This window comes from Strix aluco, chromosome 21, assembly GCF_031877795.1.
Source record: "Strix aluco isolate bStrAlu1 chromosome 21, bStrAlu1.hap1, whole genome shotgun sequence".
Classification (NCBI taxonomy): Eukaryota; Metazoa; Chordata; class Aves; order Strigiformes; family Strigidae; genus Strix; species Strix aluco.
Window position 1 is genome coordinate 11,998,300 of NC_133951.1, and position 110,486 is coordinate 12,108,785.

Here is a 110,486-nt window from a genome sequence, read left to right on the forward strand (position 1 = left end):
AGAAACCACAGGGATTTCTCAGCAGCTGAGTGAGGGTTTTCTGAAACAACTTTGGACTCCAATTCACACACCCTGATCTTTCTTTGGACAAGCTATAAGAGGACTTGTGTGGACTTGGCCAGGGGGGTCGGGTGGTGTGGGAGCAGCCGTCCCCACACCAGCCCCCCAAACCCACTCTCCCACTCATAAAACTTAATCAAGACTGACATCTTTAGGGCCCCACAAAGAACAGCAGGAGCACGGGCAGCGAGCTGCCAGGGACAGACCGTGACTTTATTCTGTCTTTAAACATAGCAAATGACATCTTCTCTAATATCACTGCAAAAATACTCTGCCTGGGTAAAATAGTATGTATATACTGTACAAAGACATAAGTTTAATATATCTTCCTATAAGTACATTTATACACATAAAACAGCATAAATTAGAAAAGGGACAAACGGGTATATAAAATTCTGGTTACGTACAAATCTGATTAAATTAGCATTTACATTGTGGTTCTAACATATAGTTTGTTAAATATAGCGATGTGCATACAGTACATTGACACCCCACCCAGACACGAATTAAAACAAGGGGCCAGGTATTCACTTAAACATACTGTAGGAAAAAGCAGTGGCCCACCTTGGATTTTTTTTTTTTTTTCCTCGTCTTGGGGACTCACAAATCTGTTCTTCGAAATTCCTGGCTTTTCCAAAGCACTTCCCAGCAGCTGTCCTAAGCGCGGATGTTTGCTTCTCATCATGACCTCTTCGCTTTGCCCGGCTGACCTCCACGGCACAAGATTATCTACCAAAATCAAAACAGAATGGCCTTACTTTTCCCAGCAACAGGGTGTGTTTCAAGTTGGTTTTACGCACATGGGAGGAGGAGGGGGAGGGATGTCCTGCAGTGTTTTACTTTCCATTCAAAGGCAGATTTGTGAGCGGTTTATTTATTTACTCTCCCCCTCCCCAAATTTACAGTCCTGGGAACAGGAACCATCTGGCTTGGTGATAAGTGTGTCTTGCCTCTAGCTGGCACTGGGCTGAGCACAGCCATGCTTGCGGGAGTTGGGTTACTGGGGGTGAAGTCCCTTTGCCTCACTAAGTCCTCCCAAAAAGTTCAGCTCCCGGCATGGCGGGAGGGGAACGGTGTGTGCCGTGCATCACCGTGTCTCTCCGGGGCCTGCAGATGGAGCCTGGAGTTAAACACCTACATGTTAGACTGGATTAGGTGAGGGGAAGCCTAGCCTAAGTCTCAGCAAAACCTCTGAGTGGAAGAGTAAAGCAGGCGCACAGAAGAACAGGCAGCAGCAGCGAGGACCCTGAACCCTTCACATCAGCTACTCACGCCACGGGAGGAGGCTGGGGATGCTGGTGGAAGATGTGCAGCAATGTCTGGCCGAGGCTTGGGCAGAGCTGTGGGGCTGCTGCAGCGCCCCAGCGGGTGCCTTTGCGGATCCCAGCCCCGAGCCAGGGCGCAGATCTCCCCTTTATCAGCTCCAGCCTTGCCAGACGTGACCTGTGTCTGCCAGCAGCACGGCTGCGATCCCCACAGCCCCAGCTCCTCCTCCTGGGATCCGTCTCTCCACAGGCCTCAGGACCATCACTTGCCCAGTTTGGAGGCACAAGCGTTGGCACTGGATTGCGCGTTTCCCAAGGGACCTCAGTTAATGTACTGATAAGCTGGGCTTAATCCTGCAAGCCCCAGCTACCCAAAATGCCTGTCAGAGCTACCAGGGCAGGAGCTGCTGTGAGGAAGAAGAGGCCAGTCAGATTCTGCCAAATTTGCTTATGCCCTGTGAAACACGATTACTAGTAGAGCCTCACTGAAAAATCTATGGCTTTTCCTCTGCTAACAGCCAGCTGTTTAAAAAAAAAAAAAAAATCACTTAAAAGCATTAATGTCACATATCCACACAACAGAACGAGAGAAACACCATCCAGGAAACAGCGAGGAGGAACTTGGGCAAAGAGCAGTCCCACGGAGCCGAAGATGCACCTGCAACCTGGTTGCTTGTATGAAGACCCGTGGTCTGGAGCAGCAGGGATGTGTGCGGGCCCCACGCTGGGGCACGGATTCCTCCCCTCTGCAGCCAGCAGCGCTGCTGGCATGGAGACGTTGTGCTGGCGAGGGTGGCCGCGGTGCATGGGCTGCTGGAGCTCGTGCTCCTGCCCGTCCGTCCTTCCCGGGAGCAGTCAGGAGCGGGAGCTGCAGTGAGGAGCTGCTGGAGGCTGCCGGGGGGGAGTTTTCGTCCTGCCCTGAGCACCCTGTAACCAACACTGCAGGCAGGAGCCACAGGCAGCAGCATCCTCTGGCAGCACAGGAAGGCTGCCCAGTTTTGGAGGTAGCCAAAAATCGATGTGAAAGGTATCTGCCTATCAGTGAGGGGAAGCTGTCTTTGAAGAGCTGCCCGCTGTTTGCAATCTAGCCTGACTTAATGAAATGGCTCTCCCGATAAAGCCTGCACATCAACTCTGGTCCCGAAGCTGCCAAGCTTCAGCCAAACGCAGGACGCATCATGAGTGCCTGGAAAAGCACCGAGCAATCTGCTGGAAGAAATCACCTTTCCTACTGAATCCCAGAAGTTTTAAGAAGATCCCCTGGCTGCATTCCTCAGGTCCATGCAGGCCATCTTGCTTGCTGAATCCTGTAGGATTTCTTTTGTCAAACCTCCCAGCACTACCCCAGATCTGTTCTGGCCGCGCCTTGGTGGGGTGAGCCACTGCAGGGGCTCCCGAAAGCAGAGCTGGCCAAGCCATGCCCTGCCTGGCCCAAAGCACACACCGACAGCTCCCGACACCGCTGGAAACCTCACCAGTGCTGATAAACCCACCGAAAAGTGGCAGCTGCTTGAGCAGGTAACCAGAAAACAGCCGTAACTGCCACAACCATTTGCAGCCAGAGCTGGGTTTGCTCTTCCCATCCCACAAAACCTTCCGACCAGCAGAGCAAGGGCGACGCAGCCTCCTCCCAGCATGACTCCAGCACGGCACCTTCTCCTCTCTGAAGGCTTTAGCCTGCTGTCCACCTCAATAACACCTGAGTCCTTCCTGCATAAGCTCAACATCAGACCTGAAAGCGCTTAATCCACCCCATCAGTGCAAGCAAGAGACGTACTGAACTTGTTTAACCTCTTGCCACTGGATCCTTCAGCAGTCCTGGCACAATCAGCACCACCATCCACATTCAGTCTTGTTGAGGCCACTTTTTATGAGCCCTCCTTGGGCTTCTCATCTCTCCTCTGATCTGTCCCTCCTTCTGTTTAATGAAGAGGCAGTTTTCAGCAATTAGCAACAGATTTTATGTTAGACTGAAGCTGCTTTTCCTCACTTTTAACCGCTGAGCCTCTGAAGTCTTGCTTGAGGTCAGGGGGAAGGCAAGATGTTTCAAAATGGAGAGGAACTGCTGGGTCTGAGCATTGCTGTTTCTCCAAAAGTATGTCTAAGTTCAAAGCCATACTCATGGCGTGGGCTGTGGGTGAATATTCCATTTTGTCACAAGTTTTGAGGTTTTTAAATGTCTTTTTGTTGCACACTGGAAAACAAACAAAACCCTTCCCATGTTTCCACAAAGCAGAATGCTGTCAAAACATTTTTGTTGGATAAGGTCAGGTTTTCTCTCCCTCCTTCTCCGCACAGAAGTGACCGATGCCTGAAACCCCCCTTGAACACGTCACTGAGACCGAACATCTCAGCGCTGAGAAAACAACGAAGTTCAGTGAAATTCAGAGCATCAAAACATCCCGACCAACTCCCCGTATGCACTAACGCAGCGGGAGCCAGCGCCGCACTAGCTGGTAGACCAGATGCAGAACACATTACCATCAGCAATGGGGGGGCAAACCTGAAGTTCTAGCTGCAGGGACTTTATCTGGAAGCTCCAACTGCTAAGCCACCGTATCAGGGAGTATTTTTGGAAGGCGCCTTCCCTCCCACACCACCTCCTCCCTAACGTGACACGTGTGAGTTGCTCTGTCAGGTTCATTACAGCGCAGGATTTTGACAGATCAAAGTTCATTTAATAAAGCGCCTGCTGTTGTACAGCGGGGGTCTGGGGCTGCTTTTACACGGCAGAGTCCCAGCAGGAAGGCTCATTCAGGAGCAGCGTGATTCCTGCTTGCTGGCATTTGCTCGTCCCCAAACCACATGTTCAAGAGCAGGTTCATCAGAAGGAAGCAAAGGATTTCTCTCTGGCCCTGCTGCTCCTTCCAGGGGCCTGGGCCACCAGCTTCTCCATGGCCACACGACTTTGACCAGAGAGGAGACATTTTAAATATCCTTCTTGGGTAAGGGAGTCAGACAACTAGAAAACTCTTGTTCTCAGTTTGCAGCAGGTTATGTTACAGGTAACAAAAGAGAATTGGTCTAAGGTTTATGCGACTTGAGTCGGATTTAGGTAGTGTTGTTTCAAAGGGAGTCATGAGCTAGTCACCTTTTATCTAAATTACACTTTGCATCAGTTAATAGGAAAGTGCCTCACAGAGGTCAGCCTCAGCATATGGAACAAATCCCAGGATCCTGATAAAGTTTTTACTTCCTCCTTTTCAGGCAAAACTCCAACAGCAGGATATGTAAAAATGGAGTAAGGGATTCAAAAGTCTGCCAAGTCTACAACTTGAAATCCATTACAATATTCTGCTGTATTAATGCATTACTATTATGAAGACACCGCTGATTACAACCAGATCATAGCACGGTACCAACATCTGCCCATTTAGGGGTTATACTTAACACAATAAATGCGTGTGTAACAGGAAGAGGAGCAGGAGAGACACTGCCAGGCTTAAGTTAGATTTTAAAAGGCCAGTATCTTCTTCCAATGGTAACTGAGAAAGTGCCATATAAAAATCATAAAACGGTTTCAAATTCATTATGACTTTCATCTTTGTACTTGGAAAAGGAGTTTTCAGTTAACTTGGAAATGAAGAGACTGGTGAGGTTCAGGTATGTTCCAGTTGCATTCCATAAACTAATACCACTGACTGTAAATGCAACAGGGAGTATGACGTTTCTATTTCTAAATCATCACAGAATCACAGAATAGAATCATAAAATGGTTTGGGTTGGAAAGGACCTTAAAGATCATGGAGTTCCAACCCCCTGCCATGGGCAGGGACACCTTCTGCTAGACCAGGTTGCTCACAGCCCCATGCACATGATGGTTTTGTTCAAATTAAAGCTATTCCTGGTAATACTGGAAATCTGCGCAAGGCACAAAGGTCAGATCTGGATCTGGACGTCATTCTGCATCTGCACTTCATTCAACTAGTTCGTTCAGATCCATCTCTAATTATTAGGTTTGGTCAGCTTTGCCCCATCCCTAGCTGCCATTTAGTGGAGGTGTACTTTTCCTGGCACTGTCCCTATAACTTAATTAGCTATTTTAGGCTTCACAGTGAGCTGGGACAAGGTGGGGGCAACAGTATCTCTTCTGTAAGAGGTTAATACTTTCTTCTTAGCATGAGGGCTGAATTGCAGTTTTAGGGGTCCCGAATGCTCACAGGAGGAAACTCATTCTCGTCATCAAGACACACTGGTCCAGTTGCAAACTCATGCTCTGGGATAACCTCTCCTCGCAGGGCACCGCCGTCCTCCGAATAACCTGTCCAAGTCAAAATACAAAATGTTACAGATAAATGGATGGAAGGAGGCTGGAAACAAACAGTGGAGACACTGTGTTATCACCTTTTTAGCCCTGAGCTGCTTTCTCTGGCTTTTTGGCAGAACTCTGGGGGACTGCGGAAGAGAAAGTGATCCCCATGGACACTACAGATTAGGGAGTGGACTACATGGGTAGCTCCTGTGGCATGGGCTTTCCTCCTCCCGCCGTGGATGTAAGCCCCAATTCCAGAGTAAGATCCACATCTGTGTGCAGACCTTTGGACTTGGGAATATAATGAGATAGTCACCCAGCCTTCTGCAATAATTTAGTGCTAGCTTCGTTAGGTAAGGTGTAACAGGTTTGGGAGAACCTGTGGCAATCTTGCCACAAAAAGAGTGAGATCTGACTTCTACACCCATGGTTTCACCTCCTGGAAACCAGCCCGGCAGCAGCTGCTGTCTGACACACCGGGAAGCTCGGAGGTGGTGCCGGCTCTGCCAACGGGCCCGTTTGTGGTACGGCTCTGCACAGGGGGGGAAGCGCTGGCGAGGGGCCCCAGGAAGCAGAGCAGAAAACGCCTGGCCTGGATTTGGGGCAGGGGATGAAGCAGGTGAGCTCCAGAGTCCTCCTGCCCCAGTCTGCATTGCGCCAGTGGTGTTTCTGGTTGAACCCTTGGAAGTTGGGAGACTTTCCACGTTGCCCCAGGCGGCTTTTCTGCTCCTGCCTGAGGAAGGGCAGACATGATGCCTACCTGGCATGGTCGAAGTTGAAGGCACTGTACTTTGTCTGGCTACAGTTGCTGCGTAAGATTGAGGTAACGGAGGCCGAAGGTCGTTTTCTTTGTTCTCCTCCGTCTTTCCTGAGCCAAGCAGACTAATTGTACAGGAGCAAGAGAAGGGAGAAGAGTTAGTTCTGATCCCAACCGTTCCTCCCTCAGCACCAGCTAAGACAAGCACAGGCATCCACGTCTCCTTGAAGCACATCACCCATCCACATCACTGCATCCAGGCACTGCCTGCAGCCCTAGCAGCGCCGCCGAGGAGGAGAGCATTGTGCTCTGCAAATAAAGCAGGGGGGGAAACAGAAGATAGGGAAAGCACTACTTCGGCTAGAGGACAATGCTGGCACGAGAATAGAAGGGAAGAGATTGACCACAAAAGCTTTAGGTTACAAAGGCGAACAGTGTTTCTAATCACAGAGGGGGCTCCAAAGGGCTTCCAACAGGAGCAGACTAGATGGGAAAAGCAGCCCTGGCTAGTTTAGGACGGAGTTTGAGCAGAGATATAGTATGATGTAACGTAACTCATGACCCAAGGGCCCTTTTCAGTCCTCTGATGCTAAGAGGAACCCACATACAAAGCTGGCCCGCCAGCTCCGGACGGCTGCTTCGGGACGGGAGCGGGCGGGCGTCAGCGGTGTCTGAGGGCGGTGGGGCGGCCGGAGCACGCTGGACAGCGCAGCTTTGAAGTGCCGTTCTTTTGTGGCTTTTCAAAAAACTGCTGGCATTTTCCTGGCTGTCAGCCACCTCCCAGCTTAGAGCACATGTTACATCGCACCCCACCCCAAAGGCTTCACATCTGGAGCCAAGTAGCCCAGATGAGGGGGGTGGAGGGGGGCTTATGTGCTTAATCAAATTTGCATACAAACTGAGCAGCAGCACGGAGGACGCTGCTTTGGCACTGCACGCCGGCATCTGTGCGTGGTTTTGTTTACGGAAGCTCCCAGTGTCGCTCCACACCATCCTCCCCCCAAAGTCAGCTCTCCAGCACCCGCTCACGCCTGGGGAAGGTGCTCTGCCCTCCTGCCACCATGCTGCCGGAGGCATCTCGCAAGGCACAGCCTGCCCGCCTCTGCTGTCTCAGCTCAGGTGCCCCGCAGCTGCTGAGGGATCTGAGGTGTCTCTGGTTTCTGCTGCGAGGAGCCCCACGGCCCTGCCTGCTGACACGGTCCCCACCCACATCGTCAGATCAGGCAGCTAAAATCACAAACTCAGTTCTAATATTCTTGCTCCTACAGCTCCATTTTGTGCTTTCAGGTGAAATATCCCTTAATTTTTTAAGGATCAGATGTGTCTGGAGGTACAGTTACCTGTGTTTCTTAATTAAGACACACTCCCCTCCATCTTGCGGGTCCAAGTTATAGATACAGAGATGTCCATCTGACGTAGTCACCAACAGTCGAGGCAGCTTCTGAATCCTGATGAGAAAAGCATCATGAGTCCAACCACACCTGCGCTCCCACCCAGGCACAGCACACACCCCTGCTGCGTGCTCTGCAGGCATGGCTACAAGATAGGGGCCACAGAGAGCGGTGCTCTGCAGAGATAGTTGTGTCTGCTCACAGCCTGGCGCGGCAGAGGGGATGCAGATACATACGTGGAGAGGGCACAGATGTTCCTTTGTCCGGAGATGTTCAGGCGGACAGTGGCAAAGGCTCGATCCTGGTTCATCATGCCCGATACCTGAGCAGGGAGGTAGTTGGTAGCAGCCTGGAACATCTTTCCCATGTAACCGCTCCAGGTTGGAGGCTCTTCTGGCCGGCTGAGGGGGGTCACAATGCAGCATCAGTGGGGTTATGGCAATCAGCGTGACAAAACAGAGCAGGGACTGACAAAATGATCCTGATCTGAGATACATGAAGGCTTTCTTTGGAGCACCCGCACACGGTGCTGCGCGCCAGCCTAGCTGGCTACACGGGAACGCCAGGGCAGGGTCAGACTGGCTCTTAGGAAGGATTTCTTTGCAGAAGGGGTTGTTGGGCGTTGGAATGGGCTGCCCAGGGCAGGGGGGGAGTCCCCATCCCTGGAGGGGTTGAAGAGTCGGGTTGACCCAGCGCTGAGGGATCTGGTGGAGAGCGGTGTGAGGTTAATGGTTGGACTGGATGATCTTCGAGGTCTTTTCCAACCAAGATGATTCTGTGATTCTGTGATTCTGAGGCAGGGGACAGTGGCAGCCAGTAAACCCAGAGCAGGCCTGGAGAGGCAGACAGCACGGATGCAGCCTGTAGCTTTTCCAAGGAGCGAGTCCCTCAGGACACAAAGCCAAAGAGACAGTTTGCAGCTGGTATTGCTCATGAAGAGTACGTGGTGAGGAAATGGAGGCCAGCTGTGTAAAGGCAGACCTTTGAAGCCGAGCCACCCCTGGGGCAGGCAGATTAACCCAGGCTAAACCCCTCACCTGTCAGTGAGATGCTCCAGTTTAAAGATGTGCACGGTCTCCGTGTTGCTGGAAGCACAGAGGAACTGGGAATCCATGCTGAACACCAGAGAGCTGATGTTCACATACCTGGGGCCAAGCAAGGACAGCACTGGTCACTTCATGGCGTACTGCTCAGGGGGAACCGCTCGGTTTTGCTCAGAGAGAAGAGGATGGGGACCCATATGTGGTGAGGAGTGCCCTGCCTGCCTGCTGCTGAGCCTGCGGGCTGAGTGACTAGCATTTCCCTTTGCTCAGCAGAGCTGGGGGGAGCCTTGAGCTAGTAACAAACAGCCAGAGAGGTGGGAATGTCCTTGCTTGCAGAGTGGCCTGCAGAGTGAACATCTGTGCCAGCCTTGCTACAGCAGCTAAAGCTTCTAGTACTGCAAAGGCCAGGGAGGATACCACAGCCACTGGATAGTGGGATACATACGGCATCTCCTCCCGTGCAGGTTCAGCAGGGCCAGGGTGTCTCAGTCACAGCAGTTTTTGCACTTGCAGAAGCATGTGAAAAATCACAGACAGGCCAGGGATGGGGAAGAGGGAAAAGTCAGGAATGGGTCTACTGAAAATATCTGAGGGAGCCTGCAGAAGGGCAGCAACAGCCCATTGCTGCCATCGAGACCTGGGCTCTGCGCAAATGACTCAGTAGCTTCAAAGCACCTCCTTTGATCGGGCAAGAGTTGGGCTGGTAACTTTGGGGACTTCATTATTTCAAGTAAGAAACAAGAAAGGACAGGGTAAATGGGCTGAATATACCTCTATTCTCTGCCATCGCCCTGTTTTGCGACACACTGAATTGAATCACTAAACTTGCCGGAGGCAGCTGGGCACAGTGTGGCTGTCTGGCACAATGACATTTCTATCTGATACGTTTGCTCTTGTTTTCTTTCTGCAAAAGATGCCAAAGCCACCAGGATCTGACGTTGCCCTGTCCCTCTGTTTACATTTCTGCTCCGGGAGCCCTCTGTGTACTTGTCACCGACAGAAGAATGAACTGACCTTTTCATCCCTCGCCGGAATTCATAGAGCTTTTGCCCCCCAGGAATGGAAAATACACGAATGACTGTGCCCTGCAAAAAATGCAAATGGAAAGATCACGCAGGAGCAGGGCAAAGAGCATAAACCCTTTCTCTGACACACCCAGGAAACCCAGGATGTGCAAAGGCCCCTCCTGTTTGCCAGCTGGAGTCAATGTGAACCCGATACACTGGCCGTCTCCAAGTCAGAGTCCTTTTAGTGCCACTCCTGTTGGCCATGCTTAGGAACAGGCAGCTCAGAGGTCCTGCTCTCCACACTGCAGGCAGCTGATGCCCCAGAGGGGCAGGGAGCACAGGCAGCAGGGAGGGTGCTTGCAGCAGCGCTCACTCACTTTTTCAGAAGCACTTGCCAGCTTCGAGCCAGTGGAGTTGAAGGCGAGAGCAGCCAGAGGCCCGTCGTGGGCAGGAATCGTGCAGGCTGTTTTCTGTAGGGCAGAAGGGAACATGAGCGCAGAGACACACTGTAAGGGCAGGATGTTCCCCACCTCGTACCCTATCCAGGCGTGCCGGTGTGGATTCACAGGATCGTATTGCACTTAGGTACCCCTTCAACATCCTCAGCACTTCTTATCTCTGCCTTGCCTTGAGCTCAGTCCCCGCTTACTACGGCCACTGTGATTACAGAAAGCTCATTTCAGGGCCAGAGGTCCCCAGCTCCCCACCTCTCCGGGCCACAGGATCGCAGCTGCGCCCGCTCCACAGCCCGGCATTTCTCTGTGCAGAGACCCAGCCGGGGCCTCCCTGCACTTCGCTCGGCCGTACAGCAAATCCTGCTGCAGCAACACCACCCTGGTGCCTGCAGGGAGCCCAGGCCCTCGCTAGTACCTCTCACAGCAGCAGCGTGTTTTCCCCTTGCGCTCTGCTCCTCCCCTGCTGCAGATCCTCAGCTCCCGCTGCACGTACAGAGCGACAGCCTTATGTAATCCAAAGCCCTGGCATAAACAGCAGATAATCATGTCCCTGCTTTCAGCCAGGGACAGATTTCCTGAGGGGGCTTTGGACATCTCGCCCTCTCTGTGACTTCGAGTCCGGCATCCCTTCCAGCCTGCAGCGTGGCAAAGCAGCTGCTCCAGGTCCTGCGCTTGCGCCTGGAGCCGCCCCAACCCTCTCTGACCCACTTCAGTCACACCACTCCCGTGGGATATGCTGCTGAACCCCCTATAAGAACCCCTCTGTCAGCCTGGCAGCAGCCCTCAGGGTGCGGGGTAACAGGTCACGTTTCCCTTAATATCCCATACCAGGAGTTGGATGTTCTGATCTCAAAGAGGCTGTCTGCTTCGCATGACATCCAAGCAAGGGGGATGGGGAATGTGCCTCTCCAGGCAATTCCCTTGCAGTCTAGCTCGGTGGAGTGTATTTATCCTTCCCAAAGGCCCTGTTGGGTTGGCTTTGCTGTGGTTCTGTTTGTTTTCAGTCCCTGCCGGTATCCAAATGGGCGAGCTTCGCACTTACCAAAGTATTTCCGTCGTAAAGCGCGATCTCTCCGCTGGTCGCGCTGCCGGGATAAGCCAAGTAGGAGTTGGCGTGGTTGATCGAGAGAGCGCACAGACCTGGCAAGGCAAGAAGGACGCAGCTGAGGTTGTTTGCTGGTGGAGGACGGAAAGCAGAAATGTGGCCACAGACACGGCAGGGGGTTGGGGCTGTGTCTCATTTTGGGGCAGATTCCGGCCCCGGGTGCGCTGGCCACGCCTTGGCCGTGGGGGACAGTACAGCTCCCTCGGCCCCGCCACCCTCCTCCTCAAACCCTGCTCAGAATTTGGGCACTTGGCTTCTCCCCCTTAATCATCTCCTTCGAGAAGGTAGGAATAGGCACATGAAACACAGCAAGGGACATCTTGATCTCAGGGCTAACAGGACTCATGCCCAGGCACATCTGGGCACCTCCAGATGTGCGCAGGGTGTAGGTGCCAGGGCAGAAGCTCAGAGGAGCAGCGCAGCACGGCCAGGCAGCAGCTGTGGGGCTGAGCAGCACCGTTTCCTTTTTCTCTGAATGGAAAAGGGAAGCAGGGAGAGACAAAGCAAATGCCACAGTTGTGCAGGGAGTTTCTGGCTGACAAGGAACTTGAACCTAGCTAAATTTTAACCACAGAGGATATTCTTCCCTATAACAGCCATCTGGTTTTATGCCAACATGAGCATAAAGGTTCCCCAACACCCCTTTCAAAGTGAGCAGGAATTACAGGATGAGACAGGGATGGATGGATGTGTGTGTGGGTACGTCCATCCGCCTGTCCCCCAGGTGACCTCGGAAAAGAGCATCTCTTCCTGCCTCTCATTTCTGCCGCTGGCTGAGGACCCATCCCAGTGAATCCTGTCACATCAACGGGTCTCACTTGCTTCCTGCACCACGTCCGTGTGCTCACAGTCCTCCCAAATCTGACTCAAGGCTTCAGCATGACCTGAGCTTCCTGGCCCCCACCCGGGGGGTCCCACCTAGTCCCACGTGCAGAGGAAGCCGTGGGGTTAAAGGCTGCGGGGGATGCTGCCACACTCCCCAAACAGGACGCCCGCATGCGTGCACGTATATGCACGGACACGCGGCCACATGCCGTGCAACCCATCGTGTCAGGACACGGCCCTGGCCCAGGCCCAGCAGTGGGGAAGGATCAGCTGAAGCTCTTGTTTTAGGTCATTGTTTATAACTAAACAAAGAGACCGCAGCGGAGCCAAGGAGCCGCAGGATCGGCCGGGGGCCCCAGGGATGCACTCCCTATCAATCAGAGGCATTTACATCATGCCAGGGACCGAACGCACCGGGGAGAAGAGGCACAGCAGCAGCAAAGTGCAGGCAATTAAAGGGCACCCAAAGAGGGAGGGATAGCAGAGGGGCAAAGATAGCCCAGAGACTTCGCTCGTGATGAGCATCCTGTCTTTTCAGGATGGTCTTCCCCCGGCCCGGGCAGCACGGGGGGATCAGCACAGCCCTTTCTCTAAGAGGAGGATCTAGAGAACGCTGGAGCTAAACAAAGCAAGCTCTGAGCTGGTGAGTCACCCGCTCCCTCTGCTCCGCGCCTGGCTGGGAGAGCCGGACGGGAAACCAGGCCAGGGGAAAACACAGATGCAAGTGTACTGGGCTGACCTCAGGGACGCACAAAGAACAAGGATCACAAGGGACACGGGCAGCCTTTGAAGATGCTCCTCTGCTCTCGGCAGCCCCACAGCCCTGAGGAGGGCCCATGCATGCAGTGGCAGGCTCAGGAGGGAGGAGGCAGGCTGGTGCTGCTCAGGGTGGCAGCTCCGGGAATGCCACATTGCAGGTGGCTTCCTCAAGCAGCATGGAAAAAAGCTACAGTGCCCGAGAAGCCTGTCCTTGCCCCCAAACCAGCAGGTCCAGGCACATCTGGGGCTTGCGGGGAGCCACGTGAGGTGGTTTCCAAAGCTGCAGTTGTCCCTGAGATATGCCCTGGTGGCACGCATGTCACCATGAGCACGGTGACCTCCTCGGCACAAATCCTGCCCCTGACATGAGCCACATGAAAACCAACATGCTTGAGCACACATAAAAAAAAACAGGCTGGCCCACTTTTCTTCTGCGTGGAGGAGACTGGGCTGGGAGGCAGGTCCTGGCCAGGAACAGCCAGGGATCTCACTGCGACCGGCCGGGGGGTGTGCAGCGAATCCCGGTCCTCACTGTGCTGGTGTTACCGTGCCCAGGGCGCACACTTTTCGGGGGGGGTGGTACACTTGCCGTGTGCTCCTACAGCCCCCCAGCACAGATCCCCAATCCAAAACGGGTCGTGTGGTGAGGCTGGACTGCCTCGGCCTCCTGGACATGCCATCCTGGGGTCAGGCTTGGGACCAAAGCAGATGGTCCAGGGACAAAGGGAGCACACGTGGCACAGCACTTGTCACTCAGCTCATTTCAATGACAGCTGCTGCAGTAAAAGGGTTTTAAAAAATTAAGCCCATATGAAGTTCTGTGATCTGCAGCAGCCCACTCCTGGCCCGGCGGGTGCTGACTGCTGTTGCTCTTAAACCATGAGCTGATCATTCAGCCCCACTGCAGAACAGCTTCAGGCCTGGGTATCCCTGCCCTTCCTGCTGCTGCTGGGCTTCCTTGGGAAGGTTTTAAACTTTAATTATATTTGCAGTATTTAGTATGTTTAATCCACATGGAGAAGCCATCTGTTGAGACCTGAAGTAGGTCAGAGGAGCCGCCAGAAGAGCGTCCCTTGAAAGCCCAGAAGCCAGGCATGAGCACATCAGCAACTTCCCAATCAACCACCCGTGAAATGATGCTGCAGCCTGCGACCGACCGGGATAGCACAGCAACACATGGCAGCGCTGCCGCAGGCGCTCGGCCACGTTTTCCTCTCCGTGGCTAAAAATAGCTCCTCTCCCATGAGCAGGAAAGCTGGATTCACCTACGCTGCATGGAGAGGATCTGCTCTGCAGCCACCTGCCCTGCCCGTGGGGTTTGCAGCATATATGGAATAATATCAGGTGGTAACCCAGGCTCCTGAGGACTCCCTGGCAGGGAATTAGCGCTGTGCCCGGCTGCATTTTCTGCCCCAGGTGATCTTCACAGAGCTAATCACTTTGAGAACTGACCCCAAGCCTGTAAGTAATCACGGGAGCTTTCTACCTTAGTGGAGCAGTCGTTCGTGGCCAAAGGAGAACCCGGGTTAACTTCAGGTCTGCAGGGAGTGCCGAGCTCTGCAGCACGGCGTGACGCCGCAGAACTGACTCACACCTGCAGCACGGGGAAACGGGGCTCCTTTGTCCGGAGACCAAAAACGCCACGGGACTCTCTGACGCAGGGCACGGTGAAGGCAAGGCAGGGAGCCTCGGAGGGAGAATTTCAGGTTGTCTTATATGTGGAGGGAAACTTGCGGTCCTGGCCTGCCCCTAAAGCTTTCCGCTTGTGAAAGAGAATAAAGGCACGCTGCGGGAAGCTGTGAGCTGCACACACATCTCGTGTGAGAACGGGAAGGGACCAGACCTGGGAGGTGAAGTCAAACCACACTGACCATTTCTGCTCTCCTTTGACATGTTTGCACAGGACAGAGCAGGGGTTTGCTCTCCCAAGCCTGCCTCCACACATTTCTGGCTCCCCAGTGCTGAATTACAGAGTCAGAGAATCATCAAGGTTGGAAAAGACCTTGAAGATCATCTAGTCCAACCATTAACCTCACATTGACAGTTCTCGAATTAGCGTACACAAGCCACAGGCTGGTTTAAATTCTAACACGAGTGTTGTGGCTCTACAGAGCTCCTGCAGATCTCTCCCTTTCACACAGTTCTCCCACATTTACCTGTTGTATTTGGAGGTGTATCCATAATAGTCTTCAAAAGCTTCATGTCCTTAATGTTATGGATGTAAATTGACTCCTCCAGGCAAACAACCAGCCTCTGCAAGGACACAAGGGACATGCACAGAACCTCACCAGCATGGGCACGGTGCCTCTGTCTGCTGCTCCCACAGCTCACACACCCAAACCTTCACTGTCAGAACATCCCTCCATCCTCTCTCACTGGACAACCTTTGATTTTGTATGTCTCTGCTTTTGAGAGCTGCCTGCATCTGGTCTTGCTTCAGAAAGCAGATAAAACATCATGACTTCTTCTCTGCTAAGAGCTGATCTTCCACAGCCCCAGACCCCAGGAACAGGAAGATACATCAGGGTTATACCCTGCCATGGGCCTTGATTGCTATCTATTCCTACCCCAACTTTTCTTTGCAGTTCTTTTCATTGCAAATTACTTTTTGATCATAAGATCCTGCTTGTCAGTATGCCTACAGATGGAACTATGTACCCCTTGCCCTGACTTTTTCCTGATTTGGGAGCAAACATTTAGGTGCTGGGCCTCCCACTGCTGCTAAACCTAATGCATCTGTTCAGCAAATTAATGTTTGTTTCCCCATTCGGGACTGGCAGGCAAGACTCTGCTTTATGTACCCTGCAGAACTGCGTAAAAACTGAACTGGGAAACAGTTGTTCAGGGACAGTCACATTTACACCATTTTGGCAGACAGGTATTTCCAAGTTCATGTGCTTGTACCTCTTCTGCTGCACTCGTCAGGAACAGCCACCCAGCCAGCCAAGAGAGGAGCTGCCAAGCGATGGGGAGGAAAGGCAGAAAGGAGAAAGGAAGCCTAATGCTGTAACCTGAGCACTGGGCCACCATCTCAGTGACCGCTCAGCTTTGTGTCTCAGCTTGGTCCAGATCTCTACGTGTTACCAGGGAGACATTTTGCACAGAGGCTTTTTTTGGGCCCAGGCTTTGGATCTGGCTGAAGGGTTGTGCGTTCTAAGTCCAGCGAGTGCACAGCTCCACCTACATTAGTGCCAAGTGTCCAGAAGTGCTGAAAACCTCCCAATAAAAACGTTAAGGCCAGACTCCATCCAGGCTCCTGAAGTTGGAGCACCCGAATCCATGTACAGGAAGCCTCCACCTCTTTAGAAATGAGGCCACTTATTTAGTATCTAAATGTGGAGCTTAGTCACTGACTTGAAACACCCACATTAGAAAAATCTTTGCCTTGCTCCACCATTACTCTCGGATCAAACTCTTTCCCACTTCTATTCCTGCTAACCACAGCATCTGGGGCTGTGTCAGAGCCATTTTGCATTTCCAGGAAGACTTTGCCTTTTCTACAGTAACAGCCATCAACTTGCTAGCAGGGACCGTCAGAGTAATATTTATACAGCTGATTTCGGCAAAGCCACCACGTGCTTTCCCAGAACTGCAAAACGCGCTGCTATTGCTGTACAGGTGAAGGGAGGCTGCCAGAGGATGGCAAAGCAGCAGCCAGAGCTCAGCAAGATGCTGGCACTGACAGGGACAAAATCCAGGAAAGCAATGGGGGTGGGAGCTGAACAGGCGAAGGAGGCCGGGAGAAGCTCACCACGAGTTGGAGAGGGCTGGTTCTCTGCCTCCTGCCCTCCACGCAGCCCTGTAGCCCACACTAACGTCAGCGCAAGCCCTGCTGAGGTGAGGAATGGGTTCAATCCTCACTGTGCACACAGACAGAGCCTCAGAGAAGGTGCCGGTGCTGGGATTGCTGCACTGGGTTCAAGGCACTGCGGCTTGTACAAAATGTTACTGCTCACCGGTATTTTTCTCTAGTACTTCAGTTTGTCACAAATCAGTTTAGATAACGGAGTTGTGTGTTGAGGGCTTAAATGTGGTGGGTATGGACACAGCCAGCAAAATGTATCAAACCCCTCCAAAGAGCTCCACAGGGTTTCAGCAGTGAATGAAAACCCAGGGAGGTTCTGGAGAGCTCCTCAGCAGTCCCACAGCACGGCCTTATTCCCTGCTTTGAGGGAAATCACAATCCACCTTAACACAGAGTTATGATGGAGCCTGGAACAAAGAATTCCCATGGATCAACAACCACCAAGGGACTTGGTTGTTTGCACAACGAGGACTTTTCACAGAGAGATCAAACTGAAACATGCACCATTTGTTTGAGTCCTGTTCCTGTTTTATTTGCCGGCATTTTCCTGGGTTAATGCCTCGTATGGGATTTGGCTTTCTATGGACTTTTAACGAAGTAGTTTTTATACAGAAGCCCAGGCAAGGGGTTCACATGTCACACCACATGCAGAACCCAACTGCCACCAGTTTAAATCTTGAACATAGACTGAAACAGTGACTTTTCTCCTGTCTACCCAAGTATCTGTAGCATCTTCAAATCTCTCCAGGTGTGTCTGTTACGGCTAGAGGATGAGTTCAGCCCAGGATTTGAGCACAAGCTCACAAAGCAGCCAAGGAATGCTGATGCAAGGCTGGGCCTATGCATCATCTTCAGGCAATCTCCAGAGCAGCACATGGGGAAAAGCCTGAACTTATTTTATTCTCACACTAATCTCCTAGAGCTGCTAAGCAGAACCTCCCAGTTTATTTTTATACACATACATCTATCTGCAATTCAAAGGAAGTCCTTATTTTGCCAGCTTCATTGTAAGTTTAAGTGAAAAAAATCAATTTAGGACAGATTTAATTGTAGTACAGGAACTTCTGGTCAAACACAGCTTTACTGGAAACTCAGCCCAGAGTTTCCTTATGGGAGAGCCTTACTGCAGGACTCACTGCTGCTAACTGAGGAGAGGCTGATTATATACAATTACACAGACTGCTTATTTCTTCATTGTAAAATTTCCTCTGCTTCTTATGGCATATACTTTGAGAATAGTTATGAACAAAAAGAAAAGATGACTTAAAATCCTCCAAAAGGGCTCAGGGCTGCATGAGGCTGTATCAGTTCAGAGAATAACACTCTAAAAGCTTTCTTCTAAGTGGCCTGAATGTTTTCTATACCTTTAAAAATAAAACAAGGCTGCTAGCAATATTTGAGAAGCAGCCTTTCACCCCATCCACAGAGTTCAAGTTACTCCTGGGTTTGGTTACCAACTTCGAAGGTCTCATTTGCAACCAAGATGGCAGAAGTGGGCCTGAAGTCAGGATGTGGAATCCAAGGGAGGGAGGAAGATGAAAAGGTGGTTTTTTGGCAGGGCTGCGTGCTGAATAGGCAAGAAGGCAGACAACAAAAAGCCTTTGTGTAACTGCTACGAAAACAAAGACTTAGCTTCATTCTACTGAAGCAAACAGTCATGGCAGATGATACCCACAGCCATTCTGCTCCTCTGTCAGAGGAGCCTGAAGCAGAGCTGGTTGGAGAGGACAGGTACCCACCCCTCCTGTCCCACTCCACAGCCTCCGTGCACACCTCCCCAGGCGGCCGCTGCTCTGCTGGTCCCCGCTGGAATGTCAACACCAGCAGAGAGCCAGAGAGGGACAACTCTGGCTAACCCCTTCCCCAACCTCTTACCTGCCGATTCAGCCGGATGGACAGTATTTTACTGGAATAGCTATAGTTGCAGATCTCTGTCCCTTTCTTGAAGTGGTAGACATTCATTTGCTGTGGCTTGGCATGACTGACCACAACCACAAGGCTGCTGGAGAACAGACGCTCCACGATGTAAACATCTGGGATTTCATCTGGGCACAGAAGGAAACCAAGACAGAGTCTTTAGCTTGGCTTATGGTTGGTTTGATTGCAGCAACAAGTAAGACTCAACTCAAGAAGGAATCGGGTTGGAACGCTCTGTGCTAAGGTGTTCAACATCTGCTTTTGTCGAAAATTTCTCCTACCTGGCACAAAGCATTTAGGTCAGAGCAGGAAGGGGTTAATGAACCTTCCCCTGAAGGCATAATTTAAGCCAGCCCCCTTTGACTGGGCTGTTGTGCCTCTCTTGGGCAGGGCCCTCCAGCTGAAGCTAATCTTTGGGAAGGGGATATACAAAAGAGGAGCTCACCCAACTTGGCTGGGGACTTTTCTGGAGGGTGTGAACAAACTAGGACTTACTGAGGTAAGGAACAAGCTGTGTGTAACCTACTGTTTATTCTGCACGGTGTCTGATTTCTCCCAGCCTCCTCAGGGACATTTAGGCTGACTTTTTAATGCTCCCTCTGTCACTGGGGTTGTGGTCTCTTGAGAGCTCTAGCATGGCTCTGGTGAACAGTGGTGTGGTATGTCTTGCAGAGACCGCGTTTGGGATGGCTCCTGCTGTGCTGAGAAGGCACCATTACAGTGGTCCTGGTGGACCTGTACCTAAATCATCAGTGACTAGGACTTCTTGTGCAGGTAGCCCTGAATGTGCTCAGTGCTTAGGCTCTGCTGTGTTGGAGGTACAAGGGCTGCTCACGTTTCTGCCCATCACCTTGAGCGTGTCACCAGCAGGAATCTGTTTCTCTTAGGCCTGACTCTAGGCGCAATCCAAACTCCTAAATACTTTTTGATCTAAGTCTATGGCCTGCTGCTGTGTAGCAGCTCAGTTACCTTGTGAGGCAAAGAGAAAAGGAGCCTGGACTTTGCTCCAGATGATGCAGCTACATCCATTTGCTGGAGCTCCTTCTATAGCCAGTGGAGAGAGCCTAGCACATCCCAGCTGTGAGGTGTATCTTTAGCGCATCTCAGCTGAAACACTTCTGGCCATGGCCTGAACCAGACTAGAGTGCATGTTCCATGAGGCCTGACTTGTTTCGGGCTGTTAAGTGCATTGCATGCTGCTCTGAGCACAGCTAATAGCTGAAAGCCTGTTGTGAACGACCTTCTTACATGGGAAACCTGTTCAAAACATCTTGCTTGTAAATACCACATTGGACTAAAAGCCTGCAAGTTATCCAGCATCTGTGCTGGGAGTCTGTGGTCTCCTGTCTGTGTATCTGAAACATGCTAGTGGTAAACTACCTCCGAATGCTGGTTTGTAGGACAAACTGCTCCTGTCAGACTGACAGCAGTGAAAAAGAAACTGGACTCTAAACTTGTGGGAGCCCTTCAACTTTGTTAAAGTACTGCTGGCTGTTTAGAAGCTTCTCCAAGGCTGTAGCTCACTTTAAAGGCTGCTGTGCACAGGGCAATAACCAGAGCTGTTCCTCTCCTGGTAGGGGTACAGCAGAAACAGATGCCCTCTCTGCAGCAGCAGTGAGCAGAATCATCCCCTGAGGCAGACCAAAGTGTAGTAATACAGGTAAAGTCTGTCGGCCAATATTCCACTGCAGTGAAACAGGAGACTTACTGCTTTCATGGACCTGGTCCAGTTGCTCCACAGAACTTAAGGAGAAAAGCCTGTATCCAGTTGTAGTTCCAATTGCCAGGGAGCTGCAAAGACAAAAACCGGCTAGTTCAGACCTTAAGGCCTCCAGGTGACAGTAAGAGTCCCTGCAGGGAGGGGAAATGGGTAGTTCCTGGTACAGGGATCTGCGAAAGGCACAACTTCAGTTTCCACACTCAACCTAAAGCATATAAAGTAACAAACCCAAGAATCCAGCTTTCCATCTGAGGCTACTGCAGCCGACAGAAGGCAAGTATCCCTGTGAGACAGCAAACTGTCATCCATTTGTACGGTCCTGTGGCTAGTGGAGGAACAAACAGGCATAGCTCTACCCCGGAGGCTGCAGACGGGACCTTTGCGACATAAAAAGGGGCTGTTTCCTAAGCCGGGAGCTGATCTATTTGCACCGACACCCTGAGTTGTGAGGGCTGGGGAAGCTTTGCTCTCCCTGCTCACGACAGTGAGTGCAGGCATGCAGCACGAGGCATGCTCATGCCAAGTGCTGGCTCTGCTCGGTTCCAGATATAGTAAGCACCAAGCTCTAGGTCTTAAATCAGCAGCCAGCCCAGAATACCACTGCACAGCGCTTGTGCTGGCGGCGGTGGCCAGCAGGTTCCTGTCAGCAGCACATCGCCACCCATCAAAGCGCTCTTTGTTTAGACACAACAAATGCAAAGCGGGGCTGCACAGGTAACGATATCTCCAGGGGTGAGGCTGGTATCTGTGATCCTTATCTGGTACCCCATAATCCAGGCTAGGGCTGCCAAATGCCATGTGGCTCGCTGCTTCAGGGTCGTTGTTGCCCCAGTTGGAAATGGTCTTAAAGGGTTGGCTCTGAAGCGGGTAAACCACAGGTTAGCAACGGCGTAAGGGTGAGAGGCTCCAAGGAAACCCTCTGTTGTCTTGAGGTGGTGGTGGGGCCACGCTTTGGCACAGGCTGCTTGCCAAGAGCCCGCACGGAGCCCTGGGCGACTCTGCCACCTACAAAGTGGCCACAGCACAGGCCATTAGAAAAAGCCCTAGGAGGAAGTCACTTCCCTGACCATCCAAAACTGCCTCCCAAACTGCTGGGGAAGTGAAAAACCAGCGATTCCTCGGAATTTCCTGCCTCCCTTGGCCTCCCAGGGACCCAACCTGGGGGCGACTGGGATGCCAACCGAGAGCCGGGTACCCCCAATGGGGGAGATAGGGCCTTGTGAGCCGGGGGACCCCACGGGGCCAGCCCCGTTTGGGCCGTGGGGAGAAGAGCCTCGCCCGGGGTCCCACGGACCCGTGGGCGGGTGGGGGTGGGGGGGTGTGTGTGGAATCCCGCGGGGGTCCCGCCGTAGGGCCGGCCCCGCTCCGAGCTGTCACGGGCGGTGGGGCCGGGCCAGCCCCGCCCGGCTCGGCCTCCGCCGCGCTGCCGTCGCCCCCCCGCCCGCCCCCCGCCCCGCTTACGTGCAGTCCTGGTTGTAGGAGAAGCAGCTGAGCGCCGCGGGCCCCCCCGGGGCCTCGGCCGCGGCCTCCATGGAGCGGGCGCGGCGGCTCGGCCCGCTCCGGCCCCCGCGGCGGCGGCGCCTCCCCCGCGCCGGCCCCGGCCCGCTCCACAGCGCCCAGGGGCGGTGCCGCTTCCCATTGGCCCGCACCACGCCGGAGGGCCCGCCCCACCCGCGGATAGACTCTCGGATCGACCTATCGGCGAGGGGCAGGCGGGTCGGTCCCGCCTCCCAGGTTAGCGGAGCCGGCTGCTATTGGCTGGCGGCGGGGAACAGCTGCGCGTGGCCACGTGGTGATGTTGTCGTTGCATCAGACGGGCCCGGGCAGCTGTTGCGGGGGGGGGGGGGGGGGCACATCTGGGGGCACGGTACAAGGAGGGGGCAGCACCAAGGGGGGGCGAGGGGCGGGGGAGCCGCTGGTGACACCTCTGGTGGCGGCAAGGCGGCCGCCCGCCTCTGGGCCGATGCTCCGAAGGGGCTGTTTTTCCCTTATTGACAAAATTTACACGCTGAACTTGCTGCGTTCGTGCACGGAACAGCTTCATGCACGTGATTCAGCCGCTGCTACCTTGTGGGGTCACATCTACCGAAGGGAGGGGGGATACAAAGAAAAACAAACCCTATGCCAGTCCCTAAATGACAAATGTTCTAGAAGTCAGTACAATGACATTAACAGTGCACAGAAAGGCAGGGGCAGAGCCTGCAAACCCCCTAATTAGATGAGTAATCCTCATGTGAGTGCTGAAGTCATTGGCCCTCGATCACTTGATGTGCACCACAGGACTTTTGGAAAAAAGAGCCACATGCAATACCATCTAAATGAGGCAGATTCCATGTGGACACATATATCCGCCTAGATTAATCCCCCTTTGCAGCATGTGGGCCTTCGAGAGTCCGTAATATTCCCCTGTTACAGAGTTTATAACCTGCAACTGTGACGATGGTTGATTTTGGGGAGGAAGTATGAAAACGCACAGCTTCAAAACAGCATTAGCTTGGAGTGAGGCTGATGGCAGAACGTCCCTGGGACACACAGCACATGAGGGACACTGCAAAGGCTGCTGGGGGGGAATAATTTAAAATTCATTATGTTTGGGGGGAAAACATTTTCTATTCATAGGGGCCTAGTGGGAAGCTCTAATAAAACCCCGAAATTAAACAGAATAGCTGGTTTTGAATGTCCTGAGACTGTCCCTGTGGATCAGCACACTTGGATTTTGAAACAGGGATGTCAGATGGAAAATGGAGTTGTGGAGCAGGAAAAAAGCTTAAAACCAAAAAAAAAAAACCCCAACAAACAAAACCAGAGAGTCAGTGCCTTGTAGTTCAAAAAGCAGTTTCTGAGCAACTGCTGCTTGGGTAATCACCATGAGCTGGTTTTAAAATTAAGCCCTGATACAGCAGAGCCACTGAAGCATCTGAGACTTGGGCAACACAATCATTTTTGTAGCTCGACTGATGCAACCATGTTGGTCAATCTTCCTTTCAGCGAGCTGCCTACAGGGGCCATTTAATGAGCAGAGGTGGGAGAAACAGAGAGTTCTTGTCCTCTGCTACAGTGTGAAAACCTTTGGCGGCCTTTGGAGCAGGTGTTGCTGTTGGGTACAGCCATGCCACAGTGATGGCCGTGGCTCTAAAACCAGGGCCAGCATCGGGGCAAGCTGCTCCTCTGGCTGGAATAGCTTCTGTGTGTGGGTGACACCCAGCCTCACAAGAGCCCTTGGACATCTCGGGATCTGTGCTCCGGTAGATGGGGGCATTTGGGCTTTGGGCATGAAATAGAAGCTGAGGCGCTGCGTGTGGAAATTGTGGGTCTTTCTGGTAAAGAAATGAGGTGTCTCTAATGTGTCAAATGTCAGGAAATAGCTAAACTGATTTTTCAGGAACACAGCTTTGGAAGGAGGTGGTAGTTAGGGTAGTAGTTAGATCCCAGGATCTTTCTTGGGATCTGGGTATATGTCACACCTGGGGAAAATGGTCTGGCAGAGACAGCAGACAGCCCTGCCAGACACCAGAAGGATAGTTCTTGCCCTGATGCGTGCGTTTGCTGGGAAGAATATGTCAGGAGTTGGCTTCCCTTTCCTGACAATCCTGTGATTGCAGTAACTCTACTTTGAGTGCAGTAACCATTGACAGTAACAACCTCAACTCAGTCATTAACTCTAAAACCAGTCCAGAGTGTGGCCATCTGATTGTGAATATTTTTCAATGCAGAAAACTTTGTGTGACAGATGTTGGTTTGTGTTCTCCGCCCTGGGTGTATGTATCCGAGCCTTAAAGAGGAAATGGAGGTGGAGAAGCTGGGAAGCTAGCCCCTGTGCCTAGAAGGGCCTTTCCCAGCCCTGCGTGTTGCCACTCGACATGAGAAGGGTTAGGTACCTTTTGACAGATTTTAGGCTTTCCCCTAGCTCGGCATTTAAATTCCAGCCAAGCTCTTCCTTCTCAGATAAAACCCTGTTCCTACTGATAGGTCTGGTATTTGAATGAGATCTGCTACAGGAAAAAAAAAAAAGGTCTTCGCAGGGGCTAAATCTGCTAAATATCCTTCACTGGTATTCATGATAACCAGGAGCCTGTTGAGGGACTAGAGCCTTCCAGGAAAAAACAGGCAGGAGGGAACAGGCAAAAGGTGAATGTCTAATAAGGAGAGCAAACATTTCTCACAGCAAGGAAACCATCTTTTGTGTGTGAAAGGCGTGGGGAAAGGTGGCACGTACCCATTCGCTTTGCTCTTATCTATTACCCTTACCAAGCAGTATCATGATCATCGAGGGGCAGAAAAGGAAGAAGTGGCTGCAGCCCAATCTTTAGGGGCTTTAACAGTACTGAACTGCCAGTCTGGCTGCTCCAGGGCCTCCAGACAATAAATGCTGCCATCTGGTGCCCTGTGTCCGGCTGCACACATCGTTCATGCTGGTCCAGCATCAGCACACAGCGATGCTTCTACACGGCACTTGCTAGATGGAGCAAGCAGCCTCTCCACAGAGCAGTCTGTGGGTTATCCAGTGGAGTACTGCACCTCCACTAGCTTTCAGTACTGATGTAGGAAAACCACTGACTTCAGAGAGAGGCGAGTAGTCTTCCTAATAAAATGCTATAGAGTGGAATTTATACCTTGCATTCTCCACTTGCTCTGAGTTACTACTTGTTTATGTCAGGACAGATAATTTTTTTTTTTTCTCTTATACAGTGGAAAAGTGAGAAGAAAGCGGAGAGCTGGACTGCATGTGTCAGAGGGCAGTCTGCGTGAAGAACCCTGATCACAAGATCTAGACTCCAGAGAAGTCATCAGTTCAAAGCCTTTTCTTTTGGATATCACAATTCCTGTATGAAATATAAAAATGTGGGAAAGAGAAAACAATGGACAGAACCTACTTGTGACAGTCACCAGCAGTCTGGCTTGTCTTGCTAAATTGTCTGGACAGATCCTAACCTAGCGTGAAGAGGGGAAGGGGTACAGAGTGGAAGCGTGTGTGCCACGTGCACACAAGCAGTCTCATTGCACTCTGTTTAGGAACAGAAATCAGGAAAGATGCATCGAGACCTTGAGAGCCATCTGCTGGCACTTAAATCCATCAGGGTGATGGAAGGACAAGAGCAGTCATGCCTGACTCCACAGCTGGTCTGAATGTCACCAAAGTTTTGAGAGCTTTGTAGTAGTTTCTCCTTTTCAGTTTTTGACACTGACCCTGAGCCAGATTCTGCCATTTAATGAGCTGTAGTTAGTGAGCAGCCCTTTCAGAAGTGCTTGCCAAGGTCAGGGAGGAGCTTGCAACCTAATGCTACATTTCCGTGTAAATTGGATTAATGCTCCTTATCTTGTCTGTGCTCTGGCAAATATCCCATTTCCCTAACTAGGATTAGGGCATCACACTTACCCTGGTAATGGATTATCTCAGTGGAGGCTTTCACGAATTGGTTTGACACGCTGCTCACAGGAGTGGTACAGGCTGGGGGTGGCTGATCTCCATGTCTTTTTTGGGTGCACACTGGACTCCTTAAAGCCTTGGAGTCTCTTCAGCGGAGAACCAAAAGATCTGTACCACAGAGAGCAAAGGGGTTAAAACTGGAAGGGAGGAGAGAGAAACTTTTGCCAACCCATTAACTCTTGGATACAGCACTAACTGTAATTCCTCTGTAATTACCTAGAGATGAAAGAATGCTCTGACGTGAGAGACCAGAACTAGTAACATTGTGAGGGAGAGACAGGGAGCACACAGAGGCCCTGACAGACAGGGGCACGTTGGGTTCCCGCACAGCCTGGTGTGAGCAGACCAGGGGAGCAGCTCTGCACAGAGAGGCTACGGAGGGACAGGCTGCCCAAGCTCCTAGCATGTAAGCCGGTCTCATGACCTGGGTGACTTTCTCCCCCTTTCGTGCTAGAGGAGACAAGGAGGGGCTTTGAGGAGAAACAGCATAAAACATTGGTATAATAAATACATTCATAGCAGAAACAAGTTGGTTCTTGTTCAAACAGAATGCAGAGAGGCATCTATACTGTCCACTGTGGTGTACACAGAGCCAAGGTAGCCATTGCTAGCCATAGCCTCCAAGATGCAGCTTCATGACTTCTTTTGCAAACCGTACTGCGTTGGTTCTTGTGTGACTGGTTTAAAGCTCGTTCAAGTAATTCAAGTACCGATCCCCATTACTGGAGCATGCAAACGTCTCACGAGCTTGGATTCATCCTCAGCCCAGAAAGTGCTTTTATCCTCATCCCGCCGGGGGCAGCGGAGATGGAGCAAGGCTAAGTGACTTCCACAGGAGAGGCTGGAAATCAGTAGCAGAACAGGAAACTGGACCTACATCTCTTAATCATCTTGCTGCTTCAGATCTAAGGGTTACAGTTGGAGAATGAAAAAGGCTATATCGTATTCCTGCGGCGCACAGCACATGCCAAGCTAGCCTTAGCTGACATTTCAAAGACCTATTGTTTTTAAAGTGGGTTCCTTCCATTTGGGAAAATGTTCTATTATCTTGGGGGGAGGGAGGCAGAAACTTGCATCAGAAATCGCTTGATTCTGTAGCCAGTTTGTTAGATGTCGGTCCAGACATTGTCTGGATGTCAGTCCAGACCAAGAATAGCGGATCTGACCGACTGCATGATGTGTTTACTTTGCCACCTGCTTTCAGAGACAAGCACATAAGCAAATGGCTGGTTTGAATGCTTTCATGTGTGCGTTTATCTTGCAAGAGAACTGTGTCACAGATGATGCTCAGAGAGGGAGCTCTCCCCAAACTGCTTCTGTGTTAAAAGCAGGGGAATTGAGGATGCTTTTCAATGGGGGTATTTACATTCTATTACAGAACAAACACTGGTAGTATTTCACATGCATTCCTGGAAAAGAGGTCAACAGTAGCTGCACACTATCTCATTGCTCTTTAATGTGGTTTGCGTCAGAGAGATTTTAAAGTCAAGAATTGCATTTGCAGATGCTTGGGCAGTTCACAAACTGCTGAAGCTGCCCAGAGGTTGTATAAAGTTAACGATGCAAAACAAAGACGGTTCACATCCAAATTGCAGGAGGCAAAGATCTGCTGCTCTCCCATCTCCTTCCCTCTCTCCGGAGGCCTGAGCCTCACAGGGGCTTTTTTTTTCTGTGTTTTGGATACTGTTTTCCATCTCCCAGTTCTTGGGGCAGCCTCACACTCTGACCTGCATCTGTTTCCCACTGTGCTAATCCCTGTCCTCACTCAGAGTTGAGGAGAAGGAATGTCCCTGAAGTCCTTTAGGCTTGTGCACAGGCGCCTAAGGAAGGAGTTTCTGATAAATATTGTTGGGAGGGTGCTTAGAAACTTCTTGCCCCACTGTTGAGGTGCAGGTTAATTGCTGGGCTAGACACAGCTCCTTAGGTCAGAAGGAAGAGAGAACGCGGAGTTCAAGTTAAGCATGGTTGGATGGCAGGCAGAACACAATTATCTGTGTTAGAATTTAATCAGGGTATCGTGGCTTTTTCAAAGTGTCATTGAGCCTGTTCTTAAACAAACACAGGACAGCTTTGTGACATACCTCAGATAATGATGGGCACCACACTGCTGAGCTGTTTAGCATTTACTCAGGAGGTAAAATGTTCCCAGCGTTTCCCCTTGGGTGTTGGAAGCCTTCCAGCTGGGAACCACACTGAGTGTGTGACTGGCTGTGTTGCAGCAGGCACGTCCTGCAGATGTAAATGGATTCCCGACTGGCCTATCTTTAAGATCTGGGCACTTCAGGGCATTTTTTTCTTGGCTCTTGGTTACTCTGTTTTGAATCTTACCAGTCATTTTCTTCTTCAAAGTAACATATGGAAATGATTTGAGATCTGCTGCTCAAAGCAAACTCGTTCTGCGCTGGGGACCATTTCACACAACTGTCTGCCCAGTTGACGTGCAGCAAGACCAAAGCCAGCTCCCATGCACCATCTTTCAGGTCCAAAGTGGTTTTTAGCCCACAGCACAGGTCATGATGGGGTTAGAGCAGGAAGCTCAAGTGCTATCTTTCAGACTGTATGTTTTTTGTTCACAGTAATTCCTTTGTTCACATCAATTCCTTGCTTTGTTCCTTTATCGCCTTTCATGTGGCAAAATTACAGACATTGATACCAGATTTATTTATGCTGCAACTCATCCAGAGGCTCAGACTCCTTGGCAAACATTGTGCATTGCTGGGCACTGCGTGGCAAGTACCCTTTTTCTCTCCTTGCATGCAGGTATACTGAAGTGTCACACTGAAAGCTGTCAAGTTTGTACTGACAACTCCAGAGTTTGGCCTGGAACCCAGAAGCCCTCAAATAGTCTATTGTTAAACAGGAATACTTTTTTTTTTTCTGTCTTTTGGCCCCTAATTTATGGATCTTCCTATGAATTACACTATAGTCTCAGTGAGACATGGTGTGCAGCAGCAACAGGCAGTTATTTTCTATGCTAGTCAAAGCTTAAACAAAATACAAAAAGATACACCCAAAGGACACCGCGTGAATGCTACCTCTGACATCGTCACAGTGCACAGTGAGCTCACAGGTTTTAGTTCCACTGACTTTCTAATTTCTGGCTCTTGGGATTAAAGGTAGTTTCTGTTAGTAGAAGAAACCCTTCTGTAACCTCTACAGCTTCTCCATTCCCCATTGCCCCCACCCCAAGGCAGCGCACACACAGCAGCCATCCCCAGCAAGACAGTGTTGCGTGTTGGGCTGTGCCTCTCTGGACCCTGCTTGTACATCAGGGGTGATAGTTTTGCATGATTTAACATGTAAAACTGGGGGAGGAGACACAAACTTTTGCTGCTTCAGTCTGACACTTGCTCAATTCATTTGCTTTCAATCCTGGTGGCTTGTCTGAGGCAGTGGTACCTCGTGGGCAGAACATGCTACTAAAGTTGGGATGGAACCTTCAGTACAAACCCCTGCTACTAGAACTCCTGGGTAGCCTTCCAGCTACCCACAGGCACTGTTAATTTTGCTGCCACTAAAGTACCTATCAAGAAGCTTCTTTTGTTCTATGCACACAGCAGGGGTACACTTCTTGTATGCTCTTATTTCTCATCTTGGCTCACATAACTTTCTCTTCCCTGAGCTCCCCAATCGCTGCCCCACTGTTATTCCTGGCAGAGCGTGATTGCTCATGGAGGTGTTTTTTCTGGCCTAGTGATCTATGATGTTTTTTATTTTTTCGCTTTCCTTTCAGATGGATCCAGTGACTCCTCAGCCACTTCAGCTTCGAGCTGCTCTTCACACCCCTTTAACACTGCTCCGTGTGCCCTCCTCCCCATGTCATCCTCACTGCTCCATGCACAGCCGCCTTACCCGGCTGCTGTGCCCTGGATCTCCTTCCCCCCAGCTAACCCGCTGTGCCAGTGTGCTCTCATTTACTTCCTCGGTGAATGCTGCAATGCTTTGTGCTTGCAGGATAATACTGAGTCAGTATCTCTGGGGGGTTTATATGATTGCGTAGTGGCAAGCAGAATAGAAAGCTTTGACTTCTTTCCTTCCCAGTGACCATTCTTAGCTTCTATTACTGTTGATCACCATGTTGATAAATAGCACCATAAAAATTAAGAGTAATAAATTTAGTCTTTGTAAGAACTTCTGGGAAGCTTTGTTAAAAAGCAAACAAATTATCTTCCCACTTGGGATATTTCAGATGCTTTTTACAGACAAATTTATTGGTCTTTTATGAGAGTAGGAATATGTATCCTACATGACTTAATGTAGAATGGAGATGAGCCAAGTGCCTAAGAGTGATGAGGTGGCATTATCACTCAGTTGATGAAGGAATTGCAATGATGAAGAGTGCTGCTGTTTTTCATCATGAAAGTAGTGCTTTTCACTCCTTTTTATGAGGCTGAAGCAGAAGTGGGTAAATACATAAACCTAACAGTAGAGTACTTTACAAAAATGAGTGGGCATACTGGTCCAGGGTCTCCAAGGGAGTTAGGTAGCCAACTCCTCTTAACTTGCAGGGACCTAAATATCTCTGGACTCTCATCCAGAATCTGCCTAGAAATATCATACTTTGGGCAGTGTTTCTTGGTTTAAAAATGAGAGCAATCAGGCTGCTAAAGTCCAGGAAGTCCTATCTGCAGTTTTCTACAAGTCCATGCTGTGACACATGATGATTCGCAGCCCCTGCCTGGGGAGGCGCCTCGTCTCCTCCATGCTCAGACTCCACCAGTATTTACCAGTCTCAAAAACTGAATGTCCCATCACTAAGGACACGTGATGGTTACCATCACTGAAATCACTACCAAGCTAACCCAGAGTGCTTGTCACTGGGGTTTGAACCAAGACTGACTACCAGATTTGTCTAAAAAACTAATAGAATGGTGCTTTAGGACAGCCCCTGCTACAGGATAGGAGATGAAACTGAATTAGAAAAATGGTTCTGTGGAGTTCTTACTAAATGTCACCAGAAACAGCCAGTACAGCTCTCCACCTTACCCTCTTCACGGTGACTCGCTGGCTGTGTCACACTATGTCTCTCCTGCTTGTGCTGGTATATTCTTGCACTGGTATATTCCTGTGTTGGTATATTCTTGCGCTGGTATATTCTGCTGGCAGACTGGGCAGCTCTCCTCTGCTCTTCAGCAGGCACAGCCTCAGGCAGCAGATTGCTTCATGAGAAACTCTTAATGCATAAAATTGTTTGAAATGAAAGTTGTGGGAATGGTGCTGATGGTAATGCAAGTTATTTTCTCAGGAATGTTTATTATTTAATTAGTTAAGACCAGGGTCTGACTGTAATTCAGACCAGACTAAATTGAACAGGGCTTTGTTTTTAATTTCTCTTATGTCTTTAACAGTGTAAGAATTAACACACGAGTATGTATGAACATACGCTATGGGCAGCATGATTTAACTTTCCAAGACAGATCGGCGCTGACTCACAGTGAAGGAGTTGGTAACAAGAGGGGATCTCAGGCTGGCATCACAGGGCTCCTTTTGAAAGCTTGTGCTGTTCCCTTTATTACACTCCTGCCTCACCATCTGAACTCTGGCTTCAGAGCTGGGGAGAGGATTGCATCAAGAGCACGCTGTTCAACAGTATACTTGTTTTCTTCGTACAGAGAATGTTGCAGAACAGGTTTTACATAAGGGTCTGATCTTTGTTCCAGATGGGTTCTATCCCAAAACAGCACTGGGACTTGTCCAAACAAGAAGTGAGATGTGACAATAGACAGCTTGCAAAAAGGGAAGATAAAAGGCACAAAAAGAAGTGTGTAAGGGGGAATGCACACAACTTTTTTCTATCGTTCAGAAACTTCTAGTAGTTTTCAGTTAGAGAGATATTCTGTTACCAGGTGAGCAAGTAGATTTGATATTTACTAATACCGTACTGGCAGTATTTCACAAATATTAATGATTCCTTACTATTCATATTTTTTGTACAAGCTCCAAATTTTGTCTTAAGTGTCAGAAAATCCTGGACCCTGGCTTGTAATTAACCTGTCACAGGCAGAAGCTAGCAAACATTTCAGGACTGTGAACTCTGGGGCTAGCTTTGGTGTGTCGTAAATGCAGATCCAAGATCTACACCTAAGCTGTTATCCTTTATTTCTTCAATATGAGAACTAGTAAACAAGAAACGCCACGGCTGGTAGTTCTTGACGGCTCGTCATGTCATTGCAAAAGCACCAGTATCTTCTAATCTCAAAGTACATTAAACTAGTTATTTTGGTTGTATGTTACTTGATTCTCTGATGAGTTAAGCACTGAGTTGTGGTTGAAATGCTCTCACAGCAGTTGTAACCCCGAGTTGTAGGTATGTTCTCAGTTGTAAGGAGACCCGCAGACGCACGATTTGGGGTTCACTTCGCACTTTCCCCCGTCCCAGAGGGCTCTGTCCCTCCTGGCCAGCGCAGCCGAGATCTCCGGTGACTTCTTCCAGGCTTTGAGTTCACAAAGCGAAGGGACTCAAAAGGCTCGTAGACATATGAAATAATTCTGCACGCGGATTTTAAACCGATTATGGCGAAATCTTTGCCAAACTCGAACACAGTTTGTTCCCCTCTCCCCAACAGTCTCTGATCTCTTCACCCGGCGGTTCCAAGGCCGAGGGTCCCCAGCACCCGCCGGCCGCGGCTCTGTCCCTGTTTAACCGACGCCTCTTTCCCCCCAGCGCCATTCCGCAGGATTCCGGGAGCCCTCGCGCGGGACAAGGCCTACACCGGGCGGAGGCGGCGCCGCTCCCGGAGCCGGCGGGTTCCCTCCGCCCCGGGGGCCCGGCCCGGCCCGCCGCCGGTGCCCGCTCCCCTCAGCGCCTCGGCCGTTCTCTCCCGGCCTTAAAGGCGCCGGCGGCGCTCAGCGAGACGCGCCGTTTGGAGCAGCGGCGCGCTGCGCTGCCCCTTTAAGGTTACCGCGGCGACGGGGCTGGGTGAGAGCGAGGCGCATTGACGTCACGGCGGGCAGTCATTGGCCGCCCCGGTTGGTTTCCGGTGGGAGCCGCCGCCGCCGCCGTTGCTGCCGTCGCCGAGGGCCGGGCCGGGCGCGGAGCGGGGGGGGGGGGGGGGCGGTGGTGAGGGCCCGGCGGAGCCGCCCGCGCCAGGTGAGCGGCGGCGGCGCCCGGCCCGGCGGGGCAGCCCCTGAGGGGATGGCGGGGAGGCCGGGCCGGGTGGGAAGGGCGCGGAGCGGGAGGCCTGCGGCCTTGGGGGCGGGGGCCGGCCCTGCTGGGGGGAGCGGCCCGGTGCCGGAGCCGGCAGCTCCCGGGGCGGGGGGGTCAGTGTCCCCTTTCCTGCCTTGGCTGAGGCCCCGTGTCCCAGGGGGGAGAGCGGCCGCGCTGCGTGGGGGCCCCCCGCGGGCTCGTCGGGCCGTGCCGGGCGCCGCCTCCAGGCGTTGAGACGCTGAAACGATCCCCCAGCCCGGTTTGTCCCCCGGCCCGGGCACGCCGGGTGGTTCCTTTCGCCCTGGGGGCTGCTCGCACCGCACCGCTGGGCCGCGGCGGCTCTGGGGAGCGGCGAGCAGCCCCGGCCCTGCGGTGAGGGGCGGGCAGGGCTTGGCAGGGCAGCCCCGGGGCGGGCAGGCCGGGCCCGGGCGGTCCGCGGGAGCCCGAGGGCAGCCCTGTGTTACGGGGCTCCGGAGAGCTTCGGGTTTGCAACGTGCAGAACAAAACCCTTGTCAAAATGCTGGAGTTTTGACGATTTCTTTAGTATTTTCCGCACTGGTCTTGCAGTTCTCCTGAGCAGCCGTGGCCCGGGTGTGCTGTCTGTCAGCAGCGCGATGCTTTTTCCATAGATTGTAATTAGTAGGCTGTCATGGAGCTACCGAGTTTCTCTGGGGCTGTTAATTAGGACTGACCTTCACTGTGCGAGTTGTCATAACAAAAGAAGTAACTGGAGAACTTTAAGGCACTTTTGCAGTCCATGGGAAGCCCGTACTTGGTGTTTATGCAACACATCGTACATCTGTCTGTGCGTACTTATGCAGGGATTAACTGTGACAAGAATGAAACCTGTTTGAAGTGTGAGCAATTTCGTGTTAACTGCAGTCCTCCTGTAATCTCTAGGAGCATAATTCAGAGGGCCACAGTGTTACATTGCCTATGTCGTCTGTGTTTCTCGATCTGCTGCCTCACTAGGATAAAACTCATACTATGACTGCACCGCTTGGCTTTTCAGTGACTTGTCATTTCTCAAAATTATTTTGTCTGAATCCATTTTTTTCCCTTTCAAAAGCTGATCCTGGGATCAACGTATCTTACTGCATATTCATAAGCTGTTGTCACTGGCCCTGTACCAGGTAACTTTATATTTCATCAAAAATGCCTTGAGAAATTCTTTCCTATTTCTTTAGCTGTCTCAGTGTTAATTCCTTTCTGAAAAAAATGATGTGAAATATTTATATATATATATAAATATATTTTAAAATGGTTCTATAACCTGAAAGGCGGGGGGAAAAACCTGCTTAAGAATGTTTTTGAAAGTGTTACAGCTGACGCTATAATTTTAAAGTCTCTTGAAAACCTGGCATCGTAACAGATGTGTTTAAAGATGTACTCTTGATTATTTACAGTTGACAAAATATTTTGGGGATTGCAGTGTATCCACAGAGATAGTTATGAAGTATGGACCAGTTTAAACTGGAGAGTAGCTTTTTATGAGTAACACACCTAATCCCATAACTTTCCTTAGTGGACCTTGCCTTGGCGTTTGGTGAACTGGCTTTGGCTTCAACCTTAACATGTTTCACTTCCTAATACTTTTCATACCGGCCTCTCGGATTCCCAGCTTCCACCCACTGATCTCCTGGTCATCATCCCCATGACCCCATACAGACCGTACAGCTCTGTGCAGTGAGCTCCAATCCTACAAAATAGTAGGTTTAATCAGCAGAAAGTTTAGGTGGAAGCTTCCCTGGCTTTGAGTGCTTGCAGGGCTTGAATTGTTGAAGCTTTCCCAGCTCAATCAAATGCTTTTCCTTTTGTGCCTGTGGCTACAGAGCACCCAGATTTTTTTATTTCTTTCCAGGTGCTAAATAAGTTCATAGCTTTTTCTTTCATGGTTTAGCTTAGTTACTAGTCTTAGAGATAAAGGTAGTTCTGTGCTGGGATATCAGTAAGATGATAATGCAGCATAACTTTTTTTTAGGCAGCATAACGTCCCTGACTCTATTGGGCAGCAGAATTTTCATTTCTGCTAGTTATTTAAGCTTCTCTTTCTCTTCTCTTCAGCAATGGCAGCTTCTAGCAGCAGCAGCAGCGAGGAGGAGCGTAGTCTTCGGGAATGTGAACTTTACGTCCAAAAACACAACATCCAGCAACTTCTGAAGGATTGCATTGTACAGTTATGCACCGTGAGACCTGAAAGACCCATGGGATTCCTCAGAGAATACTTTGAAAGATTGGAGAAGGTAAAAAATACGTGGTGGGAGGGGAGTGAAACAACCTGAATGTACATCATCTCTTTGTGATTTAGAGGTTGAGCGTCAGATTTGAAGTGCTCCTATTGGCTGTTGGAAATGGGGACTGATGCTTTTGGAAAACAAATCCTGTTTTCCAGTACTTCAGGCCAGTTGATCAGGGTGTGAAAGCACCTCTGTCATAACGAAGCACGCAGGGCAGAACGTAAAATGACAAGGAGACTTAATCCAGCTGGGATGAAGATGTAATCCCTGCCTCATGCTTACTCATAGAAGCTAAGAGAGAGCCTACACAATCATGCCTGCAGTTAGATGATTGACCAAAAGCGTTTGACCTTGGTTAGACACTGCAATAGGCATTTGGTTTCTTCTATTGAGACAAATGGTTTAGAGCCATTCGGGTACAGCACAGCAGTAGTCGGCCAGCAGTAGTTACCCAGGCCTAGGTGAAGTCAGACACAAGTATTTGCATTCCAAATCTCTAGGAGAGCGAGCCTGTTTCTGCCTTCTCTTGGGAGTTTGGTGTTGGGGTTTTGCTTTGTTGTTCCTTTTGTGTTTGTCCTCAAGGTCTCGCTGGTGTTTTTGTTGTTGTTGTTGGAAGCATTCTGGGATCTTGGGATTGGAAAGCATTTTGTGATCTCGGTGCTCATGTTTGAGATGGTGATTTCACATTCTTTTGAACTGTTCACTTTATATTGATATCTAAGCCGATAGGAAAGCTGCTATGAAAATGGGAGGTTTTAAAGGCTAATGCAGAGGAAAGGTTAGATACAGTGACTCCGTTCAGAGCACAATTAGTAAATAAAGTAGCTGTGACCTTCTACAGCAGTCATTTGCAGGTGCTGCTTGCAGTATTTATATATGGGAGTTACAGTTTTTTCTTATTTATTCTAGCTACTTGCTGATGTAAAAAAGAAAGAAATTAACACTAGAGATCATAAATATGTATAGTGGAAATCGTCTTTAATGTTTAATGGAAATGTTCAAGGTAGATACTGGAAAGTGACTAAATAGTACAGACCAACCTCCTATAACACACAATGTGTTCGAGGAATGTTTTGCTTATTAAATGAACAAGAACTCTGTAATATGTCTGACATTTTTTTGGGTAGTTGCATCTTGAGTACATTCTATTTCAGAGAGAGTGCCAGCAGCAAACCAGGTAGTAATCAGGTCCTTAAAAATCCATTGTCCCTCCCTGTTACCGTGCCTCCTTCCCCACCTCAGATTCTCGAGTTTCTAAGTACGGATAGATTGATAATTTTTAAAACATCATCCCAACTGTTGATATATAAAGCTTTACAAAGTAAACTGCGTTACTGCACTTAGAATAAATTGTAAACCAATCCGTCTGTAAGGATATAAAATAGGAATGTTTGGATGCTTTTGTGTAGTGGACTTATGGTCAACATGCAGTATTTAAGATTAAAGGAAACTTAATTTGGTTTTAGCAGTACAACAAGTTAGCTTTGAACTTAATCATGTGTATTCTGGAGTTGAATAACTGTTGATGATTTGACTCTGGTGCAAATAGGCTGTCTAAGTACTCAATCAGCCTATAAGGAAGCTGAAAATAAAAATGCTTAGGTAATGTTTTTTCCCCTTAAATTACTCTAACAGTTTTGGTCAGGGTCTTTTATGAGTGGTGTTGGCGTGGGTTATACATGCCCACTAGTGCAGCTATAGCTACAAGTGAAACCGTAGCATTTTTCTTCTTGCCTTCTTGAATTTACAAATTGCTGCAGCTTTCTCGTACGTAATTTCACCACTGAGTCTAATGGATTGGTCTTAGTTTAACCAGGTACTCTGGTACCTTAATAGCTATCAAATAACAGGACAGTGAACATCCTGTGCTACGTTGATGAACTCCTCTGACATCCGTGTCTGGAAAGCATAAATGTTAAGTACTATTATTAACCAGCTCTAACCTGGTACTTAGCTCTGGTAAAGCAAAAATGTTTGAAATGGAATCTGCTTCACCTTCCAGAAGTAATGTCTGTTACATCTTTAATAAAGCAGAGCAGCTTTTCAATATACTTTCTAAATCTGTTAATCTGTTAGGCTGGATGAAATTGAAGTTGAGATACGGTATTTTTTTTTTTTAAGATTGAATTCTGAAAGAGCACCATTTAAAACCGAAGTAAGGTTGCTGTTTTCCCTCTAGTTATCCTGACAAGTCATCTCCTCCACAGAGCGCAAACACAGAGCTGATTCACTGTCATGTTATTAAAATACACTGAAGACATTTAAACATGCTTTTGAATTTATGTTGAGGAACATTAAAATTACTGCCTCTGAGATTGTGGTAGGTGCTATAGGAATTCAGATGTCCTGAGTTATGAAAGCTGTTACATGAATCTAATTACTACACATTGATTGTATAAATGTTTTTATTTTATCTGTTTGGTGTACTAAGGCCTCTGTTCTTTTGGCTGTGCAAACATGTCTGGTTACACCAATGCATACTAAAAGCTAACGGTTATCCAGTGCTGTGCTTGGCAGTGTAATGTAGTCTGAGCTATGGAAATTTAATGTAAAGATCGTTATTACAGCCTGCCATATGGATCTTGGATATTGGACATGGCTGTCCACTGGAGTAAGTGTGTGTTTGAAATACTGAGTGTAATGCAGTTATGTGCGTATTGGGCTTTATAGAAAGCTGGAATTATGAAGTGTGATTGACATCTAGGCACTGTACATCTTCCCCACCACCTGCCCTGCCTCCACAGATACATGCCTGAATATTTTCCTATTTTCTTAAGTGTTTCTTTTGCAAAACATGGTAGGTAAGAAGGATACATTGTGCAGTTGAGAATTTTAACACTGCTTCTTTAGTTTCTGAGTGTTTGGGTTTTTTTAATATGTGGAGAGCTGATATAAATTAAATATTAATTAGCCAGAAATTGAGACTGTTTCTGGTGTAATGACAATTACCAGATGCCAGACTATACAGTGTAAAACATAATTCTGAAATGGTGAAGGTTGTCTTCAGTAGCTGATAGACTTAAATATGTGAAGTCTCATCACTTTAATATTTCTCACTTGTAATAATTTAAATGGGCTTAATAACTATTTCTTACTTGTCAGGAAGAATAAAATTTACAGTCAGTGGTCACTGACACTGAAAACTTTGAACTGCTTGATCAGCTGAAAGACCAGGATCAACGCTTGGATGTAATAAATAGGCTAACTTTATTATTAACCCTTTTTAAAATCCTGGTAATGGTTATAACTGATCAGCACAGAACAAAATGAATGCCTTTGTCCATTATGTGTTTAATCTGACGAGCTTCTAAACCTGAACAAATACCTTTTCTCACTCATAAACACTGGCTAAATTCTAAGGTAACTGAGAATAATAACTGCCACTCTTTCTTCAGGTCCTGGTGTAATTTTTCTCTGATCTGATGGTGTAACATGATTTAATATTGGAAATTATAAAAGGTGTATTTTAAAAAGATGAATACAAGAAAAGCTACTGCTGTGAAAACAGTGGGATTTTAGCGTGTCACTCCATGGCACAGTGTTGTCTTGTGATGTGTAATGTGAATATATGGAGATTTCCCTCATTCAGCGATAATCTTCCTCTTGATGAGTGTTTATACAGACTATTTAGAATGGGTGGTATATTTTAAGTTAATGTGTTATCTTACCCACCTGTGACTTGTTTCTTTGTCCATGCCCTACCTTAACATACTTTTTAATATAGTAATGTTGAATCTCAGATCAGGCAGAAGTTGTATTTTTTTTCTGTTAGTGCAGTTTCCTCGTTCCTTGATAAATGCTGCTGAAGTGCTTCTAACTCGGAAAGTTAGAGGATCTCCATATTTTATGTGATACTGAAGAAAATACAGCAGCTGGTGTTCACTTCTTTAAAAAGTGTCAAGCTTTTTTTCCCTGGGTTAAGTATTCTGTGTGTGAATGAACAGTATGTTTCTGTGGTTGGTGGTGTTGCCCACTTTGTAGGGAGGCAGTTTAAAGTGAACACTTACTACTGCTCAAGCTATTTTTAACTTCATCTCAGTTGAGACTTGTTTCTCTAAAATCAGAAGATAGAAACAAAGTTTTAAATATGGTTTGCTCCCATCATTTTGAAATGTAGCACTATTTTATCAATGGGCAAAAAGCAGGAAGCGAAATGTGATTTGATGGATCAGTGCTTGCTCTTCAGCCATCTGAGAGGTGTAAAATGTAAACTCACAGTAATGGTTATCTGATGTCCCTTTCCTCAAAGTGCTGGTGTTATACATAGCCTCGTGCACCTCCGGGGAGAGCGTGGCAGCCAAGCAGCGAGCTGCCTGCCTGGACAGGGGACGATTTCATCAAGGACACTGGGACAAACCCAGCTTTTCAAAGTGCCAGGAGCTCGCAGGGAACAGATGACTCCTTGTTCTTTTAAGGCATGTCCCAAAACCCTGTTTCCTTAACACTGGGAGAGTCATTTGAGCTGTTATGATGCAAATCCTCTGGCTCCGAGGTGGTTTTGGTTTTAATCTGATTTTAGTTGATTAAGGTGAATCTTCTGATGTATAGAAGAATCAAATTTCTGTATGTCAAGCTAGTTAGGCTTCATTTTATTGTAGTTAGGCTTCATTTTATTGTAGTTAGGCTTCATTTTATTGTAGTTAGGCTTCATTTTATTGTAGTTTTCTACAGTATCACTACAACACAGCGCAATAGGTAACTAAGGGAAATAAGGAAAATGTGTAACATTGTGCAAAATTGACAAATCTGTAGTTTGCGGGGGAAAAAAACCCTACTGTTTGGCCTCTAGCATCCTTCCTCCAGCTCTTTTGTAAGCAGTGTTCATATTTCTTTCTCCTAAAATAACTGTTGGTTATTGAGTGTCAAGTTGGTCCATGACTTGACCTTGTTTCAGAAGCTTCTCCTGTAACATGGATTTCAGAGGAATTGCTTTTCTGTCTTTCAAATCAAAAAAGGCTTAACACCTCGCAGCTGAGGGACAGAACTGCTGGGTTTACAGTCGGGAAAATGTCTTTAGCATTTGCAGAATGTCCTCATTGCCTGTTGAATAGACTAGTGGAAACTAGAATCAACTTGTTTAAACTTCTTAATTTCTTAAACTGTTAGTGTAACTTATTAAAATAAACACCATTGTGATACGAATGTTCTGAATGAGAGGCATATCTACCATCGGTTTTGGAAGGCCTTTGATCTTGGTTGCTGTAGTCTCCTGTTTGCCTTAGTGTGGGAGTAATAGTACACAGGAAGCTCCTTTGCATTGGCAGGCTAAATTGGAATATGATATATAACGACTTTTTTTCTTTACTGGATTATGTGACACAAACATGTCTTCCTTCCTGTTTAGGAGGAAACAAAACAGTTGTTGAATCAACAGAAGTCTGGTTCACGCTCAGACTCACGGGAGGATGAAATCTCTCCTCCTCCTCCCCTGAACCCTGTGGTTAAGGGTCGAAGAAGGCGTGGGGCCATCAGTGCAGAAGTCTATACAGAAGAGGATGCTGCGTCGTATGTTAGAAAGGTGCTCTAACTTTTAAACATTGCTAAAAATTGCATCTACAATCCAAGAGTTTATCTAAGACCATCTTCTATCCAGTGTCTTAAATAACATGAAGCTCCTGTAGCCTGTTAAGTCTTGTGATAACTGTAAAAAGCAGACCTGTGTATATAGCTGTTTAACTGGAGGTTAGAATAAACTGTCCTGCAATTAAACCATTTACGCTTAACTTAAACCTGTTCCCTTTGAAGTAATACATATTTAGATGTACGTATATATCATATATATAAACAAAGTGCTTCCAGTTAGTCGACAGCTGCAACAACATTACGTTTAGCCCAATGGCAGAGCAGACCTGCTGCTATTCATAGGAAAACCCAAGTTGAACAGATACTTGTACTCTTACAAAAAAACTTACAAATTTAGCATGGAATGATGCTTTTTACAGTTGAATAAAATAATACAAGATTTTATCTACCTTCTGCACAAACTGGCTGTAAATATTGACTTTTTTTTTTTAGATCTGTAGTGCTTGAAAGAAACTGGAAAAACTCAGCCAGTGTTTTGCAGCAATTTAAATAATTTATTTACCCTATGGAATGCAGAAATTTTTCTTGAAAAAATTAATCAGTTACTTTTTCTGGTTATATCCTAGGTTATTCCAAAAGATTACAAGACTATGGCTGCTTTGGCAAAAGCTATTGAGAAGAACGTGCTGTTTGCCCATCTTGATGATAACGAAAGAAGGTAGGAATGAATCTTTGTAGTTTTAAAGACAGTTTCTTAAAGTGCAGGCTTCGGAAGAGCTAAATGTGTCATAACACACAAAGCTGTACGGCCTCTTTACAACAGTCAGTGTGACTGTACAGAGGCTATAGGATGAGTGCTGATGGGTGGGAGGTGCGGATGTACGAATGCGTGCCTGTGTGGCAGCTGTGCGAGCAGTTCTCTAATTTTGATATCCTTTTCTTCAGTGACATCTTTGATGCAATGTTCCCCGTCACTTACATTGCAGGAGAGACTGTCATACAGCAAGGCAAGTGACAATGTTTACATTGATGAATAAGTTGGAGATGGTGAGCAGACTCTGGCCTAGTGCTCTTGTTAGTTTTTGGGGGTTTTTTTGAATGTAAAAAGATTGAATGCAGTGACCCTTTCTTGCTGTGTTATCTGAAGCACAGCTCATGCAGAGGTGAGGCCTGGAGCCATTGTAGGAAGATGTGGGTTTGTTTCACGTGTTACCTCTTGGAAAGATTGTAATTTGATGGCTCTGTAGAACACGCTCTGTTGGTTTATGGATCCGGTACACCTTTCCAGTAATCCTGGAAATGCTGCTGATCTCCCACATACCAGTAGATGTGCTCTTTCACAGGCTGAGGGGAGTGCAAAATAGCAAAATGTGAAATTTCACCCTGTAAGCTGTGCAAAACTTGTCTCTGCCAACCTTGTTAGATTCTAAACATCAAAGCTGACAGAGATGCCAGTTCTGTGAGACACAAATGCTTGCATAGCTTTACTCTTTTTAGTATGTATTCAATTTTTGTTTTCTTCTTTAGGTGATGAAGGTGATAACTTCTATGTTGTTGATCAAGGAGAAATGGATGTAAGCATTATCAGTAGTTTATTAATGACATGTTCATCCCTAGCAGAAGAATAACCTGGTATTTGTTAGGCTTCTTCTATGGGTCCTTCCTTTAGCAGCTTTTCTCATAAAAAGTTCTACTTGTAGAAGCTTATTTTGCTTTGGAGCCTCTTTGCTGCTTAATGGCTCAGTCTGGCTGCATAGACTGTGGGTTGTGTTGGGTTTCAAAATGAATGATTCAGTCACCAACACAATACTAACGCTTTACAAGTGCAGGGTGGAGTCCAGTTGAAGTGTGGGACAGGTTTTAAGAATGACCAGGCTTTTTATTTTCCAGTCCAACTAACCCACAACTTTCTCTGACAGAGACTTTGTTGGGATTTTATTTCCTGTCAAAGGGTCTCAGCAGTCTACGTGTGTAGTCTCTGTGCATGTGATGTAGAAGAGGGTCCTTTAGTAGATGAAAGTAAAAATTGTGGCTGGGACTGGGATTGGCTGTGAAGTGTTGATAAAACCCTGAAATGGTCAACTGCGGCTGTACAGACGTGAGAATTTCCCTTTACTACAAAGGAAATAGGGGTAGCAGGAGCTTCACGTTGTCTCTGAGCAGCTGACGAGGCGCCGCGGGCCTTGGCTCACCACCATGCGCTGCCTTTCAGGTTTATGTGAACAACGAGTGGGCCACCAGCGTCGGGGAGGGTGGAAGCTTTGGAGAACTTGCCCTTATATATGGAACTCCCCGTGCTGCAACTGTCAAAGCGAAGACGAATGTGAAGTTGTGGGGCATTGATAGAGATAGCTACCGAAGGATCCTGATGGCAAGTATTTTTCTAGCTGATGTGTGGCTTTTGCCGTTGACTCTAGCTGTGTGCATGACCTAGAATTATGCTTTTGGCTTTACTATTCACTCAACTTATACTGGTCATTTGACCTTCTACCTGTGCCTGTCATTTGCTGGAGTTATTTATTCAAAATCCTGCTATCTCTCTTTTGTAATCAGAGAACTGATCACTTGGCATACATTTATCAGGCTTGGGGCCATGGGAAATCTTGCATTAGTGAAAAAAGTACCAGTGCAGTATTAAACAGGACTAAAAATGTAATACCTATGGGTTAACATGTCAGATACTTCAATTCTGTGCTGCATTTAGCTTGCTATTTGTAAGTAGTATGTGTGAACAACAGTTGTAACTAACTGGAGCAGGTGTTCTGAATTTTGATAAGGTTATCCAGTTAGAATGCATTTTAGAAACATTAAGGCTGCAATAAATGTTAAGTACTTTATGAAGGTTGCTGAACTCTGAAATGAAATTTGAAAACACTTAATCTTGTGGGTTTGGGATCTGAGACAGGATGTGGTATGACTGGTTAAATTTTTTTGGTCTTGTTTTACATGATGCTTCAAATAAAACTCGTGAAGTAGAAAGCAAACTTACTTTGTGTGCTTGGGTTTGTTTTTTTTTCTTTTTTTTGTAGGGGAGTACTTTGAGAAAGAGGAAGATGTATGAGGAATTCCTTAGTAAAGTATCGATATTGGGTAAGTGAGAAGACTTTTGTTCTGAAATGGAATAAATTGCCATAATCTAATAAAGCTGTTATTCAGCATTATTATGATTACAGGCTATTGTGGTAATCTGTTAAAACTGACTCCAAAGCCTGTATTGCTTTTCTGCATCATTCCAAAATAATTCTAATTCACATCTTGATACCTGATGAAATAGGTTGACCTCTGTAAACCTTTGACCTTTATACAGGTTGACCTGTATCAAGACAGAGCAAAAAATACAATTTCTGCCTTGAAAAGATACTCTGTTAATGAACTATTAACTCTACAGAATCTCTGGACAAGTGGGAGCGTCTCACTGTAGCTGATGCATTGGAACCGGTACAGTTTGAGGATGGGCAAAAGATTGTGGTCCAGGGAGAGCCAGGAGATGAGTTCTTCATAATCCTGGAGGTAAGGAAGGTCAAAATTAGAAGCTCAGAACTTTAGTACTTTTTTTTTTTTTTAACATGTCTTATTCTGCCATTAAATAGATACTTGGAGGAAAATGACACATAAGAATGTGCTTGTAGAGAATCCCTAAAGAATTATAATCTTGCTGGACATGCAGAAGCTTATATTTAGTTTTGCTTGTTTTTACAAATGGTACTTCCAGGAAAAGTAACAAGTTTCTGGCTGAAATCAGTTTATCTTTTTCAGAGAACTAGAGACCCATTCTAGATAGCTAGTAACGTCTTGCTAGTGGTATCATTGTTTTCTGTCTGGGTTGTTTGGGTTGGGGTTTTTTTTCTTTGCTAGTCATACCATAAATTCTTAGTATTATGAGGAAAAACAGGAAGAAATCAGTGCTGTGGAGATGTAAATACCCAAGACATTTTATGCTTGGAGAGGAGGGAGCACCAGCTGGTTTTATAGAGCAGTCTGGTGAACTATGTAAGGACTGTGAAGTGGTTTAAGACAGAGACATCATAACAGTTACTTCTGCAAAGGAGCCGATTCCTTGTGGGAATCAACATTTCAAGTGATGCTGGAAATTCCAGTTGTTTAATTGCTGTGATTTATTAAAAGGGCACAGCTGCAGTGTTACAGCGTCGATCAGAAAATGAAGAATTTGTTGAAGTGGGCAGACTGGCACCTTCTGATTATTTTGGTGAGTTACATAGTGACAACCGTGATTACATACACCACTGTCACCATTTTACCTGTGCTGTGTTGATGACTGCTGTGGATGATAGTGATGGGATGGATTTGCTTAAGTACTGTTTTGGCTAACTCCTGTGGTTTCACTCATGTATCACAGAAATGTGGTTGTTCTAGAATACTTTAATGTAGAAGGGGCCTGGGGGTGATTTGGTCTGACCTCCCTACTCTGAGCAGAGCTAACTTTGAAATTTGCTCAGGGCTCAGTTGAGCCTCTTGTGTCTCCAAGGGGTGGAGATCCCACAACCTCCCTGGGCAATTTCTTTCTCTGTTTAACCAGCCTTGTGAATATTTTTTTTTTCTGCATGCTTGACAAGAATTTCTTGTTCTGCAACTTGTTGCTTTCTCTCTGCCTTTCACTGTGCAGAGCAGTCTAGTTTTGTCTTTATAATCACTCGTTATGTAGCTGAAGACAGCAATAAGATTCCCTCCTTAGTCGTCTGTTCTCCAGGTCAGACTAACTCGGCTCTTTCAGCATCTCTTTGTACATCCTGTGCTGCAGTCCCCAAACCATCTGGGTGGCACTGCTGGACTTCCTCTGCTTTGTCAGCATCTTGTACTGGAGACCACGAAACTGTGGTTCTCTGTGTGTAGTCTCCCAAGTGCAGATCAGGGTCTCTTCTCCTTCTGTTGAATGTGTTCTTACTCACCTAAAAGTTACGTGGTATGTAAGTTGCTTTGGCTTGAAAACACTTAGGTATGCTGGCAAATAAAAAGGCTAAGATCCTATTATAAATAGTTACTTGTGAAGACTTTGAAGTAGCCTTCACATGGAACTAATAACTTGTCTAGTGCATGTTGATTTATTTTGGATCACAGATGAAGACTGGATACGTATCCTCACAAAGCATTCTTGCAATATAATGTAGCAGTATATAACTATGTTCCTGGTGGCCTTATTTTGGGTTCAGAAGAAAAGTGGCTTGCGGTTCTGAAACAAAGCAAGCAACCTGTTTAGAATCTACTACTTAAAGTTTAAATACTTCCCCTCTCTCTCAAAACAAAAGAAAGCCTAACTTTTTTCTCATGTTTAACGTAGATCCTCTCTCCTTATTACTCTAAGTAGTCCTTTTGCTGAAGCCTTTTGGTGGTTCAGTTTTTCAGCTTTGTAGATGATGTAATCATCAAATACTCTGTCGCAAGGCCTGAAGTGGGATGTACTCGAGTGCACTAATAGTACTGGATCTGACCAAAGGTCTGCTTAGCTCAGTATCTAGTACTAGATTTTTTTGTTCTATGTATGTGGTTTGTCTCTTCTAGTATTTCCTTTGATGTGTACTCTTTGAGTTTCCCACTCTTAAACTAAACATTATCTCTACCATTGTGTTGAGGTGCTGCAGACCTGTCCCCCAGGGGTTTAACTCTCCCTTAGCACCTACTTACTCTTTTGCAAGCCTGTGTTTTGGAGGCTAGTGAGTTCAAGAGTTTTAATTGGTCACAGAGGAAAAGCTCTCATTTCTTTTGAATGTGCCTTCTGATAATGCAGGCAAACTTATTCTCCAACGAGCACTGAGGTCTTTCCTCAGTCCTGAACATGGAGATAAGCAGCCCAACTGCTTAAAAACAAACCCAGGCGTCAATGCTGTGGTTGCTTTCACTCTTGTTGTTAGGAGTGTTGGGGGTAGCCCTTGTCACCGATGGAAACAGGGGATTGTTGAAAACTTCATTTCCAAATATGTTGTTTAGCAGTTGTGACAGTTATTTGAAACAAAGCTTTTGGCATGTTTGTGCATAACTTATGAAATGAGAATCTGAGACTTCAAGATACTCGTCTTCCACAGCCCCACGGCCAGGTCAGATCCTTGATTCTGGCTGGCTGTGGCTCAAAGGCTTGTGCTGGTCTTGGTGTCCTGAGTCTCTTAGAAATACCAGAATTGAACAGTAGCATACCTTACATATTAGAAAAATCACATAATCAAGAAGTAGTTGTTATTTGAGACATGACCTTTTCTTAAATAGAAGCAATGTTGAAAATTCTTTAGGCCTTCTTCAGAGATGCTTGAATGCAGACAGACTTTTTAATTTAAAAAAGTCGTCATTTAGTTCCTCAAGTAGTCTTTTTAAACTGCCTTCACAATTGCTTCTAATCTAACTATATAAATACTTGCTCTGATCCGTGTTAAAACCTCAATTACCTTCTGTTCAATTCCTGCAGCAGTTTGAAATACAACAGGGTAATTTCTTCAGCTCTTTGCATGTTGATTTTTTTTTTTTTTTTAACGCTGTTTGCACTTTCCTGTTGCCCTAGGTGAAATAGCTCTGTTGATGAACCGTCCCCGTGCTGCCACAGTTGTTGCTCGTGGCCTGTTGAAATGTGTAAAGCTTGATCGACCCCGATTTGAACGAGTCCTGGGTCCGTGCTCGGATATTCTCAAGCGAAACATCCAGCAGTACAACAGTTTTGTATCGCTGTCTGTCTGAAACCTTCCTCCCTATCCGAAACATGCTTCACGAATGCAGACTGCTTTATTACCCTTGTGCAGAGCCACATTGCCACTGGCATTTGCAGCTTCCTGTCTGTTTAAAAAAAGGAAAAAAAAAAAATAAATGCTTATCATGGCACTATTTTTAATTTAGAGCATATTAGTTCTGTGCTCTCTGTCCCATTAAATTAATAGAAAAAGTTCTATGGAGACGTTTGCTCTTACGGCTTCTCTCTGTGCAAGTGTCCAACTCAGGCGAGTGCAGCCTTGCTTCAGCGAGGGAGAGATCTCCTGCCACCATGCCAATTGCCATAGAGTGAGGAGGTGACAGTAGAGGGGGAGGGAAGATTCTTTTAAAGGTGTTTCTCAAATTGTTGGACAGATTTTAAGGCTGTGGTCATAATCTGCTGTATTTCTTTTCAAATGAGAACTGCCCTGGTAATTGAGCTTCTTGGGGCTTGGGTTTTTCTTTTTTTCATATTTTTGGGTACTGTAATCCTGGGTTCAATCGTGAGGCATCAGCTGCTAAGAAAGCCACAGTTGGAATTTAACAGTATAATTGTTCCTGTGTCTGCTGGTTTAAGATTGCTTAGTTATGTTTTTGTCAAGTGTAAATCAAAGCTTTCAAGGTTAATAGTTCTGGTGAACTACTGCAGTTGTTACTTAATTTGCTGACTTGCCGCAACTGATTTTTTTTTTCTTGTTCTTTCTTCAGCGATAGATATGCCATTTAAAACTCTTCCTGTTCAAAGTGGCAAGAACCAAATGTTACATTAAATGCCTAACTTTGGTCTCTAGTACATAGATTGGTGTAAGAATGGTGCAGCTGTCTGGCTGTTAGTAATGTTCAAGTACTTAGATTGGTGTAGAAGTCAGAAGCAAACATTTTATTTTCCCTGCAACTCTTGCTTGCTTTGTATTCCTCAGTTGACTTTTTAAAAAATGATCATCAGTTCAGGTGACCCTTTATTACCAGGGAAAATAAATGTTGAGTATTTATGGCCAGCACCAGTTGCAGGTGGCAAGCTTGCTGGTCTGTATAGGTGCCGTTATTCTTGGTAGAGAATGTGAGGCAGAAAAAGTGAATGTTTTAACTTTCCTGCAACACTCAGTTATTTTAAGTTTTTTAAATCGGTCAATTCATAACTTTTAAAATTGTTAATTATAAATCTAGTTTAAATACAAAAGGTGCATTCTCTTTCCTTACTTATGGAATTTACATGACGCATATTTCATACTCACTCTTTTTTCCAAGTTCAATATGTTGCGGAGTCTTAAATGTATTTCAGTATTTACCAGCTTTGTGTTCCATTATTCTGTGTGCACCAATACTTCCCAAAAGTTTTTACTGAATTCCACGGTTCAATAACGGTAGGCAATTTTTAAGGTTTCCTTTAAACTGTAATTTATATAACGTAGTGTAGGTTTGTATTTGGGAGTGACAGCAAGCAGTTTTGCATTTGTTGTGCAACTACTTCTAATGATGGAGCCCTCATTTTATTTCAGTTCTGAGGTGATACGGATTCAAATTCAACAGACTTTCTCCCAGGCATGTAGATAATCAGAAAGAGTGCTAATTGATGCAAAATAATACTGAGGGTATCAAGCCTTTACAAAAGGTTTCAGAGTATTTCTGAACCTGAAATCCCAATAATGGTATTAAAACTTTTGTGGTTTGAGTTCTCTATTCAGAAGATGTTGAGTAGAGAATTTCTGCCAGAGTCCTTAAGGAGTAATGCTACCTTTTTGGTTCTTTTTTTTTTTTTTTAATGGTAAAACTGTTTTCTTAAGTTTTGACTCTATCCAGGTTTTTTTTTTTCTTATGTGTTCTTTGTGTTACTTTAAAGCACCAAAAACTGTGTAAACTAGTTAGAGCTCCACAGAAAATGCACATTTTTTTTATATAAGGCTTTCTAATCGAGTTTCACTACTGCATCTTTTTAGCTTGCTGTTTACTCCCTTTTGTAGTTTTACCTACAAGATTTTAAGATAAATCAGCTAAGTCTGAGTTAAATATTAATCACAGTTATAGCTTTACCTTTGTGTGCAATTTAAATATGTTTGAAACCACAATTGGCATAGTTTTGCCTTAGCTAACATTCAGGGCTTTAGAAGTAATTTTTTGCTAGTCCACCTTTAGCGAATTTATGAAGTCTATTGCCCTAGAGAGCTATAGTCAACCAGAGGACCATTTTTGTATTGTTACCTGACTCTATAAGTCTGATTTACTGTATGTGCTAATATATTATATTATATTCCTTTTGTTATAGATTGTCCTAATGGCAGGTAAAGCAATAAAATGATTTAAATTCTTAAATGCAATCAGTCTCTTTTTTTTTTTTCCCATCCCTGTATTGTGTTTTCCCTCAGCCTTAGAGTACACATTATTAATGAGATGGTAGAAACCAAGGAGCTTAATGGCTTAGCTTGATGTTAACTCTGGAGGCTTGAATTCAAGTCTTAGCTTACAGCACACCTGAACCTGCCCCTCGAGCCTGCCGGAGAGCTTGGACCCCACAAGCCAACCCGTGCCTGTGACCCAGGAGCTGCTCTGGAGTCTGGCACCGGGTGCACATCACTGCTTTTGAGGTGAGAAGGTACCTGCATCTTGCCCAGGTGTCTCTCAGCAACTCGTGCTGCTTTGATCTCTTCTTAAGGTTGTTAATTCCCGGCCCAGCCACTATTCTTGGAGCTCATAAGCTCCTGTAAGTTGTCTGCTCCCATCTGTGCATACCCTTATGAAAGTTTTGAACGTGTGATGATTAATGAGTTCTGGTGGACAGACAGTGAAAAATAGAAGAGGGGGATTTTCACACTGTGATGAAGTAGGAAAAGTTTGAGAAATGGTGACCTGAAGCAGCTCAGACTAGACATATTTTTCACCCAGCTCTGAGAAAGCTATCACCTGACTTTGAAGATACATTAAAAAGCTGCCGTGTAAGGGAGAATAAAAATAAGAAGAAAGCAACCTTGCTACCCCTGTTAGTGTACCAGCCGTTTAAACATCCGTGGGTTTCTTTCATATGCCCCTCCCTTTCCCCCATCCCCTCGATCAAAAAAAAAGGCCAAAACCTTTCTTATTACCTAAAATGAAAGTTTAAAACTTCCACTTCCAACCTTATAGCTTTACTCTTAAACTTATCTTCTGTTGCCATGTTCTTCCTGTTCAAGCAGCCAACAGTAACCATTCCAGGACACCGACCAAATTAATTTTGGGCTTATCTGTGGTAAACTCACAAAAAGTCGCCGGTAGAGGGAGATCCAACTTCGGGAATACAGCGTCCTGGACTGAAACAACCGCCCATGCTGAGAGTGACTTAAATCCTTTTATTTTCATCTGTTCTCTGTCCACAAGAGTAACAAGGCCTGTAAGCCCACCAACGTCGAGAATTCTGTTTGTTTGATTGAGGCTAAAACCTTGGTTTTGTGAAAGCTGGAAAGGGGAAGGGGGAGAGTTGGAGAGACTAAAGGAGCGTCGTGTGGGTTTGGTTTTTTTTTTTTGGTTGGTTGGGTTTGTGGGGGGTTTTTTGTGAACCTTTGTGGCTTCAGAATATTGGAGGAATCTCCTTGCTAAGTAGAAACACTCCAAACTTCCTCAAACATACAAATGCACAGAATAGGCACCTGTAGGGACATATTCAAATTACAGCTAGTGTGTCCCCAGTAGTTTTACAGCGTGGAGACAGGTAGTCAATTGTAGAACTGCTGTGGAGTTGAATTAAATGTCAGCACAGACCCTGTGGAAAATGATAGCTGCGGCCAAACAAGCTTTGTTCCTTCCTTGCATGATCCAGGCACTTACTGCCAGCGTCACTGAGTTCCCTTTAGCTTGGGCAAAATTCCAGCCCCTGAGAAAAAGTCAGCGGTGGGGGCAGCAGCTTGCTGAGAACCTGTTAACACCTGCTGCCCGACTACGGTTGTGCTGTGGGTTTAGCATTCTCCTCTGAGAGCTCTGCAGGGCTATACATGGGGTTTGTTTAACTTAAAGGTTAGTTTAGAATGAGCTTCTAGTAGATTGGTTGTGAGGTGTGTTTGGTTTTAATTTTTTTTTTTTCCCCCCTTAAGGATGATAAATTATCAACAAAGTTCTCAACTACTTTCCCATGGCTGCCAAAAGGCTCAGTGTAATCGTTCTTGAACAGTTAAAGGAAAAAACTATTAGGGAGCTTCAGTAATCAAGTTGTTCTTAAGCCTTGTCGTTGGGAGGCAAGGGGAAAACTGCACATTGGAAGTCTATGTTAACTCCCTCTCTGGGCTTTTTTTGGTCTCCAGTTCCTGTTGCATCCCCTCAAAATGCACAGAGATGGGGGGGGCAGGATACTATTTTTCAGGGAATTCTGACAACTTAAGCAGTTTTAAAGCTATGAGAAGATGACCTGAGATAGATTCCCCCTGACTTTGGCAACATGTTTTCACCAGAAGTGGGTGGCTTCTTGAATTTTAAGTACAGTCATATGCCTCTGAGCAGTTTGGTTTTTTGCCTTTTTTGGTGGTGGTTTGTTTTTTTTTTTCCCCTTGGGGTCAAAGGCAACATATACCTGCCTTTGTCCTGTAACCTAAACTGGCTCTTCCACCCAGGAAACAGGTGGAAGAGGTTTTACTGCCCTGTGAAGCTGTAGGCTTTTGAGGGACGTGCACAGATCGAAATGGTGTGGGTTGATCACTCTTGATCAAGACCAAGAGGCAACCGGCAGACTTGATGGCGAATACTGTGCAGATGCTCTCCAGTCTGGCCATGCCCAATCAATGTGCTGTCTTGTCTCCGTGGCAGGTACTGCCCTTGTGAAGTAAGATTGCTCTTTTCCCATACGCAGTCTAGATTACAGAACAGACTTAATAAGAGGAAAATGCTCTTGGCATCTCTTTATTCAAGCCTCATCCTTGGATCTAGTTTGTGTCCTTCACTCACAAGACCAAGAGCCCGTGCAGGTTGAGCAAACCAATGGCCATGTGTTCCCCCACCCTCCCAAGGGCACAACCAGCTACAGAACAGGAGATCCCTGCTTTTCCACCAGAGAGTTGGTGTTCAGGGTGTAAAGGTCTGCTGCAGCCATACCACAGCTTAACACACTGCCCGAGCACAGCAGCTTTGGTTGAGTACCCAGCAGAGAAGCCCAGTGTGATTCTTGAACATCTGAAGAGTTGCCCCTCTCAGTCTCCGCAAGTGTTTGTAGATGGAAATTACCAGCTATTAAAACTTGCCGCTTGCCTTGCAGGGGTTTTCCCTACCTCTGAGCATGAGTTAAGGACTGTTTAAGTGGTCAGCTTTGCTCTGTCAGACGCAGGAGCCTCGGGCTGTGTGGTGTCGTTGGCCACCACCTTGGCTTCTCCATACGTGTCTATGCATTTCCTCACAGCTTCCAGGATCAGCTGTAACCGTCTGTCTAAAGCCAAGAGGTGGGGTTCGGTGAGGACTGGGGCCAGGCGGTCCTGCAGGAGGGATTCCCTCATCACGTCGCTGAGCCGATATTCGGGCTCGGCCAAGAGCTGGAGTCGTAATAACGTTGTCCTCTTTATTCTGGGGGGGGAAAAAAAAAAAAGCAGACATTTTAATGCAAACTTCTTGTGGCAGCCGAGCAAGAACCAGCTGTCTGTGCCCCTTGGTAGTGGGGAAAGGAGGGAGGGCAGAGATGGGTGAAGATACTTCACAAAGAACTTTGCAACAAAACCTTTCCCTTTCTGAAGGAAATGAAAGTTTTTACAGAAACCTCTGATGCTTCCTTTGTTTTTCCAGACTGCAGAGTATTTGTACTGCAGATTTCTGTCATCAGAGAGAAAAACATGATAGAAGTTCTCAGTAATGAGTGTTTTTCCTCTGAGTCAGAGATGACCCAGTTCCCCAGATTGCTGCAGGGTGGTGCCATGTTCCCAGGGATGACATTTATGGGGTGTGGGCAGAGGGGGAGGTAAAATGAAGAGGCATGAATGAGGAAAAAAAAAAATCTTCTATCAAAACTGAGCAAAAAGAGGGAATATATCCTGGAACTGATTTAACTGTGACTTTTCACCTTAAGAGGTACTGAGATTTAAATATTATATCCCTTTGCCAGAAAGTGGGATGAAAAGCTATAATGGAACACTTCTGGGAATGAAACTAAGTATTCTGAAATAATTTGTTTAATTCTCAGCAAAAGTGCGTTGACTTCAGTATCTCTAATACTGAAATTAATCAGTGGTTTTACTTATTGCCCTTTAAATTTTGAAAACGAAGTAGTCTGTGTCCGTGGAGCCATTCCTATTTAAAAGCTGAGCCAGAATTTTCAGATGGAAAAAGGTGTAGTTGGGAACATTTTAACCAGCTCCAGAATTTGCCTTTGTATGTTTGTTGTTTACCCAGGGCATCGATTGGGAACAGCAATCTGGCGCTCTGCAGCTCTAACAGGCCACGTGCTGTTCAGATGTCAAGAGAGGCTGCTTGGAGCTGCTGTTCTGGGCCGAGCAGCCGCTGAGCTGCACCAGGTGCTGGCAACGCTCTGGAGCAGCCAAGAGACGTGCACGTCTTCGGTCGGTGATGCCCGTGGTGTTGCACGGAGGAGGGAGAAAGGTGCTGTGACCGGCTGCCTCCCGCGCGGTGCTGGCGACTTAAACCGTGGCTGTTGTCCTGGCTTGCACGAATAACCAAACCAAAAAAATACAAAAAAAAAAAAAAAAAATCAATTGATCAAGTGCTAAGCTCAGCAACAAGGCTTTAAATCACTGCTGGAGGATGGCTGTGAGGTTCTGCTGCTGCCGGAGAAAGCTGCCTGCAAAGCAGATGCGAACCGCAGCAATCGAGCGTGCGTGCGCTCTCCGTCTAGGCAAGGGGTGGCCGAGGAGCTGCTGTGGGTAAACACCAGCTGTGTTTGCTCTGGTCCGAACAGTGACGGGGCTCGGAGGTGGAGAACGGGATAGTCTGACCCCGCGGGGAATGGCTTAGTTAGTGCTGTAACAGTTACATAAGGCGGAACACGGAGAGGAGCGTGAGGTGGAAATCCTGCCAGCGGGCAGTTGGAGCCCTGCTGAGGTACTGAATTGTTGAAGATCTGACCCCAGAGCCTTCTAGGGGCTTCATCAGCCAAGCAGATAGATGTGCCAGGTTAACTGGGGGCTGTTTGCAGGCCTGTCTGTGCCTTGGTGAGGGGTTTGACCCTTTCAGGACCGTCTCTTACTGCGTGGCTGTATTTGTGCCATTTACTGTACTCGGAGCAATGCTGGGAGAGGAGAGCAGCAGACTTCAACGTGTGGGACAAGGATTGGTGTGGGAGCTGTGAAAGGAAGCTAAAAATACCAGACTTAAATCTGCTGGAAGCCAAACTTAAGAGAAAAACTCGGCTGGGAAGGAGATGACTGTGTTTAACAGGGAGCCTGTTGTTCACCATCCCCGTGGTTTGCGTGGTCCCTCTCGTCTGGAGTGGCTGGAGGACTTTGTTCCCGCTCAGGTGAAATCTGTGGCCTCTGCACTTACTCAAATAAACCTTTTTCCTTCCTTTCCAAGCGTTTGTGGATGCTCCCCCACTCCGAATGGACTTGCTGTTGTGGGAAATGAGGTTTTGTGTGTCTCCCTCGGGCAGCGTGAGTTGCTTTTACGCTGTTCTTGGCCCTAGTTGGCTTATTACAAGGTGCGACTTGCAGGTCTTCTTACCACTTGCTTTTTACAAGAGGAACTAAATTAAGGAGAGCTTCTGGGAGGTGGAAGAACAGGAAGGATATGACCTGTGGATATTACTGTATACAGGTCAAATTAAGAGGTAGACTTAATTTAAACTGCACAAAATAGGAGTTCAAGAGAAGGATTCGCTGCGAGCCTGTGATTATAAATGAAAAGACTCACTGGGTGCAAATAACAGTTCTTAAAATGAGATCCAGTAATACAAATGTATGGGGAGAGTGCAGTTAACACCCTGAGGCTGAGATGGAGCAGGTACAGCGAGGAAATAGGTTAGGCATCCCTTAAAGAGAAACCACAGGGAAGAGCAGCTTTTTCTGTCTCTTAAATTTGACTTTCAGCGGATGATTTATGTGAATTAATAAAGGGGGAAGATAGGATTCAGATAGTAAAATTTATGAGCTTCTCCTTAATGCCATGGGAAGAAGAAACCTGATGAACTGTATCAGTTCTACCAGGCTTTTGGATGGATTCTGAGCTCCGTGTCAGACGAATAGGGCTGAGAGCACCTCGTGTTGATGGGCTGGGAGATGCCAGTAGGCACTTCTGGAAGGGTTTGATCTGATGGACAGTGTTTCCTGGTCTATCGGTGAGAGCTTTTACACTTGCAAGGCCTTTTAGTTTCAGCGGGAAAGTATCCAGGAAGGGTAGTTGAATGACACCGTAGCAGGCTGCAGCACATCAGAGTTTAATACTCTGATATAAAAGCTTAATCCTTGCTTCAGGGACAACTTGTCTGGCCTGCCCCCTCGGCTGGGATTAGCACTGCTGGATGGAGCCAGGCCCGGGTGACTTCCCGCAGCAAGTGCTGCCAGTCCCTTACGGTGGGAACACCGACGTGTCTGGGGAGGGAGATGAAGCTGGCACTTACATGCAACACTGGGAGAGCGGGGCCAGGATGGAGGTTTCGTCATGGGAATGTCGCCCGAACCTGGCGGGATGAAGCAGAGAGCGCAGAGCTTTAGTGCCTGCCCGCCACCTTCCCCCCCTTCCCCAAAGTCCTCCCACAGCCTCACCCTCTGGCGTTGTCCAGATGCAAGAGGAAGCCGTCGTCCCCAAACTTGGTGAACATTTCATAGTGGTGACGGTCCATGTTCCCTGGTAAAGGGCAGACAGAGGAACAGAGTTTCCCTCGCATGTGACAGAGTAATTTTCTAAACTGTCCTATGTTTCCTTCCAGATCTGCATGAAATACTTGTTGCCTGCTGGAAGCGTCTAAGATGCTCAGAGCTGCTGCTTTCAACTTGCTGAACCCCCCGGGGAGTGGGCTGGGGTGGGCCGGGGGCTCCTCATTGCCGGCACATCAGGAGGGGTCGTGCTGGCCGGCTGTGGGGAGACATAACTCTCCAAAAACTGTCTCTGGAGTAGAAGGGATGGCTTTGAGAAACCCCGTGGCATGGGAAGGCAGACAGACTGATGCTGAAAAGCCCCATGGAAGTAAGGAACGTTATTTCCCCTGTCATCATACCTATGAGGAAGTCAAATATGGCCATGTCGATGATGTTAAGCAGCCGGTTGCCGTTGCTGTAGGGGTAGATCTCCCTCACCGTGTTGCAGTAGAGCGGATTCACTTCCCACCTGCAGGAGATGGAGAAGTGGTTGCTGTTGCCATGTCCCTACAGCACCCCAAAGCTGGTCTCCCGTGTGGAGATGGAGAGGAGGAGGACTTAGATCTCCCTCCTTGTGCACACAGGAGACTGGAAGTCAAACCCAGTCAATGTCCAGGCATTAAGAGTTATTAGACTAATTATGGGCATTCTCTGAACCTTGGCCTTCCTCTGCCTGGACATACAATTTCTGTACGTATGTCTGTGTGTCTGTACCCTGCTCATTCTCCTTCCTGTGTGTTCCCTGCAGTGCAGATATGGGAAGCAGCATCATTTACCCACTTACTCCTCTTTTCCATCAAACGAGTAGGACCGGATCCATGGGTTTGGGATGGAGAGTCGTGGTGCCAGGTTGAGGGACGGCAGGAAGGCAGAGAGGGACCCTTCCAGGAGGTGAGGGTTCCCACACACTGCATACTCAGTCTTGCACATGTACGGGCACTTGGCAAAGAAGCACACGTTGCTGGCTGGGAGGAGAAGAGAGAGGAGAATGGGGAAAGGAGCTGTGATCTGCAGGAGACCGCAAGGTAACCTGGGCTGACTTCTTCCCCATCGCGTGACGGTGACTGCGTATATTGTGGTGTACGTAACCAACCACATCACGGATGTGAAACTGCCAAAACGTGGACAATACCTGGAGTTTGGTCGATGGACAGACCTAGTCCTGTGCTAGTGGAAGAGCTGAGGGAAAATTGGGTGTGGGACTAGATCTGGCAGATGATTCCAGCTGGAGGCTGAGGGACACTCCTGCTGTAACCGTGTCTTTGTGCATGTTTCGCTGAAGAATTTAATTTCTGCTCAACAGCACAAATCCTGCCGGCCCCTCTTGCCTGCAGATCCTGCTCTTCCACCCACATGGACCAACACGTCTAATCCCAGCTGGTGGCAGCCAAGTGCCTACCTGGCGAGACAAAAAAGACGCTCTGCAGGATCTCGTTCTTGGTGACCTCCAGGATCTCCTTGGTGACGTTGATCAACCTCCCAACTGTGGGCGGGACCCTCCGGAAATCCAGGATCCTGCACAAAAGGGACAGTGGCTCAGAGCCTGTGGTGCAAAGGGATATCACTGCACAGGATGGCAATGTGGGGCGGCAGATGCTGCCCTGTCCGTTCCGTTGGTAAACCTTTTGATGGCTGCACCTGCATGGATTTTTTTTCTCCCAGCTTCTTTCTAGCAAATAGCCAGGATCGTTTTACCCTCTGGACCAAAACGTGGCTGAGTTTGGATTTTGATATTTTAATAGCTGCTGCCTGGAACAATCTGGATGTTCTCCAGGATTAATGTCTTTTTCCCTAACTGGTTTCTCTCATCCCCTCACATGCAAGCTGGGTCCTTTGGGAGCCAGAAGAGCCTTTTGGGCCCTTCTACGATGTTGGGTTTGACATGGAGCAAAGATGTGTTGAACCTGGTACAAGGCGACTGAGACAGTGGGAGGTGAGGAGGCATCACCCCACTCAGAGACACTCATGCCCAGCTGATTCAGCTCAAATATTCTCAAAAAAATCAGGGCCTGGGGCAGAAAGGCATTCATGGCAGTGAGTGGAAAGCCGCTGTTGATTGCTGAGTCAGTAACACGGCGTGAACCAGCTAATGCTGTGCTTTGCTCCTTGGGTAATGTCCTCTGCTTCTGAGAATCGGGCACAAAACAGGATTTAGCCTGTTACTTATTGAGCAATGTTTAAAGAAAAAAAAAATTATATGCTTTCATCTAGCATCTTTCAGCTCTAAAAACCACAAAGCACTTCAGAAAAGCAGTCGGGCCTCATTTTTCTGGCGGTGGAGCTGGGCTGCAAAGACAAGCTGAGGGTAGCTGAGTCAACCAGAGTCACTGCGGTGATGCAGGGGCAGAGCTGGGAAGGGAATTCAGCTCTCCATTCCCTCGCTTGGAGCTTGAGCTACAGGACTTAGTCTAGTCCTGCTTATTGTATAAGTTGGGTGTGGGAACTGGAGACCCCCATCCATGACCATCATCAGGGATCACTTTACCTTGATGTTCAGTTCTCATCCCATCGAGGGGAAGAAGGCTGTTGCCCTGCTCTTCTAATAAGGGTATTTTTGATTTTATTAAATACAAAGCCAGCTGGCAAGAGGCGCCAGGTTAATTGCTCATCAGCTGAGGGCTTGAAACTGCATGGCTGCAGTTTATCTCAATCCAAACCACGCCTTGATTGCTGATTGAGCGTGTGACTCCCTCACCGGGAGGGGATCCAGGCTGTGCCCAGAGCTCATCTTTGCACTTCGATGCACGGGACGGACGATGTGTGTGTGGCTGTGTGACGGCCGGGTGAATACCTGAATACCTATCACGACCTGGATTTCATCCACCAGCCTCTTCTCGTGCAGCAGCCAAGGCAAAGCTGACCCCTGGGCTTCAGATGAGAGCCAGAGCCACCCCATCCCCAAAGGATGCATCAGCTCCCAAAGGGGTGCTGCAAAGCCCTCGCTTATCTAAGGCTGAGCAGCTCTGCAGGGCTCAGTGCGGCTTTTCTCATGCCAGAGCTGTCCGTGGGCAGAGGATGGGGTGCTGGCACCATGGCAGGGCCCTACCTGTCCAGGTGGAAGGCGGCAATCTCCGCGTTGTGCCGCTGGAAGTCAACGAAGTAGAAAAAGTCCTCGGGAGTCTCTTCCTCGCGTTTCTGCCTGGGAAAGAGCAAGGGGGTTAACCTAACCGAGCAGGGCACTGTGGGCAGGCAGCACTGCAGGCAGCTGGCAGGAGCCTGGACGCAGAGTGGAGGCATGAGGACAGCGCACTCGGGGTGTGTGGCCACCATGCTGGTCCCAGGGCCACCGGGCAGAGCTGCAGTGCCCAGGCCAGGACCCAAAGCGCCCGGTGCTGAGCCAGGGCCATCACCCGCCGTGCTGGGGAGCAGCACTTGTGCCCTGTCTCGGTGGTGGGTGGGCGAGGGAGGCAGGAGGGCTGACTCTGGGCTTTAAAACCTTCTGTGCCAGAGTTTAAACCCACGTACTTAGGACAGAGTTTCGAGTGGGTATAACATGGGGGGATGTTAGAGGCCACGCTCCACTTCTTGTTTCCCCGTGGGAGGCAGAGAAGAGCTTTGGCTTGATCCTCTCACCCCTCAGATGGGAACAGAAGCTCATTTAATTTCATTTTCTGGCTGTCACACAGTGCCCCGATATGTGTAGCATGTGAATTTGCATGCTCAGCCTCCCAAGCAGCTGTATACTGCAGGAAAGCCCACAGGCACTGCGGAGCCCTCCTGGCTCAGCTGAGTGCACAGATGCTTTCCCTCCCCTCCTGGACCTGCTGGACACGGAGCAGAGGTGGATGGAAACCAACGGGAGAGGAGCTGGCTGCTTTCTGGCTGAGTAAACCATCCCAGCCGGCGTGCTGCCAGCTGCCCTGCCTCTGCACGGAAAGTAAAGTGACTGGGAAGAGATGTGAAGAGTCCCAAGGGTCTACGAGTAAGTGCAGAAGCAATTTAAAACTCTTGTTTGAGGTGACCGGGACTGATGGCTGTTTCTTGGAAATACTCTGGGGAATCCAAGGAGAAACAAGGTAAAACACAAAGTCAGCTGGGGAAGAGGAAGAAATGGGCAAAGCTCTTGGGAGAACAAGTGTCCCAAGGTCCTTCGCCGTCTGGCATCTACGAACCGAGAAATTTCCAACATCAATAAGCAGTGTGGGAACATCGGTGTTTATCTGCGCGTCCCTGCGATGGTGCGAGCAGCCAATAATAATTAAACATTTTTGGTTTTCAAGGTAGCTGAATGCAGGAGAGGAAGGACGTGGCTGTCCTTGCCAAGGCTGCTCGCACCCCTCGCTGCAGGGCTCCTCGGTTCGTGGCTACGGGGGGCTCGGGGGCAGCTCTGCCAGCGTGTCTTACCTCATGGGCTTGAACATGGCTTTCCCAAAATCCTGGAACCTGAGGACCAGCTTCAGGTGCACTCCGCTGGGCTTCACGACTTGGGGAGGAAACGGGATGTTAGCTGCCTGGAAAGCCTCCCCGGCGCATGGGGAAGCACTGCGTGGGCACTCAGACGCAATTCAGCTTTCCACCCGGTGAGCCCATCCCATCGTTCCTTCCAGCTGCTTTCCTTGTCTCCTCTGCTTCTGCAGTTGTTTATCCTCCCTCTCCTCTGTGCCATTGAGATTTTCCCTCTACCACTTGTCCCACCAGCCATTTGTTACATCCTCCTGGGGACTTTTTCCTCCATCCCCCAGCAGAAACCAGTGGTGTACATGGCACCCACATCCCAGCCTCTGCTGGGGCAATGGGCTTTAATTGAAGGGAGAAGGGCCTGGTGTTGCCCGGATTTACATTTCCCTTGTTGAGGTTAGGAAGGAGGAGTTGGGGAGTGAGGTCAGCTGAAGCTAGACTGGCTCTTAGGAAGTATTTCTTTGCAGAAGGGGTTGTTGGGCATTGGAATGGGCTGCCCAGGGCAGGGGGGGAGTCCCCATCCCTGGAGGGGTTGAAGAGTTGGGTTGACCCAGCGCTGAGGGATCTGGTGGAGTTGGGAACGGTCAGTGTGAGGTTCATGGTTGGACTGGAGGAGCTTCAAGGTCTTTTCCAACCTTGATGATGACTGTGAAGCGAGGGCACGCGAGGGGAGAGCAGGGACCCGCGGTGTCACACTCACTCTGGCTGCAGTCGCAGGCTCCCAGCAGCGCTTTCTCATCCTGGCTGTAGTCTGCAAGGGCAGGAGGAGCGGTGAGACCCCGCTGGGCTCAGTTTCTTGCTGCTGACCCCTCCTTCCGGCACTGGGCATGCAGGGGAGTGCTCCCTGCCTGCCCCAGCCTGGCAGCCCCAGTGCCACGGGGGCATAGTCCCCTTCGGAGGCAGCCTGGGGGGATTGAACGACTGTGCAATGGGCCCCCTGCATGGCTGGCACCAAAAAATGCTGCATTACAGGCCACAGCCTGGTTCTCCCATCTCAAGGTAAGGGCCTGGCAACTGCAGAGCCCAAAATCTGCCGGGAAGCTGGCTCAGGGCTTCCTCCAGCGAGCAACATCCCCTGCCTTGTTTGAAAAGTGACTTTGGGGAGGGGCTGGAGCCCCCCAGCCCCATTCAGCTCCCAATGGCCCCATCCCCATGGCAGGAGGGTGCTTACCAGCACTGATAGTGGTGAAGTCTTGCATGTCCCGGAGGAGCCTGTTGACGGTGGGGCTGGAGCGCGGGTAGAGCCCATCCCGGCTGATGCCCAGGTGGAACTGGAGCCAACTGGCCTCTGGCCGGAGTGGCAGCGGCGCTGCGGGGGAGGTTAGGTTGAGCTCCTCCCTGTAAAGCTTGTGCCTCCTGGAAGAAAGTGGTTACGGGGTGATGAGGATGAGCCACCCTTACTGCTCTGAGCCCAGAGGCTGTTGGGGAGTGGGGAGGGTGCTGGGGGGCACGGGGTGGATAAGAACTCTGGGTGCTACCCAAGGAGAAACTGAGGCAGGGAGTGATGACTGAGATGGTCAAAGGTCTCACAAATTGTGCTGCTTTCTTGCTTTTGCAAAGCCCTGGGAAAGCAGCCTCAAGTGGGAACACAAGGGACTCTGTTGTCTTCTCCTTGCCCCATCAGGACCAGGAGGGGTGTCAGGGCATGGCTGGAGCTAAACACACATCTCCAGTAACACAAGAGCTGGCCTAAGTGATGGATGAAGTGCCTCCCAGAGGGACTGCAGGCTCCAGGCCAGACCTGGGGAGGGGATGTGATGTGATAGCAGATAACTTGGGTCTGGACTGCTCAGTGAGGTGGCTGGAGAGCCCAGGAGAACAATAGGGTCTTGTCCAAGCGAGCCTCTGCAGAGATCTGTCCTTACGGTCATTACATCTCTGACAGAGCTTTTTCCTGAAGCCAGAGGTCCCAGGAAGGGGGAAATAAAAAAAAAAAATATCACTGTTAGAGCCAAAAATTGCCTCCGTGACCAGATTCACAGCCCTTGGTCTGGCGAGCAGGGATGCAACGAGTGTCCTGCCCCTCATCTCTTAAAATCGAGGTTGAATCCAGCCCTTTCTTGGCAGGCAGAGCCGAAGGGGCCTTTCAAGTTCGATAACAACCCAAAAACATCTCCCCACTTGATCAGCATTTTCCTCAACCTTGAGACCTCCACGGCTGGGACCCACGCTTTGCTAAACTGCAATCGAAAGGTCACTTGTTCCACCCGGCGGAGGACAGAGCGATAGTTTCTCATTAACGCCAGCCGAGCCATGTACGGAGTAGTCAGTCCTGATAAAGGGAAAAGGAAGTTCAGTTTGCACTGAAAGTGCCAAGATACATCCATGAAAGAAAACAGGAGCTGGGGGCTGATATTGAGGGGGGCTGGTGGTAATGGAGGGGGGCATTAACCAAGCCTGGGATGCAGCGGCTGGGGAGAGGGAGGTGCCACGTGCCTTGCAGACCCTTGGCAAAACACGCTCTGGGAAACAGGGAGATGAAAAGAGACTTTTCCCTGCCTGCCTTTAGTTTTTCCTAATTTTTTAGTTTCTGCCCGACGCAAACAAAACTAAAAGCGGCAAGGAGCGGGAGGCTGGCTGCCCGCGCTTTTCAAGCTCAGTGGGAGAGGGGAGCGTGCGCGGGCTCTGCCGGGGTTTGCGGTGCTGCGTGGCTCGCGGCGCTGGCTGCCGCACGCGGGTGCTGACCGTGCACCCAGGCACTTATCAGCCAAGGCGTTGGCACTGGCAGCTGGAAAGAACTCTGCCTCGTGGGTGTTGCCAGGTTTTTTTGCTTCAAACCAACAGGAAAGCGTTGGGGTTTTTTTTCCATCATCCTTCTCCATCCAAGCAGGCTAAACAGCCTGGTTAGTCCAGTCTAACCATGAGCCAAGGTGGGGAGGGACATGTTTCAATAGCCTCCTGGGAGAAATCTAGGAAATGGAGAGACGTGTCTGCAGGTCAGAGCAGCCCGTTCCCTCTCCCAGTTTGTTTGCCTTTCAGGTGGATCGGGTCAGCGATGGCGCAAAGTCCACGTGTGCGTGGTCAGGAAGAAGAGCGTCGGTCCGGCTCTTTGCTCAGGCTGCCTGCGCGGGAGGCAGAAGCTCCCCCGAGATGGGAGGAGGCGGCTACAGGAGCACGCAAAGACTCGTCGGTGGGTTTGGCTGGCAGGCTGTGCCATGAGGATGTGGCTCCGGGATGCTGTCGGCTCCAGCGGACGTGCCTCGACCTTCCAGCGTGCTGCTGCGCACCAGGTCTCGCGTGGGCAAGTCTTTGAGGCACAACCTTAACCCCCCGCCGCAGCCAGGGATGATAAAGACCCCAGTGTAATTTAGAATGACTCAGGATTTTTCCCTAGGGAAGCTACCCAAATATTTTACCATATTTGCTCTCCTGCCTCCCATACACACAGGCTGGTTCCCCCCCCCCGGGGTGGCAGTGAGCAATAGATTACTGATGGGGAAAAAAATGCAGCGGTTATGCAAGGGGAGGCAGTTCCCGGCCGGCGGCTGCTTCCCAGCCCGGCGCCCACACGGTCCCTGCCCTGGCTGTGCTGCTGCAGGGCCAGCGAGCCCCTTTCCAGCCTTTAAACCCAAAATACAGCTCGCTCTGCCTCCCCATTTCCTTCAGGATTCCTGAAATATTTCCCTGTCAGAACAGATCTCTGCAAAAGACATAATGATACAAAAACTGGGCTCATTTCTATTTTGCTATAAATAGCCCTGGGGGTGCCCTAGCCCTGCTCAGCCAGCTCGCTGCTGGGCTGTGCGGGGCACGGCGTGGGGTGACACTGGGCACAGGCCACTGGTGTCTGCTCGCCCTGTGCCTCCCCCAGCACCGAGCCGGTCACAGAGTTTGGGGTTTTCAAGCTGCTCCTTCAAGGATAAAAATAAGCTCTGGAGTTTTAAAGGAGGTTTTTTTTTGGTTTTGAAGAGGTGTGGATCGTTTTTCTGCTGTTTCCTTCCTGCATCCCCATCAGTCTCTCCAGCTGGTTCTGCATCCTGCAATCAAATTCCTGGTCCTAATTGAAGAGCCGGGGAAAAGCACGGTCATGGGCAGCAGCCAGCACACAGCGAGCACGGCGGAGGTAGGACACGGGCTGCCGGGCTCCCCTGGGCATGGGGATGCGAATCGGACCGTATCCTGGGGCTGCTCCATGAGCTGGCAGAGTCCCAGCCCAGCTGATATCCAGCTGGCCGCAGAAATGAAGACGGGCACGCTGAGCTGTAGGTACAGGGTTAAACCACAGCTTGTTCCACTCAAGGGGAGCATCCTGCCACTCTGAAAGCTGCTTTGCCGACAGCCAGACCTACGTGTGGCACAGAAACGTGTTGTCAGCCAGGAGAGGATGGCCCAGGGACCCTCAGCTCTGACCCTCTTCCACCTGGTAGTGGATGTGGTCACACCTCGATGAGAGCTGGCATGGACCTTGCAGCACTATCTCCAGCCCCCAACAACCGCAGCAGCTTTGCTCAACCTACGGCTTAGGAGAGAAAGCCACGGTTCCTGGGTCCCACAGAGGACACTGCCCTTCGCTCTTGGCAATTACAGGGACAGCTCTTTCACTGGCCACGTCGGAGGGGACACGGGCTCTGCAGTGCTTCTGGTGAGGCAGAAATTCCTCCATGCCCACAGCAAATTAACGGTCTTACGAAATGCATCAGCCCCGGCAAGTGCCATCTTATTATATATTCAATTTGCAGCACCAACGGCAGGGGATGTTGTGTGTCACCTCGTCCTGTGTACGCTCTCTGAAGGCTTTACAAGCTTATGAGCATCATATATTTTATTTCAAAGTGACTGAGGAATAATCAATACTCTGCCTCCCTTCTCCTTCCCGGAGGTGCAAAGCGAAGTCAATCAAGGGCAAACAGCATCACAGCTTTCCTCCTGGCCACAACATAACCAAACCTCAGAACAAAAGGCAACGTGCAGCCACGGCTTTGTTACAAACAGCACGTTTAAACAAAGTGGTAAATAAGGTCAGGGACTGCAGACTTCTTACCAAATAGCTGGGGCTGTCCCACAGGCAAGGCTGGCACGGGCGTAATGCCAGTGCTGCTGCAAGTGCCTGGCACTGGGTGCTCAGGGCTTCTGGTGGTGCTCAAGAAGCCGTCAAGTATGTGCCGTGATCTGCTTTGGTTCAAATCCCCTTTCCCCACCCGGCTTTTGTGTGGGAAACATCCATCTTGCTGCCCAATTCCTGCTGACTTCAGGAGGCGTTGCTCAGCTCTGAGAAGATGCACCCAAGCGTGGCCCGTGGCACAGCCTGGCCACAGCCTGTGTCCCGAGGATACACAAACCCATCGACTCAAGCCATGTGAAGGAGGATTTGACCCGCTCCAGACTGACTTGGGCAAGGGATGGGCCTTGCAGGGGTGACCCCCGGCCAAGCGCACCGGGCGGCTCCAGGCTGTGGGTGTTGCTCAGGCCCTGGAGGTCCTTCTTTGGTTCCTTCCATTATCATTTTCCATCATTTCCTCCTGCGAATCGTGCCCGAAACCGGGACTAGGTGAGTCCCACCGAAATAAGAGGAATATGCATCAAAGTGGAGAAAGTGGGAGCTTGGAAATCCTGCTCAGCAAACAGCGTGTGTGGCGGGAGGAGCAGAGGCTGGGTCTGACGCTGGAAACCAAACCTGGCCAACGGGGAAGTGCCAGGACAGGGACCTCTGAGGTTGGTCCCCAGCAGATTCTGCTGTCCCCTTGCAAGTGGGCACCGTCCCCATGCCGTGAAGGGGCAGCGGGACGATGCTGGGAGCTCGGTGACCTGCTCCAGCACCACATCACCGTGGCCGTCCCTGCTGGAGCCGAGTTTGTGCGTGAAGGAAGAAGGTGGTGGGTGCAGGGAGGAGCCGGGGGACACTGGAGGGTGCTGGCTGTCACACAGCCCTCCTGCAAGGGGGGGTCAGATCAGGGGTTCAGGGCCCCGCAGTGTGAAGCCCCAGGGGTCGGATCCTGCACAGGCGGCCAATGGAGCTGATGCTGAGGGTGACCCCCCCTGCCGGGGCCACCGGGATTAGTGATGGTCCCACCCCAGGAGCAGGAGACGCAGTTTTCCTGCGACCGGAGAGGCAGCAAGAAGAGGGCTCTGAGCTGGGAGTTCCTTTCTCTCCAAAAGTAAAAGCCTCCGCACCGTTTCTTGCAGGGACGAGGGGCTGGACGGGGAACCAGCACCCCGACACCGCTGTCATGGATCAGAGGCAGACACGGGCACGCAGGGCTCTGGCCTGGGGGACTGCGGGTGCTGGGTGCACCCAGCTTTGGGGTTTAGCGCCTGGGGGTTGTCTCCCCTTCTGCCCTGAGCCAAAAAGGCGACGCAGAACAAAGCAGGCGCTTACCCGTGGGAGGATGTGGCTTGTGGGGTCTCACCCTGTGCCCCAACAGCCACCTGTCCCCTCCCCTGGGGCTCTAACAGCGGGGTGAGAGGCACCCCAGGAAGCCCCCTCTACTCAGACCTGCCTGTCTGTGGGGTGCTGGTTGTTGGGGAGGGGGGTGACGGTGGGGCAGAGAGCCAGGAATGGGGGACAAGGCGGGCTGGGGAGGCTGGGGGGGTACCCCGGGGGTGTGTGCCCAGGCAGGGGGTGCTTAAACAGGGGTGTCTGGGAGAGCTGCCCAGAAAGGGGGTGCCTGGGGGGTACCTGTGCAATGGGTACCCAGGAGGGCTGCTGGGGGGGTGCCCGGGAAAGGGGTGACCAAGAGATGCCTGTGCAGGGGGTGCCTGGAGAGGAGGTGCCTGGAGAGGGGGTGCCCCATGGGGAGATGCCCAGGCACGGGGTGTCCAGGAAGGGGGTGCCTGGTGGGAACCTGTGCTTGGGGTGCTCATGCAGGGGGTGCCCGGGGAGGGGGTTCCCAGGAGATGCCCACGCAGGGGGTGCCTGGGGGGTACCTGCACTTGGGGTGCTCTTCCAGGGGGTGCCCGGGGAAGGGGTGACCGTGGGGTGCCCGGAGGGGGGCGCCCGCACAGGGGATGCCCGGGGGGGTGCCCGGGAAGGGGGTGCCCAGGAGATGCCCATGCAGGGGATGCCCGGGGCGAGGGGGTGCCCGTGGAAGGGGTGCCCGGGGCGGGGGGGCGCCGTATCGGCGGGACGCACCTGTTCCAGCGAGCCGCCTTCCGCCGGTAGTAGCGCAGCGCTTCGCGGGCGCGCAGCAGCGGCTCGGCGGGGCCGTCGGCGCGGTAGAGCGGGTGGGCGAAGAGGCGCCGCAGCGCGGAGGCTGCGCGGGGCGGGAGCGGGGCGGCGGGAGCGGGGAGGCGGCGGCGGCGGCAGGGACAGCCCGGGAGTCCCGCCGCCAGCTCCCGCCGCGCCCGCGGCCAGAGGTGGAAGTAGAGATCGGCCGCCAGCAGAGCCCCGAGCAGCAGCAGCACGGCCGGGCGGTCCCGGCGCGGCCCCGGCATGGCCGGTGCACAGGGGACCGGGAGCCGCGGGCGGGGGCAGGGACAGGGGTAGGGACGGGGACGGGGACGGGGACAGCTCCGGGCGCCGGGACCCGCCGCCGCCGCCGCCGCCGCCTCCCGGGGCAGAGCGCACGGGGGAGCTCGAGTGGCGGAGCCGGGGGGTGCGGGCACCTCGGGGCGGGGACCGGGCCGGGCGCTCGGGGCCCGGGGCGGGGGATCGGGGATGGGGTGAAGGGAGAGAGACGAGGTGGGGGGGGGTGTCTCGGTTTAGGGTGCCGGTCCCGGCGGAGGCTGCCCCGAGGGAGGCGGGGACCGAGCCGCCCCCGGGCTCTGCCGCCCGCTGCGACCGGAGGAGCTGGAGCCGCCCGGCTTCCCTCCGCTCGGCCCCGGCGGGCTGCGGGACGCCCCCGCCGGTCTCTCCGGGGGTTGTGCTCCCTCTCCCGAAGGGGGAGCGTCCGCCCGGCCAGGAGCCCTGGCAGGAGCTGGGGGCTGGCGAGCGGGGGTGCTCGGGGCAGTGTCTGGGTCAGGCGGTGGGCTTGCAGCCCTCCTGCGGTGCTTTTCGGCACATGGTTCAGATTCTGCTTTTATTTTCTTAATTACTAATAGATAAATAAATAAATTAAATAAATAAATAAATTACTCGAGGAAACTCCTCCTTGCAGTTTGCTCGGAGAGGCTTGGAGTGGGGATGTGCTTGGGCTGGGACCCACCGAGCTCGGCGTGGAAGGAGAACGGCGTGGAGAACCCAGCGAGGAACAGGTTGAGGAGCACCAGGCCAAGGGAGGGAAATGGAGGAGAAACGGGCTGTAAACAAAGGGAGCGTGACGAGACTAGCCTGGCTCCGGCACTCTGCGGAAGGGAGAACAAAAAATAAACTGCAGAAAGAGGGAAAAGTCAGTTATGTTTTCAGCTGGCTGGAGCAGAGTTCAGTTTTGCATGCAGCACTGCGAAGGGAGGCTGGGCGAAGCGTGCTGGGATCAGGGGCTGGGCAAACGGGCAGCAGTGGGGCTGTCGGCGTCTGTCCTGGCACCTGGGAGGCTCCTTTTGCCGAGGATGGGCAAGGAGATGATCCCCTGGGTTGTGGCTGGAGGGACCTGGAGAACATCTGTCCCCTCGGTCTCTTGATCTTTGGAAGACGGGGGTAGTTCATGCTCTCATTTAGAAATGCAGTTTCAAAATTGCTCCGTCGTTTGGTATTTGAAGACTTTGGGTTTCAGGTTTGGGGGGCTTGCTCTAAGGCTTTTTTTTTTTTTTTCCCTGTAATATCAGGTTTTATGTATTTTCCACAATATGTCAGAAAAATCGTAAGCACAAACTGCAGCTGGTGCGAGGGCCGGTGGGAGGAAACGATGCGCTCCCCACACCACTGTGCTTCTGCTAGGGACACTGGCTGTGCTCTCAATTCCATGCCCTGTGGGGACAAAATTGGTTCCTTTATGCTCTAAACCAGACATGAGGTATCAAGAGGGAAAATTTTAGGGTCCTGCCTGTACTGGAAAGCCTTGGAGGCACTGGATAGGCAGGGTCTCTGCTCAGAGGCTTAGGGTCTGCAGGACGGGAAGGGCTCCCACCACGCTTAGAGCGGATCCTCGTGATACCAAAATACAGAAGAAGCTTTCAGGACATAAAATTGGATGTAAAGAGCGGAAAAATGATCACCAGCTCTCTGGCCACGTTGCTTAGGAGACAGCAAAGGGGTGTTGTGCTGCAGCAGCACGCTTTGTGGGGGGACATCATGGTCTTTGGCCCCTCCATGGGCCAGGCGGCTTGGCAGCTTCCCCAAGCCAGCATCATCATAAGCCTGATAATAAGCAACGGCCTGGGACTAAGAATAGGATTATTCTTTTTTTTTTTTTTTAATTTTTTATTTTTTATTTAAAAACCATTGAGATTAACCAGTTGAAGTTAACAAACTCAGGAATTCAGCAAACCTGAATGAATCACCAGGAGCAAACACTGCTCCGTGGCTGTCAGCCCTCTGAAGGGCACTCATTGACTCACTTAAACTTACAGAGAAACTTTTGACAAACACTCCATCAAAAAACTGGCTAATACTTGCTTCTCTCTTAATCCTCCCTGAGCTGTTTCCCTGTTGCTCATCTCTCCCAGAAACCATTATTAAATCTTTCCTGGTCTGCAACACTAATTCTGAACGAATGCATCAAGGAACAAAACATCAGCTGGGCCTGTGTCTTTGTGTTATTTGCATGCTCCGCAGGAAGATCGTTTCATTTTTTAATGAGACTAATTAAAAAGAAGCAAAAAATAATAAATCAATCCCATTAATCTGTAAGAAATTGAAGCACTACAGTCCTTCCCAAAATGTTGGTGACTGCCAGCTCCTAACACACCAGGATGCAAAATCACTCCCGTCATTATTATTTAGACCATCTCAGCGATGCCCCCATAATTCCAGCACTACTTGGGCTTTGCTGGCACGGCCCCCAGCCCAGCCCGCTCCCGTGGCAGCAGGGAGGGGATCCCACCGGATCTCATCTCCATCCCACGTGCATCCCTCGGCATCTCACCGTATTCTCGTTTCTTGGTTCGTTGCTTTTGCTGCCGGGCCGTACCTGGGCCACGCGCAGGCGCTGCGGTCCCGGGGCTGGAAGGAAAGCACTGCTTCCCACCCCGAGTCTCAGCAGGGCTCAGCCGAGCGGACCGAAACGGGTGGACGTGTTCCTAAAATTAACCTGCTTTGATAGGACACTGACAGCTAAAGCGGAATCAAATTATCGTTTGGAATTACCATGAGATAATTGGCCTCATTTACTATTTTAAGACTGAAAAAAAAGGCTCCCTCTTCCAGACAACTGCAATGGAGAAATATTCAGGCGTAGATGATGTCCCAAAACATATCATTAAAGCTTTAAATAAATGTATGATGACATCTCATATTAAGAAAGACTTCCTTTGTATTTCAGATAGGAACCAGCCAGGTCATTTTCAAAGTCATTTTTTAATAAACAAAAGATATTCCTCTTGTTTTCCAGTCATGCAACTTAAAATATTTGGAGATGTAAGTATGTAATTTGAATTCTTTCACACATTATTGATTTAAAAATCATCCTCCTTAGAGACGCCTCTTACTTGCCAAAAGGTAAATCCTCTGTCTGCTGCTTTTTGTCTTTTTTATTCTGCTTGAAACGCTACAGAACTAACCCAGTCCCACCCTGCAGATTATCATGTTTGTAAGAATGAGAAAGAGATGAGAACTATCCCTTTCTCGCTCTCTCATTAATTACAAGGATTAAACGCCAAGGCAGCTATACAACATTATAAAGAAAATAAAAATATGAATCGGAGGAGCCAAGTTCTGCATTTGCTGCTTCACTATCACGATGTGTCTGAGCAGATCGTGGTGTGGCCACGCCAGAAGCACGTCCCGCGGCTCCGGTCCTGTTCCCAGTCCAGCTGATCCAGTCGGGGCTCAGAGGACCAGGTCCAGCTTCTCCCTCTTTACGCAGTGGAGCTGCTCTGTGCCGGTGGCAGCCATGGTGTGGGGGAACAGGGGTGTGATGGGGGACAGGGAGACCATGGTGCAGTGGGGAAAGGGGTTTCCTCTTCACATGGAGCTGCTGAAAAAAGGTGGTTCCAGTTTGTATCCCCAGTGAGGAGGGAGAAAAGCCCACAAGGAGCAAGAGAGCCTGGGGATGTGTTAGCACAGGGCTAGAAATAGAGGCAAAGCTGCAGCTTGGACCCTCCCAGGGAAAAGCCAGGCTGATTTGCAGCTCTTCTGGAACGTGAGTTCGCATCTGAGGTCTCTGCTGTGTCCCTGACCCCGTGATGCTGTTTTGGCTGCCCCCGCGGCTCTGCAGCTGGGGCTGTCTGAGACGTCCCCGCGTGTCCGGCTGCTCCCTCCTGTCCTCCATGGGGCTTTGGCTGTGAGTCCCAACCACCTCCATCACCCTCCTCTCACATGCCCTTTCCACCCATAATGTGACTCAGGAGATGCAGCTGCTTGCTCAGGCTCCTGCCCTACAGCAGATGCTCAGCGGTTGCATCTGACCTGGGTTTTTGGCAAGGGAGGGCCCCAGATAGAGCACAGACGTGCTGGCTGCTGCCCTCAGGGCTCAGGAAGGTGCCCGAGACCCTCGTGGGGTTTCATCCCCCCTTTCCCCTTTGCTCCCAGGGCTGAGCACCTGCTCCCAGCCTGGCTGCCAGACCCGAAGCCCCTTTGGAGCAGCGGATCCTCCTCTTTGGCAGCAGTGCAGGCAGGGACTGCAGGCAGGAGTCACTGCCAGCCCCTGGGGTGGGGGGAGGAGCCACGGGCTGGGAGCTCCACCCAATAGGTGTGGTCAGGAAGGGCCAATCAGGGAGTGGTGCTGCCTATAAAAGTGCTGCCTGTAGGAGCTGGGGAGGGCAGAGGGTGTTGGGGGGTGGTTGGGGTTCCCCAAAGTGCATCCCCCAGAGTGCATCCCCCAGGCTGAGCACAGCCTCGTGCCCTTGCAGAGGCTGGGGTTTATTTTCCGGGGAAGGTGACACCTCTTGCAGGGTGTTTGGTGGGGTCCCCTCTGCCTCAACCCCCCCAGGGCTGGGGGTTTTTCATCGCCAGGGTTGTGTGAAATCCTGCCCGGGTCTCTGCTGTGCTGGTTTGGTGAGGGAAGTGGTCGCTGTTGCTCTGGGCTGTCTCGCGCTCTGCTTCAGCTTGCAATTAAAAATGAAATATTTGGGCTAAGTGCTTAAATTAAGAACACATTTTTGTTAGCTAACAATACACAGAAAAGCCCTGGAGACCCTGATAGGGCAATTAGTGCCTCTCCACTTGCATTGGAGATGAATCTTTTGAGAGAGGAGGCCTATTCACTCCAGAGGATTTTTTGGTACAAAAATGCAATTATAGGGTATAAAAGGAAGCGCTTAGAAACATGCAAAGTGGGAATGAAGCCTGAAGCCTCCTTTGCTGCAGGACGGGGAAGGCAGGAGGTGAGAGATGCCTCAGGCACAACATCCCCCTAACACTTCCCCATCCGACCTGCCGGGCCCTGGCAGCAGCTCCTGTCAGCTCGTGGTTTTGTTTTCCTCCCCTACCTCTCCTGGCTGTTCTTCAAGGTTTGTCTCCTTGGCCTCGGCAAGCTCTCAGCTGCTCTGGGCTCGGGGGGCCGGGCGGTTCCTATTCTACTTGGCAATTAGCTTTTGCACTGCTAAGCACAAACAAGATGAAACCACCTTTGCGGTCCAAGAGAGCGGCTGTTGTTGGCTGGGGTCGTTTTGGGGTCGTCTCCTTCAGCACAACTTTGTTTTTCCCCTCGAACCTCCCTCCCTCTAAGCATCTCTGAAGCTGGTGTTAGTGTTTAGAGCAAAGATTTGGGTGGCTGTGGCAGGTGCCCACGCTCGGTCCCGACACCATCCTGTCTCAGGAGGGACAATACAGATGGTGACCAAGTCATGAAACTCTTGCCCAGCGCATGGGATCTGTGAAGGCTCCAGCTGTGCTGCACAGGTACCTGCTCTTGTCTGAACTCCGGCTGGTGGACACCAACCCTTGGAGCCTAAAAAAGGTCTGTAACAAGCAGAGCTCATGGAGAAAGGTGGTGGTGACCTGCACGTGGGCAGGGCTGCCTGTTCTTGCTGCTGCCTGTATGTCCCCCGCAGAGCGGGTGACACGGGGATGTTTGTCTTGGATGTGCTGGGGTGGACTGGCAAACAGTGTTGACCTCTTAAGCAACGCTGGGGGTTTTTGGCCGTCCAGCCAGTGGCTCAGCTTGCATTGAGTTTATGAGATCTGATTTCCAAGATAGTAAAAACAAAACAACCCTCCCCAACAGCCGGACTCGCTGGCTGACGTCGCCTTTGCCAGGGAGGAAGGGAACGGCGCGTCTGTGTCGTTAAAGGTTAAATAACAGCAAATCACATTTCTTGTCTGCAAATGATGCTGGGCTGTGTGTGCGCATTCTTTAATCAGTATTTAGTTTGTTGAATTACTTTTATTGGTAGTTAACTGTGTAATGGTCTCGGTGGAACATCTGGTCCATGATTTGAAAAGAATATTCTTCAACCCTTGCTGAGTGCAATTATTTTTGGATACAAGTGGAGGCTTTAGAGCCATTAAGAAGATAAAATGCAGATTGTTTGCAGAGGTTTTTATTTTATTTTAATGGCTTTCAAAGAGAGGAACTTCTATTTTTTTTCTTTTCTATTGTTAGCAGACAGTGCAGTGGAAACCAAGCCGAAAGGCTGGGAAGAGGCACAGATGTTCCCTTTGCCGTTGGCTGGGCCAGGCACCCAAACCCAGGGCAGAGGGTTTGAACCTCCCTCCGAAGCTGCTGTAACATTTTCCAAATCTTCCAATAGCTCATCTGCCCACCAGTTTCTTAGTAAAACCACCAAGGGCTGGTGTGGGACTCCCTATATAATAACTTAAAAGCGTGTCAGTGGATGGGACAAGGATTGCTTACAAAACAGAGAAAATGAAGGGCTTTGTGCTTTCTTCCATTGATGGGAAAATCACAGATGGATCCCAAACCCCTGACTCCCAGCCCAGTGCTGGTCCATCCAGACCACAAAAGAAAATAGCCAATCTCTGTTTTTTGGGCATGGTAGGGCATTGTGATAGCAACTGGGACACCTTTATCCTCAGGAGTATATATTCTCCAAAAAAGGCCCCAAACCATTAATTTATCAGTAGATAATAAGTTCTCTCGTGAGTTAAATGTCGTTTATACATTATGCCCCTCCATGGAGGAGGCTGGCTGACTCCTCTTTGTCTGCAAGAACAGTGCTTTAAATTATTTAGAGAGAACTATACAATCTTGGCTGCTGTTTGTTATTACGATTGCGCATCTTGTCCCAGTGAAAACCGCAGGCAGACGGGCTGTAAAATTATGGCTGTTTTTTAGTAGGAAGATAAAGTGAAACTGTAAAACCAGGTAAGGATGGATGCCTTTAGTTTATCCTGGGGACATATAGGTGAGATTGTGGATTTGAGAAGGACCTTGGATGGCGTTGGAAGTGCCAAGGGATCAGTCATGGGATGAAGTTTGATCTTGGCTTTGTGTGCTTTCAAGTGAAAAGGGCACTGCAGAAGGAGAAAGAGGAAAATGATGGAGGAGATGGCAGCTCCCCAAAAAGCTTAAGAAGGAAAAGGGTGAAAACCAGCCACGACTTTGGGGTTGTGCAGGCACTTTGCTCGTGGCTGGTTCATTGGTGGGAGCACCTCTGCCAAAGCAGGGTGGGAGTAAGGGCAGGAGATCCTGGGCCCCTGAACCCCCCCAAATGCTTCAGACCTCCTCTGTGGTTGCACACAGAAGTGGGCTGGGGAGCAGAGCTGATCCCTCCAAGCTTCAGTCTGAAGTCAACCATGCACTCGTTTGGGTTGGGGCTTAGTAACAAGTTTCAAAAGGAGAACCTATGCCTAATAATAGTGAGACTAGTTATAATAGTAATAACATAATAATAATAAATCAGTGTTTCATTCCAGCACCTCTGTATACTTGATTTTTTGGAAATGCCTTTGTGTTTCAAAACTTCAAGGGAAAGAAAAACAAAGGGAGTGAACTTCTTAATCACAGACTGTTTTTCAGTATTGTTTGTTATATTGAGGGAACAAAGGAAACACCTTTCAACTTCAGTCCACAGTTAACATTGTTAATTAAAAAGCACCAGTAAATTGGGACGGTCGAAAGCAAACTGCAGAGCAGCAATCTGTTGCTTCCCACTCGGGAAGGATGCTTGTAGGTGTGTAAGCACCATGTCAGCTGGTGGAGAAAATCCTCCCTTTTCCCAGGCAGCCTTTGTGGCACCACATCCCTACTCAGCTTTTCCTGAGCTTTTTTTTTTCCCTTTTTTTTTTTTGTGTTTGTGTTTGCTTTTTCCCCTCCTGACTGTATTAATCTCTGCTGCTCACCAGGGTCGTCTTAACCTTGGCTCGGCGGCTGGCCGATGGGAAGGAGCTGTTTGGCAATAACTCTTCTGGGGAAGCTCTCTTTGTGGACATAGCATTCACTAATAGAAGCAGTGATTTTGGAACAGAGAGCTGGTGTAGGGACTTATGCCACAAGAATTTATTAAATAGCTTATTCTGCAATAAATGCAGCATAAATTAAAAAAAAAAATCGGAACAAATGGAGAGCTGGGATAGACCTCAAGAGGACAAGTGCTCTGTTCCTAATGATGCCAGAATAGATGTGTTTTCTGGGTCTGGGCAATCGACATCCAGATTGATTGCCTGCCAGCTCCTCCGGCGTCCTTGCCATCAAAACAGCTTGAACTATTTGGGCCTTAACTGCTTGTCAGCTTTGCTTCCTGTTTTCTCACTTTATTGGAAGTCAACAGTAGTGTTGAGTTGTTTGTGCTTTACATCCTACTGGTAAAAAAAAAAAAAAAATAAGGAGAATCAGTGAATCTCTTGCACTAACAGAAAACAGAAAATGAGCGCCCTGCCGAAGAAGTGCTGAGCCAATGTGTCTTTTCTTGGGAGGAGCCTGTGTCTGTCTTCAGCACAATTGTGTGCTCAGATCAGATTAAGATGCAATTATGGCACTGGGGCTTCTTGTAGGTTCAAATGTCTCTGTATAAAGTGTCTCTAGCATTTTAGACATGGGTTCTTGAGCCAGAATGATGCTCTTTGACTTATTCTGCCTTCTAGTACAGCTTTAGGGGTCAGTTACCATGGAGGGGTTGGTTCAGCCCAATGTAGATGCAGAAAATTCACTGTCTTGCTGTAGAACCAGCAATGAGATATTTTTTGAAGCAAGAAAATAATCAGGGTGGTTTTAATGAGCCTTGGAAGGAGGAGTCTCTTATCGGCAGGAAATTCAGCTGTTACTCAACTCAGTCCTTCCTTGACTTCCTTATTAACCCTGTCTCGTCTCTCACAAACCCTTAGTCTCCACCAAGGCCAGGGAATACTGTGTAGAGCAAAGAGTGAGTTGCTGCCTGAGGGGAAAAGTTTGATCTGGAGAATAGGGTGAACACAGAAGTACCTGGACTGTTTACAACTACACTAATTTTTCAGGCACATTGTCAAATTAGCAGGTTTTCCCGAGAGCCCCCGAGAAAAACACTTGAACAAAGCTGCTGACTGAAGCGGGTTGAAGTGCACAGAAAAGGGCCGGGATGGGTGTCAGGGGCAGCTTATGAAGAGGGGACACGGGGACAAGCTGGTAACCTCAGCCAAGTGAGCAGGGGTGAGCTGCCAGCTCTGCACCCAGTCTGGAGGTTCTGGTGGTTAATCCTTGATTCCTACATGGCATATTTTGCTGGGATTTAGGGCAATATTAATCACTTTCAGCTATGCCTATTTCTGCTTCTGTTTCTTCACCGTGTCCCAGCAGTGTGAAGTTTTGGGTGCTGCGGTGAAAGCCTGGATAACTGGGGTGCAGCCAGGGTCTCTGGACAGGGCCTGAGAAGGTCACTTTTCTCCTCTCCTAGGACCTCCAAGAGCAGAAAATGTCTTTAACCTTATTTCTCTCCATATTTTCAAGCCTCTGCAGCCCACAGGAAAGGGCACAGGTAGCCTTCTCCACCCAAGCACAGCATGCTTGATGGAGGAAGCCTTGGAGAGAGGTGATGCCAATTTTAGTACAAGTTCCTGCAACAGAAATAGATATTCCTGAATGCACGCTTAAATCTTAGTAAATTATACCTCAGGTTAAACTATTTATTAAAGTGCCACAGGGGAATTTCAGGCTAGCTATGTACATCATCACAGGAGATAGGCTGACAATTACAGTAATTTGGAAAGAACATGGATTTGAATCTTAGGGCCCGTGGTGAAAGTCAATGCACAATGAGTTATTCCACTTAATAATTCATGTTCACACATGGATTCAGCTGGAGCCAAAGTATTTCTATAGAATCACATTTCTCCAACGAGCTACCAGGTGTAACACAAGAGCTCTTGCGGGGGGTTTTTTGCTTGTTCTTGGGTTTTTAATTTCTGCTTTTGTTGCTCATCCGGAGGCAAATGCCAATGAAATGAACTTGTTCATCTGCTGTGTGCAATAACCACAGAGAGGGAGTATTTCTTTCTGCCCTTAGTAGTTAGTCTTCTGTGATGGTGGGAAGCAAAAGGCTGGGGAGCCCTTGTCATTTGTGTCCTGGCTGGTGGAACTGCAGAGCCATGATGATGTGTAGGGATGTCTAATCTTTTTACAACAAATGATCAGGGAAACTGTTTAATTGGCAGTAAGAGAAGCTCCAGCTGTTCCTGCAAACTGATGAAATTGTCTCTTGCTGCTGCTCCAGATGTTCCTCTGGGTCTGTCTGTCACCCTAGAGCAATCTCTGACGGGCAGAGGGTGATGGGCAGAGCATCACTGCTGGGAGAGGGACAGTTTGGCCTCAGAGGGGTGAGGGACCTCCCGTCTACCTGGGTGCTGGTCTCACAACAAGGCCACCTCCTCATGCTCTCTCCTGTGCTCCGAATTTGCTCAAGAAAGTGGGATCCTTTGGCTCCTCTTACACCATCTCTCTGCTCCCGTGTTTTAGCTCACGTATGAAAATTCCCTTCAAATTTTGATGTTTGCTTAGTGGTGCCAGCTGGAGTTCAACATAGTTTTTGTAGCACACAGTGGTGTGGAGGTCAGCGAAACCTCAGTAGCTCAGTGCATGATCCTCCTGGCTTGAGTGTGAAAGTATTTCCTACTGCATTTCTTACTGCACCCCTCTAGTGTGCAGGGCTTTGGTCTTCGGCTCGGTTGATTTTATGTCTTTCAGTACCAACAGCTACGGCTCTGGAGGGAGAATTAGCAAGATATAAAGAAACCTGACACATGCAGAAAGATTTTTCTCCTCTCCTCAGTCTTGCATTTAATTTAAAATAAGTATTATTAATACCAGGGTCTCTCCAGTCGATGAACAAATGACATTCTGGGAAAGAAGGAGCTATGAGATCACTGAATAACCATTTTGTCCATCTCTGCTGCTACTGTGCACACGGAGGCATTTGTAAGCACTAAGAGTTTTAGTGAAATATTTGAACTGTATGTAATTTAATAAGCATCCTTTATATTCAACAGAATCATGTGGATTTAGCAGTGGAAAATCTTGAATTTGGCCTTGTCCTTTTTCTTTTGCAGTGGAGCCTTCAGTCGTTGTGTTTGTCATGTGCTGGGGATGCCATCCTGCGTGGGATGTATTAGCACAGTCAGGAGGTTTCTGTTGATGTGATTTTTTTTTTTTTTTTTTTTTTTTGAGTGGGAATTGCAGTTATGCAACAGCTTTAGCTTTGCTGAACTTCATCTCTGATAACATGGAAAGGTTTCCTTCTGTGTAGGTTCAGAGGTTGATCTGTATGTGCCTCACGGGAACTGCAGCTCAGGGCCTCCAGCTGTACCACTGTGAGTTGATGTTGTTGACATGGGTGAGTCGTGGCTCCTGGACTGGTGTCACCCTCAACATCATCTGTGCCTGGGGTTGGTGTCCATCTGGTCTCCCCTTGTACTCCTGCGAGCGCTCCCGTCTCAGCCCAGTGAAGGTACCAGCTGGCTGTAAGCATTGTAAAGAGCTGAGCTTGGCTGCAGAGCTAACCTGGCTTATTTCATTAAAAATAAGTTGTAGAGGAAACCAACTGATGTGCAAAGATGTGCTGAATAGCTGGAAGTAATAACCTTATCTAGCAGATCTGGGAGGTACAAGAGGAGTCTGGCTCTGCGTTGCACTGGTTGGATGGGGCCTCTCATGGTCTACAAACCAAAATTTTCAGTACTTTTTCACTGCACAAGACATGAACATTTAGTCCATGTGCTCAAAGCGAGATCAAAATATCAAGTTTTTCCCCTTGGCCATGATGTGGGTACCCTGTTGGCTCCGACTCTCACACTCTGAAAGCTGTTAAAAACATCTGTGAACCAAATGGCTCAGAGAACAGCAAGAGAAAAGCTTTAATTTTAGTTGTGGTTAAAGTCTTTTTTTCCTTTTCCAAATTACCCACCTTTCTTCCCAGCCCTCAGCTCGCACTGAGGCTGACGGGTGGTTTTGGGGGTGTGCAGAAGATAGCTCAGAGAGGCAAGCCTGTGCACTCCTTTCCTCTATTTGTTGCGTGGGGCTCCACAGGAAAAATGTTAAAGGTCTGTTGATAGAAAAAGGTTGAAAATTACTGAATATTTACACAGAACTCAATTGCTGTCCATCTTCCCCACCGTTTTATTTCAATGCAAAGAGCAAATAACTGTGTGCAGTGATTGCAGCTATTGCTGAATTACATCGTTATTCATGACAGCCAGATTACAGGGCAATAATTATAGCTGAGGTTGCTGTCATTTTACTAGATTCTTAAGTACCAAGATCTCATAAGCGCTGGGGTTTTTTGCTCATATGGCAGTGTTTAGCTTTAGCTGGAGACACAGTTAAGTAGGGAGCTTTCAAAATGCATCCTAACTGCCAGGGAATCACAAGTGCAAAATCTCCTTGAAAATAAGGTGACAACTGAATCTTTCTTTGTCTGGACTGAGCTTCTCCCATTATATTCCGGATGTTATTCTGAGAGCTGGCACAGGCTCTGAGGGGCATTAGCAATACAAAAATAGCACTGGGTTTGGCCATGTCCAAGTTGTTGGTTAGGAGACTGTTGGTATCTGGGTGATGGTGGAGGAGAAGGGCTGAAGATAGCTGGAGTGGGAGGGTGGGGAATTAATTCACTTTTTCTCACCGGGGGATCTCACATCAGGAGGTTATCTTTTCTTATTAAAGACAGAAAAGCTGCAGTGCAGAAAGGCACATTAAAAAACAACTCTATGTGCTTATCCAAGGGGAATTTGGGCCTGAGACCAATGACTTGGCATGGCTGGCCAGGGGATGGCTACTTGAGCAGCGGGGAAGGGAGCTGCCTGGCTGGAAGGGTTAGTTGTAAAGACCTGAGGTCTGACTTCGTGGTACAAAACATTTCCTTGCTCAGCATCTGGGAGGTCACGGGTAAGCCCCGGTCTCAGGTTGGCTCCTGCACCTCGTGGGGGACAGGGACCTGCAGTGAGCACACAGACCACCCCTGGGAGAGGTGGTCATCACGCGTTTCTCTGCCAGCATCTTTTTAGCACATGAGCCCGTGTGGGTGTGTATGGATTCTGCCTGGGGGAGCACTGCTGGAGTGGATTTCTAATTATAGCTAATTGCAGGGTTGATACTCTCTGGATTTGGTCTGATACAAGTCAAATGATTTCCTGTTGTTCAGCACTTTACAGACACGTACCCAGAGGCGCCGAGATGGACGTGTTTTCTGAAGGCATCCAGCTGGGCAAACACACTCTTCCCTTTCCTTCCTCTGCACGGACCTCAGTGGAGCAAAACACCCCAACGCTACCTCGATCTGTGGTCTTGGGTGATGTTAACACTGTATTTGATTAAATAGTGTAGAGGTCCCTAAACCAGGCGTAATGGTTGGGTTTAGTTAAGCTGAGGGCTCCCAGGAGGAGCAGGGTGGCTTGGCCATGCTGAGCCCTGGGCTCCTGTGGTCAGACCTTTTAGGTCCCCAAAAGCACAGCATCTTTCTCTGCAGAGCCTTGCAGCTGGTGCTACTGACAGCACTTTGCATCAAACACTTAGGAAAACTCTATCATGGATATACTTTTTGAAAAATGGGAGCCAAAATAGCTTAACTGTGGACTTAGTCACTTAGTCAGACTTAGCTTAACTTAGGAAAGCTCTATCATGGATATGCTTTTTGAAAAATGGGAGCCAAAATAGCTTAACTGTGATCCTCGCAATGGGACTCGGTGCATTAATTGGTTAAATATTTATGCAATGCTTTTTAAGTCAACTATTGCATATATTCTAAATTTTATCCTAAGTTAGTCATTAAATTAATACTTTAAAGCCAATTTTTAGTGTCCCCTAATGGGGAAATTAAAAGTGTATGTAGTTAATATAGTTGTAACACTGTGCTGTCAAAGATCCCAGGCAGTAGAAGGGGAACTCATTAGCCCAGGTACTGGGCACACAGAGACAGGGATCTCAAACACAGAAAGGATCAAAGTTAAACCAAGGTGTAAGACGAAAATCAGCAGCTTCCTGAAAGAAAACAAACAAGTTTGACTCCAAATGTAATTTTTTTTTTTTAAAAAACTTTGACTTTCACATAAGCCAGGATCCAGAATGATTGTTTCATAGCCTTTAAGATGTTTCAAACAACCAGTATTATTCTCTAGGAAAAAATGTCCCCCTCTCTCCCAGGCACCCTCTGCAAATTGAATCCACAGTCCTGAAAACCTGGAACTGATGCCAAGCATTTTAATCTTACCAAAAGTAAACAATGAGCACAAATTTACATAAAAATTGACTTTTAAAATTGTTTCAATGTTAACATTGTAAGTGACGCTGTAAGTGTATTATGTGACTTTGGGTCTGCTCAATGCTTTTTAAATGGATGCTGCTGGTACAACAGATGCTGGTCATGTTTCTTTTCAGATGTTTGTAGGAAATTATGTGAGGAAAAAGCTCTGCTTTAGGAAAAGCCCAAAGGAAAATGGAATGAAAAGAAGGAGGAGATTCTCCAAGGACTGCTGAGTCTGGAAGTCTTCTGGAAGTCTTCCTGGCAGGACGCTTTCCAGCGGAGTGGGAGGGTTGGGCGCCTGGGAGGATGCTCACCGTGGCAGCTGGGGCCTCCTGAGGTGAGCACGTGGTCCCAGAGGGGTGGCATTTGCTGGCACTAACGGTCCCCAATGTTTGCTTGTTGACTTTTCCTCATGCTGTTCTCTTCCTCAGCTCATTTTCCACATGTTGTCTGAGAAAGCTCTGGGAAGGAAAACAGGAGTAAAATTTGTTTGTGAGAGCAGGGACTGAATTAAAGAAGAGCCTTTGCGGGAGAAGGGCCCTGGCAGTGAGAACGGCTGGAGCTCGGCTGGCCCTTGCCTGTGGACAAAGGCTGGTGCGTCCCTCCTTGCAAATAGCACTAAATTACCGAACCTTCAACCCTGTTCAGTTATTGGATGAAGCATTTCTGCCTGTAGCGGAGAGCAGCTCATACGAGATGTTTTAATGGCTGCTTCAGATCTTAAAACCAATGAGTCCCTGAATTGCTATCCAAACCGAGAAAAACATCCTTGTAGCTACGCTGGCATTTACTGCGCAAAGATGTACTGAGGTATATCTAAGCACAGAGTCTGCATTATCAGACCTTTGGAGATTACTTTTATCTTCTTTCCTCTATTAAATACAGCTCAGCTCTACTGCCTTTCACACGAATAAAATTTGCTGGCTATTACTCCTCAGAATCATCCATTAAGTATTTTTAAAATGCTGTTCAGCCACGTGTTTGCCCCTGTGTTTGCGCTAGATGGGATCGCTGTTGTGTAATCCACAGAGTGTTCCCTGTGCATGATGATTATTTTTTGGCTGATTTATGTAGGAAGTAACCTTCCCTGCTTCACCACTCTGTACGTCTTTTAACAAATCTGAACAAATCTGATTATCTTATCTTGAGCTGTGGAGTTTTTCCCTTGGCCGGAAGCATGGAGTGGACAAGGTCAGAGAAAGGGAGATGGTCTCACCTGGTGATTTCTCTGGCTGGAGGTGCTGTGTGATGGCTGTGCAGGGTCGCTTTGCCCAATTCCCTCTGGAGAACTGTGACCGGGTGATGCTGATGGGGTTGGGGGATCATCAGCATGTGGATTTCAGCAGAGAAAGGGCAGGGTAGGGGGAGCAGCTCAACATCCCGCTGGAGGAAGGATGCTCTGCTCATCTCCTCCTGAAGAGAGCCCCCAAAGGAAGAAGGAACTGCACGTACCCAGTGCTAAATGGCATATGATTCAAGCAAAAAAAAAAAAAAATCACACCTCTTTATTACATAGATTTATCTCACTGTGTCAGGGCCTGACAACCACCACCAGATGCTCATCTTCTCAGTTGCTTTATTGGATTCTGGGACATCCTCGTAATTGCCATAAGTGGGATATGATTCCCCAGCATCTGGCATGTGTTAATACTGATTCAGAGCGCTTATCAATCCACTTATGGAAAGAGCATACATGCTCGGTGTACAGTCAGAGGCAGCCTGGCAAATTCTAAAGCAGTATCATTTGATCCTATTTTTTTCCCTTGAATTGCCGCTGAATGACTGAGTCCTTGCCACCGTTTGAACAGTTAAAGGTGGGGAGGCATTGCCCAGCTGTCATCCCCATTTCTGGTGATGGGTAAGAAAGTGCAGCCCCATTTCCCCCAGTCTTGACCCAGGCTGTCTTCAGGAGCTGCTGAAATTCTATCTAAGCACAAGTTGCCCCTCAACTCATGAAAAGTGCATTTAGCTGTTTAGGCCCAACAGAAATCTTCCAATAAATTAAAGCTACTTCTGTTTTATTTTTTTGTTTTAGGTTCAAACTGCTCCCTTTGAGGCTGGCTGCAGATATCGATGAGCACAGCTGCTTGGACACTTTTCAGCTGGGTGTCTTTTAACGGAGGAGGAAGCACTGCTTGGAGGTCTATGGAGGCAGCAAAGTCTCAGGCAGGTGGGTTTCCCTGCTCAGCTCAGAGTGAAGAAAAAGGGAGGAATAAAACTAGCTAAAAGCAGATATTTCAAGAATTGCTCCAAAGGTGCTGTTTTCATTCCAGGTGGGAATAAAAACATGGAGTTTAGGCAGCTTTTACAATTTTTGTCCCCACTTTCTTCCTCTGAGGATCCTGGCAGTGTTTGGTCAAATGAGAGTTGGTGTTGGCGTGCATGCAGCAGCGCTGGCAACCTCCCATCTTCCAGGCAGAGCTTTGGAGGTTTTCGAGGGAGACAATGGTGCAAAAGGGTGTGTTTGAACAAGGGAATTAAATATTTCCCTGCATCACTCCTGGATGAGGAATGCTGCTGGGTTTTGAATAGTACGGGAGGGCAGGGAAAAGGCATTCCTTGGGCTTGCAGGGCTCCAGCGCTGTCTAGACTTCATAATGCAACGGTGCACACCGCCCTGCCTTGAACTCCTGCCACGGCGTCTCTCAGCGCGTCCTATAAATGGAAGCTGAGAAGCCTTCCCTCTGCCAAAGCCTCAGTCACACTAATGAGACCCTAGTTCCTGTCAAATTTGGCAATTTCTCCCACTAAACTGGTGAACTTGCAGCAGGTGGTAGCAAAGCTCATTTCCTAAACCCACATCTCCCTGGAAACAGAAAACCACACCTGACTTCCCGTGGTGGGGCGACCGCATCTCCCTCCAGGCTCACGGAGATGCCCGGGGATGGATGTCCTGCACAGGGAACCTGCACACCGCTGCTCTGCAGAGGTGATCTTTGGACTGGCACCTCACCTCGAGTCAAATAGCTGTCAAGTCATCTTGGAAAAGTGACACTTGCTGCTCAAAGCCCGTCCCATTGAACATGGCACTGTCTATGAGAGGTTGCAGCCACCAAAAGCAATCTGTTCTTTAGATGTTTCTGTCCTGTCTGGCTCCATGAGTCTGTTGGCAGAGCTCAGCTGTGCAGAGTTGGTTTGGGTCACCCCTGGCATTAGGATGTGTTTCCTTCTCCACCCTCCTTTCTCTTCTTTCTGGGATCAAGTTTCTTGCAGCTAAACATTCTTTTGTCTTTGTATTTCCCACTGAAGGCTGAAGCGGGGCTTGGCCACCTCTGTTTTTCTAAACCCAGCCCAAGTAATGAGCATCTGCCAAGAGGCAGAGGTTTTCCCTAAGCCCGTGGTTTGAAGAACTCATTCTTTACAGCCTTGCTCCTCTCCCAGACGCATGCTGCCCACAAGGAGTGGGAAGGACGTCTCTAACCGCTGGATGCTGCCTCCTCCAAAGCACTCAGCAGTGTACAGCTGTCAGCACACCGCATCCAGGCCGACGGGAACACGGCGCTGGCCAGAATCGCTGCCTTTGCTCCAGCACCAAGTCAAAGCCTCCTCATTTCGCTCTCACTGGAGTTTTGGTACGACCTTTCCCATGGCATGTAGAGTGGAGAAATGTCCTCCCTGCTTTTTAGGAGGTAAGGAAGTGATAGAGCTGAACAAAGCCAGGGGCGTGGGGTTGAGGCAGAAAATGAACCATCATCTTCCAAGTGCCAATGACTCGCAGACACCAGGACCTGGCACAGCACTTCACCAAACTCACCTGAGAGGTTGTCTCACTGCAAGCCCAGAGAACCATCGCTGCTCCTATTAGCAGGAAATGAGGATCTTAGTTGTATTTTAAAAGAGCCTGAAATTTCCCAGAGTTCTTTGTCATTTGTGTGCTGGCAGTTTCTAGTGCATGGGCAGACACTCCTTGGAGACCATCAGCTTCCAGAGGTTAAGTCCCAAACAACGCAGATCAGATCTCATCTTCTTTGTGTGAAAATGGAGGCAGCTCAGATCTTTTGTCATTTCGGTGCATGCTCCTGCACTCCATCCAGACAGTGCATTCCTGTGCAAAACTGTTGGCTCTAACTGAACTGGCAGAAGTGAAATCTGTAAAATTCTGCCTAGATCCCAGTAAGAGGTTCAGCCCCGATGTGAATTCGAATTTTGGATTAACGAGATTTTCAGACTTGCTGAAGCTTCTGGTTTGTGGTATTTTTGCCTCCTGACTGACATGTCATAGATGGGCTATGCGTCAGGAACTGCCTTGACCCATAAAGAAATCTTGCGGCCGTAAGAAAGGACTAGTCCAGCTTGTTACACTGTTAGGTCTGTCTATTCCAGGAAGGACGGAGGAGGTGCCTGGACTGAACAGAAAGATGGTCAGTTAGGGCCTTGCATCTTGGATGAGCCTTCACTTCTTAATTTACATTCAGGGAAATGGGCGCAGAGAGCTTCTGTGCTAAACTCTGTAACAAATGCTGAGAAAACCTGCAAAGTCCTGCTCCCATTTCCTGCTCTAAATCCCGCACAACAGACCCTGATATCCAGGGCTGGGAGCCAAACACTCTCAAGTCAATGGAAAGATTCCCCTTGACTTTAATGGTCTTTGCATGAGTGCCTAATTCCTTCCTGTTCACAGGCTCTTTTGGACTTGGTTATGGAAACAACTGCAGATATAAAGTGCTGCAGTGAACTGTAAACCCTTCAAAGCAGTGCGATGGCAGATTTTACTGTCCTCCCAGACAGTTGGAATGGGTTTTGTTTGACAAAAAGCCTGATATATGTTCTTCCAGCCAGCGCCGTGGCTACAGTGTGAATGAGCGTTTTAACAAATATATTCATGCAGACAGGGTTTGTGGTCAGCCCGCTGGGTTTGGAGCCAAGCTCTTCCCAGCAGGATGGGAAAGGCAGGGAGCCTGTGTCCGTGCTGGGCGAAGCTGAACCTCCACAGCTTTGACACGCTAGCATCTCTCAGAGCTGTGGTCTTGGGTCTTGCAGCTTCTAGGGACTGGTTCAATTCCCTGCCTGCAAAGACCATGTCACTGGTAGAGACTCGAAGTTGCCCGGTTTTGTCAGCTCTCTGTGAAATATAAGGTTTTTGCCCCAGACGGTCCCACCTTGGGCAGGGCTGGCATCTACAATTTCCAGGAGAAGGAATGAGACGCCTGCTCAGCAATGCACTTGCTTGACCATAAAGATGTTGTGAAGGTCCAGCCCCGTCGCTGCCCTGAGCACTCCCCGCCCGGACCATCATGGCACACGTGCCATCAGCCCACTCCACGCGGCGAACAGAGCTGAAGACATTGCCTCGGCCGCCTTGGTGGCTCGCTCCACAAAACTCCATTTGGCAAACACTTAAAGAGGTGCTTAACTTTAAGGTCACAGATACGTTTCACTGACTTCCACGGGGATTAGACACGTGTAAGTGTTTGGCTGGGGAGGGATCCTGGTGCATCGGGTGGGGCAGTGCCGTTGAGGGATACACAGGATTTTCTCCCTGATGCCTGGGACTATCAACTAGCGCCTTGGAGCATGAGATCTACCTGCTCTGGTTTAATCACAGAAGGAGCAATAATAGCAAGCAGATTATTTAGTCTTTATAAAGCCCACAGACACTGAATATGACTGTTAGAGGAATTGTGGCTTTCACGGGGGATCTGCCTGAATGTTTGAGAAGAGCAGAAAGTGTTTTCCGATATGGAAGGTTGCTCAGCTGACTCCCAGGGGAGAGGAAGCTGATGACGATTGCTGTTTCTTTCTCTACGCCCGAGAAACTTTCTAGATCTAGTTAAGGGTTTAGGTTGTTTTATTTTGCTGTTCAAACTCTGGATGGGTTTTGCCATTTCATTTTTCCACGCACCCAAAGTCAACTGGGTGTCTGCACCCCCCACCCCCATACCCCTCACTCGTCGTATGCAGTGAGAGTACAAATGTGACCCCGATCCCAGCGTGGCCTTGATGGCTTGGGCACAAATCTGCACTCCTGGAGCCACGTTCTGCAAGAGGAACTGAGCCCTCACTTTCGCAGCTGTGCATTCCTGAGATGAAAAGGGCAGCTCAGGCCCAGGCTGTTTCGTAGCAGAAAATCAGACCTGGGCAATCTATGGAAAAGTCTGGCAGCTGCAGGAGCTGTCTGGCTGCTGGAAAAATCTGTGGTGAGCTCTGTCAGGGTCCCCTCCTGACGCCCTGATTTGGGGAGCAGTCCCCCTCAGATTTTTAAGATTTTGAATGCTTGCCCATCAGTCTCACTACACGTGTGGCTGTATGAAGACTCCCAGTTCCCAGACGCAGGAATTATAAAGTGCTGGCCTGGCTCTTTCAGAAGGATTATTTGCTTTTTAAAGTCACTGCCTGCAGCCGAGGCTGATCATTCTGTTGCAGAGGAAAATAGGCAGCAGACTGAGACGTGGATGAAGTAATGAGTTCGTCTCTCTGCAGTCTAGCCAGGTACACATTTTTTTCTCCCAGAATTTAATTAAAATGCATACATCTTTCCTCACATTTTTATGAAGCTCAATGGCAAATAACGGTCACTCTAATTACACCAACATTAACTTGTTTTCATGGCTGAAAAGGACAGATCCAAGGGCAGTTCTCCTGTGTTTGTTACTCTGGGATGTGCTATCTCCAGCAAGCAGCTAGAAATCCAAGTTTTGTCATCTAGGCCTGCATTCCCATGGGCTGGATTATGCTGGTCCAAAAAATGGAGGATAGACTTGTCCAGTAGAAAATATACTCATTAGTCTGGGCTGGCTGATAAATCCTTACATGGCTGATGCTCTTCTGCTCTGTTTTCTGGCACCAGCATTGATCCTGTGGACTTCGTCCTCTCTGGGGTTTGAAGCTCCCCTGGCTGGAGGAGCAGCCCATTGGTCATGGCTTGTTGCCTGCTCAGGGTCTTCTCCTGCCTGGAGTCCTCCTGGTGTCCCCAGGGCTCACTGAGGGAAGAGGAAAATCCAAGCAAGTTTGATTGAACGACAAGTTAAGTTTCTTTACCCAGCCACAAGACTGGTCATATTTAGCCAGAGCAAAATTAAACAGGGGCCCTCCTGGTGCAACAGAATTGTCTGTTCTACAAAGGAAACCACCAGCTCCACTGTAGGATGGATGTAAAGTTGTTGATGGAAACAAGCACACCGTGATCCTATGGCCTTCCACTCCACCGTGATTTTGGTGGCTCCAGACTACGATCAGCAGAGCCAGACCAGTCCTCATCCCAGCCCAGTTGGCCACTGGCATCAGTAGCTGCTGGTGAGTATGGCTGGGTGATGTGCCTCATAGCAGCTTCATGGAGGGCTGATGCAGTCCCAGAAATGTCTTTCTGCTTTTTTGTGATATCTGTCCAAGTTGGTTGCATCCTGCAGGGTTATTGGTTATGAAATGGCTGGTTTTACAGTGACGTTTTTAAAATTGAGCTCTTCTTAATATGGAATTGGTTTTTACTAGTATGAGTTTTGAAGCATTGTTGTCTGCTTGAAATTACTGCTGCTCTAACATGCCAAAGCTCAGGACATTTTGTTCCATTTTCTTTCTAAATCTGACCAGTCCCATGAAGTCAAAAATCTAACCTGAAATACTCAAATTTCTCAAATTGCACAGCATACATGAGAAATGAACACATTTAGACGTGTTGCCGGGGCGGCTGCACTATGAGAGAGGGTTATGCACTAGGAGAGAGCCTGCAAGTCCAACATGACTCCACCAGTGGGTGGTTTGGGTCTCGGCCAAGGCAAGGAGGTTGGAAGGAAGCATGCGGCTTCGCTTGGGTGCTTTGTGGCTTGACCATCTGCAAGGAGGATGAATAGGCACCATCTCTCGCATCCACCCCCTCCAGTTTAGGGCACGTCTTGAAAAAGGCAGTGGTAGGTGCTGTCTGTATAATAAATGGCATCTGTATGACAAACGGTGCATCTCTAGGGCTTTCCTTTGCAGACTCAGAAAGTTGGGGCTGGAGTGATGGGAACAACAGAAGAGGTCACTGCAAGACCAGCTGGTTCAAAGGGCTTAGCTCGGCTGCCTATTCTGGGGGTGAGTTAATCAGCTATAATATGTGAGGTCTGCAAGGCACGGTGATGAACGGGAGCATACGGAGAGGGAAGGCCATACAGTTACATGAGCGCTGGTGATAGCACAAAAATCCTTCTGGCAATGTGATTTATTAGGCTGTGATGATGTCTTTCACACAAAGTGGCAGATGCCGCCTCATACACAACATTTAATGCAGGATGAGAGTGGTTTCTCTGTAGGAACCCATTCTCTCTCTGCAGGGGAGACACTGGGCAGGGTGGACCAAACTGGCGGCGCTGGTTTTGTGATTGCTGCAGCTCGCATCACACTTGCAGTTGGAAAGGGAATTTTTAAAATTGGATTTTTATTAGGTGCCTAATTGACTCATCATCCCTGCCCCCCCATGCATACACACTTACTCTGCCCTGAAATGTGAGCTAAACGAGGCTGGCGAGAAATGTTTTCTGAATATAGCTGGGGAAAGAGAGGACTGAGGAGAGTGAAGGAGGAGTGAATTCACGCCATTTTTTTTAAAAATGAAGATTGTAAAAGACTAAAAAAAAAACCCCATACAAAAAATAACAACAACAAAAAAGTTGTGGTTTCTTAAGCCAGTTTGCATTCCTGGAAGTTGATGACGCCCTGGATTACTGTTGTTTTTTTAGACTTCTTTCAAATTTTTTTAGGATAGTTTGTCTGTAGTGTGGGTATGTGTGGGTAGAGAACTGGGGAATATGCAGAGGGGAAAAAAAAGCTAAAAATGGGCAGGAACAGGCTGACTGCATAGGGTTTTTTTTTTCTTAAATAAAAAAAAAAGAGCTCGAAGTTGTTAAAGATTTGGGTATGTGGGGGTGGAGCACAGGCATGGCAAAGGAAGTCGATCCTGAAGACCACGTCTAATACAGGATGTTTTGTGCTTCATTAAACACTGTGTCTCATTGGCTACAGAGGAACTCTGACTCAGTTTGCAAAATAATCAGTCCAAACTTCTGATTTATGTCACTTAGAAGCTTCCTTGCTCTGCAGAGAGGAGAAGAGATGCAGCCAAGGCCAGTGTGCTGGGAGCATGACGGTGTGGTGGTCTTGCAGGTCTTGGTGCCACCAGGAAATTTGTTTCTTGTTGCTGTCCAGTTGTGGTGACAGATCTCACTTTTGCTTAGAAAACAGCCATCTTCTTCAGGACATATGTCTCTTTTCTCCATGTTATTCATGCTTATGCTGAGCTGAGCCTCACCAGTCTCAGGGTGAGGCTCAGGCATCAGGGATGCTGCTGCTTTACAGAAAGTCCAAAAAATGGAGAGTTAGCTCAGCTGGTCTCTGAGCGGGGCAGAGGGAAGGCGGGGTGTCAGAGGGCCAAGGTCTGCTCCCATTTATGTGCATGTGTAATAGCCAGAGCGTGTTCTGGCTATTCTGCTGATTTCCTGATGGTTGCTCTGGATTTTTATTGCTTGCACTAAAAGAAGGGTCCGGTCTGTAGTTTGAACAGCTTAGGGGGAACACAGAGGAAAAAACCGGTTGTTGCATCAGTGTCTGAAGGAGAAATAACTCTGCCCGCTCTGCCAGGGCGTGCGATGGTTTCCTGGGGAGAACGGCTCCGTGCTGGCCGGGGCCTTGGCTCCAGCACCTGGCCGCTGTGCCCTGGCTGGAGGTGGCAGCTATGAGGTGTGGGTGCTGTCACTGCCAGGTGAAAAACACCCATTAAATTTTCACTCCAAGCTCCTCTCCACCCTGAAGCTCTGTAGACATGCCAAGATCACAGGTTTTGTTTTTTTTTTTCCCCTGTTACCAAAGCAGAGACTGACGTACCCAGTAAGTGTATCCAACAGGTCTCTTCTTTGCTCGTTGCTCCTTTCCAATACAACAAGGCCTCATTTGAAAAGTTCAGATTAGTTCTCTTCCTTTTTTTCCTCAGCTGGAAGCTTCCTTTTAAAACATTAATATCCATATTATTTTTTTCCCCTAGCAGGTTAATTAATACTTGATTCATCACCTCAAAAGCTAATGGATATTTATCCAGATCATGAAGGAAATGAATGCCTTCTATAAATAACTGCAGCAACCCTCGCTAGCGCTCACTGGCAACCCATCTTTATGCTCCTTCTTCTTCAGGAAACGAACTCTGCTCAGCTCTAGAGGACCTAATCCTAACCTTTTCCCAGGCTTGGTTTTGCACTGGCCTGGCTCGATGTTTTCCTACTTGAGCTTTACTTTATAAACATGGTGCCTTTTTCCGAGGGAAAAGGGCAGCGTTTGTGGAGAGAGACCCAGACAGCGTGGTGTAATCACTCCAGCCTGGCCAGCAAAGGCCATTTGAGACTTTGGGTGTTTTCGTGGGCTGGGAGGTCTCTGGCACTCTCCAAAACGTTCTTTAGTTTTGGCTATTGAAAAAAATATTGGAGAGCCCTTTCTGAGTTCCCATCTGCTTCAGATAAATGGTGTTTATTGTCTTTGTCTCTAGCTCTCCAGCTATTGTCATCGGTGACCTTAATTATGAGCATATTAAAAATCATGTCTAGTTTGTTGCTCACACGTGAAAAATTAAAAACTAATTATTTACTTTTACTGTTAACTTGTGCATTCCTCTCGGGTTCTGCTCTGCACCTGAGAGCATCTGACTGCTCGCTGGAGAAGAACATCCTTGTTGTCCACATAGTCTGCAAGGGCAGAAATAACTGGATGGGTACCAGGAAGCTGGACAAGGGGACCAAGGCGCACAGAGAGCTGCGTGTGGATGCTGGAAGCCAACCAAAGCACAGCCTGTTGTAAAGTGGTTCCTTGGCTTTTCCCACAACCCTGCCCATTGCTCACTGCTGCCTGTGGTGTGTCTACACCAGGTCTCACCACCTGCATCTCTGTTACCGGTCAAAAGCTGCTCTCATGTCTCCAGAGGGGCTGGGGGCTGCCAAGAGCTCTATGTGCTCATCCAGACCAAGGCTGGAAAATACTGCTGATGTCATTCCTAGGCTTCTGACCTCACTGCAGTAAAACCCAGTGGACAGCTTGTCCTGAGTTCTGCAGGGTGGACTTTTTGTCACTTCAGCAATGACACTTGTTTTGAGACAGGGTAAGGGGAACCAAATGAGCTTGCTCCTCCTGTGTTGCTCAGTCTCTTGGTTTTCATCGTAAGTGATGCAATTTGTAAAGCTGCCTCCAGGAAGCACCAGCCTCTGGGGTTGCACAATTGTGTAAAAATCTCAGCTTTTGTTCATTTTCCTGTCCCTCATGAAAATGAGATCTGAAAGCTTCAAGCACAAAGGAGCAGCTAGACATTTTCTATGATTGTTTTAAAAATCTATGCTGCTTAAGATGAACTTATGTTTTTTTCTTTTTTTTTTTTCAGGGACATTGGCTCATGAATTTTTAATTCTTGAGCTTGGCAGCACTGGATGAATTAGAAACAGAAAAACTGATTTTAATGAGTGTAAGATTAATGCAGATGAGCTTGGCTGAAACCGCAATCCAGCTGAGGAGAGAGGATTTTCTCACTTCACCTACCAGCTCCCTCCTCGGTGGGCTGTTACGTTGCAAGCATTACTGTAGCAGAACATATTCTCATCACTAGTCATTACCTGGGAGAGAGATGCTCATTAAACAGCTCGGTTTGTACAGCAAATCTTGCACGTTAACCCTTGGTGGCTGCCCTGGACCCTCGACAGCCCTGCAAGGTGGGCTGCGGCTCTTGAGTGTGCAAGCGGGGAAGAAGGAGGGTGTGGATGGATGTGAACTGATGGAGGAGAAACCTCCCTTGACTCTGGGACAGCGTCTGCTGGGTGGGAAGGAGAAGACTTTTGGCTGTTGCATGGAGCCACCACAGCTCCGAGCAAGGTCATGGTCTACACCTGGTGCCTATCCCTTGGTGGAGAGCTGTTGTTTTATTTGTTTGATAAAGTGTTTAGCACTCTGGGTTGTATAACTCACCGATATGAGGGAACTGGTGCCCCACAACACCCCTGCACTGGGCAGAGCTCTCCTGCTGCCCCGAGTAACCTGTTAGCTCAATGACTTGCTTTCCTACACACCTGAAATTAGATATTTGTATAGTGAGTGGTTTTATTACCTGAGCAATAAGGAAAGATGGGGGAGGCTGAGCTGAACTAATTTTATTTGATTCTGTGGGCAACTGGCAGTTTTATATCTCTGTTTTATTTTTTTATATGTTTTAATCAGGTAGTGCTTTCAGAGATCGCATCGCTGCAGGTTTTGCCTGCTTGGGCTGTTGAGCAAATGTAGCAGGAGAATTCATGAGCGGCATGTGATGAACCATAAATAATGAGCAGTCTCCCAGGAAAGCATCAGGGGACCACGGAGGAGAACTCTGGCCCGGCAGCTGGTGAGATTCCCGGCGACTCGTGCCCAGCTTTACAGGGACCCCCTGCCTGACTATGGCTAAGCCACCGTGGTCTGCTTCGATAGGAGGAGCCATGCAAGATGTGTTAGCATTCCCCAACCCAAGGGCTTCTTGGTGTCTGCATCACCCTTTGCATCCTTTGGGGATTAAAAAGATGGGACAGGCCGCTCAGCAAAGCGGTGGGACCGCAGGAGCAGACAGAGAGGGCGTTATCACGAGTCTGTTTTGCGGTCACAGTTTTGCAGATCTCGGGGGTCTAGTAGGGAAATCTGTGAGGGCAAAGGGGTGCCTGGAACAAAAGTGCTGTACCCCAAAATTAGAACACCCTAAAAGACAGCATCCAAAATAACAGCACACGCGCTTGCTCTTCCCAGGTGCTGGAGGGCCAAGGATGTCTCTGCGCTGGGGCTTGGGAACGCACAGGCGTGGGACTGCCCTGAAGTGGGAGGCACTTTTCTGAAAGCTTATCCTGAACTTTTAAAGGATTTTTTTTCAGCTTCAAAACCTGTATATTCTAAAGTAAAATTCCTCACGTTGTTAGCATCACTTTCAACCAGCAGCAATCATTAGATCCTGAGCCTGTTGCCAGCGGCAGCAGCAGTGATTTACCTTGTTTGCTGCAAGGCTAAAGGATGAGACAGTTTCTCCCTTTGCTGAGCTTCCCACGTTGCCTCTTTGCTCACGAAGAAGCAAAATTCCTTACAAAAATTGGGCTGCCACCACATCAGGAGACTGCCAACAACCGCCTCCAGGTGCGGCTGTCTTGGAATGCATTTAAAAACCCACCCTGAACGCATTTTTCCTCCTCTGCATTTTTCCCAATACATTCCCCCCCCCTCTCCAGCCTGAGCTCCTGGTGCTGGTTTGCAGGGATGGTCACGCTCTGCTACTGGCCCAGTGGCCAGCGGCATGTCCCGTGCCAGAGCAACCTGTCCTCATCCTGCCAAGGTGCTTTGTTCGCTGTGCTCAGTTTTGTTCCTCTGCTAACCCCGTCATGCTGCTCCTATTTTTAATACCAAGGGCTAAACCCGCCTCTCCGCTGCGTCTCGCACGCGTTGCGAGCGGCACAAGGTATTAAGTTGAGCATGTCTGTGTTTAGCACCTGCCAGGCGGCTCCCGGTGAGGAATGCATCAGCTTTTCTGTGTCGCCAGCCCCAAATTACAGCGTTTCTTCTTCCTCCGTGGGAGATGTCTTCTGAACTGGCTGAAATGACAGCGCCAAATTCTCCCCGTGCGACAGAAGGTTGGTGTTTTATTTTTTTTTTTTTGGTTGCACTGAAAAGCAGCCTCTGAAGTGAGTTTAATTAATCCCAGTGCTAGAAAAAAGGAGGAGATGCAAATGCAGTTGTGTCCTGGCGTCGGCCCTGGTTTGGTTTGGTGCAGGCAGCATTGAGCTGCAGCTTAAGGGGAACCCCCCACCCAAGGGTGCTCCTGAGGAACGTGGGTGCCAGTGAAATGTACAGCACGTTTTTTCCCCTTATAGCACAACAATTCCTTTTATTTTTTCCTGGGATCAATTTAAAATTTGTGCTTTGTTTTCTTTTAAAATTTTTGTAGGGCTTTTATTGCCATGACAGAGATACCAGGGTGGAACATCTGATCACTGGAACAAACACATCCCAAAATAAAGGGTTTGCACATCCTGTTTTTAAAGCTGGTCTTGCGAAGTGTTCAAAAACTTTTCTATTTAGCTAGCATTTCAGTGTCCATAAATGGCCTAAACTTCTCCCAGCTATTGTTAGTGGCAGTATCTATAACTCAGTGGCTGTGAAGAATAAATAAATACATGAAGTAAAACACAATGGCTCAGCTACATTCCCCGGTGTTATGGATAGGATGCTAGCCTGGGATGCAAGACTGGGGGAGTGTAGTGTCTTCACAGCTTCAGTGATGTGTTCTGAGCGCCTCAGTCAGGACACTGGTCCCCAGTCGTCCCCACTGAAATTGCTGGAAAAAGGCCCAGTGCTGTGCTGGAGCAAGCATCCCTCTGGGTTGCCAGGTCAGGATGTTCACAGCATCTTGCTGACGGCAGGATCAAAGCAGCTTTTACAGTCTTACCAGACTCAGGGGCTCCCCAAGGGCACCGCAGCATCCCTGCTCAGAGCTCACAGGAATTGCTCTGCCTTTTGAGGTGCTCCACCTGGAGCCGTGCTGGAGAAGAGCAATTTATCCATGCTTTCTCCTGAGGTTCCTTAAACAAGTAGCACACACACATTTAAAAATGGCTTTATTAGACTCTTTGAGTTGATTTCTAGAGACCCAACCTCAGAATAAATCCACATACTCTCAAAAACCCCGTTAATATCTGCAGCATGGGGCCAAGACTCCATTTGCACCCCTGAGGGAGTCATCCTTGTGGCAACCAGCCCTGAGCTGCTGTGGGGTTGGATCAGAACTCTGGGTCAACGTAGAAACCGTGACGGTCTCACTCCTGCAGCAATCAGTCTGTGCTGGGACCTGTCGAGGCCCACGTGTGTTATCCCTCCTATGTGCATGGCCGATGGAGAGGAGGAGGTTGGCACCCAACACTGTCCCAGACAGTGACGGTGGAGCTATCAGATCCTGTCCCCACCCGCCAGGAAAGGAAAACTTGCTGTGAAATGTTCTGCTTTGCAGCACTTTGCCTTTGATTAATGAAGAGCAGCCGGAGAAGGGAACTGGCCCTGTGCCATCATGTACCGGAGAATTACATCTTCTTTGGCCGGATGATGGGTTCCTTCTGCTTTTGAGAGAAAGAAGCCCCATGGCCACGTCAGCCACTGCCCGTGGGCTTCTGCGTGGAGAGAGTGCCACTTGCTGTCGGGTTGGGGAGTCAAGATGTGCTCCGGCCACACGCTGAGCTGTGGTTAGTGTGGTACCCATCCTGCTGCCACCAGGAGGAAGCCCCAGAAGGTAAATGCTAATTTATGCTGCATACGGTCCCTATTAGACCCTGCACTGAGCAGTCAGTAACACAGTCACGTGTGGATTCTGCTGGGTTTTACTGACTGTGAAAGTGGGGAATAGTCCAAACATATCCATAAAAGATCAGGGTCGGGCGCTTCATTACTGCGGTGGGTTGGGAGCGTTTCCAGGGGGAGGCATGTGTTGGGCTGGTAACAAGCTCTCCTTTGGCACAGGCGGAGTGCTGAACGGGTGTGAAAACTGGAGGCTGAAGGCAGCAGATGGGAGAGGTGAAAAGGAGGGTGTTTGCAGCTGGGGGTACCAGGGTGCCCGAGGCAGTGCATGCCGCAAGGGACCCGCGGCAGGAGGATGCTGCGTGGTGGGTCTCAGCCCGCCCAGGAGGTACAGCAACCTGGAGGCTGCGGGGACAGGAGAGGATAGCAAACCCCTCCTAACCTCATGGAAGAGGTTGAAGTGGACGTTGAAGGATCCTAGCAGCAGTTTTCAGGTGATGCCGTGCACAAGACTGACTTAACACCAGCTGGTGGGGGTGGGTCTCGTGGACTGTTTTTCAGTCTCACCCAAGCACTTCTCCCACCCAGATTCCATGTGGTGATGCTGTGCTGAGGCCAAACATGACATGACATGAGCCAAACCATGACAGGAGCTCGGGGATCTGCAAAGGTAGAGAGTTAAAAGGCGCTTGGGACTTGTTTTCCAGGCAGGTTTATGGGATGTTGCTTTAGCCTCACCCTCTCTGTTTACTGCAGGGCAAAAGTGGCCTCAAAATTGGTCCATTTGTTTCTTGTGGCTTCTGACGTTGGTCTGGCAGCAGAAAGGCTGGAGCATTGGACCTGTGGCTGTGTTTTTTTCCAATGGATTTGGGAAGCGAGTGACTAATGTCATGGTAAACAAATGGGGCCGGGCGTGCCACACTGCTCAGCATCCCGCTGCTGGCAGCATCCATGGTGGGATGGGCTGGTGGCAGCTGGTGGCCTGTTCTTCATTTGGGAACAGATTAAAATAACAACGTGAGGAGCAAGCGAGGCACTCTTGGTGGGTCTCACTGCATTGCCATCTTCCTGTGCTGCAAAAATAATGGAATAGGGATGTGTCCCCAGCTCCCTCCTTAGCACCTCCTGAGCCCTGGGCCAGCCAGAGCACTGTCCTCTCTCAGATCCCAGCAGATGCTGTGACCCTCTCACTGCAAGGACTTGCAAGGCGCAGCACAGAGAAGTTAAAATGTCAAATTCCAAAGGAAAAGACGTGGTTCTGCTTTAGTCTGGCTGCATGTGGAAGAGCCTTCCCTGGCTCTTGCAGAAGGGCTCCTCTCTCCTGGAGTTAGTCATGCAAAAAAGATTTCAGGAGGGTCTGCTGGAGTCTCTCCCACTGTGTGCATTTGTACCGCAGTAATAGTCATTACTGGCTGCAGTTGCAGATTTTTCCGTTATTAGGGATAAGATGTGCACGTGTGCAGGCCCCCTCCTCCTGTGTGCAGATGCTGGCTGGTCCTGCCCTTCGGTGGTGTACGGAGCAGTCCGTGTGCTGGGGCAGCACAGGAACAAGGAGAGTCCGTAAAAATCTGTCCTAGATTGATTGCCAGCTTTCTCTTGGGAGAAAACATATCTCTGGTGCCTGAAAAAGCCCCTTTGTGACTTATGACTTCAGCAGAGTTCATCTGAGGGAAGTCCTTATGAAGGAAGAGATAAAGAAGGGCACTGCAGTTTTTCTACACGTGGTTTTTTTAGACCCAGCTTCTAAAAAATGCAGCGGGGTCCAAGGCAAACACTGGGCAGCAGCGGAGAGAGCAGCCTGGAGTTGGGTTTTCATTCTTCACTAACAGGGGACAAAACCGTGTGGAGTGCTGATAATTAGCAGGGCTTGAATTCTTGCATTTCTGTTGAAAGTGGATGGTTGTCTTGGCACAAATGCCCCTGGCAGTGCTGGTGGAGGCTGTAGAGAGCACAGCACTGCAGGGCTATGTGGTCACTACTTCTTCATACCTACTGCTACGGGCAAGCTTTAACACCCCGATGTATGCCGCAGACGAGACTAAGAGGAGGCAGGGAGGTTGGTGCATGAGCGTGAGGGAAAAATCCCCCTTCTCCAACGTTTGTCCTGGCTGCAGACGTGGGAACTTCAGCATGAACACCTACAGGCAAGTCTCCAAGAAAACATCCCCGACTTCCAGCACCTGGGGAGGTGAGAAAGAGAAGCTGGAGGTGACTGCAGGGTTCAACCCTGTAGCTGTGGGAAAATTGAAGTCTGATATTTGTGGCTTCATCAGATCCAGATTTTGAGCATTCTAATTCACTCTAATAGCTACATAATGAAAAGAGCCGAGCAAGAAGCTATCATGACAGCTTCATGAAGCTGGCTGGACACCTCGGACCGGCAGTCTAAATCCAGTCCCATCTTCCCCCTGCAGCAGATAACCTGAGCTGCTCATTACTGTTGTCCTACCTGAGGGCATAAGCCTAGGGAGGCAGAAAGCCCCGACCAGTCAAGCTTCTGCCTGGAACTGTTTGCTTTGGATCATTACTTATTTATTTCTTTTTACACCCATCTTCCAGCAGAATTAAGGACAGTAATGGCCAGAGCCCTGTAACACTGCTTGCAGAGTCTTAAAATGCTTTATGCTCATTGCAGTTCTCATTCTTACAGCACCTTTGGGAAAAGAGGCAACATTCAAATGCCCGTTTTACAGCACCACGCACTCAGCTCTGCTGAAAAATAAATCCTTGGTAGTGTTGGTTCTGGAAACAAAATATGAATATATGTGAATTGTACATATCCAATCTCATTGCAGTGAGCTCGGGAAGGTGCAATTATTCTTATTTTTATGCTCATATGTGATTTAGAGTGACTAATTGCTGAGAATTCCTCCCTCCTAATTGTCTGCAAAAGGAGTGATTTCAAAGCACAATAATTGTGGCCACTGCCAACAGGAATAGGAGATGAAAGCAACTCCTATTACCTCCAAATGGCCCCACATGTGTTCCTTGTCTATAGCAACAGACACAGTTTGTACCGGAATAATGCATCGACTATATATTTAATCTTTCACCCAAGAATCTAAAATTGCTTCCCGATGAAGGGTTAGCTGAAGGATCCCCACACAGCCCTGATTAGATAGGCAAGAAGACATGCAAGTTGCAGAACACCCCAGCTTTGTAGCACTGGGAGGGCAGAATGCCGTACTGTGATTGTTCTCTGTGAGGAAATTATAGCTGGAGGAGCTGGGAAGGGACAAGTAGGTCAAGCCCGCTCTTTTGAAGCTGCTTTGGACCCATTACAGTGATGCTACAGCCTCCTGCTCTGAGCTTGGTGCGGTCAGTAGCCAAACGAGGTAGTTTAAAGGCTGCTGGGTGGCTTTCTGTGTGGCTCTGCAGAGAAAAGAAATACCCTCAGAGAAAGGGTGTCTAAAGGGAGGGTTGCAATGCCATGTGGGGACAGGCAGCTGTGCTGGGACTACCAGCCCAACAGAAAATCAATTGCTAAGAAGGCTTTTCTGCTAAGATCTGGGGTGGCCCAGGAAAGGGGACTGGCAGTGGAAATGTTTGGGAGCCACCACTTTCAAGTCTGCAGGGGCCACAGACATCTTATGCCTCCTCCGGGTGTGGGCCACCTCCAGCCCTGCAGGACCGGCGGCATCGTGATGGGGAGCATCCATCGCAGGGTCCAGCGGTGCCACCTGGGGCTTTTGGAGACCTAATTCCCAAATACCAGCTTCCCTTCTGTGTTCACAGCCCCTGCCGCTGAGCCAAGAGACCCAGAGATAACCAGCGCTGTGGGGCAGCACTCAGCACGGGTCCTGGCAGCAGCTGGATACGATGCCTTGAGCTTCACCCATGTCTACCCCAAAAATGCTTGGCTGGGCTGTCACATTCAGCTCCAGGGGTGCACAGCACAATCCCCCCTCCAGTGATGGGGAGATTCAGGGGTCTGCAGTGATCAAAGCACTTCACAACGCAAAAAGCACAGGCAAAGCCTCCTCGGCCATGTTGTCCACTGGTGTTCTCAAGCCCAGCCCAGCCGGGGCCGGTGCTGTGCTGCTGACCTGGCCAGGCAGAGATGTCAAGGGAAGTAAATTTTTCAGGTCTTTTTCACATTCTCAGCTTGCGACTGAGTTATCAACCATTGTTACCTTCACATCTCTGGCAGATCAAGAGAGGACCGCTGCATTAGTTCTGTGTCACCAAGGAGAGCTTAAATATTGTGATTAAAAAATTCCAGTCTCGCATAGTCTACTCAGACATGCAGGAGGAGACCTTTGCAATTAGATTCCCTGTGCGCCGGCAGGAGGGCAGAGGTTCCTCCTTTTTTTTTCTTTTCCATGACTATATTCTTCTGTGATTTTAGAGCAGCAGGGAAAAAAAAAAAAAAGCCTGTTTGATTTTTTTCATTACGCTAAGCCTGGTTTTACTTTCTGATTGCCAAAGCATGATAAATGGAACAGAGATTACCTAGAGATTTTCAAAGATTTGCTTTCAAATTTTATTTTTCCTGAGCCTCATTAAGCCTGCAGGTTTTATCTACACTTTGTTCTTACGGTAGAGTAGCATTGCCATATATTAATAACCATATTTTTTCATTTGAAATTAAAACCAGATAGAGGCTTCTCATGCTTTGCTTTCAAATCCTATTTTAAAAAATATTGATCATGTGTGTGTTGTTTTTCTTTTCCTCTGACCCTGCTGGCTCTGTAAAGGACAGTCACGAATGAAATGCTTTCAGTCCTGGATCTCTGTGCATTACTGGGTGCAGTTTTGTAGATTTAGCGACAGATTTTAGAAGGTATAATGTACAGATAAAAGAAAAATGTGGTTTCCAACAGAGAGACAGAGAAGGAAAATAAGATTTAAAAGCAGAAGCTGTACAATTAGGGGGTACAGAGCAGCTCAGGCATGATAAGATAGCTGGTGATGTGCTTAGGCGCATCTTTTGGGACCTAAATGCTATTGACAGCTTTTGTCCTCCATGACTTTGGGAGAAACGGCCAAAAACCACCTCATGGCTGAGAGCCCCCAGGCACAGCCCGTGTGATGCTCTCTAGGAGAGGTCTGGAGGAGGGTGGCAGGGACCGGGCATGAGGACAAGATGGGACACACACACACAAGCCACCCTAACATACCTGATGGTGTTTCTTCTGCCGGAGCCAGGAGAACTGACCCACCTTCTGGGTTTTCCAGGTGTACATCTTCCTCTCTCTGTGCCCATCCATGAGCCCCCAGAGGTCTTGGGGCAGCTGGAAGATGTGACAAAAGCTCTCCTGGTGCCACCTATGTGGTGTGGGAAACAGCTTCCTCATGCACCTGGGGATGGTGTGACAGTGCAGGAGCTGGCTGTATCCTCCGAGGTCCAGGGGAAGGTGCTGGAGATACAAGGCCCAAGACAAGTTTGTCTGTTGATGCCTTGCCTTGTTATCATAGGAGTGGGAAACGTGGGTGCACAGAGTAGGGTGAGGACAGACCACCCTTAGGGTGCCACTACAGCAACCCCAGCCATGCCGGGAGCACCATGACCTGGTGCCAAGGCGAAGCCCTTCATTCTGAGACCAACCCAGACCTGTCTCCAAGGCTCCAGGTTCTCCTCGTGACTTTCTCCTCCAGACGTGACCCCAGGAGCTTTGCTTGAACTGGAAAGCAGCTCATTTGGAAAGGTTTTCTGTAGTTCCTCCAGACCCACTCAACAAGCTCTAATAATAACTTACTGCCTTTCTATTTATAAATGAGAACAGCAGTGAGGAGCTCGGCTCACACGGCTGAGGCCACCGCAGCCCCGCTGCTCCCACACCAGCCACGGCTCTCACCCTCTGCCATCGAGCTGTCCTGCCAGGGCCCCAGCAGCCCTGCCACCATGCATGGGAAAGGGCATTTCCCAGAGCTCTTGTCTTTGGGTACATGCACATAATTTTTTATTTTTTGCTTGTTGACAAGGGAATATTTTCTTTTTCAAAACAGGGATTGTTTTTGTAGCAGCTCCTACCCCATTTTGTAAAACAAACATTTCCCAAGTGCTTGATATTTCAGATGATGTTGTTGTTACTGGAACATCAGTGAGAATATCAGAAAACATATTTCTTCGTGAAGTCTGGGGATTTTGTGCTGCCTGTCTCCCAGCAGCCAGATGTGACAGAGAGGACCGATGGATCCTTTTGACCAAGCCAGCTGGATGTGGCCCATGTTGGGGCTGAATTGGAAAAGCATTTGGGTTTAGACTGACATGCAGTAGCCCAAGGCTAGCTCTCGCCCAGCCTGCAGGCAGGAGGGGAGCAGCACCTCCACTTCAGCTGTGTCAGCTCGAGCCCAGGCTCGAGTCAGGCTGAAGCTGTCTTTGCTGACTCCAGTCTCATGGGAACTGGGTACCTGCTGCCGGTTCTGGTTCTACCCTCAGCGTTGCCTCTGCTCCCCTTCCCGACAGCTCTGGGCCCTGTACCTGCACTTCTGGGGGAGGCTAGAAAGAGTTTTCCCTCTAATACTTCCTCTCACTATCCCCGTACATGCAGGATGCCAGATTTGATGAAAATGTGCTGAGCTGTTCTGACAAATCCTCTGTTCCTAAGCAGATAATAACCAGAAAATCTTCCTAAATAAATCCTGGTTTCGGATCTATGCCTACACTTGTTATTCTTTTCGTACCAATTAACTGCTCCTTCTTGCCCTGAATTGGGGGCATCCTCGGCCCCTCAAAGTAGAAAGGGGGCACAGATTTATGGCCGCTGAAGTCAACATGGGACTGAGTGGAGTTTTATGACCGTAAAAAATAAGAGTTTGATTTGGCAGCATTAATGCACAAGCGACCAGAAACACTCTCCTGAGCTGAGCAGGGATTAGAGGTTGCAGATAGCTATAATCCCAAACTGCAGCGGAAAGTGCTGGGATACCTTTTCATCCTATGTGCAATGAAGCTGGCACATGGATCTGGCCTGGAGGAGAGAAAAGGAATATATTAGAATAATACCTGTTTACTTCTCTCCCTTCAGCATCAAGGTGATATACTTGATAATGAGATGTTCCCCTGGCAAAGAGGACTCTTGGGCTCCATCTGCCCCCATCTCAGACCAGGTCTGACATTGCTGGGAAGTTGAACAAACAAAACTTCCTCGGGGAGGTTCCCGGCGGACACGTTGAAGAAGTGAACATCCCTGCTAGCGGTGGCTGCTGCATCCCTGTGGCCACCAGCCACATCCACAGCATCTCTGGTCCAGCTTTTCAACCTCCTCCTTCCATCTGCAAAGCCTCGGCCTGCGCCCAAAGCCTCTGGCAGGCAGAGCAGAGCTGCAGAACAAGACTCTCGCTCATAAGAGAGGCAGCGGTGCCACCTTCAGCGCAGAGCAGCCGGGCCTGGGGGCTGAGCCCCTCTCCCAGCAGCCAGGGGCTCTCCTTGGGAAGCAGGGCTGTCCCTTGGATGGAGGCCTTGCACAGAAAATTGGAAATATTCTGATGAAAGATTCTGCTGTTGTTCTAAGTTTTCCCTAAGAAACGGGAAACTCTGAGAAGCTCTTTTTCTCTGAGTGACATAGCATTACCTGATGAGTTTTCCTCAGATTCAGCCCAATCCTCTTCACCTCCCACATTTCTGCCTCTGCAGCCTGTGGTCCCACGTGGGGAGCACTCCTCCCTTGCTGATGCTCATAAACCACGGCCCTGGGACAGGGGCATCACTGGCATCTCGGTAGTTGCCTGGGAAATTAAGGTATAAATTGGTCTTGCACCAGAGTCCTAAATGTCTTCCAGGCTGTGCGTGATTCAGTCTTTCACTGCCCTCATCTCTCATAAATGCTGTCTCTAATGCAGCCACCACACAGTGACAATGTAGTAGGAGCCACATTTCTTGAGGGTTAGGGAAGTATTTGAGTGAAAAAGTGATCCTGAGCAGGCAGGTTGGGGTGCTCTGCGTGCCCGCCTGCCTGGAGCAACGCGCTGAGCCAGGACCATCCCCTGGCGCATCATCGGAACAATCTTAAAAGTTATTTTTTACGCAGCCCTTTCTCAGGCCCAGGCCCTATGATCCCAGCAGGTATTTTGCTCCTACCCTTGCTTCAGGACTTCAGCTCACCCCCAGGCCACCCACCCCTGGACTCACACCCCTTTGTGCGTGGCAGCACGAGGTGGGGGGGTCAGTCCCAACAACACCCTCCCTGTCTCAGCCTGCGAAGTGTCAGCGAAGGGTGACCTCGATGCAGGGCACAGAGGGTGAGGGATGCCATGGGGCAGCATGGATGATGATGGCGAGGGACGGGGGGCACAGCTGGCCTTACCCTCCCTTGGCTGGCCCAGCACCTTGGGAGATGGGAGCAGGATAACTGGGTTGCAAAAAAAATCCTGCAGCTGCGCAGCTGCCTCTGCCTGGTTGCTGGGGGAGGCAGGGGTGTCCCCGGGGTGTTTCGGGGGGGGTGGTGTTTCGGAGCAGGAGACCCAGCCGTGCAGCTCTGCGGTGTCACCAGGAGGTGGCACAGCACGCATGGAGATGCTGCGGGGACGCGCAGCCTGCGCCAGGCGGGCGGGGACCGCGGAGCCACCGCGCAAAGGGGAGCGCAGTGATTCATTAGGGCAGTTCCAGGAAAGAGAAGAAAAGCCTCGCATCTTCTTTCTCGGAAACCCATTGTGCAAAAATCCTTTCACATGGTGGGGGGGGGAGAAAAAAAAAAAAAAAAAGGCACAAACCCCACATTTTATTTGGAGAGAAGGGAAAAAATGAGCACATTCCTCTGCCTTTGAAAACACGCAGCTGTCAGGACAGCCACTGTCTTGTGTCCCCATGGCCTTTCCGCATGAGCTGACTCCTGTTCCTCTGCCTGGTGCCCTCATTCACTGCTCTAATAGCCCATCTGTCAGCACGTTCCTCAGGGAAACTTCATTTATGGCTTATATCATATTAATAGTCAGCAGCTCGCAGAGATTTTTCCTGCAGAAGCAGACCCAGGAGGTCTCTGTGGCTGAGCCAGGACAGTTCGTGGCCCCCGAACCTCCCCCCTTGCAGGTCTTGATTTACAGATTCCCAGGTGGGATCAAATGCATTTTCCCCAAAGGAAAGGTTTAGTCCCTCTTCCCTTGTGGGAGCAGTCTTTAGGCACCTGTGTCTGAGGTGATACAGCTGGAAGTGGCAAACTAGCACGTTTTTCTAAACTTTGTCAATTTTCCCTTTTTAGCAAAGGCAGAACAGTGATGTGGAAGGAAGAAATCAGCCATTACAGGCCAGAAGAAATATTTGCTTTCAATAAAATGTTAACCTCCAGCACTTCTGCTAGGAACATTTCATTTCAAGAAAATTATTGTCTATATTTCACCTGAATTTCACCACTTAGCCCATGCCCAATTTGTAACAAAAAAAAAATCTGATTTCTTCCCAGAAAAGAGTTCCTTCCCTCCCAATTTTCCCTTCTTGTGTTTACACATCAAAAGTTAACTGGAAGAGTTAACAGTGACTTAATGGGGTCCTGAGAAAATAGGGACCAAGCGCCTCCTTTGGCTGCTTGTTGGGGTCGTTTGGGCGAAGGAGCACACGGACAGGGCAAGTGGCTGCTGCTCCTTCCCCAGCTGCTCCCCAGCTCAGGGGTCCCCTAAGCTGGAGGGACTTTAGCAGCTCCCCATTTTTCTTGCATGAATTTTTCCAGGTGCTTCATAAAGCCATCTCAGCTTTTAGTTTTCACAACTTCCTCGTGGATGCAGCTACCTTCATGTCATGCCTGCCAACCTCAGGCTGGCAGAGTCAGTGCAGGGCACCGCCGTGGAGGGCATACGGGGGGGGACACGGAGCTGCTACTCAGAGAGTCCCCATCTGTTTCCTCCTGTAACTGCTACAGCCAGTCTTCCAGGAAAGCCCCAGGACAGTAGATAGATGTTCTGCAAATGCAGGAAATCAGATGTAGATGTTGTGCAATCATTTGCTTACCGGAGCCCATTTCTCGCTTGTCAGTCCCTTGTGAGAGGCAATTACAAATCCTCGTGTGAAATGCGGTATAGCCCTGCTACAGAACGTTGGCAGGAGTCTTCTGTCCTATCCTGAGAGAGAAAAAACCATAGTGGTTTCAAGGCCAGTTATTTTTCAAATAAAGCAAAAAAAAGAAACTCTTGCTTCTTTTTGTTGTTGTTTCTTAATTCCTACTTAGCATCCTGAAAACCCTTTAGAGGATTTGCATTTAGAACATGAAATGAATTTCTCAGAGTGAGGCCAAAGAAAACCAAGGTGCGGGGGTGGAGGAAGCTGTGGCCCGTGCCAGCAGCCAGCGCCAGCAAGTAGAAATCCTCAGCTGCCTAAGGTGAGGCCGAGCACTGCCTCAAAAACTCTCACATCCTCTGCACTTGCTTTAAAGTCAGATAATAAATGTTTGCTAGGACTGGGAACATAAAGGAACATTTCCAGGGCAGCCCTGTGCAGACCTTGCCTCTTATTCCATCTGTGGATACAGTACTTAAATAGCTGAAGAAATCTAAAAGAGATCATTTACAACTCAATCCTAACTACTACTTCACAACAGGGAGTCGCTGCTCTCAGTTACCTCCTCAGAGACCTGCTGAGCCTGATGTGTGGTTGTTGGAGGCTGGGATCCCACCAGGGTCTGGGGCAGGTGATGGTGGGCAAAAATATCTTCTTTCACATGGCTGGATGGGAAGGAAGATGTCTTAGGTCATCTTGGCAGTTTTTGTGGTTGGAGGAGCTGGTGGCTGGGCTGGCTCCTGGCTCTCAAGGCTGTGGGACACGGAGCGAGAAGACTTGCAAAGAAGAAAGTTGCTCAAAGTGAGGGCTGGGCTGATGTGGCCACCTGCAAGAGAGCTGATTATTTGTAGGCATTCTAGGTTCCTATAGCTGCATGCATTTACCTGGGAGAGAGAAGGTTGCTGATGGTAGTGACAATTCTTCCAGCAAATCCACGATATTTTACTGCCACAATGATGCAGAAGGACCTGCTCCAGCGTGCCCCAAATCCATGGGAAGGATTTGCCTTTGGCATCTGGGCTCCCACTGACATCCATCAACCACCTCTGACCCAACCCAAGTCCTTTCCAGGAACACTGATTACTGGACTAGATGTCTTCTGATATTTTCAAATAGCCAAAATTAATTCTGAAAAACATATGTCTTCATACCAGTGGCATCTAGAGACACACAGTAATGTTTCTAGCTCAGCTGCTGCACAGCCCATGCCCTTCCTTACCTGTCCATAAATCACCATCTGATGTCCGTGCCAGGATAAAGATGCACAGGGACAAACTGGACACCTTCATTTTGCCTAGAACATAAGTTCATGAACTTCTGTTATCATTCAAGCATGATCTAATTGAAACATCATGACTTGCACAATCATCTCCTTCTCTGTCTCCCTCTTCCACTCTTTTAAAAAATGTTTCCTGCTTTTTCCAGCTGGACAAGCTATCCTTCTGCCTGCTTTGAAGTAAATATTTTGTTGGGTTTGGCTGCTGTCACAGCCACACATAGTCTTCTGCCTGATATTTTATCCATCTGCTGCTAAAGAGAATATTTTGAGCTGAGAGTCTCAAAAGGGTTTTGAGGTGCTGAGTAGAATTAGGGAGTACCAATGCAAGAGAAAAATCTTCTCGGCTTTAACATGTGTAGTAATTCAAGCTGAAATGCCTTAAAAATTAAATACTCTGAGAGATGCTCGTTACGACATGCTGGTACTCACGTGCTGCAAACTGGAGAGCGTACGCTGGTTTGCATTAGCTGAGGACCTGATACACCCTGTTCACCCCCCTCCACATGCAGAGATGTAATCCAACACTGATTTCCTCTTTTGTCTCAAGTGAATGGAAAAAGAGAATTGGCCTCCCGTGCCATCGAGGTTGCCAACATCTGCCTTGCCTCATTTCTTCTGCTTGAAGAACATCTGGCTCTGCTCTGGGACAGCCATGTTTGGCCACATGTGTTGTACGGGAATGAGCTGTGCTCGCTGTGACAAAGCCTCTCGCAGGTCTGCTGGCTGGAGGACGGCCTCTGCCCAGCTGGAGATGCTCACTGCCCTCGTGGCATGGGAGATGTCTTCATGGTGCCTTTCCTTCCACAGCAGACACAAATAACGTTCTGTTTGATGCTGGTCTCGTCTCCTGTTTTGCCTTTTTTTTTTTCCCCCCCCTGTGTTGCTCTGAACAAAAGATGGGCTTTGTTCAGTTGAGCTACAAGATCTGGGGGTGCCTGCCTGGGAGAAAGCACGCATGGCCGTGGCACTGCTGCTGTGGAGAGGGGTTACAGGAGGGGCTGCGAGGAGCTGCACGGGGCTGGAGTATGTTTCCTTTACCCCGGGGGTGTCTGTGGGCAGGACACCATCCTGTAGGCCACTGCAGGCAGCGCTGCTACTGGCTTCCTGCAGGACACCAGTCTTTTGCTTAACATTGCTCAGCTTTGCCCTCCTATTCTAGAGAAGTTTGTCTCATACTTATTTTGAAGCTTGCATCACTTTTTTTTTGTGAAGTTCCTTGAAATTCTCAGAAATATCACTTCTTGTTGTTGTTGCTTACTTGCACTTAAGGGGAGATGCTTAACTAGCATTTGAACTAGGCGACCTTTCTAGCTCTATCACAGCTGTGAGAGGACAAGGGACCTGGAAATCCCTGTCATTCCTCTCCAGACATTTTTCAAATACCCCTTTATCCCCAAAACCTTGCAGGGTGAAATGCTGTCCCTGAACTCCCAAACCTTGAACACGCATGTGCCTTGCTCCCCTGGTCCCCAGCACTCAAAACCTACCAGCGGGCACCGTTTTTCTCACCTAACCTGAAAGACACGGGCTGCTCTTTGCTGTCACTCCGGGATGCCTGGCTGGGGTATGGCACTCGGGGATCAGTGCTGGAGGTGGCTGGTGGTGAATGGCCCTTTGTGTGCTTTGTTGCTTTGCTGCATAAAGAGGGCATTATTAAATCTAATCAATAAGAAACTCTCTATTAATAAGACTAAGTTATTGCATGAGTTACTGCAGGGAACGTGCAGCATCCTCAGGAGGGAGCTGCCTCACCCACTTTGTTTTGGGACGTTGGACGCACCCCGCAGCACTACCAACATGTTCTGGTTCAGCTTTGTCAGCAGAGACACCATGTGCTTGGAGGACTCGTGCTGGAAAACAAGGAGAATAACCAAAATGTTAGGCCAGTTTTGGAGCTGGCTTGCATGTGGGAGCAGGGTGCTTCCCACCGGGCTGCTG

General features: G+C 49.0%; 3 protein-coding genes and 1 long non-coding RNA gene across 5 annotated transcripts; 2 read left to right on the plus strand and 2 right to left on the minus strand.

The window, feature by feature from the left end:
- Positions 1–252: 252 nt before the first annotated feature.
- WIPI1 (WD repeat domain, phosphoinositide interacting 1) lies at positions 253–25,757 on the minus strand. Of its 2 annotated transcripts, none has more exons than XM_074847146.1 (13): positions 25,739–25,757; positions 20,350–20,432; positions 18,600–18,769; positions 15,076–15,172; positions 11,273–11,370; positions 10,153–10,245; positions 9,783–9,853; positions 8,763–8,870; positions 7,962–8,126; positions 7,675–7,782; positions 6,338–6,459; positions 5,486–5,586; positions 253–789 (listed from the first exon to the last, which is right to left on the minus strand). In XM_074847146.1, exons 3-13 carry the CDS (start codon positions 18,684–18,686, stop codon positions 742–744), a joined length of 1,098 nt encoding a protein of 365 aa, XP_074703247.1. In that variant the 5' UTR covers positions 18,687–18,769; positions 20,350–20,432; positions 25,739–25,757; the 3' UTR covers positions 253–741. The 2 variants fall into 2 exon arrangements, with proteins under 2 accessions (XP_074703247.1, XP_074703246.1); XM_074847145.1 differs by lacking the exon at positions 25,739–25,757 and adding an exon at positions 21,823–21,956.
- A 7,027-nt stretch (positions 25,758–32,784) lies between these two features.
- Positions 32,785–49,693, plus strand: PRKAR1A (protein kinase cAMP-dependent type I regulatory subunit alpha). Its single transcript, XM_074846893.1, has 12 exons — positions 32,785–32,879; positions 34,006–34,069; positions 35,001–35,179; positions 40,518–40,691; positions 41,323–41,414; positions 41,642–41,703; positions 42,224–42,270; positions 42,909–43,067; positions 43,726–43,786; positions 44,085–44,206; positions 44,822–44,903; positions 47,202–49,693. Exons 3-12 carry the CDS (start codon positions 35,003–35,005, stop codon positions 47,372–47,374), a joined length of 1,149 nt encoding a protein of 382 aa, XP_074702994.1. The 5' UTR covers positions 32,785–32,879; positions 34,006–34,069; positions 35,001–35,002; the 3' UTR covers positions 47,375–49,693.
- A 2,520-nt stretch (positions 49,694–52,213) lies between these two features.
- Positions 52,214–68,034, minus strand: FAM20A (FAM20A golgi associated secretory pathway pseudokinase). The gene is made up of 11 exons (XM_074847491.1): positions 67,598–68,034; positions 61,700–61,884; positions 61,229–61,279; positions 60,475–60,553; positions 59,177–59,269; positions 57,530–57,645; positions 56,915–57,095; positions 56,490–56,599; positions 56,038–56,119; positions 55,893–55,952; positions 52,214–52,894 (listed from the first exon to the last, which is right to left on the minus strand). Exons 1-11 carry the CDS (start codon positions 67,897–67,899, stop codon positions 52,630–52,632), a joined length of 1,524 nt encoding a protein of 507 aa, XP_074703592.1. The 5' UTR covers positions 67,900–68,034; the 3' UTR covers positions 52,214–52,629.
- A 25,145-nt stretch (positions 68,035–93,179) lies between these two features.
- On the plus strand, positions 93,180–97,202 carry LOC141932880 (uncharacterized). The gene is made up of 4 exons (XR_012625950.1): positions 93,180–93,761; positions 94,264–94,426; positions 95,544–95,687; positions 97,061–97,202. It is a non-coding gene; the product is annotated as an uncharacterized LOC141932880 (long non-coding RNA).
- Positions 97,203–110,486: the final 13,284 nt, after the last annotated feature.

Excerpts from the sequence above, each read along its gene's own strand:
- WIPI1 (XM_074847145.1), bottom strand. The coding sequence starts at position 21,893 with ATGGAGGCCGCGGCCGAGGCCCCGGGGGGGCCCGCGGCGCTCAGCTGC. Across the intron at positions 20,433-21,822 it reads TCCTACAACCAGGACTGCAC|CTCCCTGGCAATTGGAACTA; the intron begins GTAAGCGGGGCG and ends TTGTCTTTGCAG. Across the intron at positions 5,587-6,337 it reads TTCAACTTCGACCATGCCAG|GTTATTCGGAGGACGGCGGT; the intron begins GTAGGCATCATG and ends TGACTTGGACAG.
- PRKAR1A (XM_074846893.1), top strand. The coding sequence starts at position 35,003 with ATGGCAGCTTCTAGCAGCAGCAGCAGCGAGGAGGAGCGTAGTCTTCGG. Across the intron at positions 42,271-42,908 it reads TTGATCAAGGAGAAATGGAT|GTTTATGTGAACAACGAGTG; the intron begins GTAAGCATTATC and ends GCTGCCTTTCAG. Across the intron at positions 43,068-43,725 it reads GCTACCGAAGGATCCTGATG|GGGAGTACTTTGAGAAAGAG; the intron begins GCAAGTATTTTT and ends TTTTTTTTGTAG.
- FAM20A (XM_074847491.1), bottom strand. The coding sequence starts at position 67,899 with ATGCCGGGGCCGCGCCGGGACCGCCCGGCCGTGCTGCTGCTGCTCGGG. Across the intron at positions 60,554-61,228 it reads AGCCTGCGACTGCAGCCAGA|TCGTGAAGCCCAGCGGAGTG; the intron begins GTGAGTGTGACA and ends TTCCTCCCCAAG. Across the intron at positions 55,953-56,037 it reads CATCTGGACAACGCCAGAGG|GTTCGGGCGACATTCCCATG; the intron begins GTGAGGCTGTGG and ends TCATCCCGCCAG.